Source organism: Electrophorus electricus, chromosome 10 (genome assembly GCF_041902795.1).
Source record: "Electrophorus electricus isolate QZ-2024a chromosome 10, ASM4190279v1, whole genome shotgun sequence".
Lineage (NCBI taxonomy): Eukaryota > Metazoa > Chordata > Actinopteri > Gymnotiformes > Gymnotidae > Electrophorus > Electrophorus electricus.
In genome coordinates this window covers 28,364,938-28,477,646 of record NC_137506.1, presented here as the reverse complement: position 1 = coordinate 28,477,646, position 112,709 = coordinate 28,364,938, and the positions used below count along the sequence as shown (strand labels likewise).

The following is a 112,709-nucleotide window of genomic DNA, read 5'->3' as shown; positions in this document are numbered from 1 at the left end:
TGTTTTAATGTAAGTATTTATATAACACTATAAAGGCTAGGTGATATGATATTCAGGTGATGATATACAAATTCCAGTCAAGTTCCAGTGAAAGAATGGTATGATGTTCTTGATGCCACACCTGTGGCCTGCGATGAGACGTGTGCTGGTGAAATGAGGCCGTTATGTGCAATGCGTGTATACAGACCAAAATATTAGCGATCATTGCTTATGGATTTGACGTCATTCTTGTCCTGTCTCCTGACCCGGAATTTCATGGTGATGTGAAAGAAGACAAGATACCGTCTCTTGGGTTATGCCATGGACTAAAGGTCCTCCCGTCTAAGTGGTTGAGGCTTGTTATAGGAGAAAGGTAAGCACCACGTCCTCATGCCTTCAGGACAAAATATTCATTAAAATAACAATCGTAAGAGAATGATAGCCTGTTATAGCCCTCTTCCCAACGATAATCAGGTCAAGATTACCATTAGAGTGAGCTGTTTTGAGCTGTTCCCATTTGTTATGCAGATTGTTCCAAAACAGTTTTATGTGTTACATTTTTCTATATGTGCAAGTTTGGTTCACAACAGCATGTAACAAAAACAAAATGCTCAGTGGTTTTGTAGTCTGGGGTCATAACGGCTGGGGTCTTTTCAGTGGGGTGAGTGTGCCAGGCTATAAGAAACAATTCAGTGCATCTCTGGTGGGCCATTTGTGTTTTTCCTGTGCTTTGTGCTCTGAAAATCTGCTGACGTTATCTAGCCCATTCTCCTCCGTTATAAATAGTGTGGTAGTGGCAGACTGGGACCCAGGGTCAGCTCCAAATCCCAGACCCGCTTCCACCCGGGTCCCCTTGAGGAAAATCCCCCGAATGGATCCGGCCTCATCCGCCAGTATTCAAGAGGGTGGCCCGCGAAGAGATTCATGGCTGCCGTATAAATGACTGGTGCGACGCTCGGTGCGAAACATTTGCGCTGGCAGTGGACCCTCTGCCAGATAAGTCAGTTACTTCCGAAAAAGGCTTCAAACGAGCAGCGTCAGCAGGCCACCTTAACGGAGCGCCAACAGAAATTACAATTAAACCCCTAACTGTACAGAGCAGCAGAGGCTTGCGTTTTTCTGTTGGTGAAGGCTCCGCATGAATGGCGCCACTGAATGGTGAAGGTAAATCTCGAGTTCCTTGCTGGCAGTTTACCCTCCACAAACGTGCTGATTGAGTACTGTGTGGGAAAGGTATCCATTTTTGTTGAGCAGACAAAAAAAGTTTGTTATTTTTTTTGCCACGGTGGCGAGAAGTAGGTACCTGCCGAGAAGCGATTTGTAGTTGTTATAATAGCATATCCAGTTACTATTGAGATTTTATGTGTTCTGTGTGTTCTAAAAGCAAGCGGGGAGAATTTGTGAGCTACACACATCCCCACACAAACACACACACACACACACACACACACACACACACACACACACACACTGAAGCATAGTGAAACAGAAGAGTTTTATGCTTTTTTGTGTGTTTCGGTAGTGACTTGTTAACCATAAAAAGTGAATCGCACACTAAAACAAATGTAAAAATAGTTTCTGTTATGGCAAGATATTTTTAATAGATGTTAAATTCCAACTTGAATGGGGTGACGGACACGTAGCTTAAAAGAGAACACAAATTCTCTCACAGATTCCTCCTTTTATTAATGTATTATATAGAATGTATTTTAATGTAATACAAAACAAGTCCTAGCAGTTATAGTGAAGCAACAAGAAAGAAATTCATTTTTAAACTGACCTTTAAACCATTTTTTTTGTAGCCACATTGAGCCTGTGTCTATAAATGGCCTCTTTTCTAGTGTAAGCATAATAACATAAAATGACGAACCACAGTGGAATGTTGTTCGTTTGTCAATGTCAACATAGTTTATTAGTCTCTCTTACCTGTATTAACTCTAGGGTAGACATATAAATACCCCGAGCTGGACAGCTTGTGACTCTGCTGTGTAATATTAAATGTGTTATAGTTTTTCCTAAATTGAAGGCTTCAGTAAATGAGTTTAATAAAACAAAACAAACACTTTAATAAGTGTACAGAGGATTTGGTAAAGAATATTCATCCTTTCTTCCTACACATGACCCTGCTGATGTGTACATTAGTGTACTTTAGAGCAGAAAAATATAATTTTCACTCAATTTGTGCTCCAATCAGTGCCAGTAATGCACAATGTGACATTTGGGGACTTTTGCTGTAGACGAAAACCTGTAGCCGCAAACAAAAAACCTTGTTCCAGAGCATGGGTTTGTTTCTATATACTGCATTCTTCATGAAGCATGTGATTTTCACCTGTTTGTCTCTCCCTGACATTGTTAAGGTGATATACAAGCAATTTGTCATAACAGGTTTCGCATGTTTTTCCTGTACTAATCATATTCATACGCTTTTAACAAATAAAAACAATATGCTGTATTGCACCAAAGAGTAATATATTTACTTCTGTTATTTTCTTTTATCATTTAAATAATATTACTTACATTTTAATTCTTTTCATTATGGATAATGAATAAAATATGATTGTTAGGTTGTTGAGTAAAAATGCTGATTAGATTGATGGGGAGTAGAGTTAAAGTTCGTTCAGACCATGATTTAATGGTACTCACAGGACACAGGCACTTTGATTAAGCCCAGCATGCACTTGTCTTTATTATCCTTGTTATATTTATTATCCTTGTTATATTTATCACAACGGAGACTGGTGATGGCACGTGGTTTCATAACCTGTGCATTAAAGGACGATAGGCAAGGTGGGATTATGAATTTAAGTAACTGTCAAGGCATAACAAAAGGTAACGGTACACACTGAACAGAAGGGGCAAAAAAATCACAATGTTTTGGCAGGTCTGTGACACAAAATGTCCTCCACAGTGCTGGCATGTGAGTGTGTGCTCTTTTTTGTGTGTGGGGGGTGGGGGGTTAGAGGACCAGGGTGACTGAATTTACAGTCCCTGAGGGAAGGTGCCCCTGGCTTCCACAGGAGCAACGCTTCCACAGCTAATGCGGTGGCTCTTGATTTGCCTTGCTGTAATTTCACTTTACCCAGGCAACCCCTGAATATGCAGGGGAATCTGAAAATGAATGTCTTTCAGACATTTTTACTTACCACTGCCTTACTGACAGTCCTGTGAACTCCCTCTCCGGGACCGTGTGTAGGTCTCACACACACACACACACACACACACACACACACACACACACACACACACTGCAGTAAAGTGAAGAATTCTTATAAAACCTTGCCATGGATGCTGTAAAAGCGAAATGCCACCTATCATGATGAAAGCTGTTTGCTGTTAGATATGAATATTTCCACCTTTCCAGATTTAATTGATTCATTTCAAATTTTATATCCTTTATTCAGCTGTTGTGTTACTCTGTCTTAGTCTATGGTAGTGTGTCTGGTAATGTGTAATGTGCTATCTTCTGTTGTAGCTGTGTAATGAGCAAGATATGTGCAGTAATTATTAATTATTGCACAGTGCTCTTTGTGACCTCTATCAAATAACAGAAAGCTGAAATATTGACAGTCTAAAATCTGCTAAGGCTTTGTTCCAAATGCTTCTGGAATCTCAGGGGTGAAATGTCCTTAAGATATATGGCACTATTGGTTTATTGACCACAACAAAGCTAAATGACATAATATATATCTACCTTTTGGAAAAAGCCAATTCACTTGAATTGCCATGACTCCCACAGCATCTGTATCAAAATGTAGCCCTTAGTGTTCTTTAGGATTCGTTTATAGTATTGATAAGCATACTAATTCCGTGCCTCCTTAAATTGTGGGCTTGTCTTTTGTCTGTGGGCTCCGCCCCCGTTCTTTGCATCTTTTGTGCATCCACAGTGCTTACAGCACATGTACGGAACACAAATGAGGCAGATCACACTTGTGATTATTACCAGAGGAACATTTTAGTATTTCAGACTTAAATTAAGTTTGGCCAAATGTACAGGTCTCACTTCACTTACTCTTTCACCTCTAAAGCTGAGTTTATATCAGTCTTCCTTTCATCTTTGTTTTTCTTCTATCCCCAGGTTACTGTGCTTGGTAACTGTTCCTATGGTTGTACTGGGGGCTGGAAGAAGGATAAGAATAAAGTGGCAGAAAGGATAAATGTGAGAAACAGGACTGGTGAACACCTGGGGAAAGCCGGAAGGTGTGTCACCTAGGTGTTGCAGGCCAGAGTTGGCTTGCGGCATATTTCAGGGAGGTGTTGGAGAAATTCGGAGCCCACGTCTCTCCCGCATCCACTTACCAGCTAAAGCACGAGGGAAGGCCTTTTTCAGCACCTGGCGTAATAATGGTTGCGCTTCATCTTCCAGTAACGATAGCCATGAAGAATTTGGCTACAAGCTCTCATTGATTATTTCCCTAAGGATATGATAGGACGTGATTAGGCTGCTGGCAGGCAGACATGCACTGTGTTGCAAAGTGCCACGATTACAAAGAAGCCAGATGCGCCGTGGAATCACTGCGATTAAATCGACAGCGTTGATTATGATTAGGTCGCTCAACACACCAAACAAACGGTGCGCTTTTCAAGAACACAGCCATTGTTTTCATACACAGGAAGGCGGGCAGAAAGGAAATAGTATGCGTGCAGCTTTTACTGTGTTTGGCTTTTTTGATCTTGAGTACCATGAGCAAACTCTCATTTCACTCTCAACAGTTATAGGCTTCCTGTGATATTTTTATAAAAAGAACAAAAATCATACCCACATGCGATAAGATTTTCTTTAGGACTCCGCAACAGTCAGCACGCTGGTTCTGAAACCTTTCCAAGTGCTTCAGAATCGGGCCTGCACATGAGGTCCCTGTGGCATCACAGGCTGGGCTCTGTTGAAGTAAGCACAGGGGAGAAATTGTTCCAAAGCTGGGGTAAAGTTGCCATGGAGACGACACAGTCAACCTGTCATCCCGTCTTGACGAACACTTAATTGGTTCTATGCTCCGACTGTTCCATACAAAGCAAAATAGAAGTAATATTATAAAAGAGTGCTCTCTTTCCCCTTTTCTTATTCTCTGTGTGTGTCATCTCTATGTTTGGGCTCTGTTTCTCTGTCTCAATGTACAAATAAATGCTTAATAGAAATTATGTAGGGTCTCTGGAACTGAACAGAAAGGAGATGAAAGCTCTATAAAGGGATGAAGGTTTCTCTGTTAGATGAAACATTTATCTAAATGGTCTTTCAGCTTTAATAATCAGCTTTAAAGGTTGGGGTAAATTTCGTATTACAAGAGTCTGAGAGCTTTAACAGAATACTGATACCAAGATGAAACCTTTCTCTAGCTGATGCTGTTTCTGGTATAGAATTGTGTAATTCATCCCTCTCTGATGTGTCCCTATAACAACACATCTTATAAATAAGTAATCTCTTTCTATATTTTATTCCAAGTAAAAAAAGAATATCAAATTAATAAATTCCTTCTTTGAAAAAGTACTTAAAGCACTTAAAGTACTCAGGGCACAATATTGCGTGATGGATAAAAACAAGATGGCAGTCTTTTCTGTATTACGAAAGTACCAACCTTGAATATATGGTAAGTAAATAATTCAATTGCACCCTCAAACGTCATCTCACTCTACCAAAACTGCTGAGTCACTGAGTTGCTTCTACACCTTGTCTCCAGTCACCTCCTTATGTAGCTGTGCATTGAGCACGTGCCCAGCAGAGACCCCAAGCAGCACAGCTTCCGCTCCGCTGACCTTCCTTTGACACACATTAGTCTACAGCGAGATGTGGACTTGGCAAAATCATTCATGCTGTCATGAGCTAAATTGCCAGGAATCCCAGCAGCTGGAAGCACGTGTCAACATGAAACGCCATGCACTCGTTCCCCCTTATCGCAAACAAATAATATATTACTGGCTTGCTGCATTCTGTAGGAGTACAGTTACAATTACTATCTTTTTTTCACACACAATGGAACATTCTGAAACTTTCAGTGTGAAAAAAAAAGAAGCTTTTTAAGCATTTCTTAATACAGGACTACCAAAACAATTGAACTAGAGACACCATATTTCTCTGACCTAAGTGACCTAATCTGCCCACCCCACATGTTTGATTTTTGGTTTTGTTGTTTTAGTAAATTAAGCCACATTAAAGTGTTTCCTTTTAATGGGTTTAAATTAAGAGGGACATTTATATTTTTAGATTTATGGCATTTAGCAGACATTTATATCCATAGTGACTTACAAAATATTTTGTGATCTATTCATAGATTGCATCCTAGCCAGTACAATCTAAGAAACCATTAAACTAGGATACTGCTAGATACAAGAGTCAATGCTGATACATAGAACAAACTACAAAATGCAAAACTACCCAAATGCAATACCAAACAGAAGTAAGTGATAGAAGCGTTCAGCTAATCAATAGTATTGAAATACAATATTTTCGTAAGTGCAGGATTAATCTTCTGTATGCGTTTAAAGACAACAAGGACTCTTCTGTTCAGACTGCCAGTGCAGGTTTCACCATCTGGGGACCAGGACAGAGAGAAGTCTAGATGCTTGTCTCCATGAGACACGAATGATGATGGGTTCAAGCCAAGCTGTACATGAGGTTTGAAGTGTTCAAGGTACGAATCGACTTTTGACTTTTGTCAGGGTTTTAAGTCTGATGTGAGCAACCACTGGAAGCCAGTGAAGGGAATGTAGCAGTGGAGTAACGTGTGTGAACGATGGACATCTGAAGACCAGCCGCACTACTGCGGTCTGAGATACGATTGGGAAGGTGGGAAGGGAAACACCTTGCTTTGCCTTTCAGTGACAAGCATCCGTGTGGATATGAGAAATACAGTATTTCTAGACTGTTGCTTTAGTCCATTATGCAATTAAATAGTCTTTTGTCATTAAATTATCTTTTTGATCTGATGCTAAGTAAATACCAATGCAAATACCAAAACATCCATACCAATAAGGATACTTTTAAGTCAAAGGATCAAAACTGGTCTAGGTTTAAAGTGGCGCGTGTGCAGCTGTTACTGAGAACTTCAAGCTGTCAGATCCATCAAACTGGCATCAGTACTGATTTCTCCTTCAACGGGGTCAACCACGAGGTTTTCCTGTCCATACTCAAAAGCCATAGAATTAGTGGCCCAAAATGGAGATGGTTTGCTTTATACCTAGAGGGAAGCACACAGGAATGGAACTTGTGTTTTCAGTATATGAATACAAGTGAGAAAGCTGTAGATACAGGCTAAAATTGCACAAATCTTACAAATCTTACAAATACATAGAGCTGTAACTGTAATCCCAGTATAAAAAATACTGTGACTATATGAGCAGTAAAAAAAAAACCAACCAAAAACAAAAACAACTATGCAGGTACATGAACATGAATATGTTTCGTTTTGCTGTTAAACCAAAAATGTGTTTAATGCTTTAACAAGCAGTAGTTGAACCTGGAGCTTATGTCAGTGTATCAAACATATTCTTACTGGCTTGAAAATGCATTGCATGATTCCATGGCAATGTCAATTTAGCCTAAGCACATGAGTGGAATCTCGAGAAGCAGCACGTTGTACTTTTAATGAGCAAAACTTGAAATGAAAATGACCAGAAATAATATATAACTTATCTATCATTCCGGAGGCTTCTTTAAATAGTTGGCCATGAGTGCACGGCAACCATGGCACCCACTGAAGCTCAGCTATAGGACAGACATGGGCAACCAGTTGACCAGTTGGAGTGGATCCCCATATGCTCCATACAGGTACTCCACTGGCATCCCACAATGCTTAACGCTTCAGTCCACTGCTACGCTGATGATACTCATCTTATTTTCTCCTTTCCACCTTGACACTCAGGATCTGCTTGTATCTCAGCATGCCCAACAGACATCTCTTCATGAATGACAGTCCATCACTTGAAATCTCAGCAAGACTGAGCTGCTATATATTGCTGGTGATGTCTCTCCCCTTTAAAGACCTTCGGATCTCACAAGAGAACTCTTGCATCACTCCAGCTGGCAAGGAACAGAACCTTGGGGTGATCCCAGATCACCAACTCTCATTCGCTCCTCTTCTTTCTAACTTGACTTTGTCATGCTGGTTCCTCCTCTGCAGCATCAGGGAAATCTGGCCATTTCTCTCTACAGAAGCCAATCAGGTGCTTGTTCAGTCCCTTTTCAACTTGCTGATGGCAGGCCTTCCTTTCCAGCTGCACCTTCCCGTCCAGCCGGACCGTATTAATTGCGGACCCCAGCAACTCATCCAGTGCAGTTGCATGGCTAATTTTCAACCTCCTGAAGTTCTCCCCCACTGGCTGCCTCAAATGTTAAATACTGATGCTCACCTAAAATCCAGAACTGGATAAACTACCACATATCTCAAAGCATTAATCAAACACCGTTCTGCAGAACACCACCTTTGAGACTCTAATATGGCTTGACTGAGCCACCATCCCTCAGGACAAAGGAAAAACATGCATCAGGACTGTCCAGGTGCCCAGCGTGTGGACTGAATTTCCAATTACTTTTTGACCAGTTGAGACACTGGCTGAACTGGGGAACACTGCATAAATACACTGCCTGGCCAAAACAAAGGTCACACACTCTAATATTTCCTTGGACTGCTTTTAGCTTTGATTACGGCACACATTCGCTGTGGCATCGTTTCCACAAGCTTCTGCAATGTCACAACAATTATTTCTGTCTAGAGTTGCATTCATTTTTCCCCAAGATCTTGTATTGATGATGGGAGATTTGGACCACTGCACAAAGTCTTCTCCAGCACATCCCAAAGATTCTCAATGGGGTTTAGGTCTGTGGTGGCCAATCCACGTGTGAAAATGATGTCTCATGCTCCCTGAACCACTCGCTCACAATTTGAGCCTGATGAATCCTGGCATTGTCATCTTGAAATATGCCCGTGCCATCAGGGAAGAAAAAATCCATTGATGGAATAACCTGGTCATTCAGTATATTCAGGTAGTCAGCTGACCTCATTCTTTGGGCACATAACGTTGCTGAACCTAGACCTGACCAACTGCAGCAACCCCAGATCATAGCACTGCCCACACAGGCTTGTACGGTAGGCACTAGACATGATGGGTGCATCACTTCAGCCACCTCTCTTTTTACCCTGATGTACCCATTACTCTGGAGCAGGATAAATCTGGACTCATCAGACCACATGACCTTCTTCCATTGCTCCAGAGTCCAATCTTTATGCTCCCTAATAAATTGAAGCCATTTTTCTTAAGGCTACACAGCTGTTTAATCCCAATCCCTTGAGTTCCCTTCACATTGTGAGTGTGAAAATGCTCTTACTTTCACTATTAAACTTATCCTTGAGTTCTACTGTTGTTTTTCTATGATTTGATTTCACCACACATTTAAGTGATTGCTGATCACGATCATTCAATATTTTTTTTCTGTCCACATTCCTTCCTCCACTGTCCTTCCACCTTTTAATAATGTGTTGGACAGTTCTTAACCCAATTTTAGTAGTTTCAGCAATCTCCTTAGATGTTTTCTCTGCTTGATGCATGCCAATAATTTGACCCTTCTGAAACAGATTAACATCTTTTTCACAACCACAGGATGTGCCTACTCACTGCATCAGCTAGGGTTAAATAACTTGTTGCCAGCTGAAACATAATCACCCATGCAGTAATCTTACCTATTTGCTTAGTTAAATTCAGGTGGTGACCTTTTTTAATGGCCAGACAGTGTATATTAATGTATTTAAGATTGCCTTTGAGTTAAGATTTGAAACTTTCTGCCTAGATTTATAGATTATATAGATTATGTAGATTATTGATATTTCTCTGTTCAGAAATCACAGTATGCTGACACACCTTGGCAGCCAGAGAAGCAGTTTCTTTTCTGCACTGTTATTTATTGATAACACCTTTAATCTGATCACACATATTGATTTTATTCTTGCATGGAAATGCCAGGAACAGTATCCCTATCAGCCCATCAGGCCATCCCTAACATTGAGCTTATTTCACCTTGTTTAAGAAACATCCCTGCAAAAAAAATGTCAGACCATTCTTCTCGAGTTCTTCATTTCCTCAGATGGTCACTAGATGGCACTATCTGATTGTACGCATCGAAATGTCTTACCCCCGCTTTCAAACACAATACGAAAGATATTTTCTTTTTTTCCTTTTGTAAATTGTGCCCAGTAATTATTGTCAAACGCACAATTTACGTACAATTCTCACAGTTAGAAGTAATTTTACAGAACGTAATTTTAAATTGCCCGTTGAAGCTGGTTTTACGTAGACATAACGTCCTGAGCTGATTTATTTATTTGAAAACGATATCTAAAATCTTATCTAATATCTTAGAATTTGCCTAAGACTTGGAAGCTGACGACAACCTGTGAATTATCAAGAAAACGCCAAGGCAGACTAACAGAAAACATAACAACACGGTGAACAAGCTTTATATGTGAGACTGTAAATTGAGAGGTATACACCCATATTTACTGTAACTAGCCAACTTTTATCGAGGTTTCACTTTATTCGGAGCTTCCATTGATTCGTGCTAAATAAATCCTAATTGGTCTTGGAAGTTTAAAGAAAAACTATCAATGTAACTATCGAGAAAGTGTATTTCAGTGGACAAGAACCAGTAAAACTGCATACATTATTTTGGAATTCCTCCCCAAGGCAAGTAACCAACCGCTGGGAGGCATTTTGGTGTAACGTAGGAGAGGAGAGCGTAACTCCGCCTCCACGGTCTCTATTGATGTTGATAGACATTTTGATGTAATGTAGGGGAGGAGCGCGTAACTCCGCCTCCACGGTCTCTGTTGATAGGCATTGTGATGTAATGTAGGGGAGGAGCGTGTAACTCCGCCTCCACGGTCTCTGTTGATGTTGATAGGCATTGTGATGTAATGTAGGGGAGGGGTGCGTAACTCCGCCTCCACGGTCTCTGTTGATGTTGGCGATTTAGAGCTGTTGCCAGTCTGACAAGTACGGATTAAGCGTCACATCACAGTAGTCACGGCATCACAGGAGAGAGTGAGGTTTTTCCTAAAAGGAGTCTGGATCAAGAAAGGCTTCCCCAAGGACCATGGCTACTGAAACAACCTCCTGTACGGGCTCCAGTTTACTGCAGCCTATAAGCGAGATGGTTGACCTTCCCTTAGACCAGGTAAACTGTTACTTTTTAAAAAGCCTTTCGCGTCCGCGACCAGCTAGCTAGCTAATGCTAATTATGACTGCTTTACACAAAATCTTGCACTTCACCCAGCTAGCTAGCACCCACTTCTAGTGTTTTGATGTTTTTATGGAGCGCTTCAAATTTGTCACACTTGTAATGTTATCCCCTATTTAGCCAGGCTAAGCCTGTTGTACCAGACCATTTAAAATACCGGTTTTAGCCATATCTCATTAAAAAGAAACAAAAAACAACAACAACAAAAAACATTCATAGATGAGTGATAAGCGGTAATAACGTGATATCGTTAGGGCTCATCTAGCTGTGCTAGCTAACTAGAGTTAAGCATACAGCCAGAAATGGCATATTGATGTAGCTGTAAATGTGAGAAACCGCTACGAACAGAAGTTTTGTTGAAATGACAAACATTTGTGAAGAATGACTTATGAAACGCTCGGCAGACGCAGTTCCGAAGACCCAGCTAAAAGGCTGTCTCCCTTTGGCACTATTTTTAGAAGCCAACAGTAGTTATATGGGTCACTGTATTATGAATTAGCTAATGCTTTGTCACTGTCATTAAGAGCCCACAGTTAAGGCCGTTTCCCTTCGCATCTGCAAACTTTCTAACGAGAGAGACAGCTGCCCGCTTTGGTTTTCACCCCCTCGTAATGGTCATTGCCTTAATTAAAACGCAAAGGCTCCAGCTGATGTGCTAGTTTAGTTCTTCTTTGGAAACAAGCTTCTATCATCTATGTGGACGTTTCTCCTTCGCTTATCCAGACCACTCAGATCGACCACTGTTGTCCTGTGGGTGTGTCTAGTCCTCCCTTAGAACTTGGTTTATAAACTATTAATACTGTCAGATGAAGTCATCCACATCTCGTCGCTCTGACAAATAAGGGTGATTTCCTAGTCACCGGCTCTTCAGTTGTTTCTGTACATTAATGAAGTAGAAAAGCAATAAAGTAATTAGAGTATTGATCATTTGTGTCAGTAATGGATTTGGTACACTGTCTGTAACCCTACCCTGCAATCGAAATTATATACTGGCATATGAGTTTTTCTGTGACATGATACACTTTGAATGTGGAAAACATTCCCAATTTTTCCAATTTACAAATGTCTTACAACATGCTGCAGGGTCTGGTGGACACAGAAAAAAGGTCTGCACATGATTTATTTATTTAGTAATATCAATAATCTAATTTGACAGACATCATAAATGGCATAAGTAACTGTAAATAAACAGGCTAGCCATAAATTGAGTAGGCGTTTTGCAAGGGCAGCTCTGTCCTGCCAGTGACCCACTGGACACTCCTAAGTTCCGTGTCAGCTTGTACTGGTAGGGGCTGGCTTGGCGGGTTAGGCTCCGAGCCCATCTGGGCATATCCAGATGTTTTTGGCACTGATCTTCTTGGAGCAGCTGGAGCGCATTCAAGCTGCCTCTGTGCATGCTCCACGCGCAGGTTAGAGGTTCACCGTACTTCGGATGTCCCCACCCACAGTCACTGGTATGTAGACAGACAGGTTCACTCTGCTGGTAGACCTGCTCTTCTACTTCCTTTTTAAGAACAAAAAAAGTTGGGAAAAGGAAACAGTCTCATGGTGCCTTTGCCTGCCTGTGTTTACTTATTAAACGGCCCCTGTTTTAAGGCCACTGCAGCTGCAATTACTGGTGCCTTTCGTTTCATTGGGTCTGTGTTTGCTTTGAGAACAAGGTCTGGACAGGTGTCGGCCATGCTGTCTGCCCGAGAACCTGCAGCAATGGGTTACCAAGCCAGACCTGCTGTTAATGTGACAGAATTGAATAGTCCATTCCACATACTGGCACTTATAGTTTACATCTGGCCCGAGCTACGGTCAACATTCTGGAATAACACAAGGACACCATATGTATAAGTGCGTGAATGGGAATGTGAATGTGTTGAATCACAAGTCAATTGTGTCACACTAAGCAAATATAATTAATTTAGTCACATTTGTTTATAATTTAGTCATATTTGATTTAACCATATTCATCTCCATGCCTTAAATAGAATTTTGTAATAAATCGTAACAGTGCGAAGAATCAATAATAAGTGTTCATACATCATAAGTGGAAGCCAGTGGATTTAACATGGCACATTCCTAAGTCCATGGTCCAGTCAGGGTCATGCTTCCGTTTCTCAAATTCTGGGTCCTTTTAAACATAGGTTTCTTGGGTTGTCTGTGAAGTACTATCAAATTGGTGATATTTTAAGAAAGCCAGACCAACAGAATACCAAGCAGTGACACTCTAGGAGAGATCAATAATTTTGTGTGCCTAGACAGCGGGTTGCTCGCCAGACTCCTGAGGTACTCATGGCAGTAGTGGACTGTGGTGTTTGAAAAATCACAGAGGCAGTCTGAGGCTCTTTTGTGCACTGGCTTCAACCTGCAACATAGTGACTGTTATGGGTAGAACATGCTCAGGCCTCTCGTTTCTCCTCCCCTTTGAGTCCAGAAGGAATATGAGGCAGAGCTTTGATTTCTCAGAGGAACGCCGGCGCCCCTCCCCCTCCCCCTAATTGCCACCTCTCTCGGGAGCGTTTGCCTCTGATTGATTTCTGTCTGTTGCTTTGTCTTCCAGTGTTGCTATCATTCTTCCTCGATTGGTCTGGAGTTCATTCTGGCCATTATGAAGATAGAGTTACACAAACAATTGGACTACAGCACAGTCATTCATGAATAATTCCTGGCGGCTGTGGGACAGAAGGCTCTCCAGATCTGATCACGTGCAGCGGTGCCGGGCCTTTCTTTAAGCTCGTCCTCACACGAATGCCAACGAGTCCAATTAGTTACAGTGGGTTTAGCATGGGCTGTCTGAGTATTGAGAGATAAGACCTTCCACAGTCTGCCCTGCTAAGATCACAGTCTTCTCATCACTAAAATGCACAGCAAAGTTTAGGTAATGCTGCAGTATCTTTAGAGCCTTTTTTGATGGGGTTTTGTCTGTGAGGGAGATTTTGACAGTTTTTGGGGTCTAATTCAGGGCACCCAGCATTCAATTATTTAGACATCCAGAGCTCACACAGAGACTGGAAAATCTCTCTGTGCAGTCTTTACCTTGTGTAGATAATTACAGGCCCTGAAATGTTCTCTTCCACCAACCGTTTTTCTGCTAATGAGTACTAAATTAAAATTGGATTTTGGGTTTATTAGGTCTGCTTTTCATAATAGGGTTATTATCCTGACTCATACACTTTTGCTGAAATGGGCTAGTCATTGATTTGCATCCACCTTCCAACCAATTCTATGAGCTGTTTGCTTTGACAGATCAGACCGGTCACAGGCAGATGAAATTTACTTTGAATGCCTTCCCGAGTTAAGAGGGGAAAGAAGTCAGCTTTGGTCTCGGCTCAGGTGTAAACTTTCCAAACTTTGAATCCTTTCTGCTCTGTGCAGCAGCCTGCGTGGGCATAGTAAGAAGAAGATCTTGGGATTGTGCTTGCTCATTTCAGCTATTCATCGCATAAAGTGCAGGCATTGTTAGAACAAATGCTAAAGCGGTGCTAATGTACTTGCAAGGAAGCCAGGCATGTATGACTTTGCTTAACCTACTGAGAGATCACTGAGAGTAGTCATGACTGTTATTTTCAACATAAGGAATGGGTTGCCAGGTGAGGGGCTGTGAAGCCCCCATAATGTTTCTGTTCGAATACTAGCATGCATCTTAGAGACAGAATTATAACTGTTGAATCTATTCAGTATGCATGTTATATGCAAACCTTCATCTATAAATAATATATTGCTTATTGCTGTTGTTGTGGAGAAGCTTGTCTGAATCTGTCCCTGGGATGCTTTGAGCTGGTCTTAGGTCTTAGGGTTGCAGGGTGATGTGATCAAAGGTGGGAAGTTTAGATGTAAAAAGTAGTGTTATATAAAATATTGATGGGTTGCAACTTCATGAAACTACCTTGACATTTCTAAGATGGATTGAACTTCTGTGCTGGAGTTTTGGAGTAACTGGAGCTTGTCCATGTAAATTAGAGAACATGTCATGGGCACAGCCACAGATAACATTTACAGTCTTTGTAGCTTTAAGTAACAATGTACAATGTGAAAGACTGTTACTGTAGTGAAGGCACATTCATAAGCTAATATTTAAATAAAAAAATCATAGGCCAGGCCTTTAATTGCATGCTGTTACTGATAGCGCATGTCTTATTTCGACATTTTGGTCTTTCCATCCTGTATCAGTGATGTAACCTAGCAACGAGGAGCTTTAAAGCCAGATTTCCCAGACAGGAGAGATCCCGAGGTTGCAGTGCCAGAATGTCTGCTAAACTTGTGCAGGGGACCTGTTTCTTAACCTAGTGAGAACTGGTCAATTGAAACTGGGACACAGACAGCATTCAGTGCCACTGTCTAGAGAACATGGGCCATGTTTGGTACCACCCTGCATCTGACCTCGCACCAGAGTTTGCCCGTTTGAGCCCCATCTTCAGCTTGCGTGCCTCCTGTGGAGTGGGTTTATAATGGCGAGTCTGTGTGCAGGGTGGCAATCCCAAGCTGCCATCCCCTCGTGCAGAAGCACAAAAGATGCCTTAAATGAAAGATGAAGAGGTGAGATTGCATTCACAGGAGGCTGCGCCGGAGGATGGCTGCTAGAGCCTAAGACAAAGCAGTGCACCCACTGACAGGGACGGGTGGCGAGAAAAGCAGAGACATGCACGAGACACCAGACATCTGCTTCTTGACTCAGTCAAAAGGCTGAAAAAAAAAGGTTCGGCAAGCTCTATCTCTGAATTAAACAGCCGAGCGATGACACACTCACTAGTACTGTGTTCAAGCCATTCTCTTGTTCAAGGGTACCTTCATTACTCTTTATGCGGCCTCTAAGTTACTGTTTCATAGTCACAGAACAGAGTCTTAAGCAGGCTTGTCATCTGATTGAATGGCTCATCCATTAGTTGCCTCTCCTGTTAGCAGAGGGCAGTGGGCTCAGGATAGTGGGAGTCACCGTGTTGCTGTGGGCATACTTCCAGAGCTCCTCCGCCTCGGCCACTGGGGGATTTGTTTCCCCTTTCAGGAAGACTGAAGCTTAGTGAATCATAGCTTTAGAGTTTGCTATCAACAACTTGGGAGCTCACCAGCATTGTTTAAGAGGATAGGCTACTGGTCATCAGCCACCCCAGAGAATTCATACCATTTTTTGCTGTTTAAAAGCTACTGGTGACAAGAAAAAAATGTGTATTTGGTTTTAAAACTGATAACTTGATTACAGTTGACAGAAAATGGCCAAATAAAATATATGAAAATTATAGGATAAAAACTGTCAGTATCAAAAACTTCATAAAAATTCCTGTTACACAGCAGTTCCTCTTGTCAGTGTTAAAGGCCTCACTTAAACTATAAATGTATAAAACTATAACTATATATGTATAAACTATAAATGTATAAAAACTATTTATAAATGTTTATGCATGTTATGAAGGGCTTAGTAGGTGTCATGTAGCCTTTTAAACAATGTACTTCATTTTTACAATGCCCTTCAGTAAAGAGTTACTGAAATCTCATCATGCCTGAACACTTATTAGTGACTACAAATTATGATGACTGACAGGGACACTGAAATGGACAGTGTTTATTCATTAGTCTTGGGTCATTTTTGTCTTTGATAAAGATGATACTTATCTGAAAATGTGTCCTCCAAATTGGGGTCTTCCAAAGACTCCATAGATATCAGTCTAAATGATGGAAATGCCTTAATTAAAAATGAGTATTTTGGTCTTCAAAACCTCAAGACAGTAGCTAGAAAAGTAAAAACAAAGCATTTAAGAGACATAGCCATAGTTGTGTTAGAATTGATTCTCCACACCAGTTTCGACACCATATATTCATTGTCTCTGTCTTGTCACACACGTTTTGCTCAGTCTCCAACACTAGCCACAAAACGTCTTACTGAAACAACAGAATATCTAATCCATGGACAAAAATGTTGGTGTGGTTGTGGCTATTTACCATTTTGGACACTGAGGAAGTTTCCCAAATAGTTGCTGTCTTTTTTTCATTAAATATTGAGCACATTTGACTTTACATTAAACTTCTCCTAGAAGAACGACACCATATTTTAGTCTTCAAATCATCAAATATGAGGGATCTCTTACTATGGGGTGCAGGTAAGCCGTACACTCTTGAGAGCTGTGAATATCGAGTTCCCAGTGTCGTGTTGAGATTCTCTGTTAGCAAGAATGAATGATATCAATAGAGATTAGGTCTCATTAGTTCACCACAAGTAAACCCAACAATCAGACACAATGCCATATTTTAATGATTGTTAATATTTAAGATATTATATCTCAGTAAGCACAGTGGTAAGTACAGTTATGTTTAGAACACATCTCACATCTAAACCACCTCTCTATGAAAAAAATAAAATAAAACAAAATCATAATACTCCCCAAATATAAATCAAATAAAATAAAAGTTCTAAAGTGAATTTGAATGATTCAGATTTGTGGTCTTGAACTGAGCAGATATATTTCTGGTCTTGGTCTTGATCTCGCCCCCCCCCCCCGGTTGGTCGTGGTCAAGATCTAGGTTTGACCTTGGTCTAGGTTTGACCTACTGTGGTCTTGAATATGCTACATTTGGATTTAGACACTACAGCTCACTATATAATCTACATAGCTAAATCCTATCTTTGCAGAAGTGGTTGATGCTAGTTAGTGGCCAATATTAGATAAGGTTATGGAGTTAGCTAACATTATTAGATTAGCTAACTTGGTAATATATCCAAATGGTGTCGGCAATAGGTGTTAAACTAGCTAGGTGATATTAATTCATGATCAAGTACTCTCATATACAAAGACAGTACAGCTGTTGGTGATTTTTAAGAAAATGATCTCTCAATTTCATCATTCACTTTGTCCGTACTTGGATTGGGCTACACAGTATGGACAATTCTACCATGTTTTCATTACACTGCTGTATACTGTGATCACAATACATTGGCGATCACTTGATGTGACATAGCTTAGGCCAATGACCTCTAGATTTTTGACCAAAGTAATGCAGATGTTGGATCACTTGAATACTATGATTCAGTCAAAAATTCCACAGAACCTTCAGAATCTCATCTGAAACTGGCCAGCTTGCTCACTATACACAAGAAAAGCATTTCAAAATGTATTTTAGGAGGCTCAATTAAGTATTGCAGTAATTAATAAAAAATTATGTATTGTCTTAGCTTGGGTGCTGCGGATTGCTTGCCTAGCAGTGGTCTGGCTGTGCCGAGAGGGACAGGATGGCTGCTAGTGCTCCTTCCTGTGGTGAAGCCTTGATTGCTGTCCTATTTATAGCCTGTGTGTGACGGCCAGACTCATTGCATCAGCATACACAATACTAGCTATGGCCCTGGCGCTCGTGTTAAGCGTTTTAGACCATGAGAAGCTGTTTGCTGCTCCGTGCCACATCTCTTCATATCCGTAAGTGAAAAAATATTTGTCGGCCTGAGTAATGCTGGAAGCAACCGCGGCATGCACACAGTGTATGACGATCCCCTCTGCTTCATTTGTATTCCTGAGTTATCTTGGAGTCAAAGCGCAGTCGCCTGGACAAGTATCTGTGTCTTGTTTACTTTTATTTTTAGCATCTGTAGTTTTTGCTTTAGGGGTCAGATGTAACAAAGGCAAGGATCTGGAGACTTGATCCGCCAAGCCCGAGGTGAGAGCTGCCGCGCCTTTAGGAGTGGCAAGTGTCCCTGTGGCCTTGCGCTCTCGCTCCCCGAGACTCGGGCTGCCCCTCCCCATGCTTCCCTCTTTCTCTCCTGCTCTTCCCGCCGGTCTGTGAGGAGACTAGCAGCCAGGGAGCAGCTGGCCACCTCCATCCCTTGCTTCATAGTGCAGCATGTTTGGACTTTTTAAAAGTCCAACTTAGTTCTCGTAATAATAAATCGTCTCTAAAAGGTATTTAGGCCAGTTAGAATGGAAAAGCAAACTAAAGGCAACTGAGGTGACTGAATAAAGCGCATGATGCATGTGTTTCTAAGGCCAGATTGTGATATTGATATTTTGCTCAAATTCTGGCCATATCGTATAGCTGGACTTTAGAGATTTGCTGACCATGGAGTCGACTGTTAGCTGGAGGTCTTCCGGATAGAGACATGGCTGACTTGGTGTCAGCTGGCTTTGATTTTACTCTTGTGTTTTTAACCCTCTTTTCTCCCTGCCATTTTCAGGCTTTTTCAATAATGAACTGTTTTTTATAAGTTTATCAAAAGATTTCTGACTCTCTTTAAGTAAAGTAAAACTGTGTATTAGTGTATTACTTTATGAAACACCTTCTGAAACTCTCACATGTATTCTAGCCTCGCTTCCTGGTTTCTTTGCCTTGGCGTTTTTTTTCTTTTTCTGTACTTTCTCTCCTGCTATTGTGGTGCAGGTTAATAGCACCACACGGCTTGAATTTCTGCTAGCTTCTTTTGAATGTTTGCCCTATCTGATATTTATGCCTAATCTCTAGCGCAACCAGATCCAGTCGAATCAGGGTGGACTCTGCGGGTAAAGCAACTGGCCTCAGAAATGGCTGTGATGGAAGCTGCATGGCTGTCTTCCCCTCCCTTGTTCTCTTCTGGCAGCTTGGGCCTGAGCCTTGTTCAGCTATTGTTTCTGCCGCCTTGGTTTCTTATAACGGCCCCTTGCGTTGTGGCGGATTTGCTTCCATACTGGGATTTTCTGTGGCCTGCTGGGCCTCTGGGGACACATGCTCAGACGTGTGCCTTTCAGCTATACTTGCGTCCTCGGGGGGGGGCTTGCATGCAGAGAGGGGTTGTGTTGTTGGCTGGTCAGATGAGGAGTGGAGATCGTGGAGACACACGCCGGTGTGATATTTAGAACCGAGGTGCACTCCCTGGGGTATGTAGCCTGGGCGCCCGGGGTCAGTTTGGCAGGTTTAACCCAACATGCCTGTTTTTCTCTTGTGGAAACCAGAGCATTCTCTTAAACAGTGTTTTGTAATCCTGTCCTTGGGAACTCTCATAGAGACTTTGTTACTACTCTCAAACTCTCACCACACCTGAAACCAAGCAATCAAGGCCAATGAAAACTGGTATAGGAGGTGGCCTACAGAAAAATGCAGATCCAGTTTGAGGTTGGAAAGACTGCACATGTACACCTGGACGAGACCTCACACATGTGTTACCTCCTCAGTCTGTTTTGATAAAAGCTGTTTGTTCAGAGGATTAGGATGGAATGTTCATTCACTGTTCATTCATACCATGAGGCTGAGTAATTTCTACCTGATGGAATGTCTTAAGCAAATACACACTACTCTTGAAACTGTACTGTATTCTTGTGTGCCACCTGGAGAACTTCTGAACTGCCATCCAAGTTCAGAAGGTTATGTAAGAGGCTTAAGGCAGGGTTGGCATTGGTTGCTTCTCTGGCACCGACCCAGTTCTCACAGTTCAGTCATCACTCTGAGCTATGCCACAGAAGTGTGTGTGGCCAATGGCAACATCTTGACATGCTCGTCTTGTTACATTGCTGTATACAACTGTTGTGAGTCACAAGGAATGAAGCAGCATCTACTGTACCACCCAGTACTTGTCCAGAGTCAAAGTCGCACAGGGGACTCTGGACAGCCATCCCCAACGGTGTTGAAGAGACTTAAAACAGATCAAGACCAAATTGTTCTCCAGCAAAAAATCTCCTAGCAACATATTCTTTGGTTCTTGGTAGTGCAGACAAACTAGCTTGCTTTTCTGTAAAAGCGGAATTTACATGTTTCCTATATAGACTGGTACAAAGTGACACATTAAAGATCTCACCATAATAAACCTGTTGCCCCATTTCCAAGAACAAAAGAATATACTGATTAATTAAGTCATTAATCAATTACTTCAGAGGAGCACCATTAGGTTGCCGTGTAACCCAAGCTCTAGTGTCGCATTTCTGATCTGAAGCACTTTTTGCAGCTTCTACACAACTAATGAATCAGAGAAATCCCCTAATGCACTTTAAACCAGAAACAATTAATATGGAAGTAAAGAAAATAAGGAATTAATTCTTATTAAATATTAAATTAATAGCTTAATTAATTTGCTAAATTAACTGTTATAGTAGAAATGTTTCAGAATAGTTAAGTGTAGTTGCTTTGTCTTTTACTGCCTGTAATTTACCCACCCATTAAATCACAGGTCCTGCTGTTTTTCAGGTACCTGTTTCAACTTGGATTGTAAAGGAAGGATTATCTGTCCTTGAGCGGCTTTCTTAGCTTTGTTCAGCATAGTCCTAACACTGTTGAACATTGGCCTAACCCTGTTCAACAGAATTCTAACAATGTCAAGCACAACCAAAAAAATAATAATTCTTGTCCTTTTTTTTTTTTTTTTTTTTTACACTAAACTAGGTTCTATTGTGCGGTCGGTCCCTTGGATATACAATGTGAAGCCTTCTGACGGGTTGACAAACAAAGCAAATCTTGCTTTGTTTGCTGTGCTACAATAGGATCCACACCAGCCAGCATTCTAATAAAGTGCTGGTAGATACATTGATAATAATATTGTGTGCATATGTGTGTTTTCTTTGTGACTGATCCTATAGACCTCATACTCTGTGTGTCGTGAGCAGCTTGACCATGACTGCGAGGCCAGGTCTTTTACTTCTCACTGCTTGCTCTGGCTCACTCTTTAGACTTTTATTTTTGGTGGATAGGCTCGGCAGACCTGTATCAAATCACAGCAAGCGTTTTCTCTCGGAGTCTGAGGCTCTTTTCACATCCTGTCATACAAAAATCCTCAATTTCCACCCTGGCTTTCCACCCAGGCAGTGTCTACCTATGCTACCCAGGATACACGTAGTAACCGGGCCATTTCTTTACCGTTGAGGCCTTTTGCGTCAGTGATGGTGATTTAGGAAGTGAGGACAGACAGAAGAGGCTTAGTGGGACCTTTATGTCAGAAGGATGTGATCATTTGGAAGGAAAAGGTATTAGCCGTAGCTGAGATGAACATTCACAAAACTCTGTAGCGTTTTGAAGTGGCTTTTGACAGAAGCTGAATAACGAGTTTTGAAGGCCTTCACCTGCTGCATGTCCTCATCTTCCTGGAAGACTTTGATAGACGCACTATGTCATTAGTATGTTCGTGCCGAACTGCATTCCTTTATGTGGCCAGGGATGATCACCGGCTGTTGTTACATGTCCTGCTTTCTGACCGTTAAATAAGCACTGAGCCGTAAGGGTCTCTGGCTCCCGGTGACCCCTCTGTCTGTCTGCTGGGGATCTCCATCTCTTGAACTCAGTGGCCCCAAAATAACTGCTTTATACTTTAGATTGCAGTGTCACGTACTGTAATGGGATTGATTGCAGTGTTGTCTCTACACATGGGTCTATTTTCAGACGAGTGAGTGTGAGAGAGGCCTGGCTGGCTCAAAGCCCCGGCGCGCGACTTGCTGCTTCACCGACAGCCATGATCCAAGCTCTCTGTGATTGCAACTGAAGTCTGCAGATTGGTTTGTGTCCCGAGGCCAGAATTCTCACTCTTCTTTAAGTTTGGGCTGTATGACATTGAAAGTAGTTTCTCTCTCACACTCACACGCACACTCACACGCACACTCACACGCACACTCACGCACACACACGCACACACACACGCACACTCTCTCTCTCACTCACACACACACACACACACAAACACACAATTTATTTCCCTCTAGTTTTTTACAGCACTTTACTCTATGTTGTGTTCCTCTGAATTATAGATATTTTGTACATTATTTATTTGAGTTTGGCACATTTTCCACAGGGGTATCTTACCCTGTTTAGACTGAAAGGGGGCAGGCTCTGCTCCTCGGCACATTGCCAGCGTTTCTGGGGTGGCCGACAACGCCTGGGACTTGGGAAGCCTCAACACAAAAGAGGAAACCAGTCATGCGAAAGCCTCATGTTGTGTAAACTGTCACTGTTGCCTTTCTTATTGACTCTCACTGGTTATTTGATTTGAGCGCTTTGCGCTAGTCAAGGCCCCACTTCATTTTGCATGACTGAGGAGAAACCTCTGTCTTATTTAGGAAAGGATTTATAAACCTGTATTATCTGAGATCATGGTAAAGCATAGAGGATAACTGTAATGTGTGCTTTTGGCATTTGCGTGTGTGTGTATATTTTTTAACCAATGACGAGCTATAAACGACAAGAAAATAGACAACATTATCACTTTCTTCTTGCTCTCCCTCTCTTCTGTGAGTCTCTGCGGAGCGCCTCAGTCAGCAAGTCAGTGTGTGTGAGATGCGTCTGTGGGTCTGCGCGTGTGTGCACCTTTGCATGTGTGTCTCTGTTTTGGGTCACGTTCTGGTGGCGCCAAGGGCGCGGTTTACGGGCACCGCAACCGCTTGGGGGCAGCTGGGGTAAAGAGATTCGCAGCTTTGGGTCAGAACCCGGCTGACATTGCAGGGCCCTCGGGCTTAAAATAGCTCCTCAGATGGAGTTGTTACCCATGAAGGAAAGAAGCTCCTGGAGGCAGGGACGACGACGAGCACACGAGGCCATGGAGAACTGGTCAACCCTCGCCCTACTCCTCTGTCTCTCTGAGAGCCTCGATCATGGAATCTGCGCTCCTTTATATGATCCAAACTGGGATCTGTAGCATTAGTCTGCATCCTATCTTTTATTTGTGTGTCTAAGAATGAGCCTATGGGATTTGGAAAAGGCATTGCGCACACCTAGTCCCCAGCTCTAGACTTCCTGGCTGGAATGCAGCCAAATCGGATTTTTAAAGGAATTATCCAAATCACGTCAGCGTTGAAGGAAGGCTGCATGTCTGCCAGAGGGGAAAGAAGAGAACAATTATAATATCAGACTACTGCCAGGTGTGTAAACCAATTAAAACGCTGACATGAGGAGGGCAGCCCTGGTGGGAGTTCGAGGAACGCGCCGCCTGCCCAGACTCTGGAGCCTTTGCGGTCGCCAGCAGCAGAGAGAAGTGGTATGGGAGCTGGGTGTCCAGACCCGCATGCGTGTGCGAAACTAGTCCTCGTGACAGTGGTGGTGGCAGTCAGAATAGAACTCCTGTCGAAGAACCACAGAATAAAGCTGCTCGAATAAAGCTCTCTTGACCTGTCCGCACAGATATTTTTTTAGTGAGGCGATGTGAAAGTGAGCGACGATAGGCTAACGAGGATCACCGTGGGGTGGTCTCAGGCCAGTCCCTGTTTAACAAGACTCCGTGACAGTGCTGTCTGATACACGTGGTCGTGTTACTATAATGTGATAAATATATATGTGATGTGATATATGTTTCTATGTCTAATGTAATCCAGTAGACAGCGATGGTGTCGGTTTAGCCGTAATTACCCTTATCTTAAAAGACACAGGAATTGTAGTGATGTTGTGGTTTGATCAAGTCAGCGCATGGCACATGTGGTACACATTTGAACATGTGCATGGTAGGAGGAAGATTGTTCCCCCTTCTTTCACTCACATGCTATCTCTCTCTCTCTCTCTCTCACACGCACACACACACACACACACAGACACACGCACACACACAAACCCAAAGTGAGCACACCAGATGCGTGACCACTGCGTGCTGGAGGGGGAAATAAAACTCTCTTGTTGTTGCTCAACCCATCCTACACCTGCGCCCACCCTGTGCATGAGCTTAGCCCTGCTCTGAGCTCCGGGGTGGGTGATGGAACAGGCAGCCTCACCATGCCTGGATCGCTCGTCCAGGAGAGGGAACATGTGGGGGACAGGCGCTGTCATACAAGACCAGAAGCCATTCAGTTCCTGACCACAGGGCTACTGCCAGCCAGAGATTATTTGGCTGATGGACTATTTACAACCACAGATCTATAATACAAAACAGCTTTATTTAGATCAGTAAACATACCCTAGGAGCGAAACGGACGTATTGCTCTGGTAGTGGGCAGTGGGGACTGGTATGACCATAGCAGTCTTGCTGGAGTCTCAGTTACACTGCTGGGATGGGAGTGGTACTATGGTCAGGAACTGACCACTAGTGAAGAGCTTAAGGATTGCTATCATTAATAGCGCATAGCTATATGTCTCTAATTATTAATCAGCGTTCACAGCTAACCTTTTTCAAACTTGCCCACTTGGGCAAGCAAAAGGTTCACTGTCCCAAACCAAATTTCTACTGTCCCGAACAAATCTTCACTGTTCATCCGCTGTAAGCACAGGTCCAGTGGTCCAGACATGCTAGCGGCTTTTCTAGCTGCTATACACGCAGTGTGACAGAGAGATTTGTGGTGACACTCGAGCGACTGTTTTCTCATATTTTGAAGTTCAGACCAAAAAGCCACTTTCTAACTGCCTTGTTAGGATATTCCATACAAACCTTGCACAACATCTCGGGCACAGAGTGATCAGAATCAAACCATGTAACCTAAGTTTTCCGTGGGGGAATGAGGCTGCTGACTGGCTTTGCTTCATACTCCGGCCCTTTTTCTGCACACTTCTCTCTGAGCACTGTTCGTCAACAGATAATATCATTGTTTTTTTTTTTGGACTGGATGCCTAAAACGGTAAGACCATTTTTTGCAAGAGAGGTTAAATATTCAAGTGTATTGTGTGAGTTAATAAGTTATGTTGTTCTGTTAACACATTGCTCCCCACCCCAACATGAACTGACCCAGCCGGGCAAGTGCTTTGTTGTGCTGCTGTCCCATCGTTATACTAAAGTTAGATGTTAGACTGATGAGCATTCAGTTGTTCTCATTGAATCCTGATGGATTGGTAAATAAATGTGTTGGGGTTTTTTTGGTTTTTTTTTTTTGTTTGTTTGTTTGTTTGGTTTTTTTGGGTAAGTGTGTAGTGGTAACTTCTGTTATCCTACACGACCTTGACGTTTCTCACTTTTGTGAGCTGTTTTTGGACATCCCTCCTTAAAGATTCAAATGCTTAAACAGGTCTTGAGGAATGAACATCTCAGCTCTTGCTCAGCTTTGCCAGTGCTTTAAAGATAAGCAGTAGGCGTGATTAGGAGACAAACTAGGTAGTCAGGAGATAAAGAGCAGCCGGGCCGAGTCTGGTGCAAGAACTCGCAGCAATAGGCCGCTTGCTGTAATGACTGTATGGGTGGGGCGGGGTCTGTGTAATGCGTTTCATCTTTAGAACTCTTTGAGTGTTACTGATGCCATGATCGGAAGTCAGTATCCAGTATCCTGACAGGCAACCACACTTCAGTCATATGTTCTGTCACATTACCACATTACATGAACTTTAAGAAAGCGGAAGTGACTCAATGTGAACACAATGCCAAATATTTTTACGTGTGTCGCTCCAGGTTTTTTTTTTTTTATGTAAAGAACATTTTCCCTGTGTGTAAACTGTTTGCTGTGCATGTATATTAGTTACACATGTGGCTGTGAAATCCTGCAATTATATGTATTTGCCACCACGTTTCCTCATGTGGGTGTGTGAGGAGGTGGCTCCATTCTTGATACGGCTGGCTGGCTAAGTGTCTCCACGCTGTGATTTTTGTGTCCACCTGGGTGGAGGGTGTGGGGACATATGGAGTGATTATATCCCATAACAGTCATCCATCACTGATAACAAGCGGTAGGATTTAGACAGCTTGCACGATACTATCAATAGATAAGTTGTAGGCATGTTGACCAAGTCAGAGCTTGATATGATGGCAACAGAACCATGTTACTGATATTTGGTTTTAGAACAAAGGTATAATACCTGGTTTGCCATAATTGTTTTTTATTAATTTGCATATGTTCCATAAATATAAGACAACATGAAGTCCATTTGATCACATTACTATTATCTCTATGGCTGCTCCTTTGACAAAGGGGGACAAATGTCCATTGCTTTGCTACAGATGTTGAATGCATGAACACCACCATGAACACAATAGGCTAGTATAGCCTTAGACCAAATTCGTATGTGTCTGTTTCTAATCTAGTAGTACAAGATGCAAGACAATTTAGATTTCTTTCTTCATTCTGTGTTCTTTCAGAAGAGAGAAATGACTCATCACTTTCGGTATCTCGTGCCCTGACTTTCTGTCTGTCGTCTGTTGTTGGCTCGTCCGGTCTGTCTCTTCAGGTTAACTTCGTGGTCTGCCAGCTCTTCGCCCTGTTCACAGCCTTTTGGTTCCGGCTCTATCTGCATCCCAGTAAAACCAGTCCCTTTATCCGACATGTGGTGGCCACACTGCTGGGCTTCTACCTGGCCCTGTTCTGCTTTGGCTGGTAAGTATGCATGTGATTGTGTGTGTGCGCGTGTGCATGTGCGTGTGTGTGTGTGTGTGTGTGTGTGTGTGTGTGTGTGTGTGTGTGTGTGTTTGTGTGTGTGTGTGTGTGTGTGTGTGTTTTCTGTTGGTACTCTGGGTGCTTTAATGTTTTAGTACCCTTTATATCATTTCCATTCTGTATCCAGATAACAAAGCCCTTCCCTGTGGTCTCTTGCTGGTGTACAGCCTGCTTCCCTGGGTTCCACTTCTCTAAAATTGTTTGTAGGGTTTCTGTAAAGCCTCATGAACTGTTATCTGTTTTGACAGAACTACCTGGCTGTTGGATAATAAGGTCCAGTATGACAGACAAGTCAAAGCCAAACATGACTGTGCTGGAAACCACCCATGTAACAGCTGCCATAAACTCTCTGAAACAGTATAGGAGACATGTATTGCATTCATCTTCTGAAACCATCAAATAGACTCAGCTTTAAATAGCAACTTAGGCAGTGGTTAAGGTACTTGACTTGTAATCGGAAGGTTGCCAGTTCAAGCCCCACCACTGCCAAGTTGCCAGTGTTGGGCCCCTGAACAAGATCCTTAACCCTCAATTGCTCAAGTTGTACTCAGTCATAATGGTAAGCCGCTTTGGATAATAGCCTCAGCTAAATGCCATAAATGTAGATTTAAAGTAAATATACATTAGTTTAGTGTTAGAACTCTGACTGACCTTACTTCAGAGAATAATGAGCTATCAAAGAAATGTTACTAGCTAATCACTTCAGGAAAAAAAAAATCTTAGCAGCATTGATGTCGAATTATATTTGCTGATGTAATTTCTGACCAGTGGATGACCGCGGATTATTATTATACTATCAGTTTCTGAGGCACAGCTGTGTTGCTGGAGTTTGTTCATGCATCAGCCTCACTCACTGCCATGTTGTGAGTAGTCCTCCTCCCAAGAGGACACAGGCACTCCTGTAGTTACAAACTAACCACGAAGGATGGATAACACGACAGGGCCATGGCAAGAGATGCACTACAGTCTCTAACTGTACATATCCAAGTCGTTTCTAATAAACAAGGATTTCACATGTAATTTTTTGTTTTTAATTTGCAAGTTTTTAAGTGTACTTCAAAATGCTACAGTGCACTGCTGAAATGAAGCCACTGAGCTTTATTAGCAGATATCACAAAATCTTAGCATACTGTCTGACTCTATAATCTTCCTGTCTCTGGGAATATGCATTAGTGCACAATAACACTTTTACACTTGTTAATGTTTGCTAACAATCACTCACTTTTATTGTTGCACAGGGATCAGTTCTAGTGTGATCATGTTCTAATGGATGCCATAAACCTCTTCAAATGACATACCAGTAACCACGTGCTCAGTGAAGATTGATTTCAGTTGTGCATGCCAATTTTACACAAAGTTACGATGGACTTTTCTGTCTTAGTCAGGAACTCCTGATCAGAACGTCCCTATCAGAATTCCGTTTCAGAAAGTTCTCCTTCTGAAAGAACATACAGAGTAGAATTTTGGGGGCAGTGGGAATGTTATCCAAATGGCTTATTTATCTTCACTAAAAATCAACAAGTTCTTTTTTTTTTTTTTTTTTTTGCTTAGTATTGATGGCATGTCACCATCAAAGGTTGTATGATGGCTTATGTGACCTCAAGTCCTCCGAACTACTAGCCTCTGAGGCTTCTCTGCTTTTGTGTCTGCCAAAAGGATTATGGCATTGGAGTCATACTGGTGCCTCAGCTGGAGAGGTTCTGGACGTCCATGCCACTGGCAGTGCCTGGTGAAATCTTACATAGATATGTGAAGACCTTTCAAACTGCCCCATTTGCCAGTAGTGAGTCAGTTTCCCCAGCAGTCCAGAGGCAGGTATGGACCCCTGGAAGATGCTGTTTAGTCCAGAGGCAGGTATGGACCCCTGGAAGAGGCCATTTGGTCCAGAGGCAGGTATGGACCCCTGGAAGATGCTGTTTGGTCCAGAAGCAGGTATGGACCCTGGAAGAGGCTGTTTGGTTCAGAGGCAGGTATGGACCCCTGGAAGAGGCCGTTTGGTCCAGAGGCAGGTATGGACCCCTGGAAGATGCTGTTTGGTCCAGAAGCAGGTATGGACCCCTGGAAGATGCTGTTTGGTCCAGAGGCAGGTATGGACCAATGGAAGATGCTATTTGGTCCAGAGGCAGGTATGGACCCCTGGAAGAGGCTGTTTGGTCCAGATCAGGTATGGACCTCAGGAAGAGGTCGTTTGGTCCAGAGGCAGATATGGACCCCTGGAAGAGGCCGTTTGGTCCAAAGGCAGGTATGGACACCTGGAAGAGGCCATTTGGTCCAGAGGCAGGTATGGACCCCTGGAAGAGGCTGTTTGGTCTGCTTCTGCTTCCTGGATTTGTGTGAGGGTAAATAAGTTCAGAAACCAGGAAGTGGTTAGCTTTTAGTTTTCTGTGTGACTTGTTTAGCTGTTGCCTTTGGGGATGTTCTTGGGTAGTGTTGGGACTTGCTCAGCTCACTCCGGAAAATAAATATCGAGCCATAGCACCCAATCACAAACTCCCTCACAATCTTAAGATGGTGTTTAACACTACTGGTGAGTTCTACATTGTAATTTCATATGTGGTCTGTAATCTGTGCATTTAAACTATATATTTGGCAAGAAATTATGTAATCTGTAACAGTTGAGTCATGGAGAGACTTGTCCAGACCTGTTCTCCTTTGGGATTTTTAAATGAGACTTGTGTTGTTTTGATGTAGAAATGCAGTTTGGGTTTCTGGTGTAATTAAGTCACAAGCAGGGCAAATGACAGTGTTATTGAAACTCAGGATTATTTGTTGCAAATTCCTGACTAAGAGCCATGCCTTAGTTGCAGTGACTAAAGCAAATGGAAATCCCAACGTAATACAAATGTTAATCTGTCAGCAAATATTGAACCCTGACCAGAAAACACAGGATTTCTTTCAAACAGTGTGAAAAGGGGAAGTTCCATGTAACTGAGTCCACCTACGGGGCTACATGCGCTGTATTGGGTACAGCCTCAGGCCACTAGGAACTTTTTCATCTAATTACTTTTTTAAGATATATTTGACAAACTTATCACCAGCATGTAGGATGGTTTCTTAGAAATATTTTTTGATGTACAAGATCTATTTTTTAACTTGATAACTCTGTAATAAGTTTTTCTTGCACCGGTTTGGCAACAATTAACTGCGTTTTTTTGCTCACTGTCTTATTTGAGCTGTGTTACCTGTTGTTGTTGTTGTTGTTGTTGTTGTTGTTGTTGTGGGTTTTCATGCCATGCTATAATGATGAATGTTATTCATTGATGTTACAACTTGAAATGTTATGTAAATCTATAGATAATTTTGTATATGTGGTTACTGTGCAAAACAATTTAAAGAATTTGTTTAATAGAGTCAGAAACTATTTAAATTATTAATAGTTTTATTTATATACTTTTATTTTTATTTAGTTATTGACTTAATTAAGTCACACAATAAAAATGTATTGGCTGTGGGCACTTTTTATGTCATAGAATTCGTTTCACGGTGTGAGCTCTGGATAGTCATAAACTTTTATTTCCTGTGTATTTTACACCAGCCTAGTGTCTTCCAGTCAGATTTGTTAAATGATAGAAGGCAGTGTAATGGACTAATGTTTGCTAAACCAAGTAATTAGTGGGTACAGTGTTTGGTTGAACATAAACTACTGTGTATGAAGCTCTAGTCACTAGGACAAGGTTCAACAGTTGTCCCTTGATAAATTTTGGAAAATAAGAACCAATTAACTCGTTAATAAATAAGACCCAATGAGATGATCAAACAGCTCTGTCTCTAGAAGTATCAGTCCTGAAAAATCAAGAGACCTTACTAGCTGTTCACATCAGTGTGGCCCACTGTATCGTGTAGCGCGTTAGGGAACCACATGGTGAGGGAAGATTACCAGTGTTACTAATAGTCCGTCTGTCACCAGCTGTTCATGGATGGGAACTGGCTTGTACAAACTTCATTGTGATGCTCTAGAATAGGCCATATGACTGGGAGAGGACCTGTGGGGACAACTCTGCCTCACCTCCCAGGATCTTTCTGATATCACAGCCCTGCTGTGCTTAGTCAAATTAAATGCTTGTTAATATAAATCGATTAGTATGGACTGTTTAGCAGGCTCAAGATGACTAACGTTGGATGCTGGCTGGGAAGGTTCTGGGATGCGTTGTCATTTACGCTGCGCTGGCTGATTGAATCTCACAGCCCTGTTGTACTGGCCCTGGGAAGAGACCCCGCTGAAACATTGCCAGTTCCAGTTCCTTGGTGAAACTGGCCAACTCCTGTGTTTTGTTGCAGGTATGCCTTACACTTCCTGGTTCAGAGTGGGCTAACATATGGAATCATGATCTTCACTGGGGTGGAACACATGCACAAGTGAGTACCGCCACCAGCGATCATCTACACTAGGGCTGACCAATACCAGTACCTTGGACTTAAAACCGACACCAAAAATGATACTTTGACACCCTTTTTTCTTTTTGCTTTTTTGCTTGTAAGCTCAGTATCATTTTTAATTGCATAATTCAGAAGATAGATCCTGTATTCTTTCTGTCTGTTTATCTTGTGAGTTTCTCATTATAACATTTTGAAAGTAAGTTTCAAGCACGGACAGAAATGGTTTTAGCACCTTTTAAATTTGCATTTAGTCTTCTGGTGGTCTGTAGATACAAAGCAGCTGAGAAAGAAATTTACTTAGCAAATTTCTCCTTTAGTGATGTTTTATTTCTTTGCTCTTCTTCAAATGCTAAAACAAGTATTTTAACCTGATGCACGTTTAATAAGAAAGTGAATTTTGACTTACATGTATGAATATGACGTACATGAATATGACATGTAAGCGAAAGTCCTCTTTAATCCACAGATCTCAAAGAGCTATAGTCATGAGCAATATGCCACTCAGACTTCTGATTGGCTGAGTGAAGATTCCTTTAGTTCTTATTACTTTGAGAACTGGGACCTAGAGAAATGGCTTGTGTCTGTGTATGTGTCTCTGTGTGTGTGTATGTGTGTGTGTGTGTGTGTGTGTGTGTGTGTGTGTGTGTATGTGCGTGTGTGGTGGTGTTGACCACAGCTTCTGTAACACCCCTATAAAGAGGTTATCCCAACTGATCTGAAGGCTCATGACACATGTTTATGGTCTCCAACCAAGTACGGCTCAATACAGACTACTCTTAACACTGAGTTGAAATAGATATTTGGGCCTCCAAAGTTTAGGATGTAAACTTTATGGCACTAGTAGACACAACGCCACTGTGGATTTTGAATGGGGAGTTGTTATTCTGAAGCCTTTCTTGAAGTCTAGAAGGTTCAGTTCCACAACAGTCACACCTTCCAAGGTTGAAGGTTGCATGAGTGCTAGAACACTCCCAAGACAGCCTCCCTGAAAGTAAGCAAAAGGCAGGTGTGGCTCAACACAACCCTACGCAAATCGGACTGGTCACAATTTCTGTGATGAGGTCACTGGTGACTAACTTTTGAAATGTGAGAACTTACCAGGGCAGAGTTTTACCTTCAGAATATTGACTCATAGTGTGTGTGGCAACCAGATGTTGATATGTGGTGGTAGCTGTAAAATTTGGAAACTTCAGCAGATTCACTTTGTGACTTAGCTTAGCAACTGGTCAGACAGGCCTGATTTGTGTCAGTGAGCTTAAAAAAGCCAACATTCTCATGATAATATGAACCCTGAGAGACTGGCAAAGTCATACATTTTTACCTCTCACTCTATGAAGGAACATTCGCAAGGTTGTTGTTTACATGAGTATACATTACCAACATATAACAAATTATGTCCCCTTAGTATTCCTTTAGCAATCAGGCATCATGTGGTCACTTAGTCATCGGTTGTTCGTTTTTTTTTTATACCTTTTTAAAATCTCCATGTGAAGACTAAGTGCGGTCTTAGTCAAAAATCAAATAATTACTTATTGCGTTTTTAAGTAATGGCTTGCCATACTGAGCTTTGGAAATGGGAGGTTAAAAGGTTTAGTCTAATCCTGATGAAAACCTAGCTACCTTTAAAGGTCATACACTTTGACACTTGCATATAAAGTATGTATTTTCTCTCTGGAATGGACTGTATTCTCTGTATAACAGACATCCTCTCCCTCCATGGCACTGTGAAATAACTGAAACTGGTGACTTTGCTTTCATGGACATCTGGGAGCTTACCCACACTAGCCTCCTTAGCTAACAAGTGAGGTAAAAAAAAAAAAAAAAGAAAAAGAAAAATTTGAAAGAAAAAAGTCATAAGATGAGAAGAAACCGAAAGGTGTTAAACCGCGGCGAGAACACCTGGAGTGAAGGTGCGGTTGTGTCCATAGGGCTGAAAGATGTCGTGGGGCAGCGTTTGCACAGCTCTCAGCTGCTCCAGTCTGCGATATGAGAGAAAAGGAAAGGAGGGGGAGAAGATGCACGAGGTCGTCCCAAAGCCCACTCCTCTGCAGGCCACTCTGCAGCAAGCCCATGGCACTGGCCATGCTTGCTTGGCAGCGTGACAGCCCCAATTTGTGCGCCCGGCGACACGTTTACGGCCGGCCCGAGCGCTCGTCACCCGCCTGGCACGCGCGGAGGACATTTCCAGAAGGCCGGAGCTCTCTGCACCAGTCATGGATCAGCCCGGCTGCTCTTCCTAAAGAAAGCCCCGCCACTCCACTCGAAATCCTCCCACGCACAACGCCGTTTTGAGAGCGTCTTGACTGTCAGACCGTCCAGACCGTACCGACCGACGTCGTTTCGAAGGCTAGTGTCCGAAGAATTGCAGAGCAATTCTGGGCAGGACGTGGCGCCGGGTAAAGAGAACTCTCAGTCCCGGGCTTTGGAGCACCTTGGCACATGAACTGCGGCATGGGGCAGCCTCTGTGTAGCTTCGCTGAGGCGACTGCCAAGGAAATAAGCCCAAGACTTCATGCTGTGCTCTACCTAAGGCACCACAGATGAATAGATGCTATCGATCAGATCAACTTTCCTTCCATGCCCTGCTGTGTTTAGACCCTGCTGCCTGGTATTATGCTCCTGGTAGGAACACACACAAAGCAAGGAGATGAATCGCACACATCTTTACTGCTTAAATTTGCGCAGCCTTCTGCTTTCCTACAGCTCCTGTAACTATATTAGGTGCAGTACTCTAATTTAACAAAGAGAACATATCAGTCCTTCCTGTTACCGCTAGTTAGTGTCTGCAGACGTGAACAGTATATTCCGTAATGCTCTGTTCTGAGGTTAGTGAGCTTGCAGGTTAATTTCAGATGGTGGCAACAGTGTGAAATGCCTCAGTGACAGCATCCGCGCATGTAGGCCGTGAGCGAGTGAAGCGGGCACAATGTGCGCGCCCGCTTGACTGTATGTCCGTCAGCCTTGGGTAGCGCCCAGAACACTCGTCGTGCCTGACCAACCGCCAAGGAAACACGAATGTTTACATGCTTGCTTGTCATGTGCAGAAAGGCAAATTCCTGATGCCTCACTGGTCACATCAGAGCTGTAATGTGAACTGTGTGGCTACATTTCCCCACAGAGCCAAGGCTGTTTATGGATGCCCAAAATGACGATTCTAAATCTGAACTGTGTTCACTGCACATTATGCTAATGCATCACAGCGGGCTGTTGCACAACAATGCGTTTATTTATACATGGTGGTGACATCTGTGTGTCAACGGCTTTCCCTTATGGTAGCTTCCAGTCTTTTAATTCTCACTTTCTAATTGCCGATTTAAAGGCTGCGTAGGCAGCGTCACGCTGGTACAGGATGACCATGCAGCCATCACCTGACTCGCTGGGACACGGCCCTTATCAAGCCTTGTGTATCTACCACGAAGAAAGAGAATGTGATTCTGTGTGTTATGGAAATCAAACGTTTGGGTGAACCCGCTGAGCCCCGGTTCGTTCTGCGCGCGCCCTTCCGCAGCTCTGTGCGGCGCGCCGTGGCCCGTGCCTCCGTGTAGGAGGTAAGGGCTGGAGCCTTCCTCCCACCGCCAGAACAAGGCCTTCCACAGTCAGGCCGCCACCTCATAAAAGCAGCCAGTGTTGAGGCCTGGCTGGCCGCCACCTCCGAGCGCTCGGAGCAGGGCCATGGACCTCTTAGCCTGGCATTGTCCTGAGAGAAGGACCGAACGCCCACAACCCACCCCCAGTGCAAAGCCTTGGAATCCAGCTGGGAGGTTCCTAGGCTTGTGGCCTGTTCCAGGCTCACGTTCTCTGGAGCTTGAGGACAGACGTTTAGGGGTTTAGACTGAGGCCAAGCAAAAAATCCCGAAGATGTTTGGTGTGGTGCGCTGGGGCAAACTGGACAATACTCTGTTGTGATGCAGACCTCACTGCCAACCTGTTTATCTTTAGATTCTTAAAGCTGTCGTGTCATTACTTTATTAAAAAGAGCTCCTTGTCGTGTTTCTGAAAAGGAAGACAATTAGCTAATTAGCCCAGCCATCTTGTATAAATGAACATCTGGAAAATGTGTGATTATGTCATCAAAGCAAACACCTTTCTGGTGATAGAGATGTGATAGACACCCTTCTATTCTGTTCATGCTAATTTTACTGACATTGATTAATTTTGTTGCCTCATTTATATGAATTGACATTACCTCATTTAAACTGTCCAAATGGTGTCCGTCTCCTGTTGGTCACTTGATGCCTGTCTGTCGGTGAAGGACGGTAAAGCCTAAAGGAGCTCCACTCAGCTGAGGTCTCCCAGCCAGAGCCTGCACTCCTCACCATGCCCTCCCTGTTCCCCTCTTCTCTATAGGTACTCTTTCGTGGTTGCCCTGGGTTACCTCACTTTCTGCCAGATCACCAGGGTCTACATGTTTGACTATGGCATGTATTCGGCTGACTTCACTGGGTAAGTACTCCTGGCCAGGCACCGTGGACGCTATCCAAACATGTCCTCACGTTGCCGTTAGTGGCAAGCGTGTCAGGATTGTTCCAGCTGTATGACTCTCAGTTACAGAGAAAAAAATATAAAAGCATAAATGAAAATACATAAACATACATACCAGTTTTTAAAAATGACACCTGATCCTTTCAATAATACACGATCAGAAAGACAGCAATGTTTAGAAAGGAAGGTGGACAGGACAAAAGGATTAAAGCTGTAGAACACAGAATTAGTGCAGCGGTCCTTGTAATCTGGTGTTTTTGTTGTGTATTCCGAATTTTGAGGTTGTGGGTTCAGTGCTATGGAACAGTCCATCATCAGTGTGGTCTGCAGCTTCTGCATTTATCATTGTCCAGCCTGGGTGGTAGAAAGGGTTCACTTATATCTTGTCAGTGAGCAACAGACCATGTCGTGCAGTATCCTCCTAGATCAATATACAGTGCCTTCCATAAGGAACACAACTGTTGTTTGTTTGGTTTTGTATTATAGCATTTTGAAATATAAAACTAAGACTAGGAGGCGCATCTTGGCCCTATAACACAGCTGTTTCCACTTCTCTTTTGCTTTGGCAGTGGCTTGCTGGCATCTCGCTATATTAGTGAGCACAGATCAAACTGGTGAGAAATATTAGGTTACAGGAAATAAGTGCTTTAAAAAGCCACAGTCCTGGGAACAGATGAGCTGAAGATGTCACCGTGTGAGAGCGTGTTGGGATCGGCTCAGCGTGACCCCATGCTGGCGTGCTTTACTGCCTTTCAGGGCACAGCGGGCGCCAGGTGTCACTTCCAGAATCGGGGAAGCTGAGCTGTTTTCCAGCTCCATTGCAGTCCTGAGTGCAGTTTTTGCTGTTGTTTCATAATAAACCCAACTACTGAGGAATTAGCCAGAGTCCAAATGATTGTGGGTGGGGCTAAAGAGGTGTGGCATTTCCACAAATACAGCAAAGTTGACTTGCATTTCTTGTGAGCATAGCATTTATGCTTGCTAAAGCCCACAGCCAAGGTGAACCGAAATGAGCTCGCTAATTCCTGTAAGGACAGCCGTGACTCATTTACCAGCAGATATGAAACCCTGAGAGTCAAGTCTATTGAAAGAGGTTTTCATTAGGAAAAAGGAAAAACCTCTGTCTTTGTAATACGCATGATAAAGTCCCACTCTAATAACTGTCTCTGTCCACCCTCGACTTGCGTTCCAGTAAAGTGTCCTGTACATGTTCAGCCTTCCCCCGTTGCTAGCTAAGACACAAACCTGGCTTCACCTTTAGGAACGTGCCAAAAGCTAGCGAGAGTAGCTCAGAGACGAGCTACTCTCGGTAAGGTGTGTTAAGGTGTGAAAAAAGGTAGTGTGTTAAGAGGTAGTGTGAAAGGGAGAGAGGGAGAGGATAAGATTCTTACCTTTGGGCCAATGCAGCAGTGCTAGCCTTGTCCTCCCCGGGCAACACAGCCCTCTGACTTCGTACGCACTCATCACCTCGGGCCCTCGCCTTCTCCTTCAACACAGCCCTCTGACCTCGTACGCACTCATCACCCCGAGGCGGCAGGAGGGGAAGGGGCTGGTGCTGACCCCTGGGTTAGGTTGAGATTAGCTTCAGGTTAACCTAATCTCTTGGTTTATCCCACATCCTGCATTTTGATTTTCTCAGTGTGTTTAACTGCATTATAAAGATAGATGAGCTAAAACAGGCTCTGTATGTTTATCCCTGAATGAACTGCACTCATACTCACACAGTCTCTCTTTCTCTCTCTCTCTCTCTCCCTCTCTCTCCCCCATCCTTCCCTCTCTTACCCTCCTCTTTTTCCTTCCCCCCTCCCCTCCTACCCCAGGCCAATGATGGTCATCACACAGAAGATCACGAGTCTAGCGTTTGAGATCCACGATGGTGAGTGAAGCTTCTGGCAAACCTTTCCCCTTTTACATCAGTCCAGTCTGACTCAATCTCCTTCCTCCTTTCAAACTTCTCTCTTGAACCGTCACAGCAGGACACAGTCCACATTATCAGATGGCCCCTGCTCTTTCTCTGCAGGCAAAAATGTTATATGGATCTGTGAGGCAGAAAGTAACTGGCCTTGCTAGAGCGAATCATATGCACGGGCACGTGATGCTCCGTGGATGCCCCACACTCTGGTGCATGCTGATGCATCTTTCCCAATAATGTTCCTTTTGTACTGCTGTGATAAATTGCACTGTTGGCACCTCGGATCTGGAGTGAACTCCTCCATTGTTTCTCGGAGTACTGTGAGTCCATGGTGCGGAGACGGTGCTTCCCGGGGCACGGTCCCATCGCTCCCCCGGATGCTTGCCGCCGTCCCCGTGCCATCTCAACTCCGTCTCTATACTGCCTCAGTGGCATCTCTGTACTGTTGCTGTGCTCTCTCTGTGCCGTCTCACTGCCGTCTCTGTGTCGCCTCTGTGCTCTTGTGTCTGTGTGGGGCTCTTAGCCCAGCGCGGCCAGATAGGCCGCCTCACCCAGGAGAGGCGGAGGGGGTGAGTCATTTCTGTTGTCCCAAAGAACAGCATGAAAGAATCCCAGAATCTCTTGGAGGGATCTGGTTCATTTGGTCGGGCTGAGATCAGGCTAGCCCAGGCTAGCGCGGGAGCTTATGCAAGTGCCTTCATCAACCTGTGTGCACAGGAGTTGGACAGGCGGTGACACCCTAGTCTGTTGGGGAATGACCTTTGCCCTCTGACAAGTTATCATCTGTCTGGTCTTTGTCATCATATAACCTCCATGTATGCTGTTTGGTTAGCTGCCAACAGGTGTATGATGAACCAGAGGCATGTCTATGTGTGCACATTAGTGCACCTGAGTTCTGTCCTGTACTGGCATAGGCGGCCTGGCAGATTGCCTGGTTGGTCTGCTCATCAGTGCAGTGGCTGTGATGAAGGAGAATTGACTTTGCTCATTTTAACCATGACTAAACCCCCACCACACTGGCCAGAAAGGAGAGCCCCGACTGCTACCAAACGCACTAGCAAGAACATGAAAAAGTATACACCTTTGTTTCTTAGGTCTTTCATTCCAGTCAAGGTACCCAGTCCATTAACTCTGGTTGGTTTAAAAGGCTTTTAGTAGTAGAGAATAAAACTCCAGGCTTTTGTTCATTGTTGTAATTTTAGAATCACGTGGGTACCTAAAAATGTGCTCTGTTGTAAATCCTGAAGTATTTAAAGAGCTTACTGTAAATAGTTGGAATTCTGGCCCTGAGATGTCATTTTCCCTTCCCCCAGGGATGGTGGCACACTTTAGACTGGAGTTAAAGGAAATGGGACCATCAGATATGTGCTTGGTGAATGCAGCATTTTAGCAGAGCCTTTCTTTCCCATGTCCTTAGAGTCTGTGCTTCTCAGGACAGAAAGTTGGGCCCAAGAACAATGCCAGAGCCTCTAACACATGATGCAGTCACATCAGCATTCTGCCACCATGAAATTAGTCCGTTCAGATGCACTGTCTTGCGGGTTAGTTTGGCTGTCGTGTCAGTTCCTGGCGGTGTCAACAAAGATTACAATCACCAGAAGAAAGAGTCTTAAGCATGAGATGCTAAGAATCAAATGAGAATTGAGGAGTGGATGAAGGGTTATTATGATTGCCAGATATTCAAAGCGAGCACTGAGCTTCTGGAAGTGTCTTCTGCTAGTGTCAACTCTGTCTCAGCTAAGCAGGCTTCCATACTCCAGGGAGGGGACGCACAAGTGGTGCTTGGTTTATTCCCCCGTGGGTACAGCTCTGATTAGGCTTTCAGGAGTGCAGTTTTGAGGAGTGCAGTGTAGCTGCGTGCCACCATCCATGTACTCCTGGACTAGCGACTCCTCCTAATGGGAATGGTTATAGGAGCCATCCAATAAAGCCAACCCAATAAAGCCAATAATGCCACACACGCGATTTCCCTTCGTTTTTGTCACAGGCTGACTGAACTTGCCTGCTGTTTGTGGGGCCGGTTGATACGACCGGGCCGAGCGTGTGGGATAGATGGCAGACGGGCTTGGCTTCGTGACGCTAGTGCTGTTGGCTTCTTGATGGTAGCGCTTATCTGTGCTAGTTAGTATATTTGTAGTTCTCACACATAGTCATTGCATTAGTCCTTTTAAGTGTGAATTGTAATCATGTAAATCACTGGGGGAATGAGTTGGAAGGAGTGGGGAGTGTATACGTGTGTTTGTGTTTGTGTGTGTGTGAGAGAGAGAGAGAAAGATCACCTCACTTCACCCTAATTGACTGCATCTGCTACACTAGAAGCTGAATGATTCTCCGCAATGTAGGCTAGTCAGTGACGTGTGTGCGTGCATGTGCGTGTCTCCTCAGGTCTAACCAAGAAGGAAGAGCATCTGAAGCCCAGTCAAAAGTATCTCGCTGTAAGGTATGTGCGAAAGGTATGTTTGTGAGGCGATGGCATACTTACACGCTACCTAACTCTTCCTCACCCCGTCACATTAATCTGCCTTCATTATGCCCCGGTGGGAGTCCTGATACCAGCTCAGAAGGTCCCCCATCCCCCGCTAGTAAAAAGATCAGCACTTTTTTATATTGCGCCTAACATCAGAAGCTCACCTAAATAAGCGCAATGACCACGAGGAGTTGTGACCTTGTGTTCCTGGCCAGAAGAATGAGTTCTCAGCCAGTGTTTTCCATACCCAGCCTGGCACGTTTGCCTTAGGCAAAACACCTCTGGACCGAAAGGCTAACACTAACGCCCAACATACCTGCTCAGATGCTCAGTAGTGCAGCGACAACCTGACACGTCTAATCCGTCTTTTACTGTCTCCCTGGGTGAGGTCCTGTGGTGGAGGAAGTCACTGTAAAAAGCATGCCTTCCCGTGCATGTTTGCAAGCTGTGTTGCATTTAACGACATCAGCCATCTGTCTGCTCACGCGATGCAGGAAGATGCCCAGTCTGCTGGAGTACCTGAGCTACAACTGCAACTTCATGAGCATCCTGGCTGGGCCCACGTGCTCCTACAACGACTTCATTGCTTTCATCGAGGGCACCGCCTACCAGCGCAGCCTCCCGGAGACCAACGGCAAGGAGAACGGCAAATGCAAGCAGAGTGACCCCTCTCCCAAGGTAGTGGGCCCCTGCGTGGCCCTCTGGCTCCCCCTGCTGGCCCAGAAAATGTGTTGCCGAAACTGTGGAATATGAATCTGCATTCGATCCACAGCGCTAAAGAGGTTAAAGTTGTGCCTATACTGGAATGTCGTTGCTTTCCTAGAAGTATGTTAGTAGCTGGATTTGTTCTCCCTGGCGAAAGATAAGTTTGCAAAGATTGCTAGAACAGACATGAAAGTGAGCAGTGGCGCTGCGTGGCGGTGAACACGTGCATCAAATCAGGAAAATCTTGTTCTGTCTGGCTGTCAATAATTGCCTCTGGACTCCTGTTTCCAGTGCTACTCTGCTGTCTGTACCTGTAGGTAACAGTTGGGGTTTGGAAACGAGCCTTTAGGAACCTTTAGGCGTACAAGCCTTCGAGAGGGGATCTCAGTGCGACACCCATGAACAGAGGGAGTTAGCCCTGCACTCCGCCGTAATGATGAATGTGGTCTGCACTTTCTCCCTTCCTGTCCGTTTGACTCCGTTTGGCTGACACCACCGTGGGCCTTTTGTGAGGGCGGGACCTAATTCGAAAGTGTTAGGGATTTATACAGGTCAGTAAAAAAGCTCGGAAACTCCTGTAGTCGAAGAGTTTTCAGGACGGGAGCAGCCATGGGCCGGGCTTTGGCATAAAGGCCCAGGTTTGAATGAGAAAGCGGTTTGGCATGCAGTGATAACTATTTTATCCATTAGCATCTCAGCTCGTTTGGCTTCAAACTAGTGACGTGGCCTACAACAGCTTAGGAGCCCGAGACTGGACCTGAACAATATGGACAAATATATTTTATTGCATTCTGCCATTGCAGTATGGCTCGAGTTACAGTCGAAGCTTTGATGAACCTTTAAATACTGTTCTGGTTTAATTTGATCCAAATGATACATTTTCTGGATCAAATGAGTGCCGTGGTTCATCTAAACACCCGCGAGCACTCGCCTGGAATGTCCCAGATGGGATATAGTGCTCACAGCAAAAAGTAAACAAGTAAATAAATATAGACGGTAAACAGTAAAGAAAAGCTGCTATTTCTTTCTCTGTGCTACAAGTATTGCAGAGGTCATATTGGCAAGGATGAGTCGCAAGTGATGCATTATACAGGCCTGTTGGGAACTTGAAATGCTTTTCGGTCTGTTCTCCCGCCTATGGAGGAGCAACAGGTCCACATGTGAAGATGGAAGGTCAGGTGCTGCGGTTGGCAGCGCTGGGTGTGTGGTGGCTGGAGCGTTTCTGGAGCCAGTAATCGGCGCAGGCGCAGTGTGTGTGCAGGTGGCGAGGGCTCCGAGACTGAGCACTCCAGCACTTTGACCTCTCACGGGCGGGGGACGTGGCTAGACAAGGAGTCGTCCTGGTCTGGAGTTTGGTTTAGGACATACATTACAAATATTTCTTTCATGTGGGGACGTAAAAACATGTAGACCTGGCCAGACTATAACATGCAAGAACTAAGACGTTATTAGTTCTGGAACTAGATAGTCTCGATTATATTTTATCAAGGCACGACTGTGTTGGACACAAACATCTTTCAAGGGTCTTTCAAGCGTGCTTTGAATGAATGAGGGTTTCAACACGCTGGAGTTGATGCGCTGTGGAGGTTTCTGTGTGGTTTGCGAACTGACTGGCTAACTGCGTCCTCTCCCCCGTCCCAGAGAGACGTGATCCTGAAGCTGGGCTCGTGCGTCCTCTCGCTGCTCATTTACCTGACCTTGCACAGGGTGTACCCGGTGGAACGCGTCATCGAGGACCCCACCATCACCTCGCAGCCCTTCTACCTGCGTATGCTCTACCTCTACCTGGCCATGGTCACCCTGCGGCCCAAGTACTACTTCGTGTGGACGCTGGGTGAGTGAGGCGGCGGCCCCGGCACCAGGGGTGACGGCCGCTTGTAGAAATAGTCTGCCATGTGCGGCGTGTTTTTGTTGTACTGGTGCTGTGCTGCCCCCTTGTGTCCCAAGAGGGAAGTGTTTACGCCCACATGTCTGCTACAAAACCACACTTGAAAAGGGGAGGGAGCGCCAAGTATTATAGATTATGAATGAATGTAGTGCTTTCAGTAAGGAGATGTAATTTATGTATTCATTTCATGTGCTGCTTAGCTGATGCCATCAATAATGCAGCTGGCTTTGGCTTCAATGGCTACAACAAAGATGGTTCTCCCAAATGGGACAAGATATCCAACGTGAGAATTCTGGACATTGAGGTATGAGGAAGCAGACAGGGGTTCTTTCCAATCTGTTCTCGAAGCCCAGACGCTGAAGCAGTTTTTTTTCTTCCCATTAAACCCAGTTTGCAAGCAGCTTCAAGACATTCCTTGACAACTGGAACATCCAGACGGCACTTTGGTTGAAAAGGTACATGCATTGACAGAGGGCTGACCTTTGACCTGTCTGATTCCCTGCCCCTCTGCATGTGTTGAATCCCTATGCATGTGCGCGTGTGTGTGTGTGTGTGCGTGCGTGTGTGCGTGTGTGTGTGCGTGTGTGTGTGCGTGTGTGTGTGCGCGTGTGTGTGCGCGTGTGTGTGCGTGCGTGTGTGTGCGTGCGTGTATATGTGTGTGTGTGTGTGTGTGTATGTATGTGCGTGCGTGTGTGCGTGTGTGTGTGCGTGCGTGTGTGCGTGCGTGTGTGCGTGCGTGTGTGCGTGCGTGCGTGTGTGCGCGTGTGTGCGCGTGTGTGCGTGTGCGTGTATGTATGTGTGTGTGTATGCGTGTGTGTGTGTGTGTGTGTGTGTGTGTGTGTGTGTGTGGTCTGTAGGGTGTGCTATGAACGCTGTCCGTACCACCCGACAGCAGCCACCTTCCTGCTCTCTGCCTTGTGGCACGGCGTGTACCCAGGATACTACTTCACCTTCATCATGGGCATCGCCACAACGCTGGCAGCTCGGGCAGTAAGTACAGCTGACTAGCAGAGCAGTGGGGGAATGATGCATGATCCACTTTTAAGCATATATATATATATATATATATATATATATATATATATATATATATATATATATATATATATATATATATATATAATTTTATTTATTTATTTTTTAATTAATGCTTTGTTGTTGTTGTTGTTGTTGCTTTGGGACTGTGGTTTCATGGGACAAATAAACCAACAAACGCTCTGAGGAGGACTTGGAGTCAAACTGTTTAGTTCTGGTGGATGGGTAGGAGACGTGGGCCAGTAGGAAGCAGCAGGTTTTCCGTGCTCAGAGCAGTGAAGCACCGCAGGTGTCGTAGTGCTGCATTAAGGTCTGCACTCCATCCACTCTGTTAGCCCTGTTCTCGGCACCCCCCCGTGTCACTGTGTCTCCAAAGTGCTTAGATTCCGATTTTTCTTCCAGAAGCATTTCTGAACTTCTGTTAAAAAATTATTCTAAGCTCATTTTTTGGACTACTAGGCACATGCGCTGACGGGAATTTAGTTTGGGATCTTAGCAACACGCCTACATTGATTATTTGTAAACAGCAACCAGACAGAGAGACGGGACACTGTTAAAGAGGGAGATTTATTAACAGAACAAAAACTAACTCGGAGAAAGCACTAGGCTAACTAGTCTGGGTTTTCTGTGTTTACCTTCCATCCTTCCATCCTTTATCTGAGAGCCTTTTGTTTGCCTTGATTTGCCCCGTGTTTCTTTGCTCAGTGCAAACTACTGCTGCAAACAAACTAACGGTAACTAGCACACAAAGACCAAAGTGGATCAAGACAAGGCGATAGAGGCACGGGGGTAAGTGCAAGGCCTCGCTCCAAGAGGCCATGAGACTGCGCGTTTACACTCCAGTGGTGAGAAGGCAGACAAGCCGTAGTGCCGGGGGGGAGGTTTGGTCTCTGTCTGATTGGCTGCTTGGCTGCAGGTGAGGCACAACGTCAGGCAGCACTTCCTGGGCTCCTTCGGGCTCAAGCTCTTCTACGACGTGATCACGTGGGCCAGCACGCAGCTCGCTATATGCTACACGGTGGTTCCGTTCGTGGTGCTGGCAGTGGCACCGTCGCTGAAGTTCTACCGGTGAGGACTTTGTCAAAGACGCACCCACTTCAGCCAACACCGAGCCAATCCTGTGCACTCCTCTTGTACGTCCATTCAGAGGAATGGACCATTAAGAGGAGTCAGGAGCGGGTAGAGGAGTTATGTACTCCCACAGGGAGATGCTTCAGGAAGGGCTCTGTCCTCCACAGCCACACTCCAGTGATCAGACGGCTTTCGGGCCATTGCTTGTAGAGAGCAGAGGAGTGACTGCTGAGTTTATGGCCCCTGGCAAGATAAAAGAAATTTATGACACTCATTTGTAGGGTTAGTAAATGTGAGCATCTCAGAAATTAATGCCAATAAACAACCAGTTTTTTTTATTAAGAGTTTAAAAAGCTGAACCATATTTCACTGGTGTCATATTTAACAGTGCTTTTACCCAGTTATGTGTGAACCATCTGAAATGCGCATAACGCCTGAATAGATCTTTCTTGCTCATTCTTTCTTTCTGTCTCTTTTCTCTTTGTCTGTCTCTCGGACCTTTTCTCCTATTTCTCGCTCCCTCTACCTCTCAGATCATGTTACTACTGCTTACACGTGACTTGCGTCCTGCTGGTCATCGCCCTCCCCGTCAAGCGCAGGTCCTCCCGGGAGAAGCTCCAGGAGAGCGGGAGCCATGCGACGGACGGGGCCGCCATCCCCTCCAGCACGGACACAAGCCGCATCCAGAAACAGAAAACCACGTGAGGGCCTCGACGCCTCACCCTCAACCCCCCACCCCTCACCAACACCACCCCCCCTTTCGCCCCACTGTGGAGAACTCGCACATGGAGTCCAGGGTGGACACACTCTCCTCCAAACCCAGCCAGACAGGGATATTACCGAACCAACGACTGCAGGCGAGCGAGGTCAGCGACCCTCAGGCGTCCGTGCCGGGGCTGAGTGCACCTTAGTCCGCAAATGAGGGAAAAAAAAACAAAACAAAAGAACCCTCCCCGACACGTCTCAACCGGTTTGCGCCATTCATCGGTCAATTGATCCGCTAATGGGAGGAAGTGGGAAGAGACGTAACTTAACGAGTACAAGCGAATCTGAAGTTGCCTTAAAAACCCTCTATCTACTACGTAACGCTCACCAAGCGGCTGCCGCACAAAGGTCAGCTCTCACAGTACTTAGAGGGTTTTTGCCATCGTCTGTCCAAACAATGCACCCTCCGTGCGATGAGTCTCTTCTCAAAGGAGCTACTGGGGTTTCGATCACAGAATGGAACATTGTGTGATGCCAATCTCTGAACAGCCTTAGGTTCCTGTCTATAGCCTTTCTGTTTGATCGTTGTGCTTTCTTTTCTTTCCGTCTGTCTAATCGATTCATATCCGCTGCCGTCTTGGGGGACCGTCTTCTCTCGTCTGTTGACCTTCCATGTGGGGCTTCTGCTGCGTTTCACCATTTCCTCAGGACTCGGAGGACACAGCTTCCAGTGACTCTGCCGCTGCAGTCATTATCAGTTGACCTCACAGGAAGCGCACTGTACCATGTGATCTTGCAGCATGGTGGTTACTAACGCAGGTCTTTTGCAGTACAAGCGCACTGTATGTGGGTCAGGATTTCTACTGTACACTACTCCACACTGAAAGGAAAGGCCACTGCCCTGTGGTTTACTCACGTTGCTTTTTTTATGGTACAGGGCTTTGCTTTGGTTATAGCCTGACCCAGTGCAGGGAGATCCTCAGTACTTGGATATTCGGCTGCAGAAGCTTGATCTGCTATTCGTTAGCAGTTGGTGCGAGCAAAGGTTGTCCTGTGCTTTGGGCCCTCATGAAAGTGCTAAGGAAGCTTCTCCTTTTCAGTCCAAATGCGTTTTATTAATTGTTATTTTTGACCATCAGGGCCTTGCACATATAACATGCAGTGGGAATGTGTAGTGTCTGGGAATCTTGTGACCAGAAAATACCTTGAGGCGAGGTGGATTTCATGTCCTGGTGTTACGCTGCACTCCAGTGTTCATGACAAGTGATTCTTGGATATTTTTAGTATTGGGTGTGGGGACAGAAGGTCTTGGATGTCTTTATTAATGTTGTTTTTCTTGAGGTTGTTGATATAGAGGGATAATGTTGATACTCTCTCCCCTGTCCAAGAAGTGTCTGTAACGTGATCTTATCTGGGGTCATCTAGTGAATTTAAAGAACACTAAATCCAGAGTGCCCAACTGATTAGTATTTTCAAAATTTCCAAGTCTTTAAATATATAATAGTGCAAGACCATTTTGCAATTAAAATTAAATTGTTAGTTATATTATGTGAATTGTTTTTTTGGTTATTGTTGCTTGGTTTTTGCATCTGCTAAAGGCTTTTTTGTGCTAATCACCAAGGTAGTTTGAAGCCACAATTACGGAATTAGAAAGTCTTGTAGAAAAGTTACATCAGGCCATTATACTTTTAGGTCTCTTTCAGTTTTTCCATCAAATACATGTATCCTGCCTGGTTAGGAGCCATTGTAGTAGTTTTGGTGTTATTTACTATCAGCACAAATAAATCCAATGTGTGTTTACTTAGATCTTCTAGAGATGTGTGTCAGAGTGCATGGATGTGAGGGGGAGTGCATCCCCCTTCAAGTGTGTCCTTCAGTGTGTCAGGGTCCACTCTACCCTATTTACAGCAGTCCATGATTGTGGCTTTACACCTTGTGCACAGCAGGCAAGTAAACAAATCTAAATCGGAAAGGTTTAAGAATTTGTTCGATTTTATTTTGTTAATTACCTTTTCATAGCAGAGCTGATTTTTCTTATAATTGTGGTCTAACTGCCCAAAACACCAAAGGGAAAGAAACAAAAAATTTTGTCTGAGCAAGATAAACTGTTCTGACTAGGTAACCAGCACATCAATGCAAACCTGCTTTCACATGTCCAAAGTGCCAAATTGTTGTGTGACGCACACGTGGTATGTCTGAAACGTACACACTCGCTTTGTTTATACAGGCTGTATATGACAGGGTTCACGGTTTTGCACTAAAGAAATTGAAAGAGTGATTTATTTCGTCATGAAAGAAAATTATTTTTAACATAGAGAAATACAATGTAAAGGTATGGAGAGCTTTTCGTCTCTCCCAGTTTTTTGCACTTTGGACAGAAATGAAGTGGCTCAGTGCTAAAACAGACACACTGACGGAGTGGCGCGCAGGACAACTGCGTGCCGTGTGCTCTTCAGAACCCCGACTTCTGTCAGACTTCACTCTAAGCGTTCCACTGAGTACAGCACCCAGCGCCAGCGTCTCTGCCACATATTGCTATACCGTGTAAAGAATCTATTTTTGGTTAATAAAGACCATTACATTGTCAGTCTATTTGCATCTGAAGGTTTTTCCCTCTCTCTTGTACAACGGCAGGTGGGGGAGGGGCAGCTGTCTCTGTGTTTTTGGAGTATATGTCATGTAAAGTTGTTGTTGTTGTTGTTGTGGTTTTTTTTACAGTATGTTTTATAATTTTGTATTTGTCTTTATAGGACCCCCTCGATGTGTCCATTTGTTAAATTCAATTGTAAATGTATTTAAAACTTGTTTAGTATAAATGTCCAATGACTATTTGTTGAAAGGAGCGCTAACAGATTTTGTTGATCGGACAACAACAGATTTCCAGAGCTTTGTTGAGGTCCATGTCATTAAAATCAGAAACATAGAACAGCCTTACTCTTCTATTGTAATTCAGTTCTAGTTATAATTCTCAGTGAGTCATAATTCAAAGTGTTTTATGACTGTTTTTATGAATGTGTTAACAAGCTACTGTATGTTTTCGGTGTCTTTCATCTCCATCATTTACTAACGGGTCTGCCGGGTGTCTTTTCTGTGTCTCGTTTAAATGTGATGCGTGCCGTCTGTACCTCTAACACTTCGGTCTCCAGAATGAAGCTCATTTTGCTCCATTATAGTTAGTTGTTTACTGTTGACAGGCTGCTTCACCCTCTCCCTGCTCAGCCTTTAGAAAGCGTAACACACAGGACGGTGTTGAGGAGGGCAGTGATGCTGCAAATCACTGCAGCACCAAGGCTGATTTTTACTTACCCACATCGAGTACATAGTGCCTCCACAAATATACAAAAATATACCTGCACACTAAGAAATAGAGCCTAAAAACTCACACATTTCACTTTTGTTATATTTACCCCCATTGTGTGAAAACCAAAGGCCCAATTTAACACTTGTGTAAAACCAATAGCCAGTAATTGAGATCCAGTCACTGATGATTTTACTAAAAATGCAGTGTTGTATCCATATTAATAGGGTTAAGTGGGAAAATCTAACCTTTACTCTTCCATATGTCTCCAGCCATATGGAATCATGGTCACTTTATATTAAGATTAAGATACTGACTGAAGAACAGTCTTTCTTTGAATATGTCATTGATTGTGTATTTTTGTTTTTTAAAGTCATCTCTAGTCTGTTGGAATGGAATGTGTGTTTCTTTTCAGGATGCAGTACAAGCTCTACTAAGTGCTTTGACATTGTTCAAAGCCAAAAAGTTTCATATGGTTTCTGTACTTTATTTTATTGTTATTTTATTATTTTTCCACTATCAGGATCATGTCACATGGAAAATAAACCATGTTTGCCTTCCCAATATTCATCTGACTGCGCTCAGTTTGTTTGCTTTTCTCTTTTGTTGTTTGTTTGTTTTTGGGGGGTGTAGATCTAAAATCTCTTTACATGTTTTCTCGACACTGATTTGGCCTCATTCAAATGATTTGAAACCACCGTTCCAATGGGTGTGGTCACATTTTTGTCCAAGTGTTTTCATGGTCGACTGTGTGTCTTATGTTTTTGACAGTAATTGATCAAACCGGAGGATTAGAATAACTACGATGCGAACACGTTTTCGGTTGGGTGAGAGGTTATTCACAGGTTTCCCCAGTTTAACAGCTTGGATGTGATGTGGATAGTAGCTGTTTGGATGCGTTTGTGCCCAACGACACACTCGCACAGTGCTGTAGGTAGGCGGAGACCTGAGGAGCCACATTCATTCACCAGCCCTTTAGTACAAGATGGCTGTTCTCTAGACGGACAAGTGTATCACATTCAACAGGATTAAAGGGGACAAACACGTCTCGTTGGACAGTAGAGCACCCTGGATCTGGACAGCTGCTTTTTGAAGAAAATGTAAGTTATCCACTGTCGGTGCATAACAACGTTGCTAGATACAGGAGAAGTGAGCGGCTGTTTAAAAAATAAAACAAAAACCAAACTACGAAGTGTTCAATGCTTTCATGTATTTTTAATCTGGTTGGAAGCTATAATGGTTGAGATTTTACAACAGTATCCTTGCTACCTTTTTATATCCGTATACAGCCTAATTTCTAAGTATTTAAATTGAGATTTCGAAGTATTTAACTTGAGTGCAGTTATCGTATGGTACAATTTCCAGTTTAACTATAAAAACACGTTAGGTATAACAACGCCGGTAACTAGTTTCCTTTAGTTCCAACACAGTCGGAACATTTTCTACCTAGACAAGACGCATGCAAGGTTCGCAAAGCTACTAAACTGCTTCGGGAGTCGGGTTTGGTTTGTTTGGCTCCATGCGTGCATAGGGAGCAGTGTCAAGAAGTGACTGACACCAGCGTAAAAACATGCGAACTTGGCTCATCTCCTGCCAGCTAAATTGCGCATCTCGGAGCTGGTGGAATACGCTTCTTTTCCTGAATCTCCAAAATATCTCATTTGTGATTCACAGTGGCGTGAATCTTCAGCCATGCTCTTCTTATAATAAGAGAAGGAACTTTGTTGTGGTGCACACATGGAAACTCGTCCTCAGCAGCTTTGCACCCGTACTTATAATAGCTGGCGGGTAAAATTACAGGAACGTCTTACTGAATCTGCCCACACTCATCTGCTAACAGACGGTGAATGAGGTGGGATTTTAGCCCAGTGCTGCTGTAAAATTTAGATTATACAAAACAGCACGTTGGAAAAATACCGCGCTCTTGAACACGTTTCTTGTTGTATCAGAGAGAGAGAATGTACACCATGATGGTAGTTTGTGGTGCAGCTCCACCGATGGCTCAGTGATGCGTGTAATCCATGCTCACACCGGCGAGGCGTTAGGTCTTCCGTTAGAGACAGAGGAGGAGTGGTGTTAGTTAGTATCGTGCATAATTCATGGTGACCGGGAGTGACATGCCGTACCCTTTGCACGCGCTCCGACTGACCTCGCGAGCAGGGTGGTGGTGGTGGTTGTTTTTTTGTTTGTTTTGTTTTGTTTTGTGTTGTTTTTGGGTTTTTTTCCCCCCACCAGCACAGAAACGGGGCCGGCTCCAGAAACCCAAGTTTGACACACCAGGCGAGTTCTCTCCGAGTTTGGGGTAGCTGGCTTGACACATTGCCACATCTTATCTGTACCGGTGGCTGGGGGTGAACCTTGCTCCCGCGAGGTCCAGGCGCGCGGCTCCGCAGCGCATTGGCCTCTCCAGGCGTCGTGAACGCGCTTGCTCTCGAGGTGGCAGCTGCTGTGGGGTGCGTGGAAGCAGTGATGGGTGTGTCATCAGTTCAGAGCTAGAAACAAAGCCGAGGAAATGGCTTTGTTTGGTAACTCTCTGCAGACGATTTTGTTCACTTATGCTTTTATTTATTTTTGTTTGATTATCTATTTACTTATTTAGGTTTTAATATTTATTTGTTATTCAAGAGCTCTATGCGCATTTAAGTAACGTGCCGTTCTTTTATTGCATTATGATGCACTGATTCCCTCTGTCTCGCCTCAGTGATCTCTTAATACAACTTAGCCATGCTTTTGGCAATTTTGACTGTAAGCCGAAATTTAAGGAAAAATCTAAGGAAAACTGCCCACATTCAAAATTACTCAGAGGCTTTAAACCAGTGTCCACTTATTGAATGCACAAAGCCATTATAAAAGCATAGTATTACAAAGGGTGTGACTGTAGATGTTTCAAGAAATCTCATGCACTATTTGGATTTTATCCTCACTGAACTCCTGGAAACCTTCTCCCTACAGGCAGCTCTAATGGGCTTCCAACTGTGGTCAGCATGATTAGTGGTTTGGATACTTGTTGGTTTAGAGCACAAATAAATGTCATTTTCCATCCCCTTTTCATGCTTATTTTACTGTGACTGTCCTGTTAATGCACCTCAAAGTGAGAGAACTGTTTTTGGAGCAGTTTAGGTACTTTGGCCTTAAGTCAAAGTACCTGTGCCGAATGACTGATCTAGGATCAGCACACCCATTTTCAGATTCTCCATGAATGCATGCCCTAAGATAGCATGCTCGCTAACAGTTTGCTCAGACTAAGCTCTGTTCCCTACTAAGGTGCCTTAAAATGGTTAGGCCACTGCTGCAGGAGATTACATGTAAGTAGAATGCCTGTTCATTCAACAACTTGTGAAGCAGGGCAGAAAACAAGAACTGACCTACCTTTGAACAGTCAGCATTGACATCCCTTAGCTTCATGTCACACGGCCTGTCTGTCTGTTAATCACTGCTGATAAGGTTGTCTCCTGCTGCCCATAAAGCTCCCGGGTAGGTCATCATTAGCCAGAGCAGCCTGCACTCTGGGGCAGAGTCAGCTCTCAGCAACCGAGCCCATTATCGTTCACTGTTGGAGAAGAAAAGCAGGGCCCATCCCGTTCGACCGTAATTGCATGGACAGGATCGTTCCTGTTCTGCTCTAATGTGTCCTCCCCTGCTCCCTGGCAGCGCTCGAGGGGCGAGTTCGGCTCCGTGGACATGGACACGACAGGCTCCCTGAAGACGACAGTCATGGCCTCCCAGAGCATCTTCAGCCATGTGGAGGAGGAGAACCTGCCAGCCCTGCGGGCCTACCTGGACAAGCATCGCGAGGTGGACAGCAGGAGCGAAGTCAGTGGGGGTGGTGGTGGTGGTGGTGGTGGTGATGGTGGGGGGGGGGGGGTGGCGTTTTGAGGAAACGGCAGGAAATGGTTGGAGGACGTTTAAGGGTGTGTTTAGGTGGTACGCACTTCGGCTCTGTGACGTGTTGTGTATGCAGCATTTCTGAAAAGGCACGGCTTAACCCTCTAACACCGTAGTTTGTTATTAAGGTGTGTGACATCGAGGCATAGACTCGCACTGCTCGGAGTGTGTGTATGGCTGAACGCGGGCTGCACGTGTGTTGTTCTTGCCGTTCAGAATGGGCAGACTCCTCTGATGGTGGCAGCTGAGCAGGGCAGTCTGGAGATAGTGCAGGAGCTTGTTAAAAGAGGAGCCAACGTTAACCTGGATGATGTGGTACGTGCTGTTCCAGGTTCCACCTCTAACACTCATGTTGTCTTGCACAACAGCTTCGGTAATGATTTTCAGGGGAAAGGATCAATACCACCAATCAATCGACAGAACAGTAACAAGAACCTTCTGAGTTAGACATTTACCACAAATTAAGATGTCGCTCATGTAAACGTGGGAAGGTGTCACTCAGGATCCATGGTCCTTTTACACAGAGTAGCTCAGCTTTCTGAGATTTTTAATAGCAGTAACGACTTTGAGACCATTTGCCTTGTCTGTGTGTCACTCTGAGTGGATCTGCACTAAGCTGCTAGATTCTCCAAAGCTAGCTCAACAAGCAGGCAGGCTCCAGAGCCGTGTAATTGGCATGCAGATCCGTGATTCAGCAAATGACTGGGTGACCATATTCAACACACACACACACACACACACACACACACACACACACACACACACCCTCAGTACCTCACGGTAGCTCCAGCACCTCTGTCTTCATCCTGCACTGTTGCCTGTAGAGTTGGGGCACTCATGACTACTTGGTATGACCAGCTGGTATGTTCTGCAGCTCTGTGAGTCCTTCAGACGAGGACCGTTCAGGCGTTGATGGCCGAAGGCCTTTTGTGTGAACGTTTTGTTCTGGGTTGTAGGATTGCTGGACTGCCCTGATTTCTTCTGCCAAGGAGGGCCACGTTGAAGTGGTGAAGGAGCTGTTGGCCAACAATGCAAATCTGGAGCACAAAGACATGGTAAACAAATCACCACGTATTAACTGCAGTACCTCATTAAGTATGTATACGGTGTACATCTTATGGCAATGTGTATGTATACAGGGTATGTTCTATGGCATTGTGTATGTTATACATATGCATATATTGTAATTGAATAACTTTTAGGTCTTGGAGTCATCAGCATGAGAGATCTTTTTTTAGTTCCATTGTTTGCAAAAAGGGTGAAGGTAACATGGCTTCGTTTCAGTTCAAGTCGTTTTATTCCAGACCTCTGAATTTTATTTTCGTCTTTGTCTAAGGCACCCGCAGCCCCATGCTTCCAAATCCTTACGTCAGCTTTGTAGCAAACAAACCGGTGGAGACATTTTCTCTTTAATCCATTTAATGTGCCTACGAGATTTATGCAGTTTCTGTAATGATTCTTCCTTTCCCCTTCTTTGTGTATTTTACTGTGCTGGTTTTAACCGGTTTTAGCTCGATGCCCTATTACACCAAAAAGAGTATCAGAGATTCATACCAAATGTTTCCAAATGGGAATTGAATTTCATCAGCAACACTGCCTGGAATATGTTAACTCAATTTCTGTGTTCCTAGAAAGCAGGAAATCCTGTCTCCACATGACCTGTTAATGTCTTCTGCATAGCACTGTTGTGTAAGCCTCAACTTCAGCAAATCATGTGTAAAGGAGTGTTTTTTTTAATTTACCATTTCTGGTGGCACCATTTCTGCTTATTCCAGACGTTTTGCCAGTGTGTTGCGCACGTTTATAATTTCCTGAAGCAGTGTTGTCTGGGAAAGTGTGTTGTGGTTGTTGAGGTGCCAGTGTGTCGCTAGCACAGCGCTAATAATAACGGGCTGAGTGTGTGCCCAAAACCTGCAATCTGAGTAACACTCTGACTCAGCCCAATGCTGTTTATGAAAACAATCTAGAGGCTGACCTGTGTGTGTGTGTGTGTGTGTGTGTGTGTGTGTGTGTGTGTGCGCGCACGCATGGTCCTAGGGCGGCTGGACTGCTCTTATGTGGGCGGCCTATAAGGGCCGTGCGGAGGTCGCCCGTCTGTTGCTGGAGAAGGGCGCAAACCCCAGCATCACCGGACAGGTGCGTTACAAATAGCAGCACTGTTCCTAGCTGCTTAGAGTGGCCTTCTGTTTACAGCGTTCACTTGAAATTGCTTGTGTTATTTTGAGTGTGTGTGTGATGTTACAATTTGGCAAGGAGGTGCACATACACATTTGTGTGTGTGTGTGTGAGAGAGAGATACCAAATCCATGTGTGTTTTCCCCTACAGTACAGTGTATACCCCATCATTTGGGCAGCTGGTAGAGGGCACGCAGAGATTGTCAAACTGCTGCTACAACACGGGGCTAAAGTCAACTGCTCTGATAAGGTGACTACCCACCCGCCCCAATCCGAAGAGAAGCTGTGCATGTCTTGGAGCACTGAATCACTTTTATTTATGTAAACCCGCTCTCCCAAAACATCAGATATACACTGAAATTTGCACTCACATTCTCGCGTGTGATGGCAACTGTAAAGAAATGCGCTGCGTTAATGCTAAAACGAAACAGAATCGACAGTGCCCTGTGCATCAGGTTCCGGCGACTAACTTTGGCCCTCCCCTCCCCATCAGTATGGCACCACAGCACTGATCTGGGCGGCCAGGAGAGGCCACTATGACTGTGTGCTTCACCTTCTGGAGAACGGCGCCAACGTGGACCAGGAGGGGGCGGTGCGTTTCCTGTCTCATGCAAAATTAGTGTCTGCCGTCTGGGCACGTTATATTAGCGGTTATGGTGGGGTTTTGGATGGTCATACACAAGTTGCTATAGGTAAGAGTGTCTTTCCACATGCCGCTGATGTAAACGGAGATGCTGTGCGACCGTATGTATATAGTCTCATGCAGTGTGTTTCTGAGGACTGTGCCCTCATGTAAAATTGCTGGCTATTAACACATTGGACCAATCAGTGACTTAAATTCTTCGGTTTGTAATAAAAAAAAAAAAAAAAAAAAAAAAAAAAAAAAAAAAAAAAAAAAGCGGGAGGATGGTAGCTGTCTTTAAAACAGTCAAGTGGTGTGTGTGTGTGTGTGTGTGTGTGTGCGTGGCCGGGTCAGAACTCGATGACGGCGCTGATTGTGGCGGTGCGCGGTGGCTACAGCAGGGTGGTTAAGGAGCTACTGAAGAGGAACCCCAACGTCAACATGACAGACAAGGACGGCAACACGGCGCTGATGATCGCCGCCATGGAGGGCCACGCGGAGGTGGTGCAGGACCTGCTGGACGCCGACGCCTACGTCAACATCCCAGACCGGGTGTGTGCCGCCGCTGCCTCTCGGCCTAGACCACGCGAATGTCCATGTTCCACTGTGGCTCTAACCTGGTGTGTGTGTGTGTGTGTGTGTGTGTGTGTGTGTGTGCGCGTGTGCGCATTAGAGTGGAGACACGGTTCTGATTGCAGCAGTGAGGGGAGGCCATGTGGAGATCGTGCGAGCTCTGCTACATAAATACGCAGATATTGACGTCAGAGGCCAGGTACTGGCGAAACTCCCTCATCCTTAAAGCCTTCCTTCTGCACGCCTGCCCGAACGCTGCCCTGATCCAGAGCAGCCCGCGTGGCCTTAATGTTCTGCTCTCGTACACGGACAGCATCAGTCATGCCTTACTCGGTCCCAAAAGGATTCAAGAGCCATAATGATCATAAACAAAAATAAAGTCTTGTACCAGGGGAAAAGCAGGCACATTTTCACTTTGACACGCATGTTTAAATATAACAGAAGTACTGCTATGACTACATCAACCCATGGACCTTTTCATGCAGGACAGCAAGACTGCCCTCTACTGGGCAGTAGAAAAAGGCAACTCCATCATGGTAAGAGATATCCTGCAGTGTAACCCAGACACAGAGGCCTGCACCAAGGTAAGTCTACCAGCTTGACTTCTCAAAGCACAGTATAGCACTAGCTTTTGGTCTTTATGGTTTTAAGCTGCTTCTGCTGAAAACACGAGCATCTCCTGCCTGTCTGTGTTTTGAAACTGCTGTTGTCGTCCTGGGCGGTAGGAGGGGGAGACTCCACTTATTAAAGCTACCAAGATGAGGAACATGGAGATCGTTGAGCTTCTTCTCGACAAAGGAGCGAAGGTGTCTGCTGTGGACAGGGTAACTACAACTGCGTTCTAGAAAAGCTAATTTAAAGACATTACATTTAAAAAAAAAAAATTTTTTTTAAACATGGCTCAATCAGTTTCAATTCCGGACATAATCCAGCTTTGGTGTAGTTTTTGTGCGGTGATTATTAGTGTGTGGTAAATAATAAAGGGGTGAACGCCGTCTCCCAGAAAGGAGACACGGCCCTGCACATCGCCATCCGGGGGCGGAGCAGGAAGCTGGCTGAGCTGCTTCTGCGGAATCCCAAAGACGGCCGCCTGCTCTACAAACCCAACAAGCAGGGCGAGACGCCGTACAACATCGACTGCACGCACCAGAAGAGCATCCTCACCCAGATCTTCGGAGCCAGTGAGTATCCTCTCGAACGGTGCGGCCGCTGCGTCCGGACACGCGGGGCTCCGCGGTCGGACCGGAGCCGTGCCCGGACACGGCGGCGCCGTTTGAGAGGAAGCGTTCAGAGCCTTCCCCGGAACAGTTCGGCTGTAAACCTTGACGAGTGAGAATCGAAGTCCTGCGTCTGTGCAACGGCTGTGACCTCTGACCCTTCGCAGAGCACCTGTCGCCTTCGGAGTGTGACGGGGACATGCTGGGTTACGACCTGTACAGCAGCGCGCTGGCCGACATCCTGAGCGAGCCCACCATGCAGCCACCCATCTGCGTGGGCCTCTACGCCCAGTGGGGCAGCGGCAAGTCCTTCTTGCTCAAGAAGCTGGAGGGTAAAGGAACATTCCATCCAGTCCAGCCACCACTAACCTCTCAACCAGCATAAACAAACTAACCTTTCTCACCCCGTGTCGAGTGAAATTTTCCTTTATCGAGTGTTGCCGGATCGTTGTGATTTGATGGTTTTTGTTTTGTTTTGTTTTTCTTCTTTCTTTTCGCTTTGTTTGGGGCTGTCTCCTTCAGACGAGATGAAGACCTTCGCTGGCCAGCAGGTGGAGCCGTTGCTACAGTTCTCCTGGCTGATGGTGGCGCTGACGCTGCTCATGTGCGGCTCCGTAGCCATGATCCTGGGTTTCACCGTCGACCCGCGGCTGGCCAGCGCCGTGGCCCTGAGCTTGCTCGCTCTGCTCTATGTCTTCTTTGGTGAGAGACTGGCGGACTGTAGAGCTGTTGAGGGGTAATATGTTGTCAGCCTTTTTCAAAACGGTGACTCTTGGCAAAGGGGAAATATGATGGATTATGAACACAATGTTGAGGGATGCAAACAAGTCATTGTCGTGTAAAACGTTTGGCAAATTCTGGGCTTAACACGAGACTTGTACCTGAATTAAAATGTACTTCTCAGTTCCACAGAGCTAACTCCCAGCTAGGCAGAGTCTGTGGCTACCCTATTTGGTTCTATGAAACGCATCATTTTAAGTTCTCCGCACATTGTGAAGTAAGAGCTGAATTGGAGTGATGAACTGCTATACGGTACCCCGTCCCTTCCTCATATGAACCCTTTAAAGCTATTTAACACATGAGAGCTAGAGGCAGGGACAGGCAGATGCGTTCCATTAAATAGTTTTCCCAGCAAATCAAATTACCCAGCCTGTGTTCAATATTTGCTATAACCAGTAGGGATTTTGTGATTCTATACCACCAGAGGGCAGTGTTGTATTTTGGGTGAATATTTGTACGTGCAACACAGAAATTAGGTTCCTGTGTCTTAATCTTCTCCCGTCACGTGTGTCTTCCACAAACTTTCCTTTGTTCAAAATCGCAGCGTTTGGTGCACGGCCACGTGGCCAGATACCGCGTGTGTTGTGCGCGTGTGAGCCGTACTGTTATGGCTTGTGCGCAGTGCTGGTGTACTTTGGCGGGCGGAAAGAGGGCGAGAGCTGGAGTTGGGCGTGGCTCCTGAGCACCCGGCTGGCACGCCACATCGGCTACCTGGAGCTGCTGCTCAAGCTCGCGTTCGTGAACCCCCCGGAGCTTCCCGAGCAGACCACCAAGGCCCTGCCCGTCAGGTGCTGCCCACGGAGCCGTATCTAAAGGATCCCCCTCCTACAAACCACCTCTCTGTTCCTTCTTGCAGTATAGTGTTCATGAAGGTCGGTGTTTATGCTTGGTAACGTGTGTGTGTGTGTGTGTGTGTGTGTGTTTGTGTTTGTGGCTTCAGGTTCCTGTTCACCGACTACAACCGCCTGTCGAGCGTGGGCGGGGAGACTTCCATGGCGGAGATGATTGCCACTCTGTCAGACGCGTGCGAGAAAGAGTTTGGCTTCATGGCCACCAGACTCTTCAGGGTCTTCAAAAACGATGAGACGCAAGGTCTGTGCCCACTACTTTTGTTTATACCAACTGGAAATTCAAGGATTTACTGCCGTGCCAAAAGTTTGTGTCCTCAACATGTTTGCCCAGTCACTCTAAAGGCGCAGCGTGGCTAACTGTCCAGCAGGGGGAGAGACGGTGAAGAAATGCCACCAATACCAGGCCTTAGAGCTTTAGCCCAAGCAGTCCCTGGCAAAACCTCTATCCCTAACTCACCTCCCCCCCCAGGGAAGAAGTGGAAGAAGACTTGCTGCGTCCCGTCCTTCGTGCTGTTCGGCCTAACGCTGGCGTGTCTTGCCACCGGCATGACCCTGCTGGCCATCTTCAAGGTGGAGGCGGCCAACGCCACGGTCAACGGCGTATTGGTGACCATGGCCAGCGTGGTGGGCTTGGCCCTGCTGCTCAACTGCAGGACGTGGTGGCAGGTGGGCGACTCGGTGCTGCGCTCGCAGAGGAAGCGGCTGCATGCCGCTGCCAACAGCATGCACAGGCTGAAGAGCGAGGGATTCATGAAGGTGAGTGGCAGAGCCCTGGGGAGCTGTGCCCCATCCCCTGGCTCAGGCTGCAGGCTTGATGTACATGCAAGGGAACCGAAAGACTCGGATAGAAGTTTTTGGTTTCACGTTGGTTTTTGTATGATCATTTGGACAATTCTTTTTTCGGGCAGGGGGAGTGTTGGTTTTAAGTCATTATTGATTTATAAAAGTTTGAAAGTAACTTGGTAAATCTTTTGGATTCCTGAGAAGCAGCAGTTGGCCCATGGCTGCATGCATGTGCAGTTGGTTCGTGTGGTAGTTTGTCTGGGTTCCTCTGCCAGGTGCTGAAGTGTGAAGTAGAGCTGATGGCGAAGCTGGCGAAGACCATTGACGGCTTCACTCAGAATCAGACGCGCCTGGTCGTCATCATCGATGGCCTGGACTCCTGCGAGCAGGACAGAGTATTGCAGATGCTGGATACGGTGTGTGTTTGTGCGATTGTGTATTAGTTTGTTTACGTCTACTCTTGTAGTCCTTGGTTAAGTTTCAAAACCATGAATGCCTTGTCACACCCTTCGTCACATCATTTCCTCATCTGTGTGCCATTATCCAAATGCATAAAGAATACGTCTCGATCTGACAGAACAGTAAACACCGTCATCAATCTCTTATTAACACACTTGAACCGCTCACCATAGCTATCAGAGTTCACATTCATATAGCCCAGAAAGTTCAGATTCCTCTTTCCCAGCTGGGGTAATACAATTTCCTTCAGCCAAACGTTATTATTTGGGGGTCTAATACCCTGGTGTTGGCAGCGTCCTCTCTGCTAATGAAATCTCCCTCCTTACAGAGAGACTGAAACCATCTCAAGGTCTCCTTTGTGGAGCAATTAGCCACCATCCCATTTTTATTTGTCTCCAATTTTGACAGGAATTATGAAATTGATTTGGTATTATTGCAAACTAAACGTTTTTCCACGGGCTGGTGCTATTGTCCCATAACAAAGGATTTCCGTAACTGTGACTGAGCAGGCAGGGGCTGGCAGGATTATGGGAATGAGACAACGGGGTTACTGTGCGTGGCTGCAGCATAAGCAAATATTTGGGCGTAGCGCAGGAGGTGGTCAGCAGTAATGAACTTCATAAACGGAGCGCGAATCCGAGTCCTGTGACACTTGGCCACGCTACAGCCCTGCAGCCGTCCGGAAAGTCCCCAGCACCGTGCTATGGCTGCGTCAGCCTTTCCGCACACCACTCGCTGTCCGTTTCTTTTGCGTGCACACACATTGGCTAGTTGGAGGCCAGTGCACGAATGAACTTCATTATGTCCGGGATTTATGGTAGCGGATGGGCTGATTTTAAGATGCGAGTTCACCTGTTGATCTCACATAGCGGCTTTCTCAGACATGATTAGCGTCCAGTCACCCCTGCTCATACCTGCGTGTGTGCGTGTGCATGTGTGCGTGTGTGTGCGCGTGTGTTGGCTGCTGTCGTTTGGGTGCAGGTGAGGGTGCTCTTCTCCAAGGGCCCCTTCATCTCCATCTTCGCCAGCGACCCTCACATCATCATCAAGGCCATCAACCAGAACCTGAACAGCGTGCTGCGGGACTCCAACATCAACGGGCACGACTACATGCGCAACATCGTGCACCTGCCCGTCTTTCTCAACAGCCGCGGCCTCAGCACGGCCAAGAAGCTCTGCATGGCCGCGCCTGCCAACTGCGACCTGCTCGCCACCGAGGGCAAGTGCTCGTTCTCTGCCCACTCGCTACGCCAAGCGATGCCCGCCAGGGTCGCCGTAGTTTAAGACTTTCCTAAGTTTCAGAGAGGTTTTCTAACGCAGTCATGTGTCCTTATCGTGAGAACGCGTGACCGATGTGGATCTGATTAGCTCTGGAACTGTCGAATCTAATTTTGTGCGTCTGCTTGTGTAACTGTGTTGCTGCAGCATGGCACGAGGACTTGGACAGAAAGTTCCAGTCTCAGAACAGTCTCGGGGAGCAGGCCAAGCAGGGCAGCAAGACAGCTCTGAACCGGAGGGTAAGGTTTGACTGGCCCACCGGCCAGAAATGAGCCCCTGAGCCTCAGGGCTAATCAGCAAATTGTACACAAATGCAATGGGGGGAAAAAAGGGCTTGGAGAAAGCACTGAGAGTTTGCTTGTGTGCTCAGACAGGGACCAGACGTAGCCGAGCGCTCGGTTATATACCTGGCTCGGTGAAAGCCGCTAATGCCAACCTGCAAAGTTAACGGAGGGACGTTCCAAACAGCAGCCCACCAAGCAAGCGTATGACTGGAGCCACATTTGCGCACGTGTTTGTCGCTGTTGTGGGGGTAGGGGTGGCATTGGAGGCTGGTTAGGGTGGTGCTGTCGGAGCCCTCGGTTGTCGCCGAAGCGCGTCTATAATTGATTTAATGTCTGTTTACCCTTCCCCACTGAGATGCCACTGGCTAATGACAGGGTGCCGCAGCACTGGGGCTCTGTGACATAGCTCTCGCACGGCCCGCGTCTGGCGGGAGGCTAAGTGGCTCTGTTCGCTTGCCTCGCTGATGGATCGGCCCGGCGCTCGCCTCCAGCGAGCGGGGGAGGAGCGCTTGCCACCCCACCGCGCCGCCGCCTACCTCTCACCCCGGCCCCTCATCCTCGCTTTGAAAGAGGAAGGTCAGGCTTCACCAGTTTGGGATTAGCCCATCGAGGCGATTGCAGGCTTTGCAGCGTGAAAGGGGCATCGGCCCTTTACCTGCACACAGCCCGGCTCCGCAAGGCTAATGGGAACGTTTAGCTAAACGGGCAATGAGGTTGGTCCGGAATCTCAGCATCCGCGCTGGGGGCGGCTTAAAGCAGGCTGAGGTCCACACATTTCAGCGAGGTCCTTTTTTGCTCTTAATGCAGGAGAAGTTTTGCTCAGGAGCTCAGATTATAATCCTTGTTCCGCTCTTATATCGGGCGGTCCCGATTTCCAGTCTGCTAGCTTCTGCACATTTAGGAGGAGGTCAGGTCTTGTCCAGCAGTGTGCAGCCTGCCCACTCATCAACGCAGCTTTGGCCTCGCGCTCCAGCCTAAAAGCCCGCCCTGGCACGAGGTTGGCATCAGGGATATCAAAGTGCGCATTGAGATTGCACTTCCCTAGAGCTTTTGCTCCGTCCACTGCTCCAACGCCGCCATCCCCCCGCCCCGTGGGCTCCTTGCGCGCCCTAGAGCAGATATCCAGGGCGCCAGGCTGCCAGGCACTCCACACCACGAGCAGAGAGGCCCATGAGAAGTCACACCCGGCATGGGTGTGTTTTCCCGTCTCATCTGGGTCTCATTTCAGCTCCGTTTTTTTTCCCCCCCCTTTCTGAGCTTTTAAATCTGACTGGAGAAAAGTCGCTCAGGAGAGATGGAGTGGCTGTATGGAAGAGAGGAGGTGAGAACCACGATGCATTATTCGCCATGCCGTGAATAAATGTGGTGAATGGTGGAAAGACATTTCCTGTCCTGTATGAGTCTGATCGTTAATGCGTCTCAGAAAGATCAGCTAGCCGGTCTTCCACACACCCCGTTGTTTTTGATGCGTTCTCTACTCGGTATCCTGTGCAGGAGGTTTTTTTTTTTTTAATCTATCAGCACGCCTCATACGTCAACAGTTCGGACGATAATGGAACACGCTGTACCTGTGTGAAAGTACCGTGTTGTGATTTTGAAAGCTGTGTACTAACAGTAGGCTGGTTAATCGTAAACAGTACGTGGTGTGCGGTAAGGCTGGAAGGCTGTGTGTGTGAGACCATGTCCACTCTGCCTGTTTGGCGTGTAGGACACGTACCGGCGACGGCAGATGCAGCGCACCGTCACGCGTCAGATGTCCTTTGACCTGACCAAGCTGCTGGCCACCGAGGACTGGTTCAGCGACATCAGTCCTCAGACCATGAGGAGACTGCTCAACATCGTCTCAGTCACAGGTTACTGCCACTAACACGTCCCCGAGACAGAGGAGACGGTGGATGTCTCCGGGGTCCGGCTGACTCATATTAAGTATGCAGATGGTGAAGTCTGTATGGGTAGCATTGAGGTTTTTTAAACACTTTGAGAGTTTGTGTGTGTACGTGTGTGCTTTTTTTTTAATATATATATATAAAACAATATATAATAACATGCAAATGTTATGAAACCTCAAATGTGTTGCCGTTGCAGTCGTCACCATCGTTCTCAAGAGTGATCATACAGATGGTTTGCCATGCTCGCTGAGGCGACTTGCATTGTGTGGTCACAGGGCGCCTCCTCCGAGCCAATCAGATCACCTTCAACTGGGACCGGCTGGCGTTGTGGATCAACCTGACAGAGGAGTGGCCCTACCGCACCTCCTGGCTCCTCCTCTTCCTGGAGGAGAACGACATCGTCTCAGACCAGGTCACCCTCAAGACTGTCTACGAGAGGTCAGCCTCTGGGACCGCCCCCTTGCACGCGTGCCGGTCTGCTTCCTAGCACGTCTTGAGAGAAGCCACAGTAGAGGGAAACTTCTTTTTTTTCTTTGGCTCGTAAAAATAGCTGTTGGATTAAAATCCCAGTCAGCACTTATAAGTGAGCAGGTCTGAAGCACACGACAGGTTAGGGTTCGGTTTGCCTCGTTGTGCTCTTCAGTGCGGAAGCTAGGTGGCAGCGTAGAGTCTCTTGTTCCTCGTTTGTCCAGCCGGGACGAGGCCTGCGGAATGGCGAGGAAGTAACGGGCTTTGCCCTTTCTGCCCAGCCAGTCCAGCTGTTTTCATCTGTCCGATGTGCTGACATTTACCGCAGACTAATAGGATCTTGGGCAGCAGTTTACACTGGAGACAAGCAAGTTGACGCCGCACCTGCGGCTTTGCTGGGCCTTTCTCGCAGTCTGCCCGCTGAGCTGTGGTGGAGCGGCGCTGAGTCTGGCTCACCTATTCCTCCATTCTTGTATGTCTGTAGTGAACGTACAGAAAGAAGCACAAGATCCGTGTGTGTGTGTGTGTGTGTGTGTGTGTGTGTGTGTGTGTGTGTGAGCTGCTGTTGCTCAGTGCTTGGCCTTTAAAGGTTGCTCTCTGTCACACTGCTCGAGCACGCTGTGACTCCCCGGGCTGTGGAAGTGTCAGTGCCTTAGTGTCAGCATCTGCTCCCCCTTCCACAGCCTGATGGATTCTCTCTCTCTTTTTTGACCAGTCCTGTTCTTTAATCCTGTAGCGCGTTAGTTCACCTGTTTCTCTGCTCCTCCGTCACCTGAAAACACCTCCTCACCCATCAAAGACACCACCACCATCTCATCAGCGCTGGAGCTTGGAGGGGTGCGTAAACGCGCCTCTTTATTTTCTGGTTCTTTTTATTTTTTGTTTTCCGGAGAAAGCTAAAAGCAGCGTTGCCGTGCTCTGCTCCTATTTGTGCCAGATCTGTCTCCTGATAACAAACTGTCAACTTTCCTACTTGTGCTCTCCCGCTTAGGCCCCCCCCCCCCTTCTGGTCACATGACCAAGTACACACTCTCTCTCTCTCTCTCTCTCTCTCTCTCTCTCTCTCTCGCGCTCTCCCCTTCTCTGTGTGTGTGTCTCTATCTATCTATTTATCTATCTCGCTCTCTTTTTATAGACAGAGTGAGTCACGTCACCTCCTGAAACCACCAGCCCGTTTGCCGAGTGTCCGTTACAGCAGAGGCCAGGCACTTCTCGTACCCTGCGCCCACGTTCTTCCTCTCCGCATAACTGTCACCCTGTGGTCAGCCCTGCACTGACCTGCGTGCCAGCATTGCACTGTGGGCCTGAGACCGTTTCAGAGGCGTCGGCGCCCCTGCTTGTGGCCACCAGGCCCAGTGGCCCAGACACTGATTAGCGGTCAGACTGCGGTTGACACTCGAGCATTGCGAGCCTATCGGAGAGCTGGGATGCTCAGGAGAGTGAGTCAGTGCTTTGTAGGTCGGCTGCTGCTCTGAATCGTGCTCAGTTTGCTATCCCCCTCTATGTCCCTCATGCATGTGTGAGAGAGAGTGGCTGATGGACGTATCATGTGCTTGGGAAGAGGACATGCTGTGTGTGAGTGTGTGTGGGCGTATTGCCTAGTTTAGCTTAGTTTTTATGTTCGTTTCTCTCTCTCTCTCTCTCTCCCTCTCTCACACACACACATTTCTAGAAGGAAGAAGTGACAAAATTCCCTTTTATTGACCTTCAATAGAACTTATTGGAACTCATAAGTGAATATAGGTCTTCCCCCTCTTTCTTTTGTAGTGTTGCTCAAAGTTGCTTCACCTCTCTCTCTCTCTCTCTCTCTCTCTCTCTCTCTCTCTCTACCATGAGTAGCTGAAGCTTCACAAGTGCTGGTGTCTGAACAAGAGTGCGTGACTTGTGGGTAGGCATCCCAGCATCCTCCCGAGGCTCACTGCTAAGGCCGTGTACTCAGGCGGTGTGTCCGCACACACACAGAAGGCCCGTCTAGTCCGCCGTAATGCTGTCAACACTACCGCAAACACACTTTGTCGGAGAAAGCGCCTTGCTGTGACGTACCGCTGCGTGTCTCGCTCGCTCGTAAGTGAGGCTGCACAATAGAGTGTGAGCTCTTTTATTGCCCTCAGCATGGAAACGAGTCTCCTTTCTCACAGCGAGCCACTTTAATCTGCTGCAGAATGTGAATAATCTGCTAATAACATCAGCCTGTTATGTGAGTAACACGCCAGGCCACACAGGCTAAAGTAATCTGGCTTAGAAATTGTGTGTGCGCGCGTGCGTGTTCGTGCATCTGTGCATGTGTGTTGAGGGGCAGATGTGAGCACAAAGATCAGTGTGTCCTCAGAAGACACTAGCTTAGTACGCATGCACGCACACATGCGCGGAGTTTTACCTAACCACTGTGATTCATCCATTCTACTGGGAAAACTACAAATTGCACCTAGGAGACCACGGCAGCTCTTCAGTGGTCCTAACACACTTGGGCAAATTGAAAGGAAAACATGCAAAATGTTTAGCACAGCTTGTTATTTATAGCTGTCAAAAGCTCATGTGCTAAGCAAGATGTGGGCAGTGTTGCTCTTAGTGCATGTTCACTGGACCGTTTTTTCCAACCTTACTCCTGCTGTTTCTCTCTCTCTCTCTTTCTCTTTCTCTCTGCTTGCATTCCTTAGCCCCAACTGCTGTTCTTTCTTGTACTGCATCAGCCTTCCATTTGGTAGTGCGCACAGACGGAAGCCCATATAGAGGCTTTCGGGGGGGGCTGGACAGGACATGGAGACCGCTTCCGGTGGCTGTGATCTGTTCGGCGCTCTCGAGCGGAGTCGGGTCCGCTAGGAGTTTATTTCTGGTGATCTGCTCCGATTTTAGCTTGTTGAGAGGTGTGGCCCACCGAGCCGGTTCTGCTCCGACATCTGGTGTCCTGCGTGTGCCAGCACGGTCTGACGGACCCCGAGCAGGCCAGGCCTGCCCCCCCCCCCACGCGCACACAGACAAACGCACAGGCCCAGTAAGCCCTCTAACATATGTCACCCCCCTGCCCCCCCAACTCCCTGGCTCCTGTACTGGGGCCCCTCGTTAATTAACCGCTATGAGAGGTGGGGTGGCGTGCCCCCGCGCGACCTTTCGCACCCAGGAGCAAGTGTGAAAGCTCAGGAAAGTGCATGGCTCCTCCCTCACTCTGCGTGGCTGCCTCTCGGTCTCCTTCGGCTCGGCCCAGGCTCAGGACACTAACGCGGGAGGGAGGTCACGCGCCATCCCTCCTGTCACACTCCTCAGTTCGCTCATTCATCCGCTGAACAATCACTCCTCAGTGCTGTGCCCTAAATCCCGGCTTTAAACCGATTTTGCTGAAACTTTTTAACTAATGATACTTGAAATGAATACGTGCGAGGCAATCGGAGCTAATTAGGACGACTCCTCGCACAAGTACAGAAACATTAAGATGACATACTGTTCATTCAGGATTACTTTAATTGGGCCAATTATTGTAATTTCGGTCGCAATTATGGTCAGAGATAAAAGAGGCTTTCTGAAGCACGTTTTGTTCGATTCCCTTTATGCATACAGCCTAATAAGGCTTTAAGTATCACGCTTCAAAAAATGGGGTTGGGTGGGGGGGGACATTTTTTTCCACACTTTTGAACTTCTGTGCCCTTGAGTGAGGGTTTCTTTCTTTCCCGCGGGCTTTGTGCTGCCTCTCTACGTCCCTCACGTAGCGAGCTTGTCTCAAGGAGCTTGTGCTGGTCCTAGAACAAGGCAGATATGCCTCCTCTTCCTCTGTGGACTGGAGGCTGTCATGCCGTTGGGTATAAGGAGCAACCCGCAATGTAATAGCGTGGCATCGTTCAGCAAAGTCTATTTCACAGAGGAGTGGAGTACTGTGTCTGACAGGACATGCAATGAGTAGTGGGCTGGCTGAGCGAGAGAGAGAGAGAGGCTGTGTGCCGAATAGGGGGACAGGAAAGTGTTTGTAACACTCTTCAGAGAGCATGCTGGGACAGAGGAATTGGTTTCGGTGCTTCTGTTCTCCCCATTGTCATATAAAGAAAAGCCCCTACATGACCTCTCCAGTTTTGCGACGGAACGATGACGGAAGTGGAAATGAGTGAAAAATCGCAACAGTGCCTGCACAAAGCTGTTTATCACTCACTGAAGTAATCCTGCAGATGAGATGATTTTACAAGGAAAGGACAGTCCTGAACCTTCCAGGCATCCAGAAAACACAGTCCATAAAGATGAGTGCTTTTCATTGGCCCCTTCCTGTGCGATTCTGAAACACGCAGCCTTTGATGAATTCAAAGGTAATTTGAAGGTTAGAGGACGTTCTACTCCACAGTGCCCGATGCCCGAGAAACACGTTGGCCAGAGGCGCAGATCTTCACGTTACTGGGCTCCGTTGTGAGCGAAGAAAGGTTGTGGTGGTATAAATAGCTGCACAGGTCTGCAAAAGGTCAGCGATAACCTTTTGAAAAGGCACGGAGGCCCACCGCGCCGTCAGTCATCCAAGGCCCAGAAGACCTCCTGGGGGACAGGGATGCAATATGGGACCCACCGAGGTCACATGCTGGGAGGTGCTCTCTGGTAAGGAAGGAAGAATGACAGAAATGGAGAAAATGACAAGAAAAAAAATGGCAGCACACTGAGGATATCTAGCTAAAGAACAGCGTGTAATAGCTCATGCGAAGGCTATGACATTCAATCGCTTTTTAAATTGGTTCGCATAGGAGCAGTTTTGGGTGGAAGTGATTTATGATGTTCGCTCAGTTCCGTGAAGTTCCTCCTAGTTGTTACCTAAGTTGTTACCTAAGCTTTCCAGTTTCTAGTTCGCTCTTGCGCACAAGGTCAAACAAACGGTAAGGAATGAATCAGCTTCTAGAATAGCCTTCCTCACTCTTCATGAGTAAGCCCACCTTGCTGGCACAGTCTGTAGGCTGTGTATGCCCTTCTTCTGAAGCCAATGAGTAACAAACTGTTTTCCTGCAATGGGCTTGGCGCTTCCTGAATCTCTCCCTACAAATGGTCTAGGATGTGACATTTTCCAGATGGTGAATTATACATAGACTGTTTGGTGAAGTTGCTCAACTTAGGCCAAAGTACCTCTTTTGTGATCTCTTGAAGCCACCTATCGCCGGACAGCCTTCGGAATACGTCTTCTGTCATAAGACTTAATGCACGAGGGATAGACCTAACGCCTCGCGCACACACACCAGCTGTGGAGTGGCTATTGAATAACTCTTGAGCCCTGGTTTATAAAACTGGTTTTGTGTATAGATGAGTTTAAGGGTTTCAGAGGATTCTAAGAGTTCCAATTTACAAATATCGTTCTGCGGGTTCAGTTCCGTTTTATTGACTCGCTGTTTTTTCGACCCTAATGCGTGTTAGTGTCCGGTTCTACCTGTTTAATTCCATTCCGGGTCATTTCCGTCATGTGACTGCTGCACTAAAGGTCTATTACTGATCTCATAAAGCTTCCTCACTCCTGCAACGTCCCTTAAACTGGAGCACACTGCGCTCTTCTTCCCCAGCCGGTGTGGCTCCCTGCGTTCGCTGCAAGTTTGCTGCGCAGCCGTAAACATGTTTGCTCTGCCTGCTTGATTGAGCGCCTGGCACGGACGCCTACGGGTCCGCATGCCGACGTTCCGGCCGCTCCCACCAGCGCCACCTCTCCCGGAGAGCCGCTGGCTGCCGCCAGCCGCCCGTCACGCATCATCCAGCGACTGTTGCTCTTTTGACGGCAGGGATGTCAGTTGTCGTCCTGAGGCTCACAAAATAAATGCGTACGTCTGGGCCTCCTACGGTAGCCGGGCGGCGCTTGCCGCGAGCATCCTCGTGCTGTGCACGCACGGGTGGCTGGATGCACGGTGCAACTTCGGGCTGGGGGGGTCAGGAGAGGGACGTGCCGCTTCTCGTCAGCTTCTGCTGTTCTGTTTTGGGTTTTTTTGGGGGGGGGGGGGGGTTTGTAAAAGGAAGCGGTGGAAGAAAGAAGTCAGCGCTGGGATCGATCAGCATTTGGAGAAACGCGAGCCAGAAGCCTCCCGTGCAGCCGGTGTTTAAGGCGTCCGTGCCGCGGGCTCAATAGCGCCATCAATAGCGCTATTGTGTGGTCGGCTGCAGGAGTCCCGGTGTGCTTTTATCTCTGTTTATAAAGGCAGGGGGCACGGGGGTACTGAATCTGAACGTTTTCAGCTGACGAAACTCGGCAGAGCTCGGTTTCCCCTGATGCCACTGCTCCCATGAAAGATGACGGATAAATGCCTCTGTTCATTTGCATATCTCTCCCAAAGCTAAAAAAAAAAAAAAAAAGACAAGAATGTCAACAGCAATTTGGAAACAAATTGACGTTTGTGCCAACTTTTCCTTCCACATAGAATCGGGGGGGGGGGAACCCTCTTTTCGATGTGGATGTACCCCAATGGCTAGAGCTGATGTAAATAGCACTCGGCACGTGTTCGAGCCGGAGGACGCGGAGACATTCATCCCGAACAATACGCTAGCAGCTTCGTGCTTTGACTGCCAGCGGCGGGGAGCAGTGTTGCTATATGTAGCCCTCCTAATCTGGTCTGTGAAAACAAGCTTGCATGAAGAGAACGAGCACCAACACGTATCTGCCGAGGGGGAGATGGCCTGCTATGAGTAAGCACCCATATGTCCTCGGTGGCTGACCAACAGACACCCCCCCCCCCCCCCCCCCCCGCACCGGTCTGGCTGCTTTTCGGTTCAAGCCGTTGGAATGAGCGCATCACGATGCTGTGTTTACGGCCGCCCGGGCCGTTTTGGTGCGGGTGTTGTACTTGGACGCAGCCCGTGGCGGGGTGTTTGCTGCCTTTTTGCTCCATGCCAGATTAAATAGAGCGCCTTTGCTCAGCTCTTTCATGCCCAAGACCATTCAACAGTCTGCACAGTGTTGGAGCACCGTGCGCGTGCGCGCGTGTATCCTGTGTGTTTATGCATTTGTGCTCTGTAAACAAACCACACGCATTACCTTTTGGAACACATTAATTACCAGCTCATCATACTGCTCTAGCTATGTGGAAGGGAACCCGCGCAGTGTTGCGTTTAAACCCGTCACGATTAGCAGAGATGGCAGACCCAGTAAAAATGACTTTAAATTTGTGGTGTACCATATGATGGTGGCATGTATTTAAACAGGATGTTGAAAAGGCAGTTGTTTTGCAAAGGTACAGCTAAACAGTATTATTAAGTCGTTCATATCCAATTTATTTTGAGATGTTGGCTCAAAATGCAGTTTGAATATGATGTCAATCTTGGAAGTTCTTAACTTCTTTCAGTTACAATTGTGTGAATAAGATATGAATCATTTGTCCAAATATGGAACATATGCACATCGAGGCTGTTCCTGGAAGCTCTGATGTATAATTTGATCTTATTTAGCCATAAGCCATAAGAGAACTTCCTTAAAAGCTGGTCACTGGAGGCATGCTAGTGAGTGGAGTAATGTGTTTGGGGCGGTGCGGTCTTGTGACAGAGGAAGTCTCTTGAGAGACTCTTGTCACTGGCTCCTGTTTGTCTGTGAGCGAGCACGCACACACACACACATTCTCACACGCACACAGTCTCACACACGCAAATAAACAAGCCCAGCTGGACTTCGGAAGAGACAAGCCGGCCAGTCCGGCCTAATCCAGTGCGTGGGAAACGAACCAAATTTCGTTTCCTAACTGGCAACACATCCCTTCAGCCCAAGCCCTCCCCCCTGTCTGTCTGTGACATGGACACGCCCCCCCCCACCTCTCCCCCCCCCCGTCCGGTGTCCGCCACACGGAAGGTCGGGTGACGGCCCGCGCTGTCGAGGAGCGGCCTTTGGACGCGGCGGAGGTCAGCGGCAGGCGCCGCGTGGGCCTTTGTCCAGCATGCGCAACATCTGCTTTCGCCGCCATCACCTCGCCCACGCAGCCTGCCCCCGCACCCGCCCACGAGCCCGCCTGCCCCGCGCTAGAACGCACTGTTGCCCTGGCTGCTCACCGCGTCACATGTCCGCGAGGCTCAGAGGTCAACGGAGAAACAGATCAGAACGGTCGTTGCTGCCTTACCACAGCAGTGTAGAAAAACCCCCCAAAAAACCCCACAAATGCAGCCCTAGGCAGAGCTCCTGGAGCAACACCGACAGAAATCCTTCTGACTACGTTTTCTACATCGTAAAACCTTGCAGCTAATTTATTGTAATTGTAATAGATCAGAAACTGTAGTAAAATAATTTGAGTTGTGAGTGGAATGGTTCCTAAATCAAGTTTGGAGCTTGAAAACGCCAGGAAAAAGTTTTTTGGGGTTTTTTTTGTTTGTTTTTTTTTTACTGGGTATTGTAGTAAAGGAGTGGCATTGCGGTAAAGCCCCAGCTCGGTGCAGTAGCCTTCCCCGGGCCCGGTTGTTTACCCCAGCACTCCACTTCAGCTGTGCGCTGCGGACCCAGAGCTGCAACGCCCCACCACTCCCCTCTCCAAATGGAGCCAATTTCACCCTTTCAAACCGGATTGCTTAAATCAGCGTAGCGAAAGCGCGCCAAGCTGTGAGCTCAGCCAGTACGTGGTACAATCCGCACTCATTACTTGGGAGAGGGGGAACAATAACAGCACGGCCTGTGCTTTCGACCAGCTGATAAGATGGGAAATACCAGCACAGCCAGTGCTCCCAGTATGAGAGGGAGACGGAGAGGGTGGTGGTGCACCCAGAATGTCTCAGCAGGCACAAATGTTGAGATGCATCTGATGTGCATTCCCATGCCTAAAAGCATCTTATCTGAAACTCTGACACTGTAGTCTGGCGGGCTCTGTCGAAGTAAAGCCAAAAGCGCGTGTTCAAAGTTTTGAGTGTTTTGGGTCTTCCCAGTTTTGTCTTTTCTCGGCCGTGGTGTTTCAGGATTTCGAAAAACATTCCCACCACCAAAGACGTGGAGCCCTTGCTGGAGATTGATGGTGACATTCGCAGCTTTGAGGTGTTCCTGTCCTCTCGAACGCCTGTGCTCACGGCCCAAGACGTGGACATGTTCCTGCCCTGCACAGTCAACCTGGACCCCAAACTCCGCGAGATCATTGCTGGTATCTAGACACGCGCGCGCACACACCCCTGCATGCCACCAGCTGCCAGATTCGCTTTAAAAAGTGACCTTTCCAAACTGCTCAGACTTAAGTTAAGACTCATCAGTCGTTAAACGGGCCAGATTAGGTAGAGCCAGAGCGCAGTTATCCTTTTACGCGCCTCCGTGTTGTGTTTGTGGAGCGCAGATCTCCACGGCGAGGTGTGCTCAGAGCCCACGCCAGCCCTGTAAACGATTCCACCCCTCAGCCCAGAGCATGAAACAAGGGTCCCTATTGTGCTCACCTCCAGGATGTGAAACACTGCGGGAAATTGACTCCTCATTTCCGAGGCACTCGGGCTGTTTCTTACCCCGAGCAGAAACGTATGATTACTGCGCACAGAAAATAAACGCCGTCTGACTTTTTCTGGCATGTTGCACTGGTAATCTGCTGAATCTTTTGGGAGAAGTCTGTTTGGTCATCAGTGTTTGTTGTTTTGAGAACCAACCCACAGAGGCTTTTCTTCTTTCTCACATAGGACTCACTAAAAATGCTTTGAGTCATTTGGCTAAAGTTAACTGTGAGTAGTGGGAGGATGGGATTGTGTTCTAAGCGCAGGGTGAGATTATAATCTTGTATCTCCCCCCCCCCCCCCCCCCCCACAGATGTGCGTGATGTGCGCGAGCAGATGCACATCGGAGGAGTGAGCTATCCCACGTTGCCCCTGCAGGAGGCGCCGGTGCGTCCGCCGTCTGTGTTCGGCCAGGCCCCCGCCGCCTGCTCACCTGCGGCTTCCTTCGCTGTGGGGGGCCTGCTCCCCACGCAACCTCCCAGCAGCTATTTCAGCGGCCTAACCGGGCCACAGCACCCCTTCTACAACCGGGTGAGACGCATCCACACACCCCCCCCCCCCCCCACACACACACACACACACAGCCGTAGGCACAATTGCTCATGTTCAGTGACCCATTTTCATGAAGTCAAAAGAAGACCGCAACCACGTGCTTTTGCGCACCGAAAAGCGCAACATCAGGTCCGGCTCCTCCAGAGTGTCTCTTTCGTCCCCTTCAATAAGTTGAGCTCTGTTGTGGTTAACCCAGTTAAGCTGCGCTTCACAGCTTGTGATTTTCCTTGTGACATTTTGCGTTGCTGTACTGGCTTGTCTTTTGTTTAACCCTTCCTCATGCACTCCTCATTCATTCCTTCTCTCTCCTCCACCTCCTTAGCCTTATTTCCCTCATCATGTTTATCACCTGCCCCGACATTACCCCGGCAACTCCCTCCATGCCCCTTCCCACCCACCCTCCAAATTGGCCTTCTCTAAGGACCTCAGCTCTGGACTAGTAAGTATATGACCGACCTAAGAACTGTAGGAGAGCTCGGCACCTCTGGAGTGCCTCGCGCTGTCTGTATAGAGTTGACCCACAGAGCCATCTGAGCATTTTAATGTGGATCAGGGCTCCTTAGATCAGGGCTTCTTAATCCTTGTGCTGGAATTGCCATTTTTGTGTTTTCCTGATGCGGTGTTCAGCACCTGGTCATCTACATGAACTCTCTCCACGGCGTTAGATCAGGGTGCACTCAAAACCACTCAGTGCGCTGGTGTCGAGCACCCCTGGTGTTTGGCCCATAATCCCAGATGTACCCTTGATGCGCTCCTTTTCCATCTTGGGTTTGTTTGCGGTTACTTTACACTATTACACTTGTTTTTAGCTTTGAAGTCTGAGCACACTTTTTTTCTTCACTCTCTCCCTACGCCACTGTGGTGTAAACCTTCTGTTTAAGTTATTTTGTGACAGATTTTGTGGAGGTAGAAAAGAGCCGTTTAGAGCTCATGAAGTTTACAGGCTGCAGAAGTGCTAGTGCGTTTCAAGTTCCCTCACACCCGAATTCCCTGCCCTCGACTGTGTGTGTGCACGTGTGTGAGGGTGTATATCTACACGTGCTTCTATGCTCACATTGTCTCCTCTAGTCTCTCTCTCTCTCTCTCTCTCTCTCTCTCCATTCTGCTTCACATTTTACCCCTCCTCTCTTCCCTTTGTCAGGGTGTTATCAGAGAAGATGTCTCGGAGGGTTCCCCCTCTCTGGTACCCCAAGAGTGTGACACTCTGCGTGCGTGTGTGAGAATGCGGTTCACGTGTTCACGTTTTATGACTGCTGCTTGCTCATACACATGTGCGTGCGCGCATGCACACACACGCATGCACATTGCACGCACTTTCTGTTAGAATGCACGATGACATGGGCTCGTGTTGTCATACCCACCCTTTGTGTCGCGCGTTCTGTCCTGTATCGTCCAGCTTGCCTGCCCGTGTGGGTATATTAGCCTGGTTGTCCCGACACTGTACTAACGTGCTCTGCTGGAATGCAGCATTACTGCTGTGTGGCATCTTGACTTTGTGAGCATCTGAACATGATGAGTGATACAGACCAGGGAGTGGATCAAATGAACAGCCCACTCATGCAATTAGCTGTTTATGCCACCCCCAGTCTTATATCATGGCGCTTTTATTCTGCGTTAGTGACCATTTAATAATCTCTCTCTCTCTCTCCCTTTTGGTGGCTGGCTCTATTGCTTGGGATTAGTATCAGCGGCCCTGGGTTCGTGTGCACAATGAGAGCTCTCTTATCTCCAGGAATAAGACCCCATTTCCCCTCCTGCAATCCCACCCTCTGGTTGGGGTGGGACACATCTAGAATGCAACTTTTGCTTCTCACTCTGGGGAGGGAGCAGACACGTGCACTTCCTTCTGTCTGTCTGTCTCGCTGTCTCTCTCTCTTGTGCTCTCTCTCGCGCTCTCTCTTTGTTGCGCTCCCTCTCTCTCTCTCTCATGTGCTCACTCACCTATTCAGTTCTCTATCTACTGTTTCCGCAATCCTATGAATATAGTTCATGTGTTCTCCCAATTTTATCCTTGTATGAAATATATCTATTTATATTTTGTGTGTCCACGTGGCAGGTGGAATGTTGTGGAGAATTGGGTTGAAGTATGCGTTCAGGGATAGCACTGTTGGCTAAAGCGCAGCCATGCTACTGCCCTGACATTTCTGTTGTTGTTGTTGTTGTTGTTGTTGTTGTTACTACTACACATTTTATTATTTAGAGGTTTATTTCTGTTTAAAGGAGTAAAGTTGAGTTTGAAGTTTATTTGATTTTCATCTTATACAGTTGGTACATTCCACTTGCAGTAAAACTATTAAAAATTGAGATAAAGGTTGTCAATATGATTTTAAAAAATATGATTTCAACTCTTAAATTCAATTTAACCACTATAATTCATACATGATGTCCCTTATACCCCCTCGACAAAATCTCTACTCTCGTCTCGTCTCCTTACTCTCAAGCAGACCAAATGTCAATCCCCGAGAGCGAAGCAGGTTCCTTAGACTGTCTCAGTCTCACATGCCACATTCAGTACCCAGCAGGCTGTTCACTGCTGAGATTGTGGGTCTAATGTTTTCTGGCATCGTATGGCAGTGTTTCAGTACTAGACTTTTGGGATCCCAGACACTGCACATTTTCTGCTTTCCTACCAGACTGTCCCTGATACAGCCCCAGAAGAGCGGGTCAGTTTCCTGTTGAGTTCAAACAGTTGTCACCATAGGAAACTCTCAAAACTGTGCATGCGCGGCCTCAGACTAGGGACCACTGCCGTACACTAGCGTAAAAATTTAGACCCACTATCAGAACGGCCTCAAAAATGTTGTAATTTGTCAGATTAATATATTTAATGTCAGTTATTAAAGGCACAAGAACGCATAAGTTTCGGTAGTTCTACCATAGAACGTTTGTGCTGCCTAGAAATAGGCCACAATTCATAGTAACTGCTGGGCGCTCAGCTTTCACTTCTCACACCACTGACCTACAGCATGAATCTTATTCCTCATTTGGCCTTGCCAGTGGGAGTTTGTTATTGGAAGGGATTTCCCAGACCACCAGCTTTCATTATCTGTTTCCAGAACAGCGCTGGTGGCTTTGCAATGACACACTGTTTTCAGTGCGCATGGACAATTTGGCTCGACCCTGCTAGGAGTCCGATTTCCGGCCGCCACCATTCTGAAGACGGCAAAGAGATGAAGCTTCTAGTTCCCTTGTAAACAGACAGGTTTAGTGTATGTTCAGCTACCAAGGAGACCAGAAATAATGCATTTGACTTGGCCTTTGTGAAGGCCAAGACACTGTAATGCCAGAGCTCTTCACCAAAGTGATGTACAGTACAGTATTATGTAGTGCACTCCAGTAATATTGATAAAATGGTGAATTTGCAAACGTGAAGTCCAGTATTCTGAGTTTTAGAAATTCAATGGAAAATGCTGGCCGGAGCAGTTTACCAGCAAATGTGTTTTTCTTCCTGCATGAACATGCTTGCTGTGGATGAGAGGGAGGCACTGCATAGTTCTCTTGGTGAACACAGCTGATGTTTAGAACAGCTGTTCCGTAAATCATCGTCTGTGGAATGTCTTATATCAACAGCAATCCATTAAATGCTCTGGCCATCTCTCTCTATCGTTGGCTACCCAAGACAGCAAGTGTATTTAGGAGTACGCAGCCAGTGCAACCCATCTGATGATTCTGGCACTGCGTTCAATTGTGCAAACAGCTTTATGAAGGATGTAGACATGGTGGGCTGAACAGAAACAGAAATTAAACTGCCGTCATACTGCGTTCATACAGTTCGTTCAGCATTATATGTAGCTGTATTTGGTTTGGGTCTCAGAAGAGGGGCTCACATTAATCTTTAAATGTTCCTCAAGTCTTCAAAGTAAAGAGTAAGGTACCATTAGTGCTGGAGACTTTTTTTCCTGGCCGGATACTAATTGGCTCCATTTTACGTTCACCAAAACTCGGGTCAGACTCATTACAGGTCATCATAGTGAAGTACTGTTGTGGTTTCATACCACACAGATTTGAGATTAGGTCAACTATTAATCTGAACCCTAGACCTACGAGGGCCCAAATCAACGATAAATCTGAACCCTAGACCTACGAGGGCCCAAATCAACGATAAATCTGAACCCTAGACCTACGAGGGCCCAAATCAACGATAAATCTGAACCCTAGACCTACGAGGGCCCAAATCAACGATAAATCTGAACCCTAGACCTACGAGGGCCCAAATCAACGATAAATCTGAACCCTAGACCTACGAGGGTCTTGCATAAGCTATTTTTTCCCTTAAATGTGGCTGCTCTCTTGGGAACAAGTGGACCAGCATGACTGAAGGGGGATGCTTCTCCCTTAACCAAGCTTGAGTATGGAGGCTGTGAGAAAGTGTTCAATACAAAGCCCAACAGGCCTCTGAAATCACTATCAGTTAGTCAGCTACTAGTGCTGAAACTGAACATGGAGAGGCAACATTTAGAAGTTTGTTAAAAGTTTTGAAAACAGTTAAACGATTGGTGAAAGGATTGAAACAATTGTAGAGGGATTCAACTGATGTTTTGAAACAACTTGCTATTAGCTGTAGACAGTTATTTATATTTTATACATATTGCCCTCTATGTATAGTGAAAGAGCATTTGGCTAATGTGGTTGTATCTTAAGAAATGTTAATACAAGTAAGCAATGCCAAAAAATGCTTCTGGAATTTATGGGAGTATTTGGTTGTTATGGTAACTTTAACACTAAGCGAAGCCTCTCATGTGCAGAAGATTTTGTTCTGATTACATCTGTTGTACAAGGACATTGGTGTGTTCAGTGAATTGCTAGATTTAGGGCGCATATTAACAGTTCACTGAATTCTCAGTTCTAATTAAATCATTTGGATTGACGAAAGACTCTACATAGCCAGTATGGTCCTTGGAAATTCTCGGGCTCGGACACTCCCTGTCGACGAGGGGAGTGTTTGAAGAGACGATCGCATTTTTTCACGTTGAGGCTTTTCATACAAGCCCTCAAATCTGGGCTACCAAATTGATTTCTGATGACTTCGATCCGTGCCATAAACCCCTGGCGTTTCTGAGGGGCTTCCATGTCTGCTGGCATTCATTCCCCCATTGCATCCCGCCACCTGATTTCACTAATGAGCACTCAAAGAAGGGATCTTAATTAGTGACTTCAGGTGGAGTGGTGCATAGTTGGAAAGAATACCCGCAGTCACTGTGCCTCTTGATGGAGCCAGTGGAGTGCCATAAATAACCGAGAACATGTGTTCTTCAGAGAAGGCTAGCTAGCTTTGCATGCTGCTCCGGCCTGCTCTCCCATTCTCCGTTATATGGTGCAGACGACGTCCTCATTGTCTCTTTGATAGCACTGCCTGCATGCGTGGACGATGTAGATAATAGGAACGAGTAACTGTGTGTGTGTGTGTGTGTGTGTGTGTGTGTGTGTGTGTGTGTGTGTGTGTGCGCGCGCGCGCATGCAGGGATCTGGTTCTACAGTGCCTTCTGGGATCCTCAGCTCTCTCAGTACCGACAGCGTGTGTGAGCGACTCAAACAGATCGAGGGCCTGGACGCCAGCATGCTGAAGCAGTACACCAACACCATCAAAAAGGTATTCTTTAGTGAGACGGCACCCATGCCTGTTCCACAAGCATTACACAAGCATTGCCTCAAGTGTGTAGACAATGGACCGACCTCTGTGAAGAGATGTTTTGCATCAGTAAGAGGCCTTGAACTACCCCACATGTTCACTGATGTCTGGGATCTTGGCCAATGGGTGGAAGTCACATGACAAAAAGTAACATGTCACTTTCGCCCACCGCTGTAACACCATCTGTTTATTTTGTAAAGACCAATCTTATCATCTACATGTGGGGAACACAGCTTTGACCTTAAGAGTTTGTTTTCCACTGAACGCCATCTGAGGGATGGCGATGACATGAATAAAGGCCCAGAAACCTCCCATCATACCACCTAGCGGCGGAGCAGCAGTGGCCCCCACACTCAAAGGTCTCCATTGTAGCGGGGGATGGAGCTCTTCATCACCCACATCAAACCAGCGTGCACCAAACACAAGCGCGCCATTTGTTTTCCCAAAGCCCTCGCGGCCCCAGAGAAATAAAACGGTTCACGGTAGCTTCAGGGCGCCACTGAATGGCACGAGTGTTGGTAGCTCCCAGCATCTGACCGAGGTCATCTCGTGACTGTCTGCAAACCGCAGGCGAACATCAATGGCCGGGTCTTGTGCCAGTGCAACCTGGAGGAGCTCAGGACGGAGATGAACATGAACTTCGGAGACTGGCACCTGTTCAAGGCCACGGTAAGGGCTCACTGCCTTTGTCCAGCAGACCCTTCGAAACGCACTTCTCCCCCAACCAAATTTTTCTACACCTCCTTGTGCATCTTTTGCCAATTTGTAATGTTTAGGGGGTTTCATGCATCACAGCATCACTGCCCCCACCTCCCGATGGGAGGCTATTTGCACAATCCCTCTTTCGAGAAGGCGTCCGGCGCGAGGCTGAAATCAGGAACACATGTAGCTTGTGTTGATCAGATTTCCATTTGTGCTTCCACAAACGAATGTTGTGTTGCCAGCAAGCACGCAGCCATCTGGTCCAAGATGGCGGCTCTCCCAATGAAGGAAGGTTATTGTCAGTGGGAGCTCAGTATCCACTCAAAGATCTGAATAGCTTGACTTTTACGAGAAAGTAGCATTCTTTAGGCTGAAAACATGTCCATGAGGCCAAGTGGTCTGTATGGTCCTTGCAGTTTGGCTGAAGATACTGGACTGCACCAAAGTGCAATATTCACTGCCTAGTCAATAACATATATTACAGACATTTGTTCCATTAAGGATGCTAATGACTGAGTTTTTTTTACAGTGATGACTTTTATACCTAAACTGGGTAATGTGCTTTTTACGTTACTGTCAGTATATCCACAGCCAATCTACAAGCTACATGTACAGGTGCTTCCATTGCAGCTAAACCTGTTTTAAACCTTAAAGTGCTCTAGTAATCAGTAATCAGACTCCATCCCTCAGTGCCTCTACCTTACACTCGGGCTGGGCAACCGAAAGCTGAGTGCTGTGTTCCGCTCTTTCTCAGGTGCTGGAGCAGCGGCAGGCAGAGAGCCAGGCCCTGCAGGACGAGTGCGGGGGAGGCGAGACGCGGGGCGCCCCCGCCTCCCTCCCAGCCGCTCCCCCCTGCGACGGAGCCCTGCACTACAACCTCAACCTCAGCTTCGAAGAGCTCAGCACGGCCGGCCTGGATGAGCCCAGCAGGCAGGCCAGCAACCACTGGCCGGTGGGTGGAGAGTTAATGCTCTAGCCCATCATATAAATAATCCAGTCCTTCCTCTGGCCCGCTGGTACACTCACACAGCCCTTAAGCACAGCCTGTCCACTTAGAAAATGGCAGAGGCTCGTCATTGACTAAACAACCAAAGGGGAGTTGGACCTAATAAAGTACCTGCTATATTTGTGAATGTTTGCATAAAGTGTGTTTATAAATGCCATTTAAGTGCGGGTAAAAAAACACCCAGCACCTGGCCTGTCATAAATGGGTTATTCCACTACAGAGGCCTTTATACGCTAACTTACACAGAGTACAGATTTCCAGTACGGTGCGGCAGATGACTCTGAAGCAGTTGGGCTAGGGCTAAATAGTAACCCAACACACTCCTGTTTGTTCGAGACATGGTAGCCTATCTAAGGCCACCTAGATGATGGGTGTACCTTAAAAATTGGCCACTCGGTATAATACACTACCATGTTCATAAATATAGATAAGCATTTAGTCACTGAACAACAACACATCTGTCATAAGACACACACATCGTCAGAACTCATTTATAGATCAGGTGTTCGCTACACATGCTGTCCTATAATTGTAAGTACACAATCTGCCACCGTTTTTTTTTTTTTTTTTTTTTTTTTTTTCCCTCCTCCCCCCGCCCCCCCCTCAACCTAAGCTTTCTCGTTTAACACAGAAGCAGAGTCTAGCTTCTGCTTTTCAGTAGTGTATTATCAGAGGGAAAACGGCCTGTGGTTTACTGGGTGACAAACGGAGTATTCTTTGACCTGGATGAGCAGAGGAAGTGAAGAGCTGACCTGACTCACTCTCTCACACATACAAACACACACACACTCGTGTGTTGATACGAGCGGCACTTTGTCACATACGGATGGCTATTTCTGGTGTTGCTCTGCTCACACTCAAAAAGTTGTCACTCATTTACCATATTTACCAAGCGCACACAAGCAGAGAATATAAGGTTTTACATTAGTGTTAAAGCCATGAGTGGTGGGCTTCTTTTTTTTTTTCTTTTTTTTCTTTTTTTTTTTTTAACCTGAGCTCTCTGCATGCATGTCTGTCTGTGTTTTGGTGTTGACCCTGTAACTCCAGGCTGCGAGTCACAAGACTTCCAGCATGTCCAGCCTGAACTCTCAGGAGTCCTCCAACGACATCAGCAAGCTGACAGACAGGCAGCAAGCAGAGTACCACAGCGCCTACCAGGACTACATCTCGCAGATGGCCCAGCTGGAAGCGCCTGGCCCCAGAGCCGAGAGAACAGCCCAGCCCCTGCCGGCCTATCTCACCTCGGCCAGCTCCGAAGACGGGGCCAAGGAGGGCGAGCAGGAAGGTCGCAAGCCCAAGAGAAGCCCCAAACCCGGGGACGTCATGGCAGAGCATGCGGCCGGCCTGGACGTGCTTCACCCCATCACTGAGGAGGACGAGAAGTCTGACAGCGGGGGCGCTGCACCACAGTACCGCAGAGTGCTCAGTGAGGAGGACGAGTCCGGGCCGGAGGACACAGACGCCACCCCGCTGCTGTGGGAGCTGCAGCGGAGGCAAGCGTGGCCAGCGGGCGGCCAGCGACTCGTCCCCGCAGCGACAGCGGTGAAGGGCTTCGCTCTGGCCATGGCGCTGGACAAGAAGGAGTCATCGGACTCTGGCATGAGGTCCAGCAGCAGCTCGTCTGACCCCTCCCTGCAGGACGAGGAGAGTGAGTGGGCCCAGGAGGAGGAGGAGACGCATCTTATTGAGCTGGACCTGGATAGCCCGGTGCCCAAGTGCCTGCCCCCGCGGAGCCTGAGCCAAGGCCTGCAGGAGGATGCGGCCGCCGCCCGCATGTCCATCTGCTCGGAAGCGCCGTCCGAGGGAAGCCTGCCGGCCAGCAGCCCCGAGGAGAACTGGCCCACCTCGGCCGTCACCAACCTCAACCGCGCAGCCAGCAACGCGGCACAGGCCACCAACAATAACAACGGCGACGAGGGCGCCCCCCCCGACAGCACACCGCTCATCATTGGCCCGGGCTCCAGGACTGATGCAGCCAACCAGAACCTGCTCGCGGTTCACGTGAAGATGAGAGCATCAGCCAGGGGGGATGCCGACCGGGGCGAAGAGAGGGAGAGTGTGCTCTGAACAGCTGCTTCTCCGCACACACCATGCTCCTCAGGGAGGGTGAGAACCGGAATAAATTCGGTCTGTTACAAGTAAAAGAGTTTGGGGTACATTATGTTCACGTGTTCGCGATGGTTTAACAAACCAAAAACGATTCAGGGTGGAAATGTTACCTTTTTAAGTCATGAATTTAAATATTAAGCTTCATTTCAGCTAAACCCACTATCAGGTACTGACACAAAGGAAAAGGATTGTGGCTGTTTATTTTGATGTTACACATGGTACCTGAAATTGACATTGCCTACACATCTCATGGTTTCAAAGACATGGCTATAGAGAGAACTGAGTCATGTGGTCCCTGGGTTCACTGAGAATTAAACAAGGGTCACGCTACTGAGTGGCTCAGTCCAAAATCATATTAAATATTTTGATTAAAGGGAATCTCTTGGAGTTTTCTGAAAACCAAAAGAACATGGACTACTTTCCATTTGTAGTAGTTAGGTGCTAGAAAGGTTTCAAATAGGCAGTATCATCTGAGATCGTGGTGGCTTAGGTTAAATGTTCTGGAATTTTTGTGGTCAATTTGCAACAGGCTAGCTCCACTATATCTAGTGGTGTATAAGTGCTAGGCTGTTATCACGTAGAGGACATAAACTTGTTTGTTGTGGTGGTGTGTGTATGGTGACCTATACCTTGTGATTCTTCTGTGCACTGAAGGATGGAGCTTTACCGTTTACTATTTATTAATCGTTGGTGAAACTGTGGAGATCAGTGTTTAGGTTCAGGAAATACGAAGCCGCTTCTGTATGAATCTTGTATACGCTGTATGTGAAGAGCAGTCGACATTTCCTCAAAATGCATGACCATGTTTAAGGAAGTAATAAACATTTCGAACAGGTTTTTTTCGTATTTCCCCCTCCTCTTTCGTGCTATTCAAATGAAGCGGAAGACATGCGCAGATGTATACGGTGTTGACTATACGCGGGGGTGACGCTGCACAATCGGAACATGCAAACGATCATACATGATCCCGAAATTGCCTCCGACTCAACTATGTAGAGCGGTTTCTGTGTTACTCGGAAATCGGGATATGCTAAATAAATCGTGTTATGTATATAGAAAAGGTAATCATTAAAGACCAGTTAACATTTATTAAAAACTATTGTAGATCGTCCAGTAGGTGGCACACTCTTCATACTTTGGCCTATTCCAAAGCAGAAGGTGTAGGGGTCGCGGCCAGTTGTACGTCTGGGTTGTGAAATTCTTTCCAAGATGAAAAGTGACCGAGATGGTTAGCCTACAGTTTTGTGGACCGTCATCTAGAAATTCAGCGGAGCCATGACTTCATTTAATCTGACATTGACGCAAATCACGGAGATAACGTCTCAGAATTGCATGTGGTCGGGTTGCTTAACGGCGAGTGTCTTCGGCTGATCCACTGGGCTCTTGTTTTTGAGCATAGTTCTGCTTCCATTAACTCTACCAAGAAAATATCATTATAAATAACAATTATAGGATAAACAGTCAGCCGAGCTCCTGAAAGGTTAGGCTGGGTCACCAAACCCCGTTTACATTAACCAGTGAACAAATGGCTTGGCTCAATCACCTGTGCTCGTCAAAGTATTGGCTCCCCACAAAAATGGCTGGATTAACGTTAGGCTAAAACGAGATCTGCGGACCGGAAAGACGCTCCAGATGCGTTTACCAGTCATGGAGAGCCCACAGGACGTAAGCAACAAAAGGCAGGTATAAACGTTAAACAGTCTACCTTCACACGACGCTTTGCAAATAGATTCCCCGTGCGTTGAAACGCGTTTTACCCCTATTTTAAAGCAGATAAATCTAGGTTACCGTGACCTTATTATACATTTAGAAAGATGGCCTGTAGACACTTCTCTACCAGTTTTCAGGTTCCGAAGTCAGACCAATATCCTACATCGAGTCTTCGAAGCATCTACAGTTTATGCAGGCTGAAGCGTACAGTAAAGGACAGCTGTTTGGCACCTGCAAGACAGCGACACTTACACAGGCCTACATCTACAGATTACAACAGACAAACGTTCAAATAAAGCATTTGATTTATTTTTTTTTTATATAAAAAGGTACGATTTACAATTACTTTTATAAAAAGTTTCAGCATAATTAAGTACAACATAACACTTTGCAGCTTGGTAGTCCAATTTCTGCAACTATACAAGATACAACTCTGAAAGAGTTCACAAGATTTCACGCGCTTATGTCATATTCAACGTCCAGTCCTTCATGTGTCAAAAGAATGACGCTTCTTGACAAAAACAGACTAAACTTTTTACAGTAACTAACGACGTCGTCTCCTATTCACACTGCATCTTCACGAAAAAGCGAAGACTTCTCACTTAAGAGAAGGGCCTCTTGTGACATTTCATCTTTCATTCGTTTTCCCTCCCATTTTCGGGAATATAGTGCTTCTTCCTCTTGAAGAAAAAAGACTAAAGTCTTTAGATAAATAATCAATGTCCGAACTGATAACACATCACAGATTGTCCTTTTAGATGCAACGTCTCTTGATTTAGTTGAAGAAAAAAAATCCAGACCGGGAACAGAAATTGAGGGAAAAAAGTCAGTTTCCAGGTCCTGTGTGTTCATGTCTTAACCAAACACCTGCAAAAGATTGAGAAAGAGAGGCGCATTTAGAAAATGCAAACAGGGCAGAGATCCGGACAGCCTGGCGCCAGGGGGGAAGCCGCACTTCTACCATTTAACCAAACCCTGCGCTCCAGATGTCCGCACTAGCGCGGCCAGGAGCCTTCGGTTTGGGGGCGGGAGGGGGGGACGATTACGGTGTCAGCACAGGTTTAAAAGAAGTCTTTGAGAGTCCATTGAAGATTCAAAGCTTTTGTCTGCTTTATTATTTTCCAAGTTATTGCATCGCTCAGTCCGAGGGCTATACGCGCCGATCTCGCATCATCTGGTCACATTTGCAATAGCAACATTTGATCAGTTCCCATTTTAGTTCTACCATCAGCACGATAATGCATCATAAACGGTGCATTTACCTGATTAACGGTAAAGTGTCCTGCTGTCCTCTGTGATCAAGTCTGACTGAAACTCCGGCGTCTACAGAGAAAAGACGACAGTCGGTCATTTTTCCGGTTCAGGCTTAAATTGGAAAAAGCCACAGAATTATCTAAACGTATCGGCATAAACAGCCGCTTTATCACAAGCCATTTCGTACATTTATACCACATACAGCTACACCATAAACCAGTTCAGTATAAAGTGAAACCGCATTTACGTCTAGGCTCTCGCGCGTTCTTCTATGGAGCGCGCCCTACGGTTTTGCTTAAATACGTGCGTGCGGGGTAGTTGGCGAGATCCTTTACCTGTAAGGACAGGACACTGATGTCCGTGTTGAGCGTCGTCAGGGGTGTCCTCGACGACGTGCCCTGCCCCGGCCGTGGGTGATGGAGACTGGTAATTGCGGAATTGGAGTCAAGTGCGATCTGCAGGTCCAGAATGTAGTCGATTACGTGTTGCAAGATTTCCATTTTGCTCACGTTCTTGTTCTGCGGGATGCTCGGCACCAGCTCCTTCAGTTTGGAGTAGCAGTCGTTCATGTTGTACAGCAAGCTCAGGGGGTCGTCCACAGGGGTCTTGCTCCGAGAGATCCCAAGACTATGCTCCGTCATGCTCGCACCGTTTTTCCGGAAAGACCTGACTGGACTTATTGCTTTCATACTGACACTTTGCAAAAAAAAAACCCACACTCGACGATTTTGAAAAGACAATTTTTTTTTGGGGGGGGGGGGGTGTTGTTTGTTCTGCTTCTAGTAGCGCCGGTGTTGAAGCAAACGCACTGGATTAACAAGCTGTCATCGCCGAATATATACCCAGCTGGGTGGGTTTGTACGCAGCATCTTAGATGCCGTTGATTGGTCGGATGGGCTGTGTCAATCAACACTTTCCTGCTACGGGATAGGCCAATGAGCGGAGCGCCCAAGTCCCGCCCAGGCCTTCCGCATTTTTAACCAGTGAAAGCGCATGAGTAAGGTGGCGCTGACTGCTTTCAGCTTTCATGGATAATTCCACAATTCACTATACCTGTTTCTGATCAGGAGAATTGGTCTCTTGCAGCGAGAGACTTGTTTTATTCGAAGGTCTCACTTCATTTAATAACAACGGCCAAAATATTGGCAGACAGAAATCAGTCATCAAACACTTGAACGTTTTATTGTTCAGTTTAATAATGTCAGATTGTAGATTCTAGACAATAAAACACAAAATGATTCAGTTGTGACCTATTCCTTATCTGACCCTTATTATATTACATGTTAGGGTTAGAAACATATTTAGGGTTGGAAGTTCCTTACCGTTGGTGATGGGCTATACGTTAAATACTACCCATATTGGAAAATTCATTTCTTTCTATTCATTTTTTTTTAAATTGTGAATGTTAATATTTTACACGTTATTTGATCGTTTATATATTAAGTGAGAGAGATTCCTTTAAAAGACATCGTTAATAAGGTCAGTCTAAACGTGAGTGTTGACAGCCGGCCTGTCAACAGGACTAGTGTACGTATTCCGGAGGGACATGTTCCTGGCGAACAGAATTTAAGGAATGTGAGTTGCACTGGAATTCTAGGGAACGATGAGCGTAAATGGAGAAATAAAACCTATTTCCTAAAATGTATTCCTGGGGAAATGCATCACAACATATTATTCAATAATCTGTGGCACTAGATTTATGATCGATTCTGATGCAGGTCTTTGCTCTGGAGAGCTCATGTTTATTTAGCAAAAACGTTGATTAAAGATTTTGGTGTTGGTAAAAGAGACTAAAGCTATTGAGTGTGTGTCGCACTGTAGACTGGTCTGTGTGAAAATCAGTCGACAATAATAACGGAGAACTCCAATATTTCCTGTGACAAATAGTAATTAGGGAGTTAAGTGGGAGACAAATCAGGGTTCCGACTGAGCTCCATCTGATCAAGGAGCCGCTTGCAGACATGTGTTGGAATGCCGTGTAGTGCTTATGTGCTGGAACGCATTGTTTCATTGCAAACTCATCATCAGATCCCCAGCACGTTACTAGCAAAGCTCCTGCTACAGTTGTTAGCATCTGTGGCTACACTTAAGCACACTCCTTTTAACAAGAAAAAAAAAGTTGTTTAAAATCTCAGTTTTCACTTATTTGTAAATCTATCCATTTGCTATCTAGTCTGGTATAAAGCCCGCTTCAAGCTGGAAAACAGCACTCCGAAGGGGGCCATACACACCCAGACGACCCTTGTGCAAGTCTAATATGATCTGGGATTCCTTAAATCGTGTCCACATCTGGTGCATTTGGCTTTTTTCGATCGTCTCCCTCGTTCTTTTTGTTCTCCCAGCTGTGCACATTTCGCACAACGTCCTGACTGATCCCTGACAGGTGATGAATTGGCACCAAGTAAGCGGCGGCGCGGAGCAGCGCCGCGAGCCTCAACACTCTCGCAGACTCTCTGGCGCCAGGCTCGTGACGTCACCCATTCACAGCAGCCCTCCAGCCAGTCCTCGCGGCGCCGTTCGGGCGGCTGCCATGGCGACGGGGGCCGTCACTTAGCGCTGGTTCTCAGCTGATCAATGGGCCCGAGTGCTGAGAGATCGGAGTTCAGCTCGTCACCTCAGCCCTCCTGCGCTCCGGGGCCCGCACACCTGCGTCGATTTGCATTTCTTGGGTTACATTTAACTTAGAAAACTTGTCGTCCTTTCAGAGCTGTGCAAGAAGAGACAACAATGGCCACATTTAAAAGAAACCAGGTGATATAACGTAGTTTGCCTTAAGTTACCTTCGGTCACGCTATCCTACACACAGCGAACCCACACGGCTGACACCTTTAGATAGTGCTGGTTTGCGTAATTACGCATGAAAAAAAACAAACAAAAAACCATTCCAGTCGATTGGAGTTTTTACTATTCCACTCGACTTTGTTCGTGGATCACGATCGCCTAAACCTAAGATGCGTCTCGTAGATATTTTTCTTTGGCCAAATGTTGCAGCCACAGTGCCTCAATCGGCTGTTTCCAGTGGTCCTAACTTGGAGTGCTTAAAGATATCTGTATTGAAAGTTACATTTTCCTTGTCGCACACGCTTCTTTTGAGTAGGAAGATGCCAAAAAACCCACGATAAAGTTGCCAGAACGTTGAAGAGTTCTCCGGGGGCCGGCGTCAGAGTGTCTGCACCGCCTACCACGCTGTTCCAGCTCACTGCAGCTGCACACATCTCCTTCACTCTCCCACTTCAGCAAAACCAAAGGGAATGGGAATTCCCTGAAAACTAGCTAGCTACACTTATTTTTCCCCAAGGAGCCGTTCGCTCTGGAAGAAATCTTTACCCGCCCTCTAATCATCTTTACATATAAACCCATAACACTATTATTTTGTCGTGGCTCTACAGCGACAAAACTAACGCCGTGCCTATTCGGAACGCGTTTAAACTTTAGCCCTGTTTTGTTGGGGGGGGGGGGGGGGGGGATTCTTGCATAAATTCAACGAATCGTCTCGTTAACATTTTATAAGTCTGCAGTGGGCTCATCGTATGTCTTAGTCTAAATTCGCGCAAAACTTTGCCGACGTGTCCAAATAGTCCCGTCTAGTCCGAATCCCCGCAGCGCGTTCGTCTATAATTAAAAAACGACGTTCGTTTTTGACCGGATTTTCTCTCCTCGTCGGCGTCCGATCCACCGAGTCATGGGTCTGCGGCGAAGAGCGCTGGTTTGTGCGCGCCGATCTCCGCACCTCCCGAGCAAAAAAAAAAAAAAAAAAAAAAAAAACCCAAACAAACAACAAAAAAAAGCTCCTCCGCTGGAGCCCGAGCACGTTCCCACGCGCTCGTCGCGTGCAGCAAGTAAACGCGTGGCGCGCGACTCTTGTACAGACGCGGAGCCCGTGGGCGTGGCGTTGGCGGAGCCCCAGGACCGGGGGTCGCCAAACGTTACCGTTCAGCGTGGTTAGCTTTCAACACTTCCACTTGCGGGACTATTAATCGCGGTTTTAGATGCAGTGTTAAGTATTAAACGTTGCGTCAATGGGGCTCCATCGCCACCCTAGTTAACCTTTCCGAATCTGTTAAGGCTTAACACGTTTCATAAGGAAACAAAAACGCGAGATAAAGTTGAAGTCAGAGATAAAAGTGTCGTGCTCCTTTTATAATACTTGGGTAAGATCAGTAGCATTGTGAGACTTTAATGTGACACTCAATATCTCTTTCATAACGAAAATAATCATGCACATCCTATGGAACAAAGATACAAACAAAAGATAGCTTGGTGACATAAAGGCAAGCTTTGGTGTGCAAAATTTGAAGTGACCTTGTTATTGTTATATAACTGTGAGAAATGTGAGTCGAATTGCAGTAATTTGCAGGAAATCTCCAGAGATCCATACAGAGGCATTTTAAATGTGGAAAATACCAATTTCCACAAATAGGATACCAAAAGCCGTTTCATTATTTCCTGATATCATTTGCCCGATGTAATTATGACCAGCACCGTGTCTGCTGTTAAAGAAAAGGAAGGTTTTTTTGTCTCTGAAGGCCTAGAAGGCTGCAGAGTAAATACAGAAGAGACACACTCATTAGGGAAGTTGAATCCTGAAAGGCTCCTTTCATGGCCTGAGCACCACAGTCTCAAGTGTCACACAGGAATCGAGAGTTTTGTAGGAGATCTGAAACCTCCTGACACTATCTGATCCGCCATCAGCCTGCAACTGGTTGGTTTTTGTGGTAGCATTTGCCACTCCGACTTCCCTGGCTTTGTTCTCAGGGTCCGTCGGCTAGCACTGCGTGGCCTGGCTCTGTCGGTGGGAAACAGCAGGTTTCTCTGGCGCCACTTCCTCACTGGGTTTAGCTCTCCTCGAGCTCTTACTCAATCCTCGTCTCTTTATATAGCACAGTGGGAAGAGTGGGCCAGCGTGGGTCACTCCTTTTGAGTTGAAACAGAACTGGAAACTGCAAGTTAAGCGAGAAGTCAAAACCTAACCTTACCTGATCCATCGGCACGCACCACGCCCGAGATTTTTCACTGTTTGATTTGCTTTTACTTGTCACCATTTTCACAAAAATACATTTACTGGCTTTTATTTTTCTGTCCAGCATGCAACAGCTATGCAACCTCAGGAACACCTGGCAAATACTCCTGAGTTATGTCATAAAGTGTTATGCACATTGTGGCTTGCTTATACTGGCTTGTCCTTGTTGTTGAGAAACAAACAGACTGCTTAACTAGAAATTTACTCCATCAGCTGAACGAAACATTTGTACCGACACCTGAATGGAGTGACTTTATCAGAACATACAACTAGCATGTGTGTGAGCATCACCAGTATATTAGAATTGTAGATTATTGTGACTGATAGGAGTAACAAGCTAATGGAGTTAAAGTACTGGCTTTCATACACCCATGCCAAATCTGGAATTAAAGGGAAGCACTGTGAATAAATTATGCTTTAACTGAATGAGATTCTGATGGAATGTTACAATCTAATGCATTATCGTGAAGGAGTTGTCAGGTTTTTAAGGTGGATTATTGAGCTTAAAGATATTACTGTCTCTTCTGGCTGCATTTAGTTTGTTACATACGGACCTCTGCACAGCCACTGTGGTAGAAGTGATGCTGTCCTTTAAAGCAGCCCACTTCCATACCTGTTTGCTGCGCCTGTCCAATCAGTAGTATCATATGGTGGTGGTGCTATAAACCCCATTAGGCTCATTTTATGTGGTTGTGAATTCTAGAGAGGTTGTCAAGGTGGTGACGTGCAGCTGAACACTCATCTGGGTTTTCATGTATCATTTAGTGGAGCACAGGAAGGATCAGCTGGCGGGGTGCCAGTGTTTCACAAGAGCAGGGGGATCACATTCAGCAGGTAATCTATTTATCCAAGTGTTCCAGCCCTGCAAATGCAATTAAAGCAACGTTCCCCCATGCTAGAATCAACAGTTTGTTAGTTTTAATCAGGGTGCGTTCGTGGCAGCGTTAAGAGATGAAGCAAAACGTCATTGCCTCTGTCGACGGCCGTTTGGCACTGGCCAGAGTGTGTTGCACTATAACTGCGGAGCTGAAGCGATTCCGCTTGTTTATCAGACTGAGAAAGTGGTAGTCTGAAGTGGTGCTGCTCTCTGCCTGTCTGAGATGTGCCCTGATTTCGGTACGCCTAATTAGTGGAGGCCTTTTATTAACATACTGCTGGGTTCACCATAACTCGGAGTGCCTCTAAAGAGGATGGCTGAAATTGTTCTGCCCCGCAACAGCACTGCCCCTAACAGCATGTGCAGTCCGGAGCGTATCGTAAAAGCTAATGTCATGCCGTATTGATTCCTGCATGGTGTTCTTCGTCGAGGTGCACACCCTTGGGAACAGGGAATGCGCATGCTGATGGAAGTTGTGTTTCTCATTATTTGTTCAAAGCTGCCCACTCCCCCCCCACTTCAATGCCACATGAATTATTCAAACTATGGTAATGAGGCTCTGTGGAATTTCGAGGGCCTCTTTGATAGTGGTTCAATGCGGCATCATGTATGGTTGGGGGGCTGCATTTCCAGAGACAAAGGCTGACTGACATCGGCGATCTGGGTGGGGTCTCTACCATGTGTTAGGGGCCTCCTGGAGCGCTTCGTTCCCAGAGGGCCCGGGGCCTTGGCAAGGTGCCTTACAGGCCTACCGCCTTACAGGTCTGCCATCCTCCACGGTCAGTGCCTGCAAGCAGAAAAGGGGGTGTGAGACGGGACAGAATGCCGGCCCACTCTGTGCCACTCTCCCTGACACCCTGCACAGAGCTGTGGAGGTGTGTCGCTCACTCTCGGTATTATGTTCCTACTGCCAGAATCAGAAAATGTTCGTACTTATTTTTTACAAATATATCACAACTGACATTTCGTGAAACTGAACAAATGATTTTTTAGTCAGAAGAAATAGAAAACACTTGTACTACAGCTATATTTAACACCACAGTGCTGATAGCTGTTATGTTGTTCAGTGCCGACAGGCTTGACAAATGTGGAAACAAAACATTTCGTGAAACTCTTCCTTTCAGTCCCAGCACCAGTTTCAGTGAATTTGAAGGGCAGCTGAATTGACTGCAACATCTTGTCCACAGCACTTTTCAAAGCAAAGCTACACCCATGTGTGCAATGGCACACATGGTTTTAATCCAGAATGGAAAATTAAATACTATGGGTGTAATATTTATGATTTGTCCTGCGGGACTACATCATAAACCCCTTTTTTCCTACTGTATTTATGGGGGGGTTAGTGGAGGTCTGTGCTGTGTGGGACTGTGGCTCACTGGCCAGAGGGGACGCAGAAGAGAAGAGGGCCTGTAATAAAGCAGATCAAGACCAATGACCTGTCATTACACAGAAGCCCATGCTGCTCGTAGCGGTTCCGGGCCTGGCCGGGAGCGCCGCGACCCCTGACCCCGGTCCCGGACGAGCCGGGCGCCGGACAGTGGGAGAAAGCCTGGAGCCCAGAAGTCTCACGCGCTTTCCGAATGGGAACGGCTTCTCTCCTCCTCCGCTTCATTATCACGTCAATCCCAGGAATGCATGGGTGGGGGGGAATAAAATGGCCCAGCAACAGGACCAGATCCATATGGAGCTACCGAGTACTGGAATGAATAGTGAATGGGGCGGCGACTACTGGAATTTGTCTCGTGGTTCTGCTTCCTCAGCAGGATGACCAAAGACATAGAGGGAGCTTTCACGGGAGGCCCTGGCTCTAAAGAGGTAGCTGGTCGACCTCCACTGCCGTCTATGGGTCTGGCCCACCCGCTTCACTCCTGGTTCTGCCCCCCGGTTCGGAGTTCGGCATCGGCAGGTCACGTGGTCTGCCGTGGCCGACGGTTCCAGAGGCAGGCCTGTGGTCAGATGGTCGATTGTTGGACTTGTTCGAATGCGGCAGGCTAAGGCACATTCATAAGCGCCTGGCACAGGAAGACAGGACAGCAGCTCCCTCGGTCTCTTTACACCATCTCGGCTTAAAAGAAAGAAGGTGGTCTTGGTGCAGAATGTGAGCAGCCTGCAGACGGGTTTTAACAGGAACGAGAAATCTGTCCAGATTGAGGGTGCTTTATCGTCGAATGAAGCGTTAACATGGAAGCCCATCTGGCTCCATGCGTGGGTGTACGTGTGTGTGTGTATGCGTGTGTGTGTGTGTATGTGTGTGTGTGTGTGTGCAGGTGCATGTACACGTGTGTGTGTGTGTGTGTGTGCACTCATGTCTTTGTAAATAAAGGAGACACAAGACACACTCCATTTGTAGCTGAGCACAGACGTGTCTTTTAAAGTTATGCGGGTCAAAACAGCTGTCATGGGTCTCTCTTTCCCCATTGGCTGACACCAAGATACCTCTGGCACTGCTCCTTTAAACACAGATATAGCAATCTGTCTTGTCACAAAAGACACACACACACACACACACACGCACGCACGTGCACACACACACACACACACACACACACACACACACACACACACACACACACACAGGCACACACACACAAACACAGAGAGACACACACAGACAGACACAGAGGCAGAAGTGCTCTGTCTGCACAATAGCACCTAAGATAATGATTAGGGCTGCAGCGTCTTTTGGAAAAGCAGCTGCAAACAGGGCCTGCAGGACAGCTGGACGCCTCACGCCTGCACCACGCAGAGCAACCCAATCAGCAGGACTGCCAGGCAGCCGTGCGCCGCGCCCGCCCCAAAAGATGGCACCTGGCTTGGCACGCACTGGTCACTTGGCGATCACGTGGACACGTGCGCTCCTAGGGGCAAAAAAGTGATGCAAAATGGTTGATTGGTGTCTTTGGTGGAAAGAAAACGACGAGTGAAAAGCACATGCACTGCTGACAACAATAGAGGCCCTTAACAAAGAAACCAGGTGGTCACTGCAGGTGGTCCACACTCATCAATAGGCTCAGTGTGATGACATCACAGCATGAAACTCATTCGCTCATTTTAGTCTAAACCGTGGGGGGTGGCATACACATATATATGGCATCTATCTATTTATCTATCTGTCAAGAACTTTAGATATAAGTTTTTGCTTACTGTATGGAGTTATTATTGCGTCCAGTAACAAGTACTGTATCAGTGTCATTGATATGAAATCTGACATTCTAAGGGACGATGACAAGAAAAATATTTCAGTCAAGTTATACTCAAATAAAATCATAATTACTGCCAATTATGCTTAGTAAAAATAAAAAGGGCCCTGGAAAATCTGCACGAGTAGTGAAGTAAAATATATGCAATTAGTCATAATTAGGATTTAATTGTCTTAAAGTGCTCAAATAAAGAGTACTGACTCCTCTGGCACAGACATTCAACGTTTCCTTCAGAAATAACATCAGAAATAATGATTTTTCTACAGTGAGCTTTGTTTGTGTATTTGAGAGTCATGCGTCACCTCTGTATGGGGTTCCTATGTATTGCGCTTAGCCAGTGTTGAGTCATTCTTCCGCTCTTTAGAGCCATACGAATGCCATGTGCCCTGAGGGCCTCAGCGTGAGAGCATGACACAATGGAATAAGGGCTCGACATCTCCGCTCCCCGTTCATTACGTCCGTGAGTGTGCTGGTGTTGGTAGGATGCTGCTGGGCATCCTACCGGGACTCTGGCCTCGCTTGGCGGGGGAGGCGCAGGGCTTTGGTGGTGGGAAGCTGGGTTGGAGTTGGGGCTCGCCTCCCGAGCTGTTGAGGTTTTACTGGCTAAGTGCTTGCCTGTGCATGTGCATAAGCATACATGCATGCACGCGTGTGTGCGTGGGTGTGTGTAAGGGGAAGCAGACCTACATCAAGCCCTGCACAGCCTGAGCAGCAGACTTCGGGGAAAGGGCAGATGGCCTGGGTGTCAAACCCCATTCTCTCTCTCTCTCTCTCTCTCTCCTGCGTTGCTCTGCTGAACAGACTTACTGCTGTTCCTTATTTCAACTGTAACACACAACTGTAATGTTGCCAATATTTTTGTAAGTACTTGCTTTTATCCAAATGCACTTCAGTTAACAAGTCATTAAGGTATTGTACAGAATATAGTAATTCTGTCATTGAAAATTCTATTCTATTCTATTTCTATTTCAATTCTCTCATAGAAAATTGTCCTATTGTTTATGTCATGAAATAGGTTTGGTCTTTTTCCTCCATATGCCTCTCTCAGCAGAGAGCTGGTCAGACATGTCACTACTGTAAATCAAAAGCCTCTCTGGTGTTATCTGGTTCTCTTTCTGGCTCCAAAGGCTAGAACAGATGTAGCGGGAGAGTACAAAGTGGATCTCACCCTGGTGAGAGGAGCTGGATGTCCCCTAGCGGAAGTGTAAACGTTCCCAGAGAGGTCGTGAAAGGACCGCCGCACCGCCGAGAACTCACTTTCATGGCCTAGCCGCTCGGAAACGCTCCTACGCTGCGGTCCCAGCCGCAGCACGGCAGAGCGGTTTGACGAAAACCAAAGTGGAGCAAAATGTGCATGAAGATCAAATCAGATCCACTGATGTCCTTAATAGAATCCCATCCTCATCAGCACATTCCAACATTCCAGGAACTATATGAACAGATCCGTGTATACCCAGCCTGCCGCACTTAACAGTCTTTGTGTAAGTGCAAGATCGGCTGTGAGCTTAGCGTGTTTGTCAGAGAAGGCTGCAGCTCCCGAGGATGATGCTAACCTGACAGTGAGGTGATCACCTGGGCTAAATGACCTCCTGCAGAGGTGCGGTTTCTTTTGCATTCATTACACCCTTATGATCTACCTCAACACTGGGGATTGTGCTACTGCGGTACATGCTTGTTTTTCTCAGTCCCTTTTCTGTCTCTTTCCTTCCTTCATGTACAGTGCTTGCTATCTTTAGGAATTCTGCACAGATAAATATGTCATAGTAAAAATATCACAGTGAAACACTGATTCACTCAGTCTGCCCAGAAAATTAAAAATTCCCTTGTCCTCTAAATTCCCTTGTCCTCTAAATTCCCCATGTTCTCTATGTTCTCTTTGTGCTCCAAATTTGGGTTTCAGTTTTTGCACTCATTTAGGCTTCTGTCACTGTTTCTTCTTCTCGCACTTGCACAGATTTATCTCGCACGCTTGTGTGCGCGCACACACGTGCACGCGCGCGCACACACACACACACACACACACACACACACACACACACACACACACACACACACACACATGCTGGTGGCCCCAGCAGCAGCTGGCAGGCTGGGTGGAGAGGAGCTCCTCTAAAGCTGTGCTGCAGGGACCATGCGGGCGCTTTAAAGCTCCTCTCTGCAGCCTGTGAAGTTGTCGAGGAGCTCTACACGTTGGCGAATTCCACACCAGCTGTAGCGCGCGGCCGCCGCCTCCCCTTCTATCGCTCTCACTCTCTCGCTCCTCTCTCTCTCTCTCTCTCTCTCTCTCTCTTTCTCAACACCCCCCCCCCCCGCCCCCTTCTCGCACCTTGGCAGGAGACGTTTTCTCGTTCCCTCTGTGATGCAGTGACCAGGCTTGCGGTTTCATGCATTGCCTCTGCATTCCGAATGCCATCTGCACAGAGCGAGGTGAGACTACCCACCTGGGCCGGTGAGGGGAGGAGGTGCCCATCCCTGCCCAGAGCCGCGAGCTCTCGGGGCGTCCGCACTGTATGCAGTGGCGTTTGACTGCAGTGGCTGGCCTGCAACCCTCTAATATGAAAACAACAGCGTTAGGCACAATACGGCCGCCTCGCAGTATTGCATACCGAATAATGTCATCGTAGGCACCACCCTTTAGCGTCGGGAGCCGTTGGCCTGTCCCGAGGCTCCCGCTATGCTACGCTCTCTCGGCGGACGCGTCCTCTGAGGTCAAGGTCAGCGTGGATGAGGTGCGGCTCATCCCGGATGAGGTGCGGCTTTTCCGTCTGCTCTCCCGTTCACATTTCCTCGGTCGCGGCCGCTTTGCCATGCAGCTGTTGTCACCTCGCCCTGTTCCAGCTGTGCTGCCATCCTCACCTGAGGAAACAGCACCAGGGTGTCGGAGGTGCAAAGCCCCTCCCACATCCCCACTTCCCTCTCGCCGTGTGCTCCCGACGATCCGGCTGCGGGGACGGACCTGGAGGGTCTGTGCAGAACGGCGAGCTCGTCTCACCTCACCCCCTCCTCCCTTTTCCTCTCGCGCCTCCCCCAGGAGGAGAAGTTACGGCTCGGAGCGCTGTAAAGACAGGCGTGTCTCCTCAGGATGGGCGTCCATCTGTCTCCGCGAGCCGCACTTCCTGTCTCCTTCGCCAGGCTGCTGCTGGCTGCCTGCTGCACAGCCTGTTCCTGCCACGCACCAGCCGCTGCCCGCCTGCCCGCACGCCACGCAGGCCATGTTGGAACCACGTGATCCAAAATAGCCTCGTGTTACCCGTTCCCACGGTTTCTAACGCTGGTTGCCATGGCGCTGGTGTTTGTCATGGAGGGTGACTGTCCAGGATAAAAGCATAAAGTGCACTTCATCTGAACTATGTTAAACTGCCAGATCACCTGTAAACCAGTGATTTGGGAAAGAGTACACAATGCAATGCACTTATTTGACCACCACAAACCAGGATGGCTGCACATTTATGGCATTTAGCTGACACTTTTATCCAAGGTGACTTACAATTATGACTGAATATAAGCAATTTGGCAGTGGGGGGGCTTGAACCAACAACCTTCTGATTGCAAGTCAAGTACCTTAAGCACTGAGCTACCAATGCTGGAACAGAACGGATGTGCGTCGTCTAGTGGTGCGGTGATCCCTTCCAGTTTTCACTCTGATGCTGTGGTGGCATGCAGGGTACCTGCACCTCTCTGGACAGCTTCCTCCCCATGCTGGTACACGGTGAGGGCGGAGATGCTCTTACCTGGGCATCTCTCAGTGTATACACGTGGACCCATGTATGGGCTTGAGATACTGCCTCATGGTTGCGTTTGCAAGACAGATCACTCTTTCTCCCCAAGTAAAGATGAGAAACAGCTTGTCTCCCTTCTGCCTGGAAGGCACGTCAGACTCAGAAAATCCTACGCATGGAAAGTCCTACACATGTAATCTGGCGCAATTAAGGGTAAATGATTAGGGTCATTAGATTAGTCAGGTATTCTAGGGTTAGCAGGTAGGATTATGAAGGATTAGAATGCATAACTACTCATAGCCATCTGGAGTTCATGTTGTAGGTGCAACTTTTGGCAAAGACGCCTGAGCTCACTGTGAAAATGCAGCGTGTTGGCCTAGCTCTGGAGAAGACCTGCGATCAACTGTACCTTGGAAGGGTGGAAGGTCTCCTTCTCAACCCATCCATCCACCCACCTTGCAGAAACAACCACACGCACACACACACACTATATATTGCCTACATGTGAGAAAGATGAATTCCATTTAGCGATCTTGGCAGAGCTGACTTTGTTTGTTGCGCTGCGGGGGAAAAATCCACAGCCCGCCATCTTCTCGTCCCTGGCATCTGCTGTTGCATGAGAAAGTAACGATTCCTCTCCAATGTCACTGCGTCCAGTTCAAGGCGCCAACCCTGATTTCTTAAATTCCCAAAATGTCAGCAGCGTTTTGCCATCGCGAGGCGAGCAGCCTAAAATCCCATCATGCAACTGCTTCTAATCTGCGTTCAGCAGGGTTAGTGTTTTGCGTGCGTGTAATGACCACTGGGGCAGTTGCTACCAGCCCTCATCCTCGAGTTAAACGAACGCAGTCTGTCAGTTTGCGTGCGTGGGTGGATGTTTGTGTGCACGTGTGTGTGCGTGCGTGCGTGTTTGTGTGTGTGTGTGTGGAGGTGAGCAGATGGGTGCAGACCTCAGCATCTACACCCGCGGTGCTGTAAGAGCCTGGTTACTGCTCCAGCCTGGGCCCTATCGGAGGACGTTCAGGCTGCACGCCGGCCCTGCCCGGCTGGGAGGAGCTGCTAATGCCGGCAGCTCACATATGTTTCCGGGGAAGAGATGACACCCGTGGAAAAGAGAGCATTGGCCACACTGACGGGGTGTAGAGGGGACGAGACACGCGGCTGGGCACGCAGCGAAGCGGTCTGGAAGCACAAGACCCAGCGATGCCGACGCAGGTGGCCACTGCACCTAGCCTGTCCTATGGGACACATGCGCGGTGTCATGTCTGTCTTCTGTCTGGATTTTTGCCTTTCGCTGTCTCTCTCCTTCCCTCTCTCTGTCCATCTTTCTGTTTGTTTTTCTCTCTTGCTTTGAGCATGTTTCTGCTTCAGTGCAGCTGTTTTGTTATGAGCCCCGCGAAGATCGTTTAAGTGGAGTTGCCCCGGGCTGCAGTCTGTGCTGGGTAGTGCCTGTATATAGCTACCCAGATAGACAGTGTAGTGGCAGAGTGTGTATGTGTGTGTGTTTGCGTACATATGTGTTTGTGAAGTGTGTGTTTCCATAGTGTCTAAAAACCTGAAAGAGGAAAGGCACTTCTAACAGTCTCAAATTGCATAACAGCAATTCCACACCTGTCAATTAATTCTGCACAGTCCTTTGTTCACAGCCATTGTACACAGTAATATGCGTGCACAGTACACACATAACTTCAGTCAAATCAGTCCCTCACACAGTGTCTTCCCATCTTCCTCTCTTTCCCATCTCTTCTCTCTCTCTCTCTCTCTCTCTCTCTCTCTCTCTCTCTCTCTCTCTCTCTCTCTCTCTCTCTCTCTCTCTCTCTCTCTCTCTCTCTCTCTCTCTCTCTCTCTCTGCATGCAGCTGGCTGCAGTTTGTCACCGTTTCCTCGCGGCGCTGCATGGTTGCTCTGTAGCCAGCAGTCTTCCTCCTGCAGAGCGGAGCTGTTTCCTGGTTACACGTATGCGAGTGTGCGTGCGTGTGGGGTGGTAGTGGTGGGGTGTGAGTGTGTGTGTATGTGTGTGTGTGTGTGTGGGGGGGGAGGTTTCAGGAGAGGATCAGACAGCCATGCTCTAATAAGGACTAATTATCTCCCCTCAGTGGGGCTGCTCAGCTAAGGGCCAGGGGTAGAGCAGGGTCACCAGCAAACATCACTGAGCCGCCACAGACCTGCTGTTTTCATTCTGCTTGCTTTTTTGGGGGCAAATATGAAAGTCGGATTCCCAGGTGAATTCCCTTTTTCTGCGACGTGGCTGGACTCGGCTACTTCAGAATGCTGCCATTATCCCTCCTTCGTCTGCTACTACGTTTTAAACTGTGTGGCATGAATTACTGAGCAGACGATTCATTTTGTCAAGCGTTTTCACCTAGAAGGCAGCCAAGATAGCAATGCAAAGATTAGCCGCAGCGACGCACAGTTCTGGGAAAGCAGTCCTGGTGTCTGCAGTGGAAAGGCTTATGAAGACTGTTCAAAGATTCTCCAACTTTATTCGTGTTGATATGCCTGGTGCTGCTCCGGGTTTTTCGAAAGCGGAGCTCTGTGGCGGCATTTCCAGGTTCAGGGTTTCGGGTTCGGATTTTGTGTGTGCGTCAGCATGTGTCAGCGTGTCCTGGCTGCAGCGTGAACGAGCCCTTCACGCCGATCATGCCATCTCTCCTATGAGAAGCCCAGAGTGGGTCCACGTGCGAGCGCATTGTCCGTGCTGGGATTTCACAGGAACGGCTAGCCTCTTGCCAAAGTGCTGACCACGTCATTCTTTATCCATCTTTCAGGTCACTCACTTCCGTTCCACGTTAATCTCAAACCTGAGGAAACCCATGGGAACGACTCACAAGGACCCCAGCCGGTTATTAAAGTTGCACATACACTGTCTCCTAAAAAAAGCTGTGGAGGCTTTGAGCCCTTGCAGTGAAGATACTAGGATGGCCACCTTAATAACCCCTCAAAGGAGGACACCACACCCCCAAAAGGAGGACATACGCGGGGTGTTAAGACGCTGTAGCGCATCAACTTAAAACCATAACCTAAGTAGCTATCTAACAGAGTGGACCAATTTGAGCTAGAAATCTATAATATAAATGATTGTTTTACTCACCAAACCTGGCACCTAGCAGCATTTAAGAAGGTATGAAATTCACCTTTCTTACTCTTTGAAAGGAAAGCATGTGCTGACCACTGTGAAGTGAAGTCATTTTTCTTTTTGTTATTTTCACACTCTTGCAAACACCCTAACAGACCAGCATTTAGAGCACAGACTTGCTGCAGTTAGCAGGCAGGTGAGGTATGAGGTGATCTATTCACCTAGTAAAATGCTTTAGCTATTTGCTTTGACATGTATGTGATCCGGTGACATGCAGACAATAGTACTGAACAGTGGAAAGTAACTACCAGTACGCTCCAGAAGGATGTCAGATAGGTGTCCGCCCAGCCCTTCTGCCGGAGGGAGAACAGGGACTACTGAATGCCATTAATGTACATGCACATGTAGTCGTGACCTCTTGTTCATATTAGTGCAGATATGTGTCACGTGTTGGCAGGATTGGGTATTTTTAGCTGTGTTAAGAAAGGGGGTGTGTTAGGGTGGCGGTAATGAAGCAGCACTTCGATGGCCTGTCTTTCCTTCCGGTTCCAAAAGAGCTGTGGCGAGGAGGAGCTGTGTGTTGGCGTTCCTCATTTACCCAGCGCCGTGTTATCCCTGAAGTGAACTTCTCCAGCAGACGGGGAAAGGAAACAGCCATCAAGGGACCAAGCCTGTGCACATGGTGGAAGCAACTGTGCAGAGATGGAAGTTTCTTTATTGGCTGTAGCTTCTTTGATTTTCTCCATAATTCTCCCAAGCTAAAAAAAACACACTGGTGTGTGTGTGTGCGGGGGGGGGGGTTTGTCCATGTACACACACTCCCCTGTTTTTTTTCTTCATATCAACGGCACGGTCGTTCTGTTAGTATTAAAGAGGCAAGCAGTTGGAGTGCTTCTCACATGGAAGGAGAGAGAGAGAGAGAGAGAGAGAGAGAGAGAGAGAGAGAGAGAGAGTGAGTGAGTGTGTTAGCATATGCTAGCACACTTAGTAATGTGGTCATAAGCATACTTAGCCATCATGTCCAGCTAACCCTGGGTGCCCAGGCTAATGTCCTGACCCAGATCAGAGGAAGTATTTGTAAACACAGACACCATAGAGACAGCGGGAAGAGGTGGTGGGCGTGGACAGAAAGAAAGACAGAAGGCAAAGTGAAATGAGATGGCAGCGATTATTCTGTTATGCTGGAGACTTTAAAAAATGCTGTGCTTTAGTGAAGGTTGTCTCCACGTCTCTCACTCTCTCTCTCTCTCTCTCTGCCCCCCCTGCCCCCCCCCTCTCTCTCGCTTTGCCCCCCCCTCTCTCTGCCCCCCCCTCTCTGCCACCCCCTCTCGCTCTCTCTCTCTGCCCCCCCCCCTCTCTGCCCCCCCCTCTCTGCCTCTTCCTCTCTCTGTTTATGGTCACATGTAAGTACAGGATGGCTGAGCCTTGGGGGCTCTTTCTAGGGTGCTCCAAAACCCATTAGTGACACCTGTGTGTGTGTGTGTGTGTGTGTGTGTGTGTCCGTCTGTGTCCGTGTGCGTGCTCGAGCGTGTGCACGTCTTGCACACAACAGAGCTGCCCAGGAGGAGCAGGCGGCCAGAGCAGATTAACAGGATCTCACATGTTGCATAACAGATCCGCTTCTCCATCCGACCCTGCAGCTGCCGACCCAGCAGACGCTAAGCTAAGCCAAGCAGGAGCTACCTTTCACCAACACCCTGCTCCACACATTCAGCCAGCCTGGAGTGTTTGTGTGTGTGTGTGTGTATAAAATTAGGGTTTGTCATCATTGCCAGACAATTCCCCTTAAGAAGCTGATGTCTGTGTGAAAACTTGCTGTTTGTATGTACACCAATGTAGGTCACGCACACCAGTTCATCTCTTTAGCTAGCACACGTGCCTTGGGGCTTGTGTACTTGTGTGTGGCCAAAAGGTCTGTGAGAGTCTAGTTACCTCATACAAGTTCAGTCGAAAGCTCTCACAAATGTCATTAGGTCTCGTGCTGACGCTGATAGCGCCGTGTGCTAGCCAACAGCCATTTGGGATTGTTTTTGTATGTTTTCAGGACAAGATGCCCTTCCCTGTTTAGGAAAATCAAGGCCAACCTTCTCTGTCAGGATCAACAAAATGGCCCTTCTTATTAAAGCTACGAATATTTGTTTCATTTTAGTCTTGGTTCTTGGAGTTGGGTAAGGGTTAGGTTCAGGGGTAAGTATATCAAATTCATATTACATAGTTAGTTTTATATATAGGACACATGTACGGGCTCAACTCCTGACAAGGTAGAGGTGTGTAACTGTATGTGTCTGCATGGTGTTTGGGCCCTGGAGCTCTCTAGAGCAGAGGTGCCCCTCGAAGTCTCCTCTCCACTTGACTAGGGGCTGCAAGAAGGCATTAGGCAGGAAGTGTGTGTATGTGTGTGTATGTGTGTGTGTGTGTGTGTGTGTGTGTGTGTGTATGTGTGTGTGTGTGTGTGTGTGTGTATGTGTGTGTGTAGGTGGGAGGGTGGGTGGGTGGGGTTAAATAATAAATCCCATCACTATGGAAACAGCTGATGCAGCTGTGGTAGCAGGAGTAGCAATGGTACAGGCCCTTGGAGGGTTATAAACACGGGCAGGCCGGAACACCCACAGACAGATCACTTAGCAGATCACTTAGCAGATCACGTAGGAGGGAAGTGGGGAGGGAGAGAGAGAGAATGTAAAAGAGGGGGGCAATATTATTTTTCATAGGAAAACATCAAGAATGATCAGAGGGGGCTTAATCTTTCACGCTGGAAATCGACATGAATGAGGCGTGCAGTAGGACCCAAGTCAGCCGTGACTGCACTCTGCTGAGTACAGGACATTCTGAAGCACTGTATTAATTACATTTGTAATATGATTAGGCTTTGATTTTGCTCCATCTTCAGGTATTTTTAATGCCACGTCTAAATCATTTAATTTTTGAAACTGCACCTCAAGTTTTCTTGCTCCGTATAATGAAATATATTATGCAAAATCATATTTCATTTTCCCTGAATGCACAGGGGAGGTATCTCTTGAGAAACTTTCTAGTTAAAAAGCATTAAATAAATGAATCATAAATGATTAAATAATAGAGTAGTCATTACTTATGACAATTATACTAATCCAGGGTGAGTGGCAAAAATCTCCACACAATTCCCCACCTCCTCAGAGGTGGATGATCAGCCAGGACATGTCTGAGATATTAATCACTGTCAGCATGTTCATCTTATCTGACACTGTAGAACATATTGCATATCTACAAACAAGGACATACATTGCAATTCTACAGCAGGAGACATCTCAAACCTGAAATCACTGTCTTTCTTAACAAATGGCTGGTTACGAATCCACTCAAGCACCAATCAATACAGGTCTATTAATGAAGACAGGTACACTAATTAAGAAGTTATTGAGATTACATTTGCAGTTTGATTTAAATCTTTAAACATGTAATTACAGATGTAATCTACTTGAAACTATTTTATGTTTATGTAAAATTGATTGGTATTACTTTGATTCGAGGCAAGCGTGTACGTATTTCACTACGCAGTTTGCCTAGTGCATATGGATGGATCCAGGCTTCCTTATCTTGGTAGCTACGTTAGCCTCCTAGCTCCAGGCATAAAACCAGATTTTGTGAAAACTGCAGTGCTAGGAGTCTTTTAATCATACCTATTTATTTTTTCAGTACAAGTTTGTTTGATTGTTTTTTACCCCCGACGTTCAGGAGAAAAGTCTGACCTTCTGGACCATATGGTGCTCTGCGCTGCGCTCCATCATCCAGGCCCTGGCCTGCAGCCTCCAAGCCGATCGCTGATATCCCAATAATCTGCCTGATTATGGGAGTGGTTATTAAAACGAATATGGGTGGCAGCAGGGAAACAGATGTCTGATGACCCACATCTGTGTGTTTGCGCTGCGCAGGACGAGCCGGCCTGCGCGCGCATGTGTGTTTGTGGTGAGGTGTCTCACAGGGTGAGGCTATAGGCATGCTGAATGTCTGCCCGGCCACTGCTGGTACCGCTGTGGCGTGTCCAGCTCTGCCCTTCAGAGAGCTGTCTGCTTCACATTTACACGTGTGTGTGAATATAGAGGCATTTGACCTCCCAGCATAGCTGAATGTGCACATATGCTTTACCTGCATGAATACTTTGCAACCAAAAACACATGACTTGTAAAGGTAAAACTCTCCCTAATTCTTAAAGTTTAAAAGGTGTACAATTACAGCGAAAACCAGTAAATGTGTAAATGCAGTCATATGTACCAGTCATCTTAACTTACAGTAATATTATCTGTACCGCCATTTCACATGTGCACGACTTTCGCACTGATACTGTGACTGTGATGTGATAGTATGAGGAAAGCAGTCATGTGACCTCAGTAGACTTGGTATCTTCCCTCATATTGGACCGTGTCAGTATCGAGGATATCGTCCCTCAGAGAGTTGTCCTGCATGTCCCGCCTGCCACGGGACTTTGCGGGACTTCCAACAGACGTCTCTCTGCCGCTCTGTTTGCGCCGGAGCCAGTCTGGCTGCCCTGTGCGCCGGCCCGATCGTCCAGAGGTCACCGAGCAGGACGCGCCCGACAGAAGGCGAAAACGAGGTTTGTTTGTTTTTTTCCAATTGAGCAAATCTGATTAAGAGTACAGGGGAGAGTGATTCCTGGAGAGAACTCGCTCTAAGCGCATTTGGCAGTGGAGCTGGTGTGCGAGGGCGGAAACAGCATTTGCTCCTCCCAGTCACTTGTTGGGACCTCGAGGTCACCGGAGCTCCCACCAGGCAGCAAATGAGCTGTGACACTCCCGTCAAGTGTTTTGATTAAAGAGGCATCATTTAGGTACACGAGCGTCCGTCAGTGGAGGACATACTTTCATTCTCTCTTTTCTCCTTCGCTCTTACCCCCCCCCCCACACACACACCACACCACCCCCAGCGTCTCGGTGCTGCTCTGCCGGGGAGCTTCCGCCGCTGACCGACAGCCGAGGTCGCGGAGCTGACGCAGGACCGCCGCCCTGTTGTCAAAGCAGCCCGAGCCGGCGTGTGCCTCGCTGGGTGACGAGCGCCCCAGGGGCTGTTTTACCCTCGCCATTGCTGCAGCCCTGTTGTCATCATCATCATCACCGCCACCATCATCATCATTCCCATCGCGGTACATCGGAGAGAGAGAATCCGTGTTTCCTGTAAAACCTTCTTCCTCCGACTGCCATAAATCAAAGGGAATCGGCGGGATCTTAATTAGCTTAATTGCTATGTTTGCTCTAACATAACACTGATCACTCCGACGCTCCAGCTCCCGCATTTGAATGGGGCTAAAACAGATGGCATGCTTCAGGTTTTTTTTTTTTTAAACTCCCCCACCCTCGTTGGAAAGCATCTGGGGAAGACGACAAGTCGGGGGTGGGTGGCACGGTCTTTACTGGGGTTGGGGGTCGTTTTCTGCAGGATATTTTGCTTTCACTCCTTCCTCTCTTACGTCATGCTCCGCGGGAGCAGAGAACTGTAAGAGGATGCGGATTTTTCACTGACGCTGTGTAAAGACAGATGTTGACAGATGTTGCAGCCTCACGGCTAACGGCGGTTCTGTCAGAGGAAGAGGGTGAAGGAGAGGATGAAGGAAACAAAAGACTCTCCTCATGGCCTGTTTAACTGCGATGCAAAGACTCTTCTTCTCGCGGTCTTCAGTGCATCACGGTTCGACTGCAGTGGCCCAGATTGGAGGACCGTCCATCTAAACGTCACCACGGCGCAGGCGTCCCCTGTCGCGTCCTCCGCACCTCTCAAAGAAAAGAGCGTAAAGAAACAACGCGGCAGGGCACGGTCGGGACCGTCGGCCGGCTCTCGGAGCCGGCGTGCGGGCCGTGATTTAGCGGTGGCGCTCCTGTTGGACGTGGGAGGCTGGTGGCGGCTCGTCTGCGCCCCGCACCGATGCCTAGCACCATGGGTGGGATCTAAGGCTGGCGCTACCGGGGGGAAATCCCAGGGTTGAGATTCGAGAGTGCACTCGCCAGGGCTTAGTATGCAGCAGTGACAGATGGGAAATGTTGGGGTGTCTAGCTCTCGCCAGACTACTACATAGACGTGAGTGTGGCCCTCTGGAACCACCCGACACGTTTAAAGGTTTTTCCTAGATTAATCGTTCGATCCGATTTTCAGCTTGAGCGTTGTGCAATGTGGTCTTAATGTTCCATCTGGTTCATCTGTACGATAGGCCTAATGTATACATAGCGATACTGTATGTGCCCTGTTCTCAAGAGACCCTAAATAACAGTCCAAGGTGATAGAGGCATAGCAGTCCCATAAGAGGCCTAACTTCCATTAGTTTGCTCAGCATCTTTTCAAGTCATTTGGACATGCAGACATCAGTAGTGTGACGGGAGAAAATCTTTGATTTTCCTCTGTCTGAAAGTGAGAAGAGCTTACATTTTCTGGAGGAATGTTTGATAGGTTATCTCTGTTTAGGCAAGCGATGCCAGTTGACCTGAGACACCATTTGTTTTGCTATTATCTACATGTGCTGGGTCATTTATTTCTCATGGGTTCATAAATAATGAGTTGTCATTTTTAGAGCGTGTGTAGGGTCCAGAGCAGTTCCCTTTTATGGGAGAAGATGTTAACAATTTAACTGTTTTAAATTAAGGAAGGAACAAACGATAGTGTCTTCATCCTATGTCTAGATAAAAAATGGCCCTCCCTGGCTGTTTTCAGGGATCTCAGTCTGTGGTCAGTGGGGGTGTTGGGGGGGGGGGGGGGGGTTTGATGGGTGAAAGCTCTACGTCTCACCAGCACGAGGGATCAACCCAGCCCTCACTGGGAGAGCCAAACTGGAAATGATGGCACCATAATGACCTGCGTGTCCTTGGTGATGGACCTGTCCCTACCCTGGCTGTCCCCGGTGGGTGGCCCGACACGGCCTGGGTTCTGAGCCCGGCCTTCATTTTCGCAAGCGCTCACGTCACCCATGTATTGAGGGGCGCAAGGTTCACAATCAAAGAAGCAAGATATCAACGATCTGCACAACGCACGTTTGCCAGCTTCTCGCGCTCATTTGCGAGGGCTGCAGCTTTACCTTGAATCTGGACAATGGCGCCCTTTGCAGAAGTGCTCTGAGCATGGAGCTGTTCATGCAACCGGCAGCGTGCAGCCCGTGATTAGAGCATGGCCCCCCCGGGGCAGCTGCTCTCCCTTGCCCTCATAAGTCATGTGTGGTCCTCCTATGCTTTTTTTCAGGGAGGGGGTCGAAGGTCTCTGTGCTGCCGGCCCTGTGAGGCAGTGCGTAGTGTTTATGGGAGAGGAGCTAGCAGGTAAGATAAGGGTCCTCGTCAGAGGAGGGTGGGCGGGGCCGTGCGGGGGTGCCCCCCCCTACTAGTGCTGAGGTTCAGCTTGCCAGGCTCCGAGGCCCAGGGCAGTCAGCCGGGTCGGGCTGCTGCTCACTGTGTGTGTGCGTGCTTGTGCGTGTGTGTGTGTGTGTGTGTGTGTGTGAGAAAGAGATAGAGAAAGAGAAAATGTCTTAGGTTACCTCCTGTTACTTTCCCAGAATCCCTGTGACCAAAAAAAAAAGAAAAAAAAAGGAGCTAGCTTCTTTCAGAAGTGCTCGAGGCCGTGGAACATGACCGTTCACACATGAACACTTCATTCACGCGAAACCACGTGCGAACAATACCATGCCGGTACCGGCAGCACCTCCGACTACAGCAGCGAAACACCAACACCGTCCGCCACATGCCTCTACATCTCCCCAGCATCAGCCTCACCTATGGCACTTACCTCATTAGCCCGGGGAAAAGCTGAATTATTAACGTGGCCTAAATCATTCACAGCAGTTGGGCCTCTGACCACACACCAGACAGGGCGAAAAGGCCGATAAGCTCGCTACCCATTGTTCCGTTCTCCGAGACTTTTGTTCTCCTTGAGAGACGTATAGCCCAAGCATCGGTTACACGCCGCTCTTGAGTGACGCCCTAGCTCGATGTAGCTCCTGTCACGCGTCCTTTCAAACGTGGTACTCAGCAGATGCTGGTAATGCAGACAAACTGTAATGCTGCTCCTCTTATGAACAGCTGGAAATGGTTTTATTTTCGTTTATGCATTACTGTAAACGGGGATGATTAAATTAAGAGGACACAGATCGCATTCCCTCCTCTAATGTGAGTGTTCGCAGAAACAACACGATAACATTGAAGTTCATTATTAACTTGATGTTGGGGTGGTGTTCTGTACCCAAGCGCTTTCTCTGCTCAAACTGAGCTGGTTCTCAAGTCCCGAGAAGCTTCTCAGCAATGAAGTCTGTCCTAGTGACCTTCTTTGGCAAATGATGATGCTAGAGTTGGAAAGAAAAACAAATGTTGGTTTTATGTAACCACTTGGACTCATATTTGTGGACACGGTCTCCTCCGAATCCGAGTTTTCTGGCACACTGATGCAGAGTTCATTCCAGAGAGACATCGCAATGGTGCATACGTTGCTCTCATGCAACTGTATCTGTTCATAGCCACAGTTTACAGCGGCACATCGGATAGCAACGCTGAAATAATGAAGCAAACATTTAGACAGCAGCTCAGAGCCTCAAATTTCTACATGAATTTGGAAATTGCTCAGTACACAGCATAGATGACACCGGCAAAGGTGATCAGAATGCAAATGCAAAAACAAAACAAGGCAATGTAGTTTTGATTACCCTTTAAAATGAGACGATTGCTTTCTGTGATGGCGCCATGCTTTTGCGAGTTACAGGAAGTGCTTTTTGGGCATTCTCCCAGGCTGTTATAACTGGTGTCTAATGCGTTATACCGTGTTAAATGATAAATGTCGTCCAAACAAAAGGCAAATATTGAACAAAGCCGCAGATCTCTCAAGACGGAGCCAGAAGCGGCTTTCTCTTTGAACCTCGTTAATCTGGCAATCCTTCCCCCACTTCGTTTCAATTAGGAAAATTACTTTTTAGTTCAATTAATGATAATTCATGCTTAAGTGAGTAAAACGTATTAAACATGTAAAGCAGACAGTGAGGGGTACTGGTTTACAGCGAGACAGTATAAAAAAGAGTTGGGGTCATACTATGCTGTGGTTTTAGGGCTAGATGGGCGAAACAGTTCCGACGACAGGGTTATAAAGGCTGTCTTAAAATTAATTTAGGAATTCTACAGCAACAACATGCTACTCAATGGCATTGCTGTAGTGCACCATGAACTGTAACTGTAAAGACCTCCAATTAACAGTCGTCGACGGAAAAGACAACAGACGCTATTCCCTCTCTCTGTCTCTCAGGTTCCCCCTCTAATTACCTCTGTGGCTCTGCCTGACCAAAATGATTTACAATTCTACGTTCACTGGACAATCTCCACTCCCATTACTGCTAGCGTCTGCTTGGTCACAGCGCGCACAGCCGTGTAAAGGCACGCTTGCCGTTGCCTTTTAACGCTCAAGGCCCCAACGCTATTGCCAGATTGAAGTAAATCCACATTCATTTGCCGTGTCCACTTGGAAGCTTCTGCCCATAATGAGTCAGAAGACCACACACACACACACACACACGCACACACACAAACAAAAAACAAAACAAAACAACAAAAAAGCCTCATGCCGCGCCTCAGTGAATATTTCAGTTAAATGCCTGGTGAATGTTCTTTTCGCTCTCGTTGTATGCTGACCTTCCTCAGGACCCTTTCTTTTGTCTCAGTCCCTTCTAGCTAAAATGCTACCCTTTTTTCCCTCTAATTTTGAATAGTAATGAACGGTGGATACTACACCACGCCTCATTTCCTGTCTGAAGCTCTCTGCTGCAAGCTGGCCTTGATAGTCTTCTATCTCGAATCTTTCATTTCCCCTGAACAATTGCACATTCACAATGACCCCAGAAGAATGCAGTCTCATTTTTTTCTCATCACTTTTCTCAGATTGTTCTTCAT

At 46.7% G+C, this 112,709-nt stretch overlaps 3 protein-coding genes across 12 annotated transcripts; 2 read left to right on the top strand and 1 right to left on the bottom strand.

Annotated features, from left to right (window-relative positions):
* The first annotated feature begins 10,936 nt into the window (after nt 1-10,936).
* mboat2a (membrane bound O-acyltransferase domain containing 2a) lies at nt 10,937-49,896 on the top strand. 3 transcript variants are annotated; one of them, XM_035532791.2, is made up of 13 exons: nt 10,938-11,137; nt 27,185-27,330; nt 31,669-31,746; nt 36,115-36,210; nt 38,070-38,125; nt 40,547-40,601; nt 41,123-41,306; nt 42,975-43,167; nt 43,422-43,525; nt 43,612-43,676; nt 44,079-44,211; nt 45,173-45,324; nt 45,861-49,896. In XM_035532791.2, the coding sequence occupies exons 1-13, from the start codon at nt 11,057-11,059 to the stop codon at nt 46,030-46,032; spliced, it is 1,515 nt and encodes a 504-aa protein (XP_035388684.1). In that variant the 5' UTR covers nt 10,938-11,056; the 3' UTR covers nt 46,033-49,896. The 3 variants fall into 3 exon arrangements, with proteins under 3 accessions (XP_081577765.1, XP_035388684.1, XP_081577766.1); XM_081721639.1 differs by lacking the exon at nt 31,669-31,746 and having other exon boundaries at nt 10,937-11,137; XM_081721640.1 differs by lacking the exon at nt 27,185-27,330 and having other exon boundaries at nt 10,974-11,137.
* A 153-nt stretch (nt 49,897-50,049) lies between these two features.
* Nucleotides 50,050-84,797, top strand: kidins220a (kinase D-interacting substrate 220a). 8 transcript variants are annotated; one of them, XM_035533033.2, is made up of 30 exons: nt 50,056-50,430; nt 52,982-53,143; nt 53,432-53,530; nt 54,172-54,270; nt 55,253-55,351; nt 55,542-55,640; nt 55,884-55,982; nt 56,367-56,564; nt 56,686-56,784; nt 57,071-57,169; nt 57,311-57,409; nt 57,589-57,766; nt 57,970-58,134; nt 58,325-58,504; nt 59,205-59,370; nt 59,523-59,674; nt 59,903-60,189; nt 60,492-60,632; nt 61,657-61,894; nt 62,101-62,192; nt 63,946-64,090; nt 64,402-64,564; nt 73,454-73,632; nt 74,277-74,494; nt 74,838-74,954; nt 75,657-75,731; nt 79,977-80,105; nt 80,715-80,813; nt 81,601-81,798; nt 82,900-84,797. In XM_035533033.2, the coding sequence occupies exons 2-30, from the start codon at nt 53,012-53,014 to the stop codon at nt 83,917-83,919; spliced, it is 5,064 nt and encodes a 1,687-aa protein (XP_035388926.1). In that variant the 5' UTR covers nt 50,056-50,430; nt 52,982-53,011; the 3' UTR covers nt 83,920-84,797. The 8 variants fall into 8 exon arrangements, with proteins under 8 accessions (XP_035388932.1, XP_035388930.1, XP_035388929.1 ...); XM_035533034.2 differs by having other exon boundaries at nt 50,057-50,430; nt 75,657-75,698; XM_035533037.2 differs by lacking the exon at nt 80,715-80,813 and having other exon boundaries at nt 50,052-50,430.
* Nucleotides 84,798-85,958: 1,161 nt separating this feature from the next.
* id2a (inhibitor of DNA binding 2a) lies at nt 85,959-87,715 on the bottom strand. The gene is made up of 3 exons (XM_027012890.3): nt 87,261-87,715; nt 86,934-86,994; nt 85,959-86,538 (listed from the first exon to the last, which is right to left on the bottom strand). Exons 1-2 carry the CDS (start codon nt 87,612-87,614, stop codon nt 86,938-86,940), a joined length of 411 nt encoding a protein of 136 aa, XP_026868691.2. The 5' UTR covers nt 87,615-87,715; the 3' UTR covers nt 85,959-86,538; nt 86,934-86,937.
* Nucleotides 87,716-112,709: the final 24,994 nt, after the last annotated feature.

What these genes read in the sequence shown, in the direction of transcription:
- mboat2a (XM_035532791.2), top strand. Translation starts at nt 11,057, where the DNA reads ATGGCTACTGAAACAACCTCCTGTACGGGCTCCAGTTTACTGCAGCCT. An exon ending in AGCGTTTGAGATCCACGATG is followed by an intron (nt 38,126 to 40,546) that starts GTGAGTGAAGCT and finishes GTGTCTCCTCAG; the next exon opens with GTCTAACCAAGAAGGAAGAG. An exon ending in AGAGTGACCCCTCTCCCAAG is followed by an intron (nt 41,307 to 42,974) that starts GTAGTGGGCCCC and finishes CCCCCGTCCCAG; the next exon opens with AGAGACGTGATCCTGAAGCT.
- kidins220a (XM_035533033.2), top strand. Translation starts at nt 53,012, where the DNA reads ATGGACACGACAGGCTCCCTGAAGACGACAGTCATGGCCTCCCAGAGC. An exon ending in ACCCCAGCATCACCGGACAG is followed by an intron (nt 55,352 to 55,541) that starts GTGCGTTACAAA and finishes TTTCCCCTACAG; the next exon opens with TACAGTGTATACCCCATCAT. An exon ending in AGGCCAGCAACCACTGGCCG is followed by an intron (nt 81,799 to 82,899) that starts GTGGGTGGAGAG and finishes CTGTAACTCCAG; the next exon opens with GCTGCGAGTCACAAGACTTC.
- id2a (XM_027012890.3), bottom strand. Translation starts at nt 87,614, where the DNA reads ATGAAAGCAATAAGTCCAGTCAGGTCTTTCCGGAAAAACGGTGCGAGC. An exon ending in TCAGTGTCCTGTCCTTACAG is followed by an intron (nt 86,995 to 87,260) that starts GTAAAGGATCTC and finishes TTTTCTCTGTAG; the next exon opens with ACGCCGGAGTTTCAGTCAGA.